Source organism: Emydura macquarii, unplaced genomic scaffold (assembly GCF_026122565.2).
Source record: "Emydura macquarii macquarii isolate MOO-44397 ecotype Brisbane River unplaced genomic scaffold, CSIRO-AGI_Emac_v2 contig_3390, whole genome shotgun sequence".
Taxonomy (NCBI): domain Eukaryota; kingdom Metazoa; phylum Chordata; order Testudines; family Chelidae; genus Emydura; species Emydura macquarii.
In genome coordinates this window covers 857,161-999,859 of record NW_027133527.1, presented here as the reverse complement: position 1 = coordinate 999,859, position 142,699 = coordinate 857,161, and the positions used below count along the sequence as shown (strand labels likewise).

Sequence of the window (142,699 nt, the reverse complement as noted above, 5' to 3'; positions counted from 1 at the left end):
TTGAGATGATAACATGCATTAATTTGATTTTTTGCAAAGGATAAGGGAGGTGGTTTTTTAGGTGGTTTTTTAGGTGGCTTTCTCTTTGTAGGTGCATTGGTGCCTGAATTATCAATGATGGCAGGAAAAGGCAGCATAAAACAGAAGCTTGTTCTGGCCTGATGACGAGAGGTGCTAAAGCCACTGATGAATACATATTTCAGATTATATTTGTTTTGAAGATGCCACATATGTGGTAGGTATTAATGTGTGTGTGCCTGAGAGGTGAGAGTTAAAGTCTGAGGTACGTACGGCCTCCTCGATCTGTCTCTTGTAAGTCTTTAGCTTGTTCTGCAGCTTCTCCACCAGCTCCTGCATGCGCTGGTTGGTTTTGTGGTCCTCATCTGTTTGGAAGACCAGCTCTTTCAGGCGGCGTTCATTTTTGTGCAGAGTTTTCACTGTCTCCACGTGACGTTTCTGTTCAGAGTCTAGCTCCGTTTCCAGTTCCTTAATCTGAAAAGGAGGTAAAAATCCAGCAGGATACGTTAGTACTGACTGTTTAGCATGATGGATATGGAGATCTGGATTTACATTAAGAATCTGGAAAGTGGTTTTGTGGTTTTTATTTACTGACCCAAGAGTATTTCAGTTGCAATAAATATGAAAAGAATCCCAGTGAGTTATCACTGGATTCAATAGGACCTTTCAGTGGCATGGTCGACAGAGAGATGGCTTGGTTAATGATAATGTGCCCTAGTGTCACACCCAAGGACATTTAGGATCCAGCCAGACATTGCATATGACAGAGAGGAGCAGCACTGACCTTCCTTTGCATTGCAATGGGGTATGTGTGTTCTGGGTGGATTTTAATTTATCTAGGATATATTTTGCTATTATTTTCTTTCTTTAATTTAGTTTAATCCGTCTGGGATACACTAGACCTTTAATAAAAACATTCCTTTTCTTTTCAAATATTTCTCCTGAGAACTAAAGGGTTGGACAGTGGGGTTGGAAGAACATTTTTGAGTAGACCTATACAGTTTTTCTCACCCGAGTCTCAAGTTTCATGATAGTACGTTTTCCTCCTTTCAGGGCCAACTGCTCAGCCTCTTCCATCTTGACTTGCAGGTCTTTTATTGTGATTTCATAGTTCTTTTTGATCTTTTCCAGGTGCAGGCAGTGATCCTGCTCCTGACGCAGCTCTTCTGCCATGCGGGAAGCCTAAGAGGAGAGAAGAAACAGCTTGTGAGCACAGACTATTTATACTGAACATTGGAAGCTGGGATATTTAGACCCGATGCTGCCATGTGGGGAATTTTGCAGGATTTGTAGTCTGCTTTATGTATCACAGTGTGCCTTTCTAAGGACCTGATCCAAAGTTAACTGAAGTCAGTGAAAAGGCTTCCATTGATTTCAATGGGCTTTGGATCAGGCCTCAAGCCAGGAGATAATATATCACAGGGGTATAGTACAAGATGTTCCCCATCCCCTTATTAAGACAGTAATTTCTGCCTATAGACAATCCAATGTTTATGTTTTCCATTCTCCCTTGGGAAGACGATCAATTAGAACATACCACGGAGCTAAGGTGAAGATACCGTATCAACAAGCAGTAGCTAAGAGCATAAAGAAGACCAAATGTTCAGCCTCTTTTCAGGAGGAAATGTTGTGCACTAAATCTTCCCTAGAGGGGGACAGAACAGAAGTGGATTTCTCCAAATCTATTTTTGCCACATTGGTGGACAGATGAGCTGATGTGCATGCAGTCCTTTGGGAATGGAAAATGCTATGTAAGTGCTAAGATTTATTAGTCACGATGCACTTCAAAATTGAGCAGTGGAGGAAAGAGCAGCATATACAATCCCAGGCTTCTAGGTACCATTGCAGAGGAGGGGGTACAACTTACATCAGTCATGGCTTTCTTGGCTCTCTCATCGGCCGCTCGGAATTCGCTGATCATCTCCTCATGTTCGCTTGTAATGCGCATAAGGTCAGACTCCAGTTTGCGCTTTATCACCAGCAGGCTTTGGTTCTGGAGGGAGGAGGGAAAGCTCAGTGACCCAACATGCCCCAACTTTGTGGGCTCTAAGTTAACCCTTAAGCAGATGACTCAGCACTTTGCTGGCTTGAAATCAGCGATGCATTTGGCCCTGTGTGTTTATTTTACTTGTATATCAGAAAGATTTTCCTTGGTAACCAATCTTATATCGTGTTATATCCCTTTGTTTACCAAAGTCTTTTATTTTAATCCCGCCTCATTGCATTTGTGTGTATGTGTGTGTGTGTTATTATTTCAAAGTGATATTGCAGCAGCACCCAGAGGTCTTTGTCTATTATCAATCCTTTCTAGCCGTTTATCTTGTACACCTTCCCCCTCTTTGGAAATCGTTAGCACATTTAGTCCATCCTTTATGGAAAAGGCCTAGAGAATGTAATAAATAATGATAAACCATCTACAGAATTTTTAATCCAGCACACAGAATGCTATGACAGGCTATAATTTTCTTTGCAGTCTATAGGATGGTTTAAAATTTCAATCAGAAGGATCTCACTCTTCATTAAATTCTGGGGATGACATCCTGGCAACCGTGAAGCAATGGCAAAATTCTCAATGACTGCAGTGGAGCCAGTATTTCACCCTATAGATTTTTAGAGTGGCGTTTTCCAAAGCACTCAGCATTGTCCGAACTCTGCTCCCACTGAAGTCAATGGATCATAGACCTGGGTCAATGCTGAGCCTTTTTGAATATCCCATCCTTAGTGTAATATCTACAGAACCCTCTTGGTTTAGTTCCTCGTAAATTCTATAGGACTTTTCCCACAAGGAATAATGTCATATTTGATCCTTTATGGATCAGATCCTGCAATCCTTACTCAGGCTGTCACTGAAGCCAGTGAGAGTTTTGCTGCAAGATTTGGCTCTAATAAAATCAATCCGATTTTTATTGATTCTTTCGTAACATTTTCTTTACAACACAGTAACGTTCTCATGAAACACAACACACTTTTAGCTACATGAATGCCAGGAGCAGAGCAAATAGTACAGCGACCCTGTAACAACAGCATGGCATTTGTTTTTACCTGGACATTGATTTCATTGTGCCTCTCAGTGATCTCTAACAGCTCCTGCTCCAGGAGTTTGCGTGAGCGCTCGCTGCCCTCCAGGCCAGTGCGCATTTCTTCCAGCTCTGTCTGTGTCAGGCTGAGGCGACGTTCCTGGAGGTTGTACTGTTCCCGGAGCTCCTCATGCTGGCGAGCATCTTCATCCATCTGAATCTGAAGGTCCTGAAGGCAAAAGAGGGACCAGCATGACTAAGAAGCATGCAGAGGAAGCTGTGAGGTACTAGAAGGACCACCGAGTAGCTCTGTTTTCTTTTTTCTTTTAAAGGGACATTGTCAGGTTAAAAATCATGTGGTTTGATTCTGATCTCACTTATGCCTGCTTTACACCAATGCAACTTCTTTGAATTCAGTGGAGTTACTCCTGATTTGCACTGTTGTCAAAGAGTAAAATAAGGCCCACATACTTTAAAAAAACAAATGTACTTTTCAATGCTGTTACAACACCTTATTAGAGTCAGATCTCCAGCTGTGGTGACACAAGTTTACAACAGCTGCGGATCTGGCCTTTAAATATTTTTTTTTAAAAATTTAATCTAAATTTGGTTTGCCCTCTTTATGCTGTTTGTATTCTTTTTGCAGTTCTCTGAGCTTGGACAAAGAAAATAGGTTGGTAAGTTTCACTTCTCATTTCAGGTGATTTCTAGTCAATTTCACTTTCAGGTTCTCCTGGGCTAGAGTGATAAGCTCTGTTTGGTTTGCAAACACTGCAGGGCAATGTCTGTTTAAAACAAAACTGTTTTCATTGCAATTTTTTACAATTGCATGGAAATATTTCTGTTGGTCTGAGGTTTTGTAAAAGCTTGTGGGCCTGGTTCTTCTCTCACAACAGATGTACCCCATTGCCTTGGATGAAATGATTCTTGATTTACATCTGATTTAGATCCTTGTCTTACAAAAGCTGAATTTGGGGGCAAGTTTGACCTGACAGTCACTCTCTGAACAAGGCTGTATATTCCACTTCTTAGTTATATGTAAAAAGATGTAACCTGATACAGTTTTCCCTTCAGGATCCTACTTCCTCCTCTCCAGTTTACCTTGATCTGCTGCTGTAGTTTTTTCAGTGTCTTGACGAGCTCACTGTTGTTCCTGTTGGCATGATCCAGCTGGATTTCCATTTCATTCAGATCTGTCTCCATCTTCTTCTTGAGCCTGAGCGCTTCAGCACGCCCCTTAGCCTCCATCTCCAGGCTTGCCTGCAGAGACTCAATTGCACGCTGATGATTTTTCCTGCAGATTCCAATGAAGCATAAGTTGCATCATTCTGTTACACTTGAGTCTAGTCCGGTCTTTGGCTTTAGGTGGGTAAAACCAAGTGATTATTCATGAAATAATAAATAGGCATCATTTCAGAAACCAGGATTCTAGATCTCTGCAGCCTCACTGTTCCCAAACACTTTCCTCCTTAGAGTTCATCATACTAGTAAATACAGATTTAAAATGGACCAAAACTTCTCCAATGAGGCAGCTAAGCACTGAAAATAAACCTGAAAGTTTAACGTGATAATTGTGGTTTATCACTTTTCCCTGAGATACAATATTTATAATCTTTTGTGAACATTAAAACTCTAGGGATTACTACTCTGGATCAAAGCCAAGGTCCATTCTAGTCCAATATTCTGTGTTCAGTAGCAGAAGAAGATAAAAGAAGTCTGGTTATGGGTTATAATCTGCCTGGTTATAATCTGCCCCCATATTATCCTAATCTCTAATAGAAATTGGTTTAAACTTTGAAGCAGAACTCTGTTCTGATGGTAACTAAGAAATGTATTATGAACCAGATTTTGTTCTGAGGTATGCAGCGCAACACCTTGGACTTCAGTGACTCCACACAGCTGTAATGGAGATCTGGATTTGACCCAGTATCTCCTACCATCACCTGCTTTTTAATGTTAAAACAAGATCCCCTAGTAATACATCCACTAGCTCAAATCAAATCCAACATACACCCAAGCACATGTGGGCTACTTTCATTGAATGAAAGGATATTCACATTGGGACCTTACACCTCCTCACTGTATATTGAGTCAGTAAGTTCCAGGTATGTATCTTCGAGCACTTAAATATTCCATACCTTGTTGCTTCAAATTCCTCTTCCTTCTCATGGATTCTTCGGTCAATGTCAGCTTTAACCTGAGCTAGTTCAAGCTGAATGCGGATCAGTTTGCTTTCTTCTACCTGCCAGCAAACATACAATGGAGGTGTGAATGAATGGCTTTTCAGAGGTAAAATCTGTATTATTTGTCTGCTAGAATGTGGCCAGCAGATTATGTATTATTTTCATGGGTCCCCCTCATGTGTAGCTGTCAGAACTGGATACAATGATTACCTCCAGGGAAGATTCTGCTTCCTCTAGCGCCATCTGCAGTTCATCCTTCTCAACTTCCAGCTTCTTCTTTATCTTCTGTAGCTCATGTACACTTCTCCCTCCCTCGCCCAACTGGTCAATCAGGTCCTTAATCTCCTCTGAGAAAGGAAAATGGAGATTTCATGTAATGGGTGTAACCCAGGACTGGGAAATGCTAACAAGTGCACCCGTACTGATCCTTTGAAAGAAAACGGCATGAGAGAGTTCCAGTCAAGTTATCAACATAATCTGCAGCATGGGAGATTTCGGTTAGATAGTAGGAAAAACATTCTCACGATAAGGATAATGAAATGGTAGAATGGGTTACCAAAGGAGGTTGCGGAATCTCCATCATTGGAGGTTTTTAAGACAGGGCTAGACAAACACCTGTCAGGAATGGTCAGGTGTGCTTTGTCCTGCCTCAGCGCAAAGGGCTGGACTAGATGACCTCTCAAGGTCCCTTCCAGACCAACATTTCTATGATTCTACTTCCAATCAGTCAGTCTTCGCTTTTACTTCTAAATGTTACTCTGTATTTCTGAATGAGCCCTGTTAGTGGCGTGTGTTCAGGGAGGTGGAAAAGAGAAACCCATTAAGCCATGAGAAATATTCCACAGTCTTTCTCCGCTTCTTCCTCCCTCCTCTCAAATGGCTGCTCTTCCAAAATGAAAACAAGACTCCACACTGTCTGGGCTCTCTGCCAGCCCATCTAGGCTGGAGCAAAGGTTGTAGGGGGGGGAGTATCAGGGCTGTGCCAGTGAGTCTATCATTATTTGTTTTCTGTGGGCCACACTGCCAGAGAATCATAGCTCCTCCCAAATATTCATGGACTTATCCTCACAATACCCCTATCAGGAAGGTCAGTATCATTTCCCCTATTTTACAGCTGAGTAAACTGAGGCACAGAGATTGAGTGACGTGCTCCAGATGGCAGCAAAAGTCTGAGTCAGAGATGGGAATGAAATCCACGTCTCATATCCTAGTTGATTGTTGTAACCACTAGTCCATCATTCCCCCTGTTATCTGGTTCTAGGGATGATAAACCCCCAAGGGATACCCAGCGTCATCATGGCCTCTGCTTTAACGCAGTGGCCACAAACAGGAAACTGACCTACACCACAATCTTCCTGTCTCCTGAGCCCTCCTCATTCCCCCTGGCTCTATATATTTACCTAAGTTACTTTCGCAATTTTTTTGTGCAGGGGGAGGTGTCCGTGAATTGGTGAATTTCACCCCAAGAGCAGAATTTGGCCTAGAAATACATTCATATACAACAAAAGTGCCGCTGGAAATGAGATCCATGAGGATCCCCGGGAAAAATCTACAGCCCATCATTCTGTGTAAATCAGGGGCTTTGGAGGAGGTGTGGAGGTTTGTTTTCACCCTGACTCAGTATTTACCCTGGAGGGTCTTGTTTTCCTTCTTAACAGATTCCAGGTGCTCAAGGGCTTCCTCATAGGCAGTCTTGAGCTTGAAGTTTTCAGTCATGTAGATGCGGCACTCCTTCTGGGAGTTGTCCAGCTCCACCTGTAGCTCTTCGCATTTCTGCTGCCACTCTGCCAGCATCTTATCAAAGGCCCTTTGCTTCTTGTCCAGGGCAGCACAAGCAGCATTGGCCTGGAAGGGGAAAGCCAAGCATTCACTGTAGACAAGTTTTTTTTACACATCACTTCGGTGCATGTCCTGCCAGCTAGTCACAGTTAAATTGGCAGGAGTTCCAGTCCCTGGCAGAGTTCCTCTTAGTCATTCTGAATGGATGATTAAAATATTTTCTTGGCTTTTTTCCCCCCGCTGTTGGGAATTTGACAAGACCACCAAGTTTCTTGCAGGGTGATATCCTCCCTCAATTCTGTGGTTAGAGTGCTGCTAGGAAGCAAATGTTTGTCATTTCAGACATTTTTCGTACAGATGTGCTGTTAGGAATTCTCGTGGTCTGTTGCTGGGGCTCGTTCAAAAGCATTTGGGATTCAGTTGCAAACCAGATGCCGTCCACAGCTATTTTAGATTGTGTTAAACTGAATCACCATAAAAGGGAAAGGATAACCGTGTATTTTTCTCTTTCTTGGAGCCTTATGGCTTTTAATCACAAATATTCTTTGCATTCTTGCTATCCAAAGATGAGCTGCATCAGAGGAAAAGGATAGCAAAACACCCCCTTGCCCCAGTGATGTAACACAGTGAGGTAGGGTTTTCAGCTCTTAGGGCCTGATCCAAAGCCCATTGTAGTCATAGGAAAAATTCCCATTTAGATGGTCTTTGGAGCATCCCATAGATCTGATTTAACTAGCATTTTTATTCACATTTCCCACCGTTGTACTACCATTGGTGCATCTAGACTAGTGGTAGCAAAGGTGGAAACACTAGGGTAGACAGGCAGCACCAGTCACTAGTGTTTTCACTGCCAGGCTGTCTAGACTGCAGGGCTAGATGACATGGTGATTAAAACACCAGTGGCCAGTCCACCCTAGCATTCCCCCCGTTGCTGCGAACAGTGGCAGTGCAACACTGGGAAATGTGACGTAAAATGGCATTGCAGACAGAGGTTTAGGAGAAGGTGACCTGGTACTGCAGCTAGGAGGGGCTGTCTGTCCAGATGGACTGTTGCTTTTGCTGCTGCTGGAAGCTGGTTAATTAGTCTGACTAAAAGGAATATGCTGCATGCCCAGGTGGAATGTCTGACTGTCATCTGGGCTTTCACACAGTGAGATACATCTACTGCCTTGCTACTGCTGGTAATCCAAGATTTTGGAGACTTAGTAGAGGCCATAAAAATCATGTGAATTAGGGGCCTGGTTCAAAGTCCATGGCAGTTGATCAGGTCCTAGGGCTTCCTGGGATGTTTTGTTCAGGCATATGTTGGCTGGAATCCATCTCTGCCTTATCAGGTCCCTTACCTTTTCCAGGTCAAGAGTGAGGTCTTCCACTTCTATCTGAAGCCTCTGCTTGGTTTTTTCCATGCTGGCAGCCCGTGCTTGGGCAACTTCAGCTGTCTCCTCTGCCACCTGCAGCCTAGCCGCCAGCTTTCTCCTGAGGGTGGAATGTTTTAAAGCAGAAGCTGAACAAAGAAGAAGGGACAGAGGGTCCCCATTCATCCCTTCCTCATACATGTTCATTGGTTTCACCCTCAGAGGGACCTACCACGGTCAGTAGGCCTGAAGAAGGCTGACTGAGAATGGTACTGTCCTGTCTTTTGAATAGCATGTGCACTGCTTACTGTGAACTTTACATGGCTTTTTATTGTTTTTGCAGCATTCATTTCAACCCCTCACATTTCACAGTGCCTGCCAACTGGCTTTGCAAATAAACCCATGCACTGCAATGCGGTAACAGGGCTATTAAAGCCACAGCCGGCCCTGGGCTGAGTGTGCGCAGAAGGGTTCCGCAACAGCTGGACTCTTCAGGGGTGTTGCTGCAGACTCAGCGAGAATATGTCCAGAGTTGCTGGAGGAGGGAAGCTGGAGAAGAGATCCTGCAGCACCCCTTAACCATGTGCAACATGCTTGTCTTGGAAGGAGTGGTTGGGGCCACAGTTCAGCCCCCTGCTCTCTGGGGGTTTGCTGGCACTGGGCACTGGCCTGGCACTTGGGGGATCTCAAGAAGTAGGATTGCGCTAAAAGTGCAGAAAGGGGAAGGTAATTGTGCCTTCTCTCCCCTTTTGTGCCTCCCTCAGTGTCAGCCAATGCTCAGTCCATCAACTCGAAAGTAAAACAGCTCTATTCAAGCGGAGTCAAGAGATGTCAAATGGGGCTTTCATGCAAAGAGCTCTACTCATGCCTCCATCACGTGGAATGGATCCTCACGGTAGCTCTTTTCAGATGGACCACAGCCAAGGGGGCTCAGTTTTTAACCTTTTCAGCTCTGATAATCTCTCTTATCAGTTACCAAGGGGCAGATTGCCTTACTCCTGGTTAGTAGCCCCTTTCCTCCTGAGTAGTGCCATTGACTTCAGTAGGACGGACTGAGGAGTAAAGTATTACTCAGGTGCGAGCAAGGGGATCTGAATCTGCCCCTTTATCAAAAATGTGTCAGCTGTGTTTGATACCACGCAGCAATGGGAATTTAGTTCTCACTGTCCCTTATTCATTATTACAGGCAACAATCCCGCTTTCTCCTCCTGACCTGGGCGTTCTCACTTCCTCATTATCTTTTCAAGTTGAGCACCATAAGCTCACAGATCTAAACTCTGACTCCCCGACAGCCAGCCTGAGTACTGGCCCTGGCTACCCCGGTCCCATCTCCAGCGCCTTGAAAGCTGAATGCTCACTTGGTCTCTTCCAGCTCTTCGGTTCTTTGAATGGCGTCCGTCTCGTATTTGGTTCTCCAGGTCGTGACTTCGGTGTTGAGTTTGGAGACCAGGCGCTGCAGCTCGGCTTTGCCCTCTTGCTCTTCCTCCAGCTGCTCTTTCATCAGGTCCAGGTCATGCTTCGTGTTGGCCAGGCTCACTACTGCGGTGCTACGGGCCTAGAGATACCAAAACCACCACGAGTTATTTGTCCTTTGGGAGCATAAAATAAGGCCAACACTATAACAGGGTTAAAAAAAGAACTACATTTCCTGGAGGATAGCTCCATCAATGGCTATTAGCCAGCAACACCATGCTCCGATTGTCTGCAGCCTCTGCCAGAAGCTGGGAGTGGATGATAGGGGATGGGTCACTTGAGGATTACCTGTTCTGTTCGTTCCCTCTGAAGCACCTGGCATTGGGCACAGTCAGAAAACAGGATACTGGGCTAGATGGACCATTGGTCCCAGTATGGCCGTTCTTATGCTAATGAATATGTTAATGAATGCACTGGAGTAACTTCCTGGACTTTCGGTGCTCAGATGGAACAGCTCAGTTCTGAGCCCGGTAGAAAGATTTCAGGCCAGAAACACAAATACATTCGTAGTGACGGGGCCAGTTTCTGCTCTCCGTTTGTGGGCGTTACTGCTTTGCAGTGAATGAGGTGCCCTCGTATAACTGAGAGCAGAATTTGGCCTTTCACCGGTGTCAGTGTTTTGGGAGTGACGTTTCACTTGGGTTACCTTGGAAAGCCCATTCTGTGCTCATTCTAAGCCAAGGGACAGTTTCTGCCAGGACTGAGGAGTACCGATACACCAGCAGAGTGATGCCCCAAGTAAACGGAGCCTGCTTGAGGAATATTCTGAGTCCCTCCAGGGCAGAGGAGGTACTTGAAATATTGCGTAGTTTTCAGTCCAATTTGTTCAATTATAACTCAATTGAAGCCAGCTGCTGTGAGGTCCAGGGGTTGGGTTACAGGACAGGGAGCCAGGAGGACTGTGTTCTATTCTTGATTCTTCCACTGACTGACGTGAGACCCCTGAGGGTTTGTCTGCACTGTGATAAAAGACCTACTGCACGGCTGGCCCATGTCAGCTGAATCAGGCTGATGGGGCTTGGGCTGCAGGGTTCTAAAATTTCAGTGCAGATGTCCAGACTTGGGCTGAAGCCCACATTCGGAGACCATCCCCCCTCACAGGGCTTCAGAACCCAGCCTCCAGTCTGAGCCTGAACATCTACACTGCAGCCCGCGTCTCCGAGCCAGCTGGCCCAGGCTCTGAGACTCGGTGCTGTCGGTTTTTTAATCCCAGTGTAGATGTGCCCTATGTCTCGTTTCATGGGGCTAACGGTGCCCACCACCAAGATCCGTGGATAAAAAGAGCTAGTAATTGTTACCCCAGGGATGAATTGGACCAGTCTGATCTTCCATGGCTAGAGGTGAGTCATTAACGCAATAAAAGGATTGTTACTCTGAGGAGAGCAGTGCATGGGATGGCAGTTAGCGCAGCTATCCAGCCGGCAGCCCCCTCTTGGCTATCATCCATACCTTTGACTCTTCATCCAGCTGCCTCTTCAAGTCATCCACCTGAGAGGTGAGGGTAGTCTTCATGCGGACAACCTGGGTAAGCCTGCTCTGAGATTCCTCATGCTCCCGGCTCAGCTCGCTGTTTTCAGCTACAAATAAAGGGCAGAACAAGCACGAGATGAAAGAATTCTGCCCTGATGAACTGAAAGAGATGATGAGGCTGGACTGTCCCGGCCTGCCAGAAAGGCTGTGCAGAGAGAGAGATGGCTAGAGGAGATAGGGACAGGCTGTCCGAGGAGGAAGGGAAAGAGGAGGAGCATTGGAGCACGATATGGCACAGATGTGCCAAAGCAGAGACGGGAGTTTACCCTGGAGTCTTGTCCTGACGGCATTAATTTCCGCCTGGTTCTTCTCCATCTCGGCCAGTCTGGCATTGGCCTCAGCCAAGTTGTCTTCCAACTTGCGGACATGGGCCTCAGCGTTCAACTGTAAATGAGGAGCGAGGTCGGTCAGACAAAAGCAAAGTCTGACTTGAAGGGCCAGATTCTGCTCGTCTAGCACACCCAGTCTGTCCCATTATAAGGGAACGACCAGCGTGGACAAGGCGAGTGGAATGTGGGCCTGGCACTCTAAGGCGCTAAATGGCCTCTGTTTCAGCCAATGTTGAAGGTGCTCAGCACATGATGCAGCCCCACTGACTTTCCTGCCGGGCTTCAGAGACACTGGTTGTTTGCTCCTTACCTTGGATTTCTGGATGGTCTCTATGCTGGCGCTGAGGTCCTCGACCTCAGCCTTCATGACCTGCTTGTCTTTCTCCAGCTTGGATTTGACCCTCTGGAGGTTCTCCGCATGCTCCGCCATCTCCGCCATGGCGTCCGTGTGCTTCTTGCGCAGAGTGGAGGCCGTGGCTTCGCTTTGCAAGGCCGCCTCTTCCAGCTCACGCCGCAGCTTCAGCAGCTCGGCCTCACGCTTGCGATTCTGGTCAATCTGCGGAGGGACAGAGCACAAACCATCCACCAGGATCGGGAGAGCCGCCAGTTCTCAGCATGTCCCTCAAGGGGCTGTTTTGTTTGAAAGGCTTTTTGATGCCTTTTGTCTTGCTTTAATTGTTTCCCCAGCTCCATCCTGGTGTAGCTCCATTAATGAGTCTACGTCCGGCTACTGGGACAGATCCACCTGAAGGCAACGTGTCCGGGCTGAAGTTCAAACAGAAATGTTCTTTGGACTTCAGTCCAAATGTTTTAATCATGGAATCAATGGAAAATCTGCCCTCCCCCTTATCCATGCTAGTAAATGAGTTCATCATCAGGGAACATAAGGGTTTGATGCTGTTACGCATCACCCGTAGTTTCTGAGTGTTGTCCATATAAAGTCAATAGCAATGGTGAAGTTCATGGCACACGTCATGGAGTTTCTGACATGTCTTCCTTTTGGGGGTCAGGACTCTGCTTGGGGAAGTTTTGGGGGGAATTGGGGGTTGGGAAAGGTTTGGGACTAAAAGGTGGGGTAGTATCTGGTCTGCTGACCAGCTCAAGGCAGGTTCTGAAAAGGCTCCTTGAGACATTCCCCGTTCACTAATGCTTTGCTTTCTTCAAGAAGGGTCAGAGGCCCTTCTCTGGTCAGTTCCGAACCTGAGCAGTAGTGGCACCTCCAGCCTCTTCCAATCGGTCACTGAGATCCTCGAGGTCACGGGAGAGGTCGCTGCGCTGTTTCTCCACCTGGTGGGAGGGAAGGAAAGAAATTCTTACTCACTGACTAGCCTAAATTCTCCAATGGCCTTTTTTGATAAGCATAACTATTTCAGAAACAAGCACAGTGAGAATAAGGCATGGTTTGAGCACAGGAGTGGGATCCAGGAATTCCTGAGCTGTAGTCCCTTCTCTAACAATGGTGCCCGCTGTGTCCATGGGCAAGTCCCTCTGTGCCTCATTTTCCCTATCTGTGTAATGGGACTAATAATACTTACCTACTTCATAGCATGGTTTAGAATTAATTAGTTATCATTTGTAAAGTGCACTGAAATGGAAAAGTTATGTATTAATGCTGTCCATTCATATTAGCCACAGAGTGTGTTTAGGACAATCTTTTACAGTATATCCTTTGGAGAGCGAATTATCTACAGCCTTTTCCGCTATTACTAGATCTGATAATATAGTTATCAGTTAATTCCCTACAATATGCTTAGGGAATTGAACATGTAAGGTTTGTTATATGTGATACATCCATAGTGACATATCTGTAAAGAGCAGGAGCAAAGGTTTTGTTATTAAAGCCAGGGTGGGATCTACCCAGTTCTGCCACCCAGTTCTGCCATAGATTTTTCCCCAAACTGGTCAGCCCCTGCCCTGTAGGACTCCTGTTTGCACTAGGTAGATAGTTCATTCTTCATGGCCCATTCAGTCTACATAGATTTCAAACCAGGGGACCCCTACATGCGGATAGGTCCTTGGGGTGTGGACAGAAAGCAAACTGGAGTTCAAGACTGGTCTGCACACCATTGCTAATTTTATCAGGGACTTGCAACCTGCAGTCTTTCATCAGATCCCTTTTAGAGGCGTGTGCAGAATTCCGAGTTCTCTCTTTGGAAGGATAATTTTACCTTAGCTCTCATAGCCCGTTCAGCTTCCAGTTCTTCCTCCAGCTCCTCAATACGGGCCTGTAAGACACACACAAGCACATCAAGTGATTGAACAAGCAACAGTAAACTGGGCAGTGTTTCTACTGAATGTTACTGGCTGAAGGCCTAAGAAAAAACCTACATGGAAACATATGTAAATTCTAATTTCCGTACTCCGTCAGAACACCTGTCAACTTCTGTTGGAGTTTTCCCTGAGAAAGGACTGTAGGATTTGGCCCTAAATAAACTGTTGTCACCAGAACTTCTTGTTCCTGATGAGTGTCGCCTCTCGTGGGATTAGCTGGTCCTTGGAAAGGTGACCAATTTACATGGGGAAACCGAAAGCAGAGTCACTCAAGTGAGCTCTAACTGGTTCTGAAACTTATTAGTAGTGCTGGTCAAAAAATAGGCATTTTTCCATGAAGAATTCTGATTTTTTCAGTGAAATACTGAAAACTGAAACATTCTGGCCAAAACCAGAAATATTTCAATTCAAAATGGCATCGCTGTGCCTCGTGGGAATTGTAGTTTGGATGCCTTACACACCAGTTCTCTTCTGTGGGCTGGACTCTCTGGCTGGGCTGCAGCTCCCCTGGTTCACAACTTTCTCCCCCCTTCAGGAGGGGAAGGGAAGCTTCACAGGAGTCCCTGTCCTTGGTTTCAATGACAAATTTTTGACCAGCCATACTTGTGGGGTAGATACAAATAGACCAAGGGGTGCCTGCACTGGATCACCTTCCTTCTTGCCACATCATTGTGACAGAACATCCGTGATGAGTTGTAAGTTCAAAGCGGAGGCTGCAGTTTTCCAGCCATAAAAGGAAATAGGGGGTAGTGCAAGTAGCTGGAATAAAAGACAGAGTGGAGCTCAGAGCTGACTGAGTCCCTGACTCATTGTGAGTTGTAGGGCAAGCGACTCCACATCCTGGGGCTTCAGACAGGGCAGCTGGAAAAAGAAAAATCAAAATTTCCCTGAAAAAAACCAAACGTGTGCTGCATCTGAGCCAACCTTCATATAATGTATTAACCTGAAAATGGAAGAGGCTGCTGAACTATTGCGTGCGTTACTGCAAGAGGAAAGTATTGAAGCCTTAAAGAATGATAGGGGCCTGTCTCCGTTTTAACAAGAGAGCTAGATTGCTGTTTTGCATTCATTCATCTTGACCAATGGATTTCTTAGGATAATTTATGTAGGAGAAAAGGAAGTTGACATTTGTACTTGTCGTGTAGAGAATGGGGGATAGATGGTGATCTCGTTTAAACTGGTGTGAAACTGGAATCAATTCATTGACTTCAGCAGAGTCACTCCAGTTTACACTGATGTGCCAGAGAGGAGAATCTGGTCCTAGCCACAAAGGTTTGGTATTATTGAAGCTTTGATTTGAGGAGTTTTTCAGTGGTGTCCTTGTCTGTTGTCATGAAGGACAGGGGTCCCTAACGGCCAGTCCAGCTCCCTAGGTTGCCAGTGGATTGACTTCTCAGGTGATTTTGGATAGTCCCTCTGATACTAGCAAAGGAAAACCAGAGGGCAAGAATAGTCAGAGCATTTCCCACCTGGTGTTCTTTCAGTTTCCTCTGCAGCGTGGAATTCAGAGACTGTTCATCTTCCACCTTAGAATTGACTGAATTGATTTCCATGTCTCGCCTGTGAGAAAAGGCACAAGAGACCCCTTCAGGTGGGAGCGGTTGTCACATGGTGGATGGTCCTTTTTACCGAGATCAGTGACCTGGAAAGAACTCCCCAAGGAACCCTTGACTCTGCATAACCTAGCAGCAGGAGTGATGGCTAAGTAGGCAGTTCCTAGCTAATCGCCTCTTTAGCATGATGAGCCTTAATACTTCAGCTCATTTCGCCTCAGTGATGCCCATTCCCTGCCCCTTTTTTACCATGTACTCCTGAGAGTAAAGTCATGGGCACCCAGGGGAGCTGAGTGTTACAGCAGAACCTTTCAGAGTGATGAACACCAGAGTTACAACAAACTGACCAGTCAACCACACCCCTCATTTGGAACAGGAAGCACGCAGAGATTTAGTACTGTGTTAAATGGAAACGACTAAAAAAATAAAGGAAAAGCAGCATTTTTCTTCTGCATAGTCATTTCAAAGCTGAATTAAGTCAATGTTCAGTTGTAACCTTTTGAAAGGACAACCATAACGTTTTGTTCAGAGTTACGAACAACCTCTATTCCTGAGGTGTTCGTAATGCTGAGATTCTACCGTACATTCACTCAGGATGGAGGAGTGATTTTAGTGCTTATCCACACTCCTGTCCGCACATCGCTTCCCTGACACTGGAGCCCAACAGCCTTGCGCGCTCTGCTGAGCTCTGTGCTAAGACTGGCATTATTAAGCTTTGCACCTACTAATTAATGACTGTATTCATTTGCTTAGCTATTTTACTAACAATAGCAGTGGATTCGATAATGTATAATTGTGAATTTACATCCTTAACGTTAATTTTGAAGGGGAGGTATGCCAGAGAAATGCTGGCATACCCATCACTAGCGTAATCAGTGGTGACACTATAATAATGATCTAATTAGCAATGAAACTTTGCATTTCTAGAACAGCTTTTGTATCAGGATCACAAAGTCTTATAGAAATAAGGATCAGTTAAAACTCACAACACCCCACTGAGGTGGGTATGATTAACTCATTTTATAAGAGGGAAAATAGAGAGACTTCCCAAAGATCAGACAATGAGTTGGACAAAGATTTGAGAATAAGTTCCAGGAGTCCTGACTCCTACTCCTCTGCTCTAACCATTAGACAACACTTCCTTTGGGCATTCAGTTAGGAATGCATTTCTAGGATCCCAGGTTACAAAGAGGAACTCTTACTAGTGAATTTCTAATGAAGGGGCCTTCAGGTATAATTAACGCCCTCAGATCCACGGTGCTGCCCAGTTTTGACTCAAGAGCATCTGCCACACAATGAGATTCTGTATGTACTGACACTTACTTCTTAACAACCTCCTCCAAATCCAGTTTGGCTCGCTCCATCTCGTTGAGGTTTTCAATGGTCATTTTCAGGTCACCCTCAGCCTTCCGTCGGGCCTTCTCCACCTCGGCACGGATCTTCTTTTCCTGTTCCCAGTTGTCCTCCAGCTAGTCAGAGATAAAAGGGGAAAGGAGAACCAATGGCAACAAGAATTTGAAGAAGCTGGCTGGGCAGAAACAAGCCCTCTCTAATGATAACATCTGCACAGTGGATGTTCCTCAGAGGTGCCCAAGGTGTTGTTCTTTAAAAACAAGCCTTCGCGCAGTGATGAATGAAGTGACGATCTCAGACCAACCAGTTCTCACCTCGTGTAGCTGAGTGGTAAGTTTGCTGTTGTTCTTGGTTAAATGGTTCACTTTGTCCTCCTCAGCTTGCAGGTCATCTAGAGTTTTCTAGGAAGAAAGACATAGAGAAGAGGACCATCGGTGCCCGGTGTTGGCAGGAACTGGAAGACTAGCTACCACTGCCCTGACAGTGAGAAAGAAAAACACCATCTCTTGGCCCACCCAAAACCCCAGTTACTCTCAGTGAAGGGTCCTCAGGTTTATTAATGATTCATATAATTGTCTGGTTTCTTGTTAAATGTAATGATGGTATTAATAATCCTGGGGTACAGCTGCAGTCCTCCTTACTCAGGACATATTCAGGCCAAACACCCACTGACTGACATGAATGGGAGCTTTGCGTAGATGTCAGCAAGACCTGCAGGATCTGGTCCAATGACCTTGTATATCATTACAAAAGAACCTCATCGTTTGCTCTTGGCTCGTCCACACACCATCCTTTGCACCCGGAAAATGGCAGTCTCTTCATAGCTGAGCAAAGAGGTCAGTAATAGAAAACTGTAACATCTCACTAGGACTTCATTACTTGTGGAAAACAGACTGCAGAACGTTTGCTAACTCAGTACTATTACTAACGCTATCGTTAGTTACTATGACTTCTTGTGTGCTACGCTCCGGAAACCGATGTGCCTTCACATCAGCCCGCTGAACCGAATGCGGCTGGGGGTGGACTTTGACTGTCTGCGGGCTAGTCATTGTATGTAAGAAAAACACGCTCCCTGGCCAGAATTGCTACAAAACTACATGCACCAACAGCAGGGGATGTGTTTTGCATTTGTCACACAAAATTCAGCAGTTCACAATAGATCTCATGGCCATTAATGCAAAGGAGCAAGATTTTACTGTACTGCAATGTGTAATTTATAGGTGAACACAAATCCCCAGCATGCCTGATATTTGGGATCCTTTCCCATTTGTGCAGCAATTGTAATCTCTCGACAGCCCAGGTAGAAGGACACCATTTTTCCTTCACCAGAGCGCAACCCTACGGATACAACTGGGGTGCAATAAAGAAAATGGAGCAGATCTTTCTACCTGGTGCAGCTCCTCCAACGCCCTCTTCTCTTTCTGGAGTTTGGCGATTGTGTCGTCCCGGACGGAGAGATCCGAAGTCAGGGTTCGCACCCTGTGGTCTAGCGCCTGGAGACAAGTTAGATAACACAGTTCAGGTCACAACCAGCCACGTAAACTTTTAGCAGCATCAGGGGACTGCGCCCCCCAAATCAACTAACTTGTAGTTCTTTAGCTCCAGGAAGGCCAAAACCTGAACCTCTGTCATTGACCTCTCACACAATCCACGTGTCTGAGAGTTGAAGACCAAGGTTCCTGTCCTGCTTTCTATCTAACTAATACTGATTTCAGGGGAAAGAGCTGGCAGCCGCAAGCATTTGCTGACTGTGACCCAGGGACTGTGTCACACTGACAAAAGGCAGTAACATCATGGATATAAACCTGCAAATGTTCCAAATAAGAAATGGTTGACAGGGAGCAGAGGGACTGTCCCTCCAAATTTAGACAAAAAAAGAAACTGGGAGGGATTCACTGGGCCACATTTTATAAGCAAAGATCCAGTAACTGCAGTGTGAGAAGGGCGGTAATTAACACAAGATGTGGAAGGGCTCTGAAGGCCCCTGTAGAGAAAGATTCCTGGGAGTTACAGGGAAATTATTCCTCCTAATATGGAACACTAAGGAGGGTTGTAGATTCAGGACCCTCCCAGCTCAAGACAGAAAGAATAACAGATTTTTAGAGACTATGGAAGAGGGAATATTGAATCCCGGAGAGGAAAACAGCAGAGAGCTTCCGAGCTAGCCTCTGAAATGACATTCAGACTGAGTGAGTTTTGCTGGTTGGTTTCCTGTTCTTGACAGTGGTTATTTCCCTAAAGGGTAAGGAAGAGAGCTTAAAATAACTATGACATTTCGTACCTGCTTCTCTTTCTCGGTCTTAGCCAAGGTGGTTTCTAACCCTTCTAGGTCACGCTTTAGGTCATTGAGCTCCCCTTCCAGCTTGCGCTTGTGGGCACTCAGGGAAGAGGCTGTGCCCTCCTCTTCTTCCAGGCGCTCCTTCATCTCCGAAATCTGGCTCTCCATGTCCATCTTAGATTTCATCAGCTGGGTCAGCCGCTCCTCAGCATCTGTCAAGTTCTCTTGTTCCTAATGGAGGGAGGGAAACGCGACCTTTATCATTTTAGAGGCTACTGTATCTCTGGTCTCTTGTGGCACCAAACATCCATGTACAGTGGATCAGGGGTTGCTCCACCGAATCCCTGCCGGCTATGCTAGGACGTTAGCACTTCTGAAAACAGGCCTTTGGTGTTTCAAGTTGGGCACCCAAAATGGAAGAACCCAGATTAGAGGGTGCTTTTGAAAATCTTTCCCACAAGTCACTTGCTTAATGTCACACAGAATCATTGGCTGAGGCAGGAGGAGAACCCAGGACTCCTGACTCCCATTCCCTTGCTCTAAACATTAGGCCGCTCTGCCTCCTGCTGTTTCCGGAAGAGTTGGGTTTTTCTTTGCTCTGTTACGAGTGCCTGGGAATCTCACATTCCATCTGCCTCTGCTGTTCATTCATTCCGGATCCTTAAAACAAGCCCTTTAATGAATCATTTGGAAAAGCTATAGCCAGTGCCCTTTTCAGGTCCCAAAGAGGAGACATAACCTTTCGCCATCCTTTTTTTGATAACTCACAGCCTGCAGCTGGATGGTGAGGTCATTCTTCTCTTGGCTGAGGGTGGCCGCCTTTTCCTCCAGCTGTTTGATACGATCAACCATTTCCTGAGTCTTCGACATGGCGTTCCTCAGCTCCTCTTCCTTCGCCTTCATCTCCTCCTCCTGTCGGGCCACATTCAACAGAGGCTTCACCTGTAAGCAAGCAGTACAACCAGTGAGGTTCACAAATGGGTCTTCTCTGTCGAAACTTCCCCCCAGAATACTCCTGAGCTGATCGCTTTATTGCCATATTCAAGTATTGCCTGGGCCTGGTGTCTTCTGAAATGATTGATTTGGTGCAGAGTGATTCACAACTATAGTGCGAGTTACATGACTTCCAGGAAAGGAATCATAACAAACTAAACTACCTACCCTAACGATTCGGGGCCCTGGGCCCCAACAGAGAAATTAGAACAGTTTGCCAGATGCTGAGCTCCGTTGATGTCGTCATTAGAGCTACTGCAGATTCACGCCAGTGTAACTGAGATCAAACGCTGACTTAATGTCTTGTGAAGGCTCTTTGGCCCAGATCCTCAAAGATATTTATTTCAATGGGAGAATTAGATGCCTAAATACCTTTGAGGCTCCTAGTCTTTGTTCCTGAGGTGCAGAACTTCTGGTAAATTGAGGATGTGAGGCCCACATTTTTAACATTTTGTCCTGCACACATGCAAAAGCCCCATATGTACATTTGCGCGCACACAAAATGGGTGTTGAATAATTAATATTAAGGTGTGCAATATCAATTTTGCATGAGACGTGCTCCAATGGTATGCAGGTAAATTTATCAGATGCTCTTTAGGTTCCCCCTAAATTTGGCCTTAAATTGATGTCCGGGTCCTTCAGCATCTATTAAGCATGAATATCTTGGCCAATGTTCTTTTCCTTCCCCCGCCACCAAAAACTCTTAATCATCTATCATGGGCCTACAAGAGAGAAGAAGCCACTGCTACAGCATCAGGCTCATCTCTCCTATTTAGGCCACATTTTTCTGAGCTGGTGGAGAAATGGACCAAGAAACTTTGTTCTAAGTTTTTAGGGTTTAATTAATAGCCAGTGTCCATATCCCAGCGTTCAGAACTCCAACCCCTAGTCGCTTAAGGCAGAGTTGAATTTTATTTTTTGGAGGAGGGAGATCTAGGACTTGAATTTCCTAAAGAACCCAACTCCCATTCCCTGGAGGTGGCAGGCTCACATTCAGATTTCAAAGTATCCTCCATTTCCAGACTTCCCTGCCATCGATTTGTAGGGCAAGCATTCATGCCCCTGGCCCAGTTAATAATTAACAAGATATTCAGTGACAAGTAAATACACTCTGGGTGCCAATGACTAACTGGGCAAGGCACTTCTTTTTTTCCACCTCTTATCTTCAAAATTCAAGCACCCCACCCATGGCCAGCGCTTGCAGCTGCTTTTATTTATTCTGCATAAGCTGGGTACAATGTGTACTTGTGGGGAGCAAGGGTCTCACCTTGTTATACAGTTTCCACCAGCCCCAGAAGCGCAGCTGCAGGAATTTGCGAACGTTCCTCTGAATCACCATCAGGCCGAGCCTGCAGTGAAACAGAACAGGTTGTGTGGGTTAGAAACAGTCACCAGTTTCCTGGCAATGTGAATATGTAGTTGAGACATCAGTACAGTGTCCTGGTATGCAGCAAGTTTCTTTATCAGCTCGTTTGAGAGATGTGGTTTTCCAGTTCATTCTTAAATGTTGAACTCACATTTCTCCATTGACTAGAGGGGTTCTCTCTCGTCATTTAATAGAATTGTTTCCTAAACCAGGTATTATTTTCAAAGGCTCATTGTGCACTGTCTATTGCATGGGGCAAGTATCACAGTAGCAGTGGGGTTGAACCCCACCAGGAGACTGAAGCCGGCATACAGAGAATGTGCAATGCTGGTGCATTAGCAGAGTGTGGTAGCAATGGATGGAAGTATTCACCAGATGCAAGAAAGGTCAGCAGTAGCGTGCTGAGGTAGGGAAAGGGTGGCAGGATTGTACTAGAAAGAAGGAGTGCTGCTTCTGAAGTAGAAAATGGGTGTTTAATGCACGGGAGGAAACAAATATGGTGCATCAGCTGGAAAAGACGAGCAATACCTGCCTCCCTTCCACCCACTCCTCCGTCCTGCTGCCATGAAGGCCTCTGTTGGCAACAGAAACAATACAGTTCTACCGCACAGCAAGATGTTAAGGCCCCACTCTGATCTACACCAACCGTGTACCACGAAGCAGTGCTCCAAAGAGTTCACTGCACCACACTGCACAATCAGGTTCCTGAACAGAGGCAGGGCTTGTGGATCCAACACGACATAGACCCACCAGCTAGTACCCCTCGTAGAGTAGATGCATGGGAGAGAGTGGAGCTATTGTAGCCCTGTGGCTGCAGCATGGCTTTCCTACACCTGTGTGGCCTGAAGGGGAGGATTCCCTTGTATATCCACAGTGCACGGTCCCATTACTATGGCCGTGTGCCAGGACCAAGGGATTGAAATCCAAGATTCGCTTCATGGTGCCGAGTAGTGAATGAAGCAGGTTAGTAATTGGTTTCTAATGCTCCCTCGGATGCATGAAGCGGTGTCTCATATTTCAAAGGGCTACCTTCTTTCCAGCATCTTTTTGAACTCAAGCCGCATCAGGAAGCCACGAACACGGCACTGCAACATGGTCATGATCTTTGCCAGCCGATCATCGCGCATGTCTTCCAGTTTGGCCAGGACTCCGGCGCGGAAGAACACCTTGAAGAGCGAGAGACGACTGTTAGAACTTGGCTTCCAGGTCGTGCACCAGAACTTTCAATCTGTGAACTTCTGTCCCCATTTCTAGGCTTAATTCATGTATCTGGACTTATTCAGGGCTATTAATCCCCTTTTTTGCTTGTGTCTGTGGGTTTCTGCCTTTGTTGACCTGTCTGACTCTCACCTACATTTACTATCACTGTAGGTACACAGAATTATATATTAATAATATTTTAAAGTTGGGAACTTTAGGAGCTAGGGACTGGCCATCAAGACTCCTGGGTTCTATTTCTGGCTCTAGGACTGACTTGCTGCATGTCCTTGGTGAAGTCACTTACCCTGTCTCTGCCTGTGTCCCATTAGCAGTAAAATGGGGCTAACAACAGGGACACTGGAAGATTTAATTAACTGACACATAGGAAAGCACTTTGCAATCTAAAGATGAAATATGCTAGAGAAGCAATAAATGGGGTGTGAGTGCAATAAAAATTAGAAAATTCCATTATAAATTCCTACAAAAATCTGAACTTTTTCTCCCCTCTGCATGTGTATCACAATAATCTGTTAAATTACGGGATCACATAAGACATACGTGTAGAAATACTAACTTCTGACATGCTCCACTAAGATTATAGGGGCAAAAAACAAGGACTTGACTTTACTCATTTGTTTTTACTCAGTCTGAAGTCAGGCATAATTCTCAGTCAGTGAAATTTTTGCTTGATTAAGGCCTGGCCTACGTTACAAAGTTAGGTGATGAAAAATCTCATGCCCTGCGCAATGTGACTAAGGCAACAGAAACCCCCGTGGAGACACTGCTAGTCTGCAAAAGAATTCTAGCTACCGCTTCTTGGGGAAGTGGATTTACTGCAGTGACAGAAGAACCCCCCTCTGTCGCTGTAGTGTCTATAACATCGTGCTGCAGCTGTGCCCCTGTAGCACTTGCACTGTCGAGGTTCACTAAGGAGCGAGTAAAGAGCGAAAGGGCCTGAGGGTTTAGCCCCTCTTTAAAAAAGCGTGACTCCTTTGCATTATATTACGCTGTATGTGATAAATAGCATGTCACATTGCTCTGTGTAGTGAGTTCACGTAATGGAAGGCAATGTATGCATGGAGGGCAGAGTTAAGATTGCTCTAGGAACTTTTAACTCTGAGGTCTTGTCTACACACACACAAGTCCCAGTGCTCGAATTAAAATCTGTTTTGTAATCAACATAAACTGGTGCAATTCCCTGTGCAGAAACACTTAAATCGGATTACAGTGGTCTTAGATTCATGTAGCTTAATTCGGTAGGAAAAACCAGTACCTTGGTGTGCCCAATTTTATACTCATTTTCCCCCAGCTCAATAGAGCCAAGCAGCAATTCCGATGCTTTCTTATTGTCCACAAATCCCTGAGGGATTACATTGGGGTTCAAGACTTGATATCTGAAATGAGAAAGATGGGTAATGATGTAGGAGCCACTGTTCGGAACAGTGTAAAAGAGCTAGGCAAGGGTTAATGTCTGCTTCCATCTCGGTCTCTTCTAGCAAAGATCTCCGAAGGGCTGGGGTGCCCGCTGTGAGGAGTTTATAACCCTCTCTGTTTCTCATCTTTACTAAGAGTTCCTGGAGGAGAGGCTGTAGGAGGGTTAGCTGTCGAGCATCCATAGCTACTCTGCCTCCTGACCGTCCAAGGAGGTTACCAAATAGGATGTCGTACATGTCCGTCCTCCCAAACTATAACAAATGGGCAGAATAATATAAACATTCACCTCTGCTTGAATTCAGGGTACTGCAGTCTGTTAGGAAAGCCCTTCCTGCAGATACGGATGCCTTCCAGCACTCCATTACAAGCCAATTGGTGCAAGATCAAGTGAGCATCAGCCACCCCTACAAAAACCAGAAAGAGTACAGCTCAGCGCTCCACCTTACTGAGCCAGAGAGGAGCAAAACAATTGGCGCATCTCACGCAGTTTGCCCTCAGTTACACAAAGATGCAAAGGGAGAGATCGGCAGGGGATCGTGTTCACACATGGTGGGTAGACCTGAAATCGAGGAGACAGGAATGTATTAAGGGCGTCCTTCACTTTGCTGTGTTGGCTACAAAGAAAACTGAAATGTTCTACATTTTCACCTCAGCCTGCTCCATCAGTCCTCTTGCAATTACTGTGCTGCTGAGATTCCACTGACACCTACGGAAATCCAGGAGGTGAAGTATCTAGGACACGTATCAGCCCAACAGTATATTCAGGAATAGACAAGGAGTTAAAGGAAGATATCAGGGGTAAGCATCCTTTAAGAGAAGTCCATGTGCTACTCTGTGCTTTCTGTTACTGTCCTTGCCAGTTGACTAGAGCTCAAAGATTTGTGTGAGAACAAGAGTCTTCTCCTTCAGTCACTGTCTCCCTATTTGATCCTGCAAAGAAGGTATAAGTCAGACACAACACGGTCTGACAGAGATGGCACCAATTTATCCAGTCTGGTGATTCTGTATTTCCCTGTCCATTGGACATCCACAGAGGAATGAAGTGTTCATTAGCTATCCTGTCTTTGGAATCTTGTCCTGTCCTAATGTTGCCTTTAAAGGATATGGAGGTGTTCTATGAAGCGACGGCCCGTGTTCTTCCAGTGCTGGATAGAGATCTGCTGTTCAGCTAGCCAAAGTTAGTGCTGAAGGCATTGTGTGTCTGTGCCCAAGTGTGGTTCAGAGGCTCTCCAGATACTTACCAGACTGCTTGAACTCATTTGGAATGATGCAGCGCACAAAATGAGGGGACGTGCTATGCAGAGTAGCCATCAGCTTATTCAGCTGCTCCTGAAGCCAGAGGAAGACAAACAATGTGAGCAAGCAAAGCGGGAGAGAGAGAACCTCATGCACAATACGTTAATTCACACTCTTTTGTTGCAAAGATAACAATAGGACGCAGGTGCAGGCTGGATGCTGCACAGCTCAGAGGGAAAGTGCTGCATGAATGAACGTTTGAGAAACCTCACCCTGGAGATGATCAAGAGGCTCTGAATCCGGGATTTTCAGTTCTAAAGGGCAGCTGATGTGATCTTGGGCAACTAGTGTTCTTATTCCACTCTTCATAAGCTATCTCACTGTTCTCTTATGCTCCCAACCGCTGCTGGTCATGTCTACCCATAGAATCATTTCTAAAACTTAGATTCATCGATTCCAAGGGCAGAAGGAACCATTGTGATCATCTAGTCTGACCTCCTGTCTAACACAGGCCAGAGTGCTTCCCCAAAATAATTCCTAGAGCATAGCTATAATTCCTAGATCATACCATAGATTGTATGCTCCTTTGGACAGGGACTCTTATTATGTGTGTATAGTGCCTGGCACAATGGAGGCCTGAGGCATTACTGCAATACAAATAATAAAGTACCCTATATTACAATGGATGGATGATGGACAGCAAATGGCCACGTACCCTATAGAAATTGGAGACAGTCATGAATGAAGAGCCTCTCTTCTGCTTCTTGGTACCACCAGCTGACAATAATATTAAAATGCATAACGTATAAGTGATACAGTCAAGTATACATTCAATTAAAGTGATATACTGTCGCGCACAAAACAAATGCATCTCTTCAGGACCCTGTAGTTCACAGTACTGTTCTCGCTGGATAGTACAGCCTTTAAATAAAAAACAAGCATCACTCAAACCTGCATGCTACTTTGGTTTAGGGTTTTTTGTATTCAGTTACTATTGTAAAGGAATCCTGGAATTTGAAGCAAGCTCAGTCCTTGGAAAAGAAGGGAAAGGAAAACGAAGTTTACGATATTGTGTTTGAAAGTACATGCATTTGTACGTACATTGAGCCAAATTCTCCTCTTGGTTACAGTAGTGCAACTGAATTGCTTTGCACTGCTTTGCACTGTAATTGGAGGGACCAGTGTAACTGAGAGGAGAATTTGGCCCAATCTGTTAATAATTGGAGATCTTAAAAGCATTTTCATAAACAGTTTTCCCATTCATCTTTTGAACTGCAGAGCCCAGGCGGAGCTGGCAAAAATCCTACGAGGCAGCAAGTTTTCTGGTTGATAGAAATCTGACATTTGTCTGGTCAACAGAAGGCCATTTACTGCCAGGAGGGAATTCCATAGTTTGTCATTAACTCCGCATTGCATCCTCACTTCGTTCAGACACAAGTGCGTGCCAGCAGCAGTGTTCTAAAGAGGCTTCATTCAAACAAGGGGAGCCATCTCGGCTAACACTAAGGGGGCATAATTTTCAAGGACGGAGTTAGACCCATCTTTCAGCATGGAAGAGGTTGTATCGCAGAGCAGGGTGCAGTCTGCTACCTGCCTGCAGAGGGAGCTACAACCACTGTCCTAATCCTTGCCACAGAGAATTGTGGGGAAACACAAAAGGGCTAGACATGATCACATTTGCTTTCAACCACGTTGCAATGACAGTATTGGCCGTACTATGTAATGTTTACCATACCTGCAGCCTCCTCCTCTTTAAAAAGCATGTTGAGCAGTGTCATGCCGGATTTCTGGAACAAGCCCACCACTGTTTCATTCAGAGGGTCCTTGTTTTTCTCCAGCCACCCAGTGATATTGTACCCCACCTGGAGAGGGGGGAGAAAAGCGAACACTCCAGATTCTGAAAGAGAATGTTGCTGCAACACGGTATAAATGAGAAGACGCTTCTTCTCCATTGACTGCTGGCCCCAAAGACCTCTGAAGAGGGAGGGGGAGAAATCCACTACATCAAGACGGAAAGTGAGGATCAGATTAATTTACTCATCGAAGTCTCGTGGGTTTAGGGGGACTCTTGCCATGGAAAGCAGATAATCCCCTGTGTGGAGGAGCTTTGGCAGGCTTGGCGGTTGGAGGCATGTTGCAGCAGAGATTAGACACTTCCCTAATATGCATTCACACAGATCCACTGACAGATCATCTACTGGTGCAATCTGTAGCTTGGCGTAGGCTAACAACAAATGTCAAATGTCAATTTCAAATGCCCATGTGCGATCAGTGAGTGGAAATAGCTGCTAAATATGAATAAGACACAGTGAAGGCCCTTGCGATTCATACTGTGATCATGTTTTGTCAGGATGTCTGTGCGGTCGAGTGTGTGAATAACTGGCAGAGTTTGGTGCTGTGCATAAAGACTGTTCCTGCTGCTAAAGCGTTGCCACGGCTGCTTTGACACAGTCTCCATGAAAGGCTAGACAAGCATCAGTGAACCCCAGGACTCAGAGTCTTCTGGCAGCTTTTGAGAAATGAGCAAAAATCAGTGTAACCCCTTGGCTTATTTTCACTCCTGGCAACTGTCCCATTAGTCTTTGTGCTCCCAGAAACAAAGTCCTGGGGGAGAAGGAAGCAGTGGCTTGCAGAATTTTTTTAAAGGTTTAATTTTTTATGAGCGCCGAACCCCATATGTTGAGGTGTCATAGAAATTCAGGGCTGGACGGAACCTAGAAACGTTGTCTAGTCCCTCCCCCCTGCACGGAGCCAGGACTAAGTATACATAGACCATCCCTGACAGATATTTGGCTCCTGCAGTTGACTTGCTACTCATTATCCACTAAAGTGTGCTACTGTCGAGTCACTGATCATAGATTTGCCCAGCTGCAGTTTTAGATTGTGATTTATCTCATTTGTTATTGTAAAGCATTTTGAGATGCATTTCAATGACACCCTGTTGGACTAAATTCCCTGCTGGGGTAAGTTGATGCTGCCCTGTTGAAGTCAGCGAAGCTCCACCAGTTTACCCCAGCAGGGAATTTGGCCCATAAAGGTGCATTGTGCTCTTATATGTTAAAGGCCTTGAAAGCATGACATGATTGGTGCATGACCCAGTGCCATGTGGATGCTGAAACATGGGCTTGGAAACACTGAGTGCCCAAGCATGGGTCCAACAGACCTGGGTGTGCAGTGCAGTCCTGACTCCATTTCCACTGAAGTCAGTGGGAGTTCCATCATTAACATCAGTGAGCACAGGATTGGGCCTATGCAGGGACCTGGATCGATATGGATGTTATGCCAACAAAAAGAACGTTGTTCTGGACCTACCGTGCCAGCGTAGTGCACCAGCTCAAAGTGGGCTTCAGGCCCTTTGCCCTTGCCTCCCTTGGGTTTGAGGAAGTTGGATGATTTGCCTAGGTGGTTGTCGTAGAGGGCAGCCTTGAAAGTAGCATCCGTGGCCTTAGGGAACACACACTGCTCTTCCAGGATAGAGAAGATGCCCATGGGCTATAGAAGAAAGAGGATCACAAGATAGAAGCAGCTGAGAGAAACACACTGCTGCCTTCTCAGCGGTGAGCTGGGGCTATGACCTAGCAGGGGTGGATTCACTTTGATTAGAGTTTACTACATTTGCCACTTACTGCTCGATTATTACCTAGTCATTTACTTATGTGCAGCTAGGTAGACTCATGATCATCTAGTCTGACTTCCTGCACACTGCAGGCCACAGAACCTCACTCATCCACTCCTGTAATAAACTTATGACTGAGTTCCTGAAGTCCTCAAATCATGATTTAAAGACTTCAAGTTACAGAGACTCCACCGTTTACTCTAGTTCAAACCAGTAAGTGATCAGTTAGACTCTGAGCATGTTGGTGAAACCCACCAGCCAGACACCAGGAAAGATTTCTCTGTAGTAACTCAGATCCTCAGAGTCCCATCTCTGGTCATTGGAGATATCTGCAACTAGCAATCGCAGATGGATCACATCCCATTGTAGGCAGTCTCATCATACTGTCCCCGCCATAAATTTATCAAGCTCAGTCTTGGAAGGCTGCTCCCCTTGGGAGGCTTTTCCAGAGCTTCACTCTTCTGGTAGTTAGACTCCTTCATTTAATTTCAAGCTAAACTTGTTGATGACTAGTTTATACCCATTTGTTCCTTTGCCAACATTGGCCCTTAACTTGACTAACTCCTCTCCCTCCCTGATGTTTATCCCTCTGATGGATTTGTAGAGAGCAATCATATCTCCCTCAAGCCTTTGTTTGGTTAGGCTAAACAAGCCAAGCTCCGTAAGTCTCTCGTAAGGTAAGTTCTCCATCCCCCTGATCATCCTAGTAGCCCTTCTCTGCACCTGTTCCAGATCATTCTAGATCATTCTCTCCACTCGTCTCTCCTTCAGGACAGGGAAAGTTACCTTTTCCAGGAGATCAATGCAAGCCTGCAGATCCAGACCAAAGTCAATAAACTCCCAGTCAATGCCCTCTCTCTTGTACTCCTCCTGCTCCAGCACAAACATGTGGTGGTTGAAGAACTGCTGCAGCTTCTCGTTGGTGAAGTTGATGCACAGCTGCTCAAAGCTGTTGAACTGCAGAGAATAGGGAGTCAGCAATGCATTCACTAATCTGCCTTTGAACCGTAACCTGGATGCTGCAGATACAACACAGCTGCTGGCAAGACGCAAATTCTCCACTCTAAGGGGCAAGTTCTGATCTCATTTATTCCAGTGCCAATCCAGAGCAACCCCACTGACATCAGCGTTGTTTCAGATTCCCTCTGCGGTGTAAATGAGATCAGAATTTGGCCTTAGGTAAACGCGCCAATTTTCCCCCAGGTATTTGTTTGTTACCTCTGGCGTCCCCGCTGAATGTTTCACAGTTGCAGTTTCTCACAGCTCCCTTTGGCAGATGCTCGTCAGGAAGTGGGTGATGTAACAATGCTAACTGAATGTCCGAATATCATGCACCTTTCTTTCCCTAGTGCAGAGCGGCCTGATCATTGAGTTCCCGCAACTGTGAGAGCCCGCGTGGTCACTTGCTCATTAGTTATGTCCCACATGCTCTGTGGTTGTTATCTGCCAGGGTATCTACCTCTGTTTGCTGCCCTTGATTTAGTGACCGATCCCAGTGGATGGCGATTGACTACACTGGCCTCCACTGATACCAATGCTAACATTTTGAAGGAGGGAAGGATGATGAGGAACTATTTTCACAAACTCAGAGGGGTCTCACTACAGAGAGGGCGTCTCTCGCTTTGTGTACCTCAAAGATTTCAAAGCCAGCAATGTCCAGCACCCCGATGAAGAATTGTCTCTGCATCTTGGTGTCTAAGGTCTTGTTGATTCTGACCACCATCCACTTGAACATCTTGTCGTAGACGGCTTTGCCCAGGGCCCCGATGGAGTTTTGGCACTGTTCCAGGTTCTGCCCTTTCTGCACAAACTCATTGCCCACTTTCACCCGGGGCCTGGTGATACCCTTCTGGAGCTCTCCAGAGTTGAGACCCATGAGGTGGGCGACTTTATCAGCCACTGTTGAAGAACAAGCGGAACCTAGTTAATCTTAAAGGGAGGAAGAATGTCACTTGATCTGCTCGTGTCTTTTAGCGTATTCAGGAAAGGGCTTACGGGGAGAGCTCAGGGACTACTTCGCTGCGAGGGAGCACAGCACCCCATGAGGGGTAGGGCAGGGCCATAGTTTCGTCTCCTCACATACATCGGCCAGCAGAGCCGGCAGCCATATTGGAGTGGAGGGAGTAGTGCACACTCAATAAAGAGATATAGCAGTGGGTGCTCTGCTTCCATGAGCTCCTGGAGGCATCCCATCTGCCCACTCCAGCAGGACTCCATGCTACCCACAATGCAGGGTGACGTCTGTGAGGAACAATCAAGCCCTGTGCTGAGAGCTCAATCACCTGTCTTGGCCTGACACCCCCTTAGAGTTGTAAATGGCAGCTCTGACTTCCAGTAGCACATCTGCTCACTTTAAATATTCAGATACGGTTGGTTGTTTAAGGTCATTTTTATCCTTCGGACACATGCTCTGGGATGGGCAGCTTTTCTGGGGATATCAGTGAATTGGCTCAGTAAAACAATCCATTCTCACGTCAGCTGTAGGGTCCCTTAGTGTGGTGATCCCAACCTACCCTCGGTGGAGTCCACGTCTGCCTGCTCCTCTCTTTGCTTCTGCTTGAACTTCATGTTGCCAAAGTGCATGATGCCTCCTGTCAGCTTGTAAACTCCAAGCTTCTCTTCTGGAGCGAAGCCTAGAACATCAAAGGCCACCTGGCCGAGAAGAAAGAGACCCACAGAAGGGAAATATAAATCTGCATCTTGAGCAGGAAGGCTTCCCCTTACTATAAACACCTAAAGTCATTTCACAGCCCATCAAGATCAGCCCCGTGAGGTCCCTTTGAACAAGCTCTGGATAGCGTTTCTGGGAAGTCATTGGGGACAGATCCTCAGCCCAATTGTCTTTAATCCACCACTTAACACCAGCCAAGGATCTGCCCCCTGGACAATAGTCATTTGAACCATCTCATGACATAAGGTGTTAAGTACAATGCATTCACTGAGATTTTCAAAGGCCCCTTTTTAAAAGTCATGGGAGTAGGGCATCAAGATCCCCTCAGATGGCTTGGGAGCATCTCAGCTGTTTTATTTGCATTTTCAAGGAGTGAATCCTGTAAAATACCTGGCGACACTAAAAAAACAAAAAGGTCATTTTCCAATTCAGACCTATTTTATCATGCTGTAACACATAAATAAAGGGCTGGTTGAACTCCCACCCTGGTCTGAAATCTGAACCTCGTGCAAACAGTGAGCCTGATGGAAGACAAGAAGGAACCACTTCCATCTCTGGCTGTGTAACTCCACTGCCTCTGGTAGAGTTACACTAGAGATTAACGTGGCTCAGTAACACTTTACCTTTTGGAACCCATATCAATATTTCCTGAAACCCAGGTCCCCAATCACTGTCTTCCAAAGGCCATGGTGGAAGCCTGTGACGGGGTGTACCAGCCCCTCCTGCCAAAGCGGGAGCCCTCAGCTTCCGCGCAGGGCCAGACAGGCCCCTCCCCGTCACGTGCGCTGCACACACTCTGGCAGAGGTGGGGAGATAAAAGCCCAGCAGAGGCCACAGAGCAGGGCAGGACAATAGCGGAGAGAGACACCCCCAGAGCCCACCAGAAGGGATGCAGCCCTGCCACGCCCAGAGGGGCTTCAGAACAGCCTCCAGCTCAGTGCGGGTGGGTTGCTGGCCCCCACCACACCAGGGAAACTCTCGCTAGACAGCCAGAGGCAAAGCATGACACTGCGGCGCCTCCCTGGGACGGGAGTTGTACCAACACACCCCCCTTTCAGGGGAGCCATAGGCACGGTCTGTCACAAAGCCCTATCACCTGAAATTAGGCTGGTCAAAACATTGGTGAACAAACTGCAGGAAACAGCCCTGCAATAACATCACGGGGAGGGACTAGATAACCTAATTGGCCTTTTCCCATCTCTGTCTCGTGAGGCTATAACAAACCTGTACTTACAACTCTCTGTTCAAAGGGGTGAAACTCGTGGGAAAATTCAATGTTTCTGAGAACTAGTCTATGCCTGAAGCTATTGCCCTAGCTAGCGTCTCATTTACAACCTTGCTATTCTAGAGGGACATGCTGCACTCTAACAGCAGCAGCTGAAGACAGGTTGAACTCTGTAGCTGAAGCACTGCTTGTAATAAGACCGTCAGGAGCAAGGACTCCTAATAAGCCCTTTCTAAAGCCAGATTGCCCTTCAAGAAAAGTGTGAAAACAGTCATCAAAAAACATACAGAAGCTCAAAACCTGCTAGTCTTGCCCATGCAAGAACTCCCATGAAACCATGCATGTGAGTGAGATAAGCAGGGTTTAATCTATAATGGGCACCAAAGTTTACAGATTCATAAGTGTCATGGCTAGAAAAGACCATTAGAATTAACGTAGTTTGATGTCAGGAATAACACAGGTCATAGAATTTCACCCAGGACCTCCTGCATCAAGCCCAGAGAAACCCAGTCTTTGAGTGATGGCGAATCCATCAGATCCCTAGGTAAGTTGTTGCAATAGCTAATTACTCTTACCGTTAAGAAGTTGCCCCCTTATTTCTAGAGAGACTTGGAATCATGGATGAGCATCATGATTAGCCAGACCTTCCCCCCCACCCAACTTCATTTTTCGAGACTTACATCTGTGACAAGCAGCTCTTCCCCATCATCCATGTTGTCTACTATAGTCACGCCCTGAGATATCCAATGGTAATGCTTGGGATCAGGCACCAGAAGCAAAGTTTCTGCAGAGGGAGGCAGACCAAGAGGTGATGACATGGTCTGATAGCAATGCACTGAACAATACCTGCACTGGTGGAGAAGGAAAATTCTTTGGGTGGGGACAGGAATTAGGAGTTTAATTTCCCTAGGATCCACTTCTAATGCAGCACTTTAGGGCTGAGATTTTCAGACCCCCTAGGAGAGGTGGACACCCAATTCCCATTCATTTTAATGGGAACTGGACACCCAAATCTCTTATGCAACATTGAAAGCCTCGGTGTCTTTCCCATATGTGGGGAAGTAAGCAACTGCCATCCTCTAGCAATCCATCGCTTCAGTTTGCACCTGAAGTTCATTACCTTAGCATCATACGTGACCAGATCAGCTGAGACCTTACAGAGCACACCTTAGACCAGTCAGTAGCAGGGGTTAAAGAGAGGGAAGTACAACTTCCCTTTCACTCACTGGCCTGGTCTCCCCCACAGTTCCTCTTCCTCCTTGGCTGCTTCAGTAAACGGTCTCCTTGAGCCCACCTACTTTAACCACTGATAAACAAAGCTACGGCAAATAGATTTCTCCTCCTGAAAACAGAGGATATGTCAGGGAAGCCTGAGTTGAGACAAGTGAATATACACAGAAGTGCCATACCAATCAGTTCAGGTTTCTTCTTAGAGAGGATCTGGTAGAAGATGTGATAGCCTCTCTCAGCTGCCTGCTGGGAAATGACTCGAGACTTCTCTAGGAGATCTGAAATATAAAGGGGAGCATTGGTAAACCCAGACCCCTGTTAAGATTGCAGCCATGGGAAAAAGGTATAGGGTGAAATCCTGGCTCCGTTGACATCAATGGAGCCGGAATGTCATGTATAGAAAGTATCCTTTGGAAGCAAATTCCCTCTCCATTCACTAGATCCAACAGTACTGTAATAATATGTATAATACTTTGCACCCCTGGAGCATCCTTGAGCCGAGGATCTCAAAGAACTTTATAAGCTTCGCAACATTCCCAGTCAGATACGTTTTATTATAATTATTTTGCAAATGGGTGAAATGCAGGCAAGAGATGCAATCATTTATCCAGGGTCATAACTCAATGGTGAGTCCAGGAAGCCAGGATTTCTGATTCCCAGAGCCCTGCTCTAATCTCTAGGTACACAACTCCCCCAAAGCTCATCCCATTTCAAAGGAGGCTATGAAAAATCAAATTATTGCATATATGATTAAATTATCTATGATATGCTTTTCCTTGCTAAAAAGAGCCATAGAAAAGATTCCCTGTGCCCCGTAGTCTGGTCCTATGCCCATGTGCATTGGCCCAGTGGTGTTGTTTCTCACTGACGTGAAGGAGACTTAAGTTTGATTCCTTGGTCGCTTACTCTCTTGGTCACACCAGCTGATGCTGCAACTTGCAGATGATGCAGAGGCAGGAAGTTCAGCCATTCGCAAAGAAGAGGTTGGGGGAAGGAGCATTTTCCATTGCTCAACAACCAGTTAGGCTGCAGTTCTGATTGGCCCAGAGGAAATCTACAGCTCCTTGTCCAAAAAAGAGGTGAATGCAACATATATCCTGAAGCGTGGGCGGCAAAGCAGGGACCAACTGAAAGTAGCAGATATAGAGAAGCCCCCAGGAAAAAAAACCAATGGTCCATATGTTTCCTCTCTCTCTTTCTTCTGCCCTCTCAAAGTCCCTAGCCAGGAAACATGCTGGAGTCTCTATGCACTGAGAGCTGGGATTTGTGGTTCTAAGTTTGGTTTTAAATGCACGTGTGCAAACAAAGAACAATGCACATTCCTTAGAAAGCTATTTTTAGGATCCTAAGTATACCACAGTCATGCTATTGTACTGATGACAAATACAAATAACAGTAGCAGTTACTTGTTCAGGTCTTTTCACCAGAAATATGACCAGATTCTGGTTTCATTTACACCGGTGCAAATCAATCAAGTTAATGGCATTAACTCCAGGTATAACTGAGAAGATGATCATACAATATAGGCCCTGATCCACAGGTCATTGATGTCAATGCAGGGTTTTCCATTCATTTCCATGGCCTTTGGATCAGACCCAGGGGGAAATAAAGGATGAAGTTAATGTGGCTACTTACAGCTCTCAATGTCAGCCCCAGCCAGTTTACCCGTGGTACCAAAGTGGATTCGGATAAATTTGCCCTTGATAAAAAAATGAAAGGAGTCTGTTTAGTGCGACATCTGTCTAAAAACAGAGTAGAGAGAGATACTGAGGAATCCTATGGGGACGTGCAGCTGGGCCTCCGGGGCAGATCTGCAAGTCAGTGAGAGGCAACTAGTCTTTTCATAGATCAAATCTGTAACAATCCCTTTGTTCTCAGATATTTCAGTAGAGCTTAAAGAAACCTTCCTACTGTTACAGCATGAGCCAATGCTGTATAGTGCACAGACAGAAGAGAAGACTGGGAGTCCGGAACTCTCTCACTCACCTGTTATGAGACCTCTTTGGCCCTGATTCAGGAATGTCCTTTATCATACACTCCATTGACTTCCAGGGGGGATTAAATACATGCTTCAGTGATTTCCTGATCAAAAAATCTCTCTGTGCCTCAATTTCCCGGTCAGTTAGAAGGGGTTAATGATACTTACTTATTTCACAGGGATGTTTTGTGGGTTAATTTGCTAACATTTGCAAAGCATTTTGATTATGATCTATAAGCACTAAGGGTCACTAATACAACAGCTCACTAATATGAATGCATATTTCTTACTGTGTTTTGTTTTCTATTTATGTGCCTGTTTGAGCAAACCTGGGTGCAATGAAACTTGATTTGGAATGTTAGCAAATGCAGAGTAATTAATGCTTGAGTGGTCTTTCAAAAATGTGCTATATACATCCTTCTTATTTTTGTTTTTATTACTCCTAGAGGGACTTTTTTCCCTATGTGAACACTTTGACGTTTCATCATTGAATTGCCCCCACAAATAAAACTGAAGTCAGGAGAGAGTCCGGTACTTACAAAACGTGAGGAATTGTTGTTCCTGGTAGTTTTGGCATTTCCAAAAGCCTCCAGGACGGGATTTGCCTGGATGATTTGATCTTCCAGGGATCCCTGCACAAGGAAAAGCAGATTATTTTGGGGGCAAGGTCTCTTGCCTGTGTTACACAGGAGGTCAGACTAGATGATCACAATGGTCCCTTCTGGCTTTGGAAGCTATGACTCTATAAAACTAAACACAAAAGACTTTAGCGTTTGGTGGCAAACATTTCCTGTAGCCCTTTAAAGACCATTTCCTTCCAGGGAACTCCCAGACGTATCTGAACGACTGTTGTGACAGCATGACCACGGGCCTGAATCTTACCTTCCCGTCAGCAGGCTGCTTGCCAGTGCTACCGATGTTGGCAAAGTACTGAATGACCTTTTTCGTGTTCTCCGTCTTGCCGGCACCGGATTCTCCGCTAAATAAAACAAACGAGAGAAACAAGGGGTCAGGAAAAGCCAACGAGCGAAATGTCAGAAATGATCCGTCTGTGTCAGGAGAGAAATCACGTCGCTTCCACTGAATATGGACACGGGCCTGAGCTGGTTATGCAGGACTGACCTTCCCAAGGATTAGCCGGGAGAGACTGAAGGCAGTTGCCCTGCGGAAAAATACCTATGACACGAGCGGTCACTTACTAAGCACACCGGGGCTGATTCTGCTCTCTCTTGCACTAGAGCAAACTTGGAGTAACTTAATTAAAGTCAATGACGGGGGAGGGGTGTAACACCAATGTAAACGAGAGGAGAATCAGGCCCATAGTTGGTACTTCTAGAAGAGTCATTGGGAGTTTTGCATTTATGCAAAATCGGCATCATTGCCCTGCAGTTTGACAACCCATGGCCCGGCTTGTGTGCTGACGGCAGCCTGCGTCTGTAACGGGCTTCTGGCCTTTATAGCCCAGGGAGGCAGCTTGAAGAGGCAGTTACCCTAGTTCATGTGCCCAGGGAAAGTGGGTATAGGCTGGAAAAATAACTGAAGCAGTCACTGGGGGAGAAATAGTCCTATGGAGATGTCAGCGTCTGGGTGAGGAAAGACACAGGGTCGTCCAAAACAACAGTTCCTTTAAGGGTCTGGGACCAGGAGCCTTGTAGAGTGGCGGGAAGGGGGCAAAGCTCCCCTCTCTCCCAGACAGAGCAGACAGGGGCTTGGGGTTTTGAGCCCCACCTGGGGAGGATCAAGAGACTGATTATTCGACTGGGTGGGTGACTCAAAAGAAGGCTGGTAGCCCAGTCAAAGAGGAGCTGCTGAGACTGAAAGGAAGAACTCAGAAGCACAACAGAGCCCCAAGAAGGACAGCTGTGAAACCCTGAATCTAAAAGGGGAGCCGGTTAATCTGATGAATTAGCTCAGAGAGGCATGTGGGGGGGTGGGTACGTGGGGAATGGGCAGACTGCCAGGGAGCTGGGGAATGTGCATCTTGTCTCCACTAAACCTGCAGAGGATCAGCAGAAAAATTAATATAGCCCCGGGGGGTGCACAGAGGGAATAGTCCCTGCATTACTCCCTCCCTCCCCCCAAGCCCAGGGATGGCATTTGCAGCTGGTCCTCAGGCAGGGCACGCAAGTGTGGGGAAAGGTTCCTGTACCCCTTGCTCCCCACGCACCCAAGGACAAGCTGGGCTTAGTGACAGTCAAGAACAGAGCTGGGGTATCCTGATTGCCAGCCCATGTCCTAACCACTGAACAATTTCCCTCCCACAACCTGATTCCACCTCCTCTCCCAGCAGCCCATTCCCCTCTACCTCCGCGGGGACGGACAGCTGGAGATGCCCAAGGAATACTTACGTAATCAGCATAGACTGGTTTTCACGATCTGTGGGGGAACAACAAACAGGACAAGGCAAGAGTTAACCAGGGGCTCCAGAATCCCATCAGAACAAAGGGCCGGCCCTGCAGGGTGTGCGCAGTCGGCTTGGCATAGTTCCCTCGGACCCTGCCCTCCGACTTGCCCTTCTTCTTTCATCCACACAGGGGAGCCTGAACCGTGAAGCCCATCTTTGCAGCAACTTTCACTGCTGGGAACCTCACCCTGTCCCAGAGGGATTTCCAGGGGCAGCCATGGTTGGGATGAACAAGGATAGAGGCTCAGGGGTAGCCGGGGCACAGCAGGATCTGCGAAGGGAAGGCTAAGCGACAAGACGGAGTTTGTTGGGAGCTCTGCCCGTGAGTGGAGTGAGGAGAGCCGGAGGGGGGTGGAAGAGGAAAGCAGAGATGTCAATGAGAGCGGAATGGGAGCAGAGAGAAGCCGGGGAAGCCAGTTTGCCCTTGGCACTCACCCTGGAGCATGTCATGGTAGGCATTGTCAGAGATGGAGAAGAGATGAGGGGGCATCTCAGTACGCTTCCTGCCCTTGTACATCTGGGCCACCCGGGCGCCATAGATTGGCAGCCACTTGTAGGGGTTGATTGTCACGCAGAACAACCCAGAGTACGTCTGGAGGGAGAGAAAGAGACGATAAAGCAGCCACACACCTCCCCCACCGTGAGGAAAGGAAACAAGGTTCCCTGCCACAGGTAAAAACTGATGCATGGCTTTTCTGATCTAGGTAGAACGCTTTTCAATACAGGTCTTCAGAAGAAACCCATTGCTCCTTGAGAAATGTTCTTGGGCACAATGGGTAGCAGAGAGTTAGTTTATTGTGCTGCCTCTGCTTCAGGTGCTACTTCAGATCTCTCTAAAGCCTGATAACGCTAGACACTTGTCTAGCACCTTTCACTCAAGTATCTCAAACATAAATGAGTGCTCACGGCACCTGTAGGGCATTATCCCTGTTTTACAGATGGGGAAACTGAGGCACAGAGTGGCGAATTGGCTTGACTGATTTCACACAGCGAGACAGAGGCAGAGCAAAGGTGAGAACCCAGCCTGCCTGGCACTCTGTCATTTGCTTTATCCCGGTGAGAGCCAAGCAGTCCTAGAGCAAGGTTTGAATCAGGTGGAAAGAAGAAAGCGCCTCCCGATTTCCACGGAAGTAACTAAGGTTTGAATCTGGGCCTCTGGACTGGCGGCAGCTACTATTTCTGAACCAGTAGTGCCTGGCACTGGCCTGTTAATTGCCACATGCTACTCAGCTGTCCCTTTCTCTTCTTCCACTTACATAGATCCTCATGTGGCTGTAACGCTGGCGTAGGTTGTCCAAGACGCTGGCCTCATTCAGGAAGGTCATGTTGGCCATGTCGCTGACCTGGTAGAACTTCGGTGGGTTCATCTGCTGGATATCATCCTTCTTCATGGTGAGGGTCTGTGGGGCCAAGGAAGTAATATGGAGGGGTGGCTGATCTCCATTCTGTCTGTATCCGAATATCTGAACCAGAGCTAGAGGACTGACAGCTCAGGTAACTGGTAAATGGGGTGTAAAGGAGCCTTACGCCCGATGGTCCTTGGATTCAATCCCGCCTCTTGCAATAGCCACTGACGGTTATTAGCACCCGGCTTGACGCTCACTGGCCTACGTGAGATGGGTTTGATGGTCTCCACGGACACACACCCCCCCACCCACCGCACTCGCTGTCCAAAACACCTTGCTGGCAGGCTCTGCAGAGAGGGCCCAGGCCTGCATGGTCCATGGACACTGCACTTCCATCCCTCATGGGGCATCAGTCCAGGTCAGGCTGAAGTCACATCAGCAGGGCAGGGAGGCGGGTGCTGGGATTGCTGACTGCCGGGCCGGGCCTGCTCTGGGGATAACGGCTTCGGTCGCCCAGGCTGCCAATCCAGCCCTGGGACATTCTAATCAAACCAAACCCCGGGGGCTTTGTGTGAACCATGCTTGGACTGTCAACGAGCGTCCTTCCCATGAAACTATGGGCAGAAAGAGAGAGCGGCAAAGCAAAGCGGCTCCTTCGATCCTGGCCACGCGGTGCGGATCTGCCTGTTTGCCCGCTGGAGGTTAGCGGCTTCAGACTAAAGATGTGTTGCTTCTGCAAAGCTTTACTCATGCAAGTAATCCTTCCTCACACGAGTAGCCCACTTGGTTCCAAGGCTAATCTTATATGGTCAGTTGACTCCTGGGCCTGGTTCCTTCTCCCCCTTGCCAGAAGATACAATGGATTTCCATTGATTTCAGCCTCTATCCTGTAGAGCAGTTCTCCCCAAACTGTGGGGTGTGCCCCCCCCCCAGGCAGAACGCCAGCCTCCACATGGGGTGGGGAGCGAGCCCTGCTCTGCCCCCAGCACAGCCCCCAGCCCTACACCCCTTCCCAGCCAGGCTCTCTCTCTCTTTCGGCCACCTCCAGGCCCCAGCCACATTCCGGGCCCTGGCCACTGCTCCTCACCCTAGCCCCCACTCCTGGCCATGGCCCCACTCCTGGCTCTGGCTCCTGGAGGTTGCGGACCAAAAACATTTAGGGACCACTGCCATAGAGGGAGGAGGGCGCACCCAGGCCCGGAAATCTAGAGGCTTATACTGGCCATGCAAGTGCAGTGTTAGGACAGTGACCCAGCGGGAACTGCTGTCCTCCTCACATCTAACACCGGCCGCCAATGGTACCTGGTTGGTCACAGTCTTCACAACGACTTGGTCACCCTTATCAGACTGGATCTCCCCAGCAATGAAACCCTCCTTCTCATCCTTGACCCAGCACGACTTCTTGATGTCATAGGGCTTGCTCATGGCCTCCAGCTTCTCTTTCTCAGGAGGATTCAGGAACGGCATGGGGTCCACATCGTCCCCACACTCGCCTTTGTACCCACCAGGCATCTTGGCTTCGGCTCAGGCAGAGGGGGAAACCGGAAGGAAAAGAGATGGGGACAAGACTTCCCGCAAGGCTCTGAAAGGGGAGGGAACAGAGAAGCTGGCATGGAACACAGTGAGAAATCCTGGGGCCCTATTCTGTCCCTTGCAGGCTACTATGTCCCCCAGTGAATTCAGTAGGGCCCCATCACAGCACTCAGTGAGAGACGGGGATGCCCCCAAACCGGCAGATTGTTACCAAGAGGGAAGTTAGAAAGTGAGAGGTGAGTTCACCCACACACACCAATCTCTGTAAGCCCCATGCCACCAAGGGTGTGTCTACACACCAGTTAAAACCCTGCAGCTGGCCCATGCCAGCTGACTCATGCTGTTTAATTGTGATACAGACGTTTCAGGAGACCGGGCTCTAGGACTCTGCGAGTTGGGAGGGTCCCAGTGCCCAGCTGGAGCCCAGCAAGCCTGAGTCAGCTGGCCTGGGCCAGCCGCAGGTGTCTAATTGCAGTGTAGACATCCCCTGAGAGCCCCTGGCTTGTGGCAAGGGGAGAAGTCCCCCAGTGCATGCAATGCATAGAGTTACCAAGAGGGCTTGCAAGCCCCAAGTCGGGTGGCATGTTGGGGCACATCTGGGCAGGGGCAGGCAGTGCCACTGGTCTCTTTCTCCATAATGCTGGGCATGACGGAGACTTCGTGTGGGCCCCGGCCTGCCCTGCCAGCCCATCGACAGCTAGAAATCAGACCCTGGAGCTTTCCAGCCCTACCTCAGGGGAGGCACGAGCCCCGCCGCGCAGCCCAGGATGCAGGTGGCTTAAAGGCTGGTCTGTGCCTTCTGGGCTGCTCCTCCAGGAGACATCGCAGACCTACCCCTGATGCTCTCATCATTACAGAGCCAAGAACGCCTCTGTGTTCCACCGCTGCAGCCCCCTTGATCCCATGGGGCGGCAGGTGTGTCACCCAGAGCCGTGCCTCACTGCAGTATTGAGCCGTGGTGTTGCAGCAGAGGTAGCTGCACGGCCAGAAAAGCCAGACGTGGCTGACGGGGAGGAACCCCGAGGGGAAGGGCAGCGGACTCTGTTTGCCAGCTGTTGCTCCATTTAGAAGATGCTGCCTGGGCAGCAGCCTGTTACTCTCTCAGAATAGATCGGCGCCACGCGGAGAGAGATCCTGTTTGTGGTCCCTCTGGGGATCTCAGTTTCCCCACCACCCACTCAAGATCTCGAGGGTCTAAAAAAAACCTACAAGCTCGCCAAGATGGCAGGACTGCTCCTCCAGGCTCTGGGAGCGAATAACGGGAGGCGGTGGGGGTCAAACGAATCTCTGGAATAACACCACTGACTTCAATGGATGAATTTCACCCACAGAGCAGGAAGGAAGAATTCTCCTCTGTCTACTTCAGCTGCTGGTCAACCAGGCAGAGACAAGGGAGTGCAAAAGGTTCAGCAAGGGAGCATCAGCTAATGTTTTCCTTTGCGTGCTATGTAGCGAAAGCCGTAGACCTTGCTGCGTTTCGACTGTTGTTATACCCAGATTTTCAGAAGTTATTTAGAGCCAGATTCTGCTCCTCCTTGTTCACAAAGAGCAGTACCCGACTCCACCGACAATCCCACTGAAATAAACGGACTCACTTGTGAGCGTGAATAAAGGCGGGACGCAGGAGGGGGTGGGGGCAGAACTGGACCCTGGTTCTTTAAAGCATATATCAGTAAATGATTAGATTGAAAGGTACATTACACTAGGCCCCACTAAACATACACGCCTGTAAATACAAACAGCTTACACCTCAATCATACGTCTCTTAAGTGAGGCTTTCAAAGCCCTTTAGAGATTTTCAATTCAGTAAGCCTCACTACCCCTAGGAGATACTAGTTTACAGATGGGGAAACTGAGGCATAGAGCAGTGAGAGCCTAAATCTGCAAAATGTGTCCATCAGTTTGGGGTGGCCTTGGTTTTTGAGAGTCCAGCATGAGGCACCTAAAATCTGATTTTTCTGGCCACCTGCCTTTCTACCTGAAGCTGCTCTGAAATCAGCCCCTGGGTGCCTTATTTTGGGACCCCAACATGGAGACATCCAGAAGCCATGGACATTTTTGAAAAAGCGTGCCAAAGTCTTGCCAAAGTTCACAGGACAAGTGGCATGGCCGGCCCAGAAGCTCTGATAACCCCTCTCCGGTCTAGCCACTGCACAACACGCCCCATTGTGTGATGTAGTAAATTAAGTCAATTATTTAACAAACAAATACAGTGCCAAGGAGCTTACTTTCCCTGTTCTGATGGATTTGATCAAACTTCCTCTAAAGGCCTGGGCCAAAGGAGTCTCTTTGTTAACTTCAATGGGTTTTCAGAGCAGGACCTCACTTGTTAAAATTCTGAGGTTTAGTTTTCCAAGGCTTCAGTTGATTTAGCAAATCTAATATAAAACTATCTGTGAGTTCAAGTCTATCTGGCATAAAACACAATGAAAACAAATCCATGCTGGAAAGACCTATTTCTTTTCATAGCCTGACATTATTTCCACCCCCTCTGCCTCCACTTTCAATTCCTGCCCAGTATGGCTGTATGAATCACAGCAGATCTCCCCAATACACCTCTTCCCGACAGGCACACATAACAAGTACCTACCACAGACAGTGCTGGAAGACGCTGCATGTTCACAAGGGGCTGGCCAGCTTCTCTTATACCCGTCAAAAGGGCCTGAGCCAGCATTTCTTTTTAAAAAATAACAGCGCATTTACGAGACAGGAGCTCAGCTGGCCACAAGACTGGAACCTGATTGGCCAAAGCTCGTGTCCCTCAGGAGGGATCAATTAATGCCCTGTTTCTTGGGGAATTCTCCTTCCCTTTCTTGTCCTTATAGGGCATCTGACAAACTCAACTGCATGAGTCCAGGGACCAGAGTCTGAAATAGAACAGCTGCCTAATGAATTTTTCTTTCAAAGGCACATCTTCAGTCGGGTCTTTCCTGCCAGGTGACGGGCAAGGATTTCACCAGTGAGGATAGCTGATCAGTGAAAACAGGAGTCTGGCTGAACGGTACTTGGGGTGCCAGCTGTGCCACTGCTTCTCAAGTGGCCTTAGCAGTTTTGACAGAATTAAGCTTCCACTTTAAAATAGTTTCTAGTCTTTACGTTTGTGATGAAAATCTTCTGAATCTGAGCTGTCTGCCTGAGTCTGCAGGCAGACAAACAATAACATCTGTTGTGGAGTTGCAACTGCTTATGCCAAGACTGAATTTCACCCAACGGCTCTAGGGGGTGGCAACTGCCCCCAGTCATATTGCAGTGACGTGTTGACTCTGGAATCTAACGATGACCACTTAAATGTTAGCTTTGCTACGTCCTGCACTGTGCGCAGTGTGTTTCAATAGAAGCATCTGATGACTCTGAGATTTTGGGTGGCGCATGAGTGGTGCAGCACTGAATCCCCCATCAAGGGCATTTGTATTTTCTTAGGTTGAATATGCTAAGGAGTGAGTTTGCTGGCTGGAACGTTTGGAAAAACAGCAGATTTGAGGCAAATATTAGGGAACTGGGGAAAGCAAATTCTGAATTTGCAATGGTGAGTATTCACAGTGAAAATCTGATTCACCAGTCAGGGCACAGAAATAGTACCATGTGCTCTGTATGTCCAATCAGAACTAGCTAACCCAGCTTGAATTTTGAATATCAAGTGTTACGGTGAATGGCTGTACGATGAACAAACTACAGAGCGTGACTTATTTGTGTGGCTGGAATTTGTGACTCTGCAGGCATGTGATAATGTTACCAATGAGCCAAAATTCTGACTTAGGGCTGCAGTCCCTACGCAGGCAAAACTCCTTTTGATGTCAGTGGACGTTTTGGTCTCTAATGGCTGCAGGGTCAGGTCCTGAAATATGACTGGGGGGGGTCTCTGGGCACTAGTATAATATGAATAAAGATAATAATTAATAATAAATACCATTTGAGCTAAAGGAGAATGTCCATTGCTTCTTAGTAGTATAGGGCCTATGTCACAGAGTTGAGCAGTTCAGATTTTACCCAGTAGAGGGCAGTGGTGTGCGCGCACGCACGCACACACACACACACAAACAGAGTTCATTACATTTTATAAACTCTATTGTAATGACCCTGGCTGTAGTGGACCAACTTCTCCTCTCACTTACTGTCATTATTTATATATTACAGAAAAAGTATTTGTTTTAATGGTGCTTTACAGAAAATAAAAGACATGGGCCCTGCCCTGATCACTCTAAATAATACCACCCTACCCCATTCAAAAGTATGGACTTTGGAGGCTGGCATTAGGTAGTCCCACCTGAGAAGTACTGATGTCAAATGGGAGAGAGGAAGGATGTCCAATGGTTAGAGCATTAGTCTAGCACATGGGGGACATGGGTTCAAGTGCCAGTGCTGTCACAACCTTTCCCATCTGCCCAAGGGAGATAGCAGCACCTCCCTACCTCACTCGGATGTTGTGAAGCTGGTGTGGTGCCCGGTGTCATGGTGATGGGGGACATAACCAGGTAAGGTACATCTACACTGCAAAAAAATCCTCACGGCAGCAAGTCACAGCCCCTGAGTCAACTGACTTGGGCTTGGCTAAAAACAGTAGTGCAAACATTCCCATCTGGGCTCAGAGATCCGCCTCTCGCCAGGTTTCAGAGCTCGGGCCCCAGCCCGAGTGGGAATATCTGTGCTGCTGTGTTTAGCCCCATAGCACCAGCCTAAGTCAGTTGACCCAGACTCTGAGACTCGCTGATGTGGGTGGTTTTTTGTTTGCAGTGTAGACGTATCCCTAGGTACACGGCCATATAAGATAGAGTTGAAGGTACTTCTTCCCGCAGAATCCAGCCCGTAAAGAGTAAGGTATAGGAGAAGATGGGATAACAGCAAGTCCAAGTGGGCCAAAAGGATTTTTGATTGATTGACGTTCGCACAGCAGGGCTTTGCTCTTCAAGCCGGCCTGTTCTGGCAAGCCCTGGAGTGACTGGGAGCTCCCTCTCAGAGGCTGCCTTCCCAGGGGTGCAGCAAACTGACACAGGGTGGGGTCGGTCTCATCTGGAAAGGCAAACCTTGCAGGAGGGGCACAGGGTTATATTAAGATCTGACCCGAGAGACACTAAGATTTTTTTCGGTATTTATCAATCATTAAAAAACCCAGCGCTGATCCTCTGGCTAAATGCATTAGCCTCATTCTCAGCTGTCATCTGTTGTCCGCCTTGGGGCGGATTGTTGTCTTCCCATGAGGATGGCAGGGCAGTGCCTGTGCTGAGGTGGCAAATATCCCCAGCTCTAATCAAACAAGGACAAAGAGCTCGTTGCTAGGCATCCTGGGTCTGATCCTGTGAGGTGCTGAGCACTTTCAAATCCCACTAGGGGTGCAGTTAGGGGTTTGGGCCCTCTACAGGCCCCAATCCTACCTCTAAACCTGGGCCCCAGCCAGCTCCAGCCTTAACCTCAGCCTGGGGCCCACAGCTGGCCACAATCCTAACCCTAGCCAGGGGCCCTCCGCAGCCCCCCAAACTGAACCATAGCCCCGGGCATTCAGCAGGCTCCAATCCCAATGCAGCCAGGGGCCCCCCAACCTCAACATTAAGCCTGGCCTGAGGCCCACTGCCAACTCCAACCCTAGCCTGTGGCCCTCTACTGGTCCAATCACGGGAGCCTTCTGCTAGCCAGAACTGTGACCCTGACTCAGGTCCCTCTGCCAGTCTCAACCCTAACTCTGGCCCTGGGCTCCAAGCCAGCCCCAAACCAAACCCTAGTCCAAGACCCTCTCCTAGCCCCAACCACTGCCCTAGCCTCGGGCTCTCTGCTGGCCTCAACCTTAACCCATTCACCAGGTCACCTACTGGATTCAATCCTTCCCCTCACCCTGGTCCACCACCCTGTCTCCTGCTGAAGTTTGTGGCCCGTCTGTCATGTTATTTGTTATAATGTATTGCCTAGGCATGTGTCAAGGGCAGTGGAGGTGGTTTTCTCAGGCAATGAATGGGTTCATCCATTAGAATTATATGGGCCTCACTGACATAGGTTGATAAGATCAGCCTTTGGTGTTATCTCCCGTCCTTACTGTGTTTTCCTGTATTCTATTGCTTTGTGGGTGGATTAATTAAGTCAACAGGAGAGCTTAGAGCAGCTACACTAATGTAGCCATAGCCTTAGTCGGAGCTGACTCAGATCCCTTCGTTCACTCCATGCTAGAAGCAAATCAGAGTATCATTATACAAATAAACAAATGAATACAAAAGCCCCATTGAATATAAACCAGCTGTGACTCACAGAAAGGATTGTTCTGGCTGGATTCTCAGCTGAGATGCTCTTCCAGCAAGTGGCAAGGTGCTGGTGCCCACGGGCTGTGCTGGTGTGAAGAGGAAATATTCCATCAGCTCTTCCAAAAGGGGCTCAGCACGCTGTGTGCATCAGAGATCCTCCCCAAATCGGAAGCGATGTCAGAGCAGCGAATTGGCAGTGTGGATACAGTGCAAGAAATTCAATTGCTGCTGCCCCGAAACCTCATTACTAAACCCGTGTGTCCGAGATAGGAAATGCTGAAACAGACATTGGTGTTATCCTCCTTCTTAGCGAAGAATTAGCTTTAACCCATAGCTGCTCGGAACAGGGAGCGGAGACGCATCCAACCTTCCGCTTGTGCCTTTTCAAAAGGCCTTGGAGAGTTTTCAGCAACTCCTGAATATAAATTTTAAACATAAGGAACCCCTTTCACCCATCTCCATTAACTTCCTAGCCTGCAATTTTCAAAAACACCTTAGGGAGTTAGGTGCCCAATTCCCATTGATGGTTCAGGCCCTTTTGAAAATCCTTGTCCTTATTTATTTAATATTTAGATTCTGGTAGCATCCAAAGGCCGGGATCATCAGAGCCCTGCTGGGTTAGATTCTGCATACACAGTCCCTCCCTGCCTCAAAGAGTGGACAATCTAAGGGTACATCGACACTGACGCTGGAGGTGGAATTTCTAAATTGATTAGACATACCCATGCTAGCTCTGATGGAGCTAGCCCACTACAAATTGAGCATAGCCGCAGTAGTGCAAGCAGTGGGAGAGCCAGCCACCCCGAGTATGGGCCCAGCCAAGACACTAGCTATGTACTATGGGCAGCTAGCCTGTCCCACTGCTTGTGCCATCATGGCTACACTTCTATTTTGAGCACACTTGTGTGATCAGGTTTTGCACAGGAATGTCCACTTGAGCTGGAAACTACACTTCCAGCCCCAAGGCCCAGGTATTGCACGGCCTCACGCTCTAGCCACCCTCACTGAAGGAAATGGCTTTGTACAGGTTGTTGGCACACCATTTTGCCCTTGAGCACTCGTGTCTGTCCAATCAAAGCAGTGGCAAACTAGAGCAACAGCATCACCTTACTGGAACAGCTGTACCCGGCTTCTGCTCCCCAGGGAGGTCATGTCAAAACTCTCATTGACTTAAGTGGTTCAAGATTAGGCCCTTACCGCCCAGTATGCTGTTCCTAGCACAGGCCAAATCTTTGTGCCAGGCTTCAACCCTGTCACACACTACTCCAAAGAGAAGGATTCTTCATGGCAAGCTAAAATGCCTCAAATATAACACTATCAGTATTCAGGGAGTGGAAGGGGACCAGGAATTCATGTGCATCTAATTAAATTGCACATTGAATTCCTGACAGCAAAGTGGCATCTGCAGGCATTTTATTAGGTTGCCGGAGTTCTGAAACCCATGATTTCGACTGTTTTCTGATATTTTCATGGGTTTTTCACTCCCATGCGAATTAAAATATTTTCCTTTATTTTAAAGAGTGATTTATTCCTCTGGAATGTTAATGTTTTGGAGGAGGAAGGTTGTGTGGGATGTTCACAAATATTTAAATAGTTTTTCTATTCCTCCCACAGCCCATCTATGGGATTCCCCCTGTAATTCTGAGACAGCCCATCCCTGTGTTGTGCTTTTCCCCTCAACTGCACATAGTTTTGCCTGTTTCAACACATCCAAATATTCATGGCACAGAAAAGATCCCAAGACTAAACTAGAGCTGGATATTATTGGATCCCACTATTTTATTCCTTTAGAAAACAAACTCTGTTAAGATTAAAGAAGTTTAGTGATTACAGCTTCTGCAGTTCAATAAATCCGTGTCCTATGAAGGCTCTAATAATTAGCTGTGTGTGATGTTATCTTTAAATAATAGTATACCAAACTGGTACTCTGATCTCCTCCGAGATGACAGAAAGGATGAAGTTAAGAGGATAAAATTAGTTCCTTAATGTTCAGTCTAGTGTGGAGTTACAGTTCCTGCGGGACTGTGCTGGCTTGCTAAGACGTACACTTATATTGTCTGGCTAACGGACATTAGCAGCTGATTTGGCAAGCACTAAAGGACTCCCACCACTTCCATTCAAGCAGTGCTGGCATTAGAACTTCTGGGGATCAATTAGCCTATCAGTTGCATGCATGCAGCTCCCGCTGGCTCTGGCCTGCGCAACTGATGAGATAACCAGGCCCCTGGTGTTATACTTAACAGAAACCAAGAGATTCCAAAATGGCTTAGACTTTTGGATCCAACCTGAGCTGTCTTTGCCAGCAGAGCAATTCCCTTCTCTGTAATGCTCAGGACGTTCACAGCTCCGCCATTCCTCCCTACCAAAAACTATAGATCCCACTGTATAAATCAATAGCACATTCAAAGTCCTACATTTCTGAGTAAGTACCCCCCCATTCTTGGCAGAAAAATGATACTTAGAGACACTTGGCCTAAAGCCTCATGCCTTGAAAGAAAAAACACACACACACAAAGGGACAGACTCACTTGTCCATTTATTCTCATGTAAATTGTTATTATTATTATTATTATTATTATTACGTACATTGTTATTATATTTTATCAGAGAGTGCTGAGCCAGCTTTCGCTAGGATTTGCAAGGATGAAGAATAAAAATGATATCACATAAAGCAATAGCTGATCATGTAAAGTTGTTGGTACTCACTATGTCTAATGTAACCAGTCAAATGCCACCGGAGATTTTCAGCTTCAGTTTCATTTGCTCTTCTAATTGGTAGTCAGGGCTTTCAGGTTGGAGCATTATTGTCCAAATTGTTTGGGAGAAAGGGATTAACTCCACAGCCGTGAAGATGACAAGTTTTAAACAATTCTGGCAGTGATTTTGATCCCCTCCTGCTGCGCACACCCCTCTGTCCACGAGCCCAGCTCCCCACCCCAAAGAGAACTCAACACGGGGGGACGGGGAGGGAGACGGTCTTGTGACTGAAGCACTGGACTCAGGAAATCGAGGCTCAATACTCAGCTATGCCACACATTCCCTGAGTGACCTTGGGCAAGTCTCTTAATCTCCCTGGTGTCTCTATCCCTCATCGGAAAAATGGGGATAATAGCACTTCTTTTCTCCTGTCTTTCCTCTGTCATGTTTACATAGCCGGTAAGCTGTTTGGAGCCAGGGCTGTCTCTTCCTAGGTGTTTGTATAAGGACCAGCACAGTGAGGCCCTCGGTGTCAGAAATTAGGGCCTGCAGCAGAACCAGTCTCCAGGCAATCCAGGCCAGCTGGCCAGCGGCAGGCTGCCTGATCAGCTAGAGGGGCCAGAAGCCTGGCTCTGAAGCCAGCAGCAGCTTGCTGGCTGCTGAATGCCCGTGCACATCACGGTCACTGCTCTTGTCCCTGCCTGAGACCCCACCTCGCTTGTTATCCTACTTGCTCTGGGGGACTCCAGCTTCACCCTTGGCTCTGGCTTCTGACTCCTGCATCCGGTTCTGACCCTAGCCCCTGGTTTCTGATGCTCAGTTCCTGGCATCCTCTCGGACCACTAGACCTGATGCTCACACTGACCACTAGGCTAGCCTGCCCACGTCCCAGTTGCCTGACACTAGCTGCTACAGGAGTAATAATGGAAAGTGAAATGAATTTGAAGGCTGAGAGTGTGAAGGCCACCATCTATGTGATTCTTAGGCTGAATGGGGAATCAGTAGGGACTAGTAAATTAGCATTGTTAACCAGAACATCTTTACTGATAAAGACCAATTTAAATAAAAAACACATACAATATGCTCAATTTACAGGCCTGATCCTGCCACCCTAGCTCTGACTCACAGCCCAACTGATACCAACAAGGCTACTTGTGTGAACAAGGATGGTGGATACGGCTCATTGTTTCCCCTGCCCTCCCTAGCAACAGAACTGAAATGCGGCTGCAGCTGTACCAACAGCAAAGCACTCTTCTCGGCATCTGATTCATCACTTTGTGACTGGCGTATCTCTTGGCTGGGGTCCCTGAGTGTGTCATCCGTACCAAGGGGAACCATTGCACTCAAGGACTTCCTCTGAATTTGTCCATTTTATCAAGAGCTGGACGCTTTCCCCCAACAAGACAGTCATGCTGTTTGGGAAATTGTGGGGACGTTTTAGGAGGCTGCCCCTAAGCATACGTGCAGCATCTAGCACAATAGAGCCAGCTCCCATCTTGGGTGGGGACTCTAAGTGCTACTGTAATGAATAATAATAATAATGAAGCTGCTGATGTTAATTTAATAGACTGGATTAGAATCCAGTGCAAGATACCCACCTTGAATGAAAAGGATGGCTTGGTTGGTAGGACTCCTCTTCACCAGGTGAGGTTTCATTTTGCAGGAGGATCAGTCTGAATAGCTGCTACGGAGAACAACCTCACACGACTCTACAACCTCACCACACGGATCCTGCATGTTGATGCTTTTCCCAAGTAGCATCTTTCGTTGCATGCAGCAACCTTAGGAAGCCTATTAAAAAGACATGAAAAGACAGAAGGGGGGAAAATAGGACTTTTATCTTCAAGCTTAAAAACGGTGTTTTCAAAGCTGTTGTCAGGGGTGATCTAACCAATCTTCAGTACTGGTATATGAATGCCTGACAAAAAGCTGGCAGAGGGAAAAAAAACCTACCGTACAATTGAGCTATTTCATCTGAGATACAGAAAATGAACAAAATTATATGTATTTTCTGTTCCATCTGATCAGATCCAGCAGCTTGGGATAAAGAAATCCTGGCACCAGGCTAGAGTTATAGCTTTTGCATACCTGTCAAGATACGGGTTTTCAGCATGAGCGTACAAGACTGAGCTAAAGGGACACTGTCATGTGGATTTATGGTTTTATCTTTTTTACTCTCCATTAGTTGCGATAGCCTCTTATTAAGCTTGAAAATAAACCATCTTTCTCTACTGATCTTGCCCTTTCTCATTTGGCAAATATTGATCTTCCCCCACATTCTCCATAGAGGCTGAAATTAACACGGCTCTTTTTGCTCCTGCTTCTGGGCTTTCGGTCAATACAGTTGGCAATGATGGCAGTGATTTAAGCAAAGCTCTGGGGGTGTGGTTTATTTAGTGAGCTTGTGCGTGTTGTCTCGCGCTCTCCCTTCCTTTGTGCTGGCCATCAAAGAGTACTAAACAGGATGGGTCTGATTGTCCCTGGCAGGTGTGCAGGAAAAGGAAAGGCACAAGGAGAAAGAGCAGCGCAGCGCAACAATACACTTCCTCACAGCCTCTTCACTTATTCATATTCTAAAGCATCATATCCTGCAGAGAAAGAGGCAGAGTCCTCAAGACAAAGGAGCCATTTCCCAGTACCCATCTCTGTTACCTGTCATGACAAACTCGCATCAGTTTAACTTAAGGTGTGAGTTTAAACCCATTTAATTAAACTACTGGGAAAGGTTGTATGGGCCCTCCTATTTCACTGTAAACCAGCCCTATTTTGGTTTACCCTGCATCAGTTAGGAATTGACTGCAGCTAAACCACAACAAGCCACTCTTAAACCAAAATAAAAGGGTCCACGTTGCCTTTTGCACCAGTTTAATTGGATTAAAAACCAATTAACTTTACCTTGGTGCTATTTTCCCGTGTAACCAAGGCCAAAGGAAGGATAGAGTGTAACCACTGTCACTGGACACTTAACACTGATGTTATGGAACGTGCCGTGGGATCTTTAATGTCCACAAAGAGCAGGCTTCCATTTTTAAGGGCTCATCTGAAAGATCCCCAACACAGTAAACTGCTTAGAGCTCATTTCATCCCTCTCAGGAGGAATGGCTAAAATGACCCTTCGTGGGATTTGAACCTGTGACTCCAGAGAGTCTTAATACACCCTACATGAGCATATAGTTATTCCCTGGAATTTACAGATGTTTCCTTTAAAAGGCTCTCAGTATATGTAATTAACTGGACATATGGGGCCAAATTCTGCTCCCAGTTACACCAACGCAAACCCCAAGACACTTACTCCCAGGAGGAACAACGAGAATCCTGTAGCACCTTAAAGACTAACAAATTTCTGTGGGCATAAGCTTTTGTGTGTTGCAGCCCACTTCATCAGTTGCATCTGATGAAGTGGGTTGCAGCCCACGAAAGTTTATGCCCGCAGAAATTTGTTAATCTTTAAAGTGCTACAGGATTCTCATTGTTTTTGCTGTATACAGACTAACACAGCTACCCCTCTGGAACTTTTCACCATGGAAGGCGCTCACAGGAGGGTTACCCACTAGCTCCGATGTTGCTACCTCATTCCTAAACTAATTGGGTCTAGTCTTCTGGAAGCAAACCCCAGGTATCCTGTCTGACTTACTAAGCGCTCGGTGGAGCTTGAAAGATTGTCTCTTTCCCCAACAGAAGTTGGTCCAATACAAGATATTACTTCACCCACCTTGTCTCTCATGTCCTGGGACCGACATGGCTACAACCACACTGTGAGCAGTGACTTCTCTCTCGACGGAAAAGATGTCACGTGCTTTAAAAGTAGATTTTAGGTAAATATTTTAAACGCCCAGTTGAGTCCCATAGCCATTTAGCAAACACTGGTCTTGTGTGTTTCCTCATTCAGCTGGAGTTAACATGAATGTTCTTTGTGTGTAACAACCCCCTGCATTACTGAGGGCTGTCACAGCACTGGGGATCGTCTGTCTGCACAGCAAACAGAGGGAGCACAAAGCATGTTTTATGGTGCCTGTGAAAAAGGGCTGTTACTAGCTGGCTGTTTAAAAGGACGTCTCCCTGGCTGAGCGGAGCATTGGACCCAACCCCACTGAGAGCTGTGGTACTTCAGGCCCCTCTAAATGTCTGCTACCGGGCCATGAGCAGGAGGCAAGCAAGATAGGCGCTCCAAACACCATGCCCTCAGTGGGTGGCCATCAACACATATTTTGAGTCACAGAAGATCACTTTACTTGGCCAACTGGAAACTAAAAGGTACAACTACTATACATTGCAATAAAAGTGCAACCAAATAGTTCCTTGGGGTGTCCCACTAAAGGGGATGAAAGTAATGGGGTCTCATCGGAGTTTCCCACATGCCATCCACCTGCTGTACATGTGCAGTTGTCCCTATGCCACCTGCACACAGGCCACTGCTGGCCACAGGTAGATTCCCTGCCTGGCTCCCAATGTTTCAGTCCCTCCTCTCAGGCTGCTTGCCACCTTCCCTGCAGAAGCCAGTTCCCAGGCTGCTGATTACATGCTCACATGCAGCCCCTCTCTCTGTACTGACCGGGGACCCCCACTTCTAACCTCAGGCTGCCGCTTCCTTTCCTTGTATTACGGGAATTGTAGAGCATTCTGCTGTGTAAAGCTGGGTAACACGGTGCCTGCCCTCCGCTGGATCCTTTCCCCTTGTTCAGCCAGGGAAGCGGGAAGGTGCCAGTTCTCTATGTGATAACAAAAACAACCAGAGTCCTGTAGCACCTTAAAGACTAACAAATTACTGCAGGCTTTAAGGTGCTACAGGACTTTTGTTGTTTTTGCTGTATACAGACTAACACGGCTACCCCTCTGGAACTGCGTGATAACAGTTTCATATCAGGCTCATTTTGGGAAGGCCCATATCTTGAATACTGCGTGCAGATCAGGTTGCCCCATCTCAAAAAAGATTCATTGGAATTGGAAAAGGGCAACTAAAATGATTAGGGGTATGCAAAAGCTTCCATATGAGGAGAGGTTAATAAGACTGGGACTTTGCAGCTTGGAAAAGAGATGACTAAGGGGGGATATGATAGAGGGCTATAAAATCATGACTGGCGTGGAGAAAGTAAATAAGGAAATGGGATTCTCATATCATAAAAACTAGGGGTCACCAAATGAAATTAATAGGCAGCAGGTTTAAAATGAATGAAAGGAAGTATTTCTTCACACAACGCACAGGCAACTTGCGGAACGGCTTGCCAGAGGAAGTTGTGAAGGCCAAGACTAGAACAGGGTTCCAAAAAGAGCTAGATAAGTTCATGGAGGATAGGTCCATCAATGTCTATTAGCCAGGATAGGCAGGGATGGCTGTTTGCCAGAGGCTGGGAATAGCCAACAGGACAGATCACTTGATGATAACCTGTTCTGTTCATTCCCTCTGAAGCGCCTGGCATTGGCCACTGTCGGAAGACAGGACACTGGGCTAGATGGACCATTCGTCTGCTCTTCTGACCATTTCCCCAGCTGGTTTTGGCTGAGCCTTAAACACTCTGCTTTCCACAGCTAGTCAAGCAAATGCCAGCTCCCTCTCAGCACAGTTAATGCACAATGCACCCAACCTGCATGGAAAACCCGGGGAGTGGAAAATCCCAGCTGCTGATACCAGGTTATTACTCCAGTGGCTGTAAATCCACCTATGTGAGGTCGACTTATTTTTTGAGTGTAGCCAATGTGCCGCACCAGGGTTAGCACTGGGCTGGCTAGGTCCTAGTTTTGATGTACATCCTGCACTGTGGGGGCTGGGGAGAGACACGGGGATGATGGGGATTAGAGCCGAGCCACCGAGCCCCCACTCCACTCCACTCCGCCCCTGCTGGCAATTAACCCAGCCAAACCGAGAGCCTAGGGCTAGAGGAAGCCCTTCCTAAACCCCACCTGGGGAGACCAGACCTACACCCCACAGCCTTGCAGAAATAGAGGGGGCCCTTACCCTGGCAAAACAATTTTAAGTAATTAGGGGGGCGGGGCTTCTCCAGGAAAGAGCCAATCGGGGAGGAGGCTCAAGAGGACGGTTTAGGTCCGCGGGAGATTAAAGGGCCCCCCGCCCCCGCCGCTGTTCCAGGTGCAGCATCTCTGCACCGAGCCAGGGGCTGAGCAGGTACAGGGCGGCCCAGGGAGCCGCGTCCCTCCCGCTTCCCCTGCCCAGGGCAGCCGAGGGGGGGCTCTGCGGAGCAGCTGCCGCAGGCTGGGCTGAGGGGGGCGCCCCAGCTACGGCAGAGCCGCTGCAGCGGGGCTCCCGCCGCCCGGGGTCCCTGGCTGGAGAAGCCGCTGCTCGAGCGCGTCCCCTGCCGCTGGGGGCAGCCTGCGGCCGGCTCCTCCCGCTGGGGGGCAGGGGAACGCTGCAGCGCCGCCCTCGGGGCCCGGCTGTGGCTCGCCCGTTGGAAATGCTCGCGGGGGCTGGGGGCGGGGACCGTCTCTGCTCTGGCGCGGGGAGGGCAGAATCCACGGGCGGGTGCCCGACCCCCCCCCCTCCCCAGGGCCCTGGGGCCGCAGGTGACTGGGTAGCATCCCGGCCGAGGTTCAGCCTGAGGGCGGCTTTCACGAGCGATTCGAGGGACATTGACTCTCTTCCTCCGGGAAGAAGCAGCCTTTCGGCTCCTCTCCAAACCTGTCAGACTCCGCTCTACCCCCCGTGCAGCTCTGCTGTAATTGACAAAGCTGCAGAAGTCCAATCCATGAGTTTACTGGGTGCCGGGTCTATGCAATTACCGGTGCAGCCAGGGACTAATGGTTTGATGGGTAGGCTGCCCTCCCCACGTGCATGCAAGTTGCAGCTTAAATGTAACCCCGAAGCAGGAGCGGTGAAGCGTGTGGCATTGAGTGGCCTCTTCCCAGCCCTGCTGCATGTTGGTAGAAGGACTACTCCGAGTCTTTCATCCTGGGGGGCAGCAGGGGGGTATGTACTTGTGGATTTGGTGTTTAACAGGATCGGTGTCTGAGCCTCTGACTTTTCATGCAACTCTTGAGGATAAATAGCTTTAAATAGGACCTTCAGAGGGAAGTCCACTCTTTCAAGATCTCATCTTGAAAAGGCTTGTGCAATATATTCCTATGCCTGATAGTGAATGCAGAACGATAAGAACTGGAATGTGTGTGTGTGAGAAACGGCTACATTAGCATGTTTAAGAAAGCCTTACTTCTAACATCTCAGCTGCAGCTGTGATTTCATGCTGTTCCAGTGTAAACTTTCCTTGCTTGTCCTTTACTAAACTTCTCAGGCTGTTTGGTCACCTGCAACATCTGCCAGTGTGTGAAACCAAATAGCTGGCAGTGTGTAGGACATGTGCTTTCCCCAGTAATATGTGTCTGAGTTTGTTTGTAGTTGTGGCTAACCTAGACCACCCTGTGTGCTCTTAAAAACACCCAAACATTTGCAACCACAGCTTTGTGATGGGCAAGACTTCTTAGTGCAAATTCTAAAAGTACCATCTCCCTGATTTGGGAAAAAACAACCAACTTCAATCTGAGTCACTTACTGTTGATAGCTGCATAATGATAGTCAACAAATGTATCTAGGAAAATAGGAATAACTAGGAAAACTCGATTATCTTAACTGTCCAGACAGACTACCTGGTGGCGCAAGGAAGTAGGCTTGCATATATTCAGTTTCTTCATTGCCAACCCTTAAGTCAGTCCTTTCAACATCATAGACTATCTTGCATCCATGCCAAGCTTTGAAAGATGGTAGGAGGTAGAATCTGCAGTAACAACTAATGGCTACAAAATGTCTTAGGACATATGTCTGGGTTCTTGTCACAGATCTGCTCTGTGTTTACAGTGGCAAATGTCACTTCAATGGCCTAGTGTTATATAACACAACCAGTGATTAAGTGACCCAGGATGGGTTAACTGCCAAGATCGCTCATGCTCTGGAGGGTGAAAAGCACTCACTGGTCTTTTCTGTCCCTGTCTGGGAAAAAACCCACAAACCTTAGTGTCTAAAACAGTGATGCAACAAAGTTATGTGTGCTGGGGGTGAAGCTGTTTGGAGCACTAGACTTGGGATACTAGAATGTGTATGTTCACAGCCCATACCTGTAGCAGGTGCAGCCTCTGCCTTTAGACCATGTTAAACCATGTAAATTTAGCTCTTTTACCAGTTGCAGTGAAACTAACTAGTCACTGAAACTAAATCTGTTCTGTCTCCAATCCTATCTGCAGGAGAAGCTGTGAACTTGCGGTGTGCTCAATAAACAGCTGAAAAGATGCCTACCACAAATGAGCAAGATGAGAGGATGAAAAAGTTTAAAAATAAAGGCAAAGATACAGCTGTAAGTATGGAGGTTCCCAATCAATCAGTGTCCTGACAAATTGGTGTGTATGCATGATTCCTCACTAGGTGTCATCCGTTGTGGAACAGAGCTTGAAAAGGTTGACCTTAAGTGGTCTAAATAGTGAGTCTTTCAGAATATGCTAACGCATAATATGTGAGACTTAAACTTGGTCTACACTGTGAATTTGTCAGTATAACTGCATCACTTTGGGGAGGGGGGGGGATGGAAAATCCACACCCTGAGCAATGTAGTTATAACAACCAAACCTGTGGTGGAGACAGCTTCTTGGGGAGGCGGATTGCCTATGCCAACAGGAGAAACTCTCCGGTCAGCATAAGTAGCGTCTCCTTCCCTAAGCACTAGAGTGGCACTGCTGCAGCGGTGTAAGTGTAGACACGCCTAATACAGCAGAAAGAAAACACACCTCGAACTTGAAAGAACAAGATCTAGCTTTAACCCACAGAAGAGATGCTAAAACTTGGCCAAGAAAGTCATTGGGCTTTCTAAACTTGTAAAAGGCAGAGGTTTTGCTTTTCAGGTCTATAAACTGCAACTTAAAAACTCTACCGGTCACACACTTGTGCAGCTACAAACACTTGAGACTAGCACTAAAACTGTCTCTTGCTTGGGTTGGGGTTTTTGTCTGAGTTTTACGCAGTCCTCAAAACCAAATTACAAAATTATCTGCGTGGGGGTTAAGACTTAGAAAAAATGACACATAACATAGAATTTTAGAGATGGATCTGGGTTTTATTCAGCTAGAGCAGTGTTGTCTAGTGCTTATTCTGTGGGCCTCTTGTACAGAAATTGAGACACTCACGTTTTTAAAAAGTAGGAAAAAATGCAAATTGACAGAGGATTTGTTTGAAACAACTTTCTCCAGCTGGCTACATCTCAAGTTGACAAACCTTTAACAATCCTGCCTAGTTTAAAATAAAACTTTCTGGGTGAAGGGAAATATTTTTAAGAGGGTGTTCAAGCACTTTAGGGGCTTGTCTGAACTTGAAAGTTATTTTAACTTAATCTGAGTCTCTTTAGGATAAACTGCCTTGCATCCACATGTTTTTTTTAATTATGACTTCCTATGTTGCATTAATTAATCCATTTTGGATGCAGATAGACTCTAATTTGGAATGAGTTGCCCTGAAATGAGGTGGATCTGATTGCATCCCCATTTTAAACTAACTATTCTGCTTCTGGCAGTCCTCCCACTGCTATCCCACACTGCATTACTGTACCCTTGGGTGAGTCTGCCTGTTTACCTGCATGCCCATTACTGCTCCTGGGTCATCTTGACCAGATGTCATCTCCCTGATTAAATGTTGGTGATCATCCAGATGTGCCCTCCTTTGAGTCCATCTTGTGGAGGGCTCTCACATGCAGTCACCAACAGATTGGATACAGCCATGTCCCCTATGTAGGATGACAGGAGAGGAATTATGGGAATTAATTTGACCAAGTCCCAGAATTCCAGTAGCTTCCAGTAGGTGTTCCTTCAATACACTGAGAAAAATCCCAGAATTCATAAGCCTGTTGGTGGAACACTGTACCATGGGGTGTCTGCTCAGAATGCAGTGCATTTTGAAAAAGTGCAGGGGTGTGTGTGTGGCCTCTGATTCCAGAGGGACGGAAGTTATGGCAGCAAAACAAAGCTGTCTGGACCCCACTGCTTTTGGCATAGCTATACCTGATTGTCTTTGTGTCTTAATCAATCTGAACTAACACAAGTGGAGCCAAGCCCTTGTACACAGCTGCAAGAAAGTTTCTCCCCTAGAGAGGATTACTGTATTGTGATCAGTGTGGGATTTGTAGGTGCACCAGAGAACATAGTCTGACTACACTGTTGTCAGGAATGTCCTAAAGGGGGGATTGACAGTGAGGATTTCCCAAATGCCTTGCTGATGGGAAGCGCCAGTGCAGACAGAGTTGTGATAGCCTGGAAAGAGGGGAAATGTCAGAACGAGTCTTAACTAAATCTTTGTCTGGAGTTTCCTAATGAAACTATCACATAAGACAATAAATTAGCTATGTCTAACATGTCTAAATGAAGCTGCCCTTCCCCTTTAGTATGTGTAAGGATGCAAACCAAAAGCTGTCCTAAATAATGAAGAGGGCAGATTTCTGATACAGAGCAGTCTGGATTGCTTGGTAAACTGGGCACAAGCAAATAATGTCTTTAATACAGCTAAATATATACATCTAGGAACAAAGAATGTAGGCAGTACTTAGAGGATGGAGGAGTTGATCCTGGGAAGCAGTGACTCTGGAAAAGATGTGGGGGTTGTGGTAGAAAGTCAGCGGAACGTGAGCTCCCATTTAGATGCTGTCACCAAAATAGCTAGTGTGATTCTTGGGTATGAAATCTTACTCCTGCTTGCAATTCTGCTGTTTATTTCACCCTCATTTAAACCTGGTGCAACCAATGGAATACTAAGTCTGGTGCCCACAATTCAAGAAGGATGTTGATAAATTGGAGAGGGTTTAGAAAAGAGCCATGAGAACAACTAAACAATTAGAAAACATGCCTTATAATTGACTCAAGGAGCTCAATCTGGTTAGTTTAACCCAAGAGGTATGGGATGACTTGATTAGTCCTGAAGTCCCTACATGGAGAACCAATATTAAAAATGGGCTCTTCATACTAGCAGAGAAAGGTATAACATGATCCAATGGCTGGAAGCTGAAGCTAGACAAATTCAGATTGGAAATAAGATGTAAATTTTGAACTCTGAGGGTAATTTAACCACTGGAACACTTGACCTGACTCGACTGGTACTGGGGAAAAACAGGTTGAGAGCTGCTGCTCTAAGCTAATGGGGGAGAGCTCTCCCATTGATTTAGCTACTGAGGCTCACAGAGGCTGGAGTAATTATGTCAGCAGGTGAAGCTCTTCCACTGAGACAGCACTGTCTACACTGGTGCTTAGGTGGGTATAACTTATGTTGCTTGGGGGTGGCAGCTTATTTACAGCCCTAAATGACATACGTTATACTGGCATAAGCTGTAGTGTGCATTTAGATCCTGTCTTGCATGGCAAATGCATTAGTGCTATCCTAGAGAAATGATCTACTCTCCTAGTCACTGGAGGGTACTCTTGGTTGCTGGTTAAAATTCCAAATTGTTGCCGTTTTAAAGGTACCTTAATGTCCAAGGGCAGATCATTAAAAATGGGAACTTTGTTGGTCTTTCAGCATAACTCAACTTGCTGCAATTCCCTACACCCAATAACTATTGTTGGTGCTAATCTGTCCTATGTAAGGCAGTCCTGGACTTTCACAATAAGCCTGCCAGGAAATCAGAGCAGAACATTTGACTATTTTATGTTTAGCCTTCAAACCACTTCCTAGGGAAGTAACATGCACAGTGCTCTGAAACATGGATTTTCAGAGCTCTCACACGCAAACCAGCTTATAATACATGGCACTCTTCCTTTATAGGAGATGAGACGCCAGAGGATGGAGGTTAATGTAGAACTTCGGAAGGCCAAGAAAGATGAACAGATCCTAAAACGAAGGAACATTTCTTTCTCTTCCATGGAAGAGAATCTCTCTCCAGAACAAGAGAAAAAGAATGCAGTGAGTACAGTGCTCTGCTGTGCAAAAACAATGCTAGTTCTAGACTCTATGGCCAGGCTAACTTGCATAGTGACATAGTTGCTAGCCACTTCGTAGTGTTCACTGCAACATGTGGGCAGCTCAAAGTCTAGTTGAAGTGACTCAGCTCTACAGGAAGACTATCCAAAATAAACGAGATGGGGGTGGGTCTGAACATCTTCCAGCATTGCATGCTAAACATCCTGTTGGAAGATGGAACTGGTTAGAATTCCAGCCTGTGGTGAACTGGCAAGAACCTGAGCTGACTACTTGAGAAGTGAATGCAACATAACTGATAGTCTTGCCACACTGGAACCTTCTCAACGACTTTCAGAACTTAAAGCCTTATTCCCCTGCCTGGCACAAGGGATTAGTTGCTCCTGAGGTTTTCATGGCCTTTCTTCCTCTGCCTCATCCTGAAACAGCATTGCATAAAGGATGGCTATTGCTTAGACACGCAATGGTGACTGATTAGACCTAGGCTTCTAGTTGACTACAAAGATTAAATCCATACGAGTCTTGGCTTGCCTTGTCTGACCCTGACTCGCATTTCTCCATGACAGAGTGCTCAGCTCTCCTTGGAGGAAATTGTTCAAGCTGTGAATGGGAGCAATCCTGAGCTTCATCTGAAGGCTACTCAGACAGCCAGGTATGTTGTAACCGTTCTTTCTGCTATGGCATGAAGAACACACCCAAATATTATTGGTGAAGTGCCCCGGGTTTTTAATTGCAGTGTAGATGCACCCTAAGACCCTTCCTAAAGGTCCTGTGGTGGTGTGATGGGCAGCTCAGGAACCTCGCTCCTCTGGAGACTGGCTGAAATGCACTTGCTTCACAGTGATAAACTTGGCCTCCACTAGTCCCAGCTTGTGCATGTAACCAAAACAACTCAAACTAGATGTGACTGGCCCAGTCAAGGAAGAGGAAGGCCAGGCTTAGTATGGTGTGCGGGTCACAGCTGATCTGCAGTTGGCAGAGCAGGGTGAAACATGCTCTTGAGTGCTCCAGGCAAAATATCAGCAAGCTGTAGGTAGTCAAACGGGCAAACTGTACCAGAAAACCAGTCTTCTAAAGACACCTTCGCCTCCCCTACAAAAAGCAGTAATCTTTAAACAGGAAAGCAGGAGTATTACAGCTACTTGTTAACAGGTTTTCTCTAGCCACCACTATTCTTAGCCATAGGCAAACTATGGTACTGTTGCCACCGTGACCTCCTGAAGACCCACACGTTCCACCGTGCTTCTGTAGAAGACTAACTCTTGGATACACACGAACACAACTACTATTGGCTTTGCCTAAACTAGCTGCTGAATTCACTTTTCTTACAGTGAGAGCTACAGATCTTCTCTATTCCCTCTAAAACACTGCAGGGTCCATCTCGCTCTCTGAATCTGACCTATAGGATTGTGGTTCATCAACATATTTCCCACTGACTGAGTGGAAGGGGAGAACTTTATTGAGATGCCATTTCCTGTCTCTCTTCCCCACAGGAGAATGCTGTCCAGGCAGAGGAACCCACCCCTAAATCAGATTATTGAAGCCGGGATCATTCCTAAACTGGTGGAATTCTTGAGCTGTAATGATAACGTTACCTTGCAGTTCGAGGCAGCGTGGGCACTGACTAACATTGCTTCTGGAACATCTGACCAGACAAGGGCGGTCGTGGAGGCAGGTGCTGTCCCAGCCTTCATAGCCCTCCTGTCTTCCCCACACATGCATATCAGTGAACAGTCTGTGTGGGCACTGGGTAACATAGCAGGTAAGATGAGCTTTCACAAAATGGTGACCTGTGCAAGAGCTTGCATTCCCAGTGCCTTCAAATTTTGCCTTGTGATCAGTGTTGTCTTGGCAATAATCTCATTCTCTCTAGATATCCGGTTCCGATTAACACTAGACTTCTCAAGATAAAGTCTGGGGTACAACAGGGACCAGGGTAGAACCAATTAATCCATCTAGTCAACCTTGTTGGGACATAGGCAAAAGCCTTCAGTATACTGATGTTTGCCAACAACCCTTACAGAGCCCCTAAGTTTGTCTTGTAATGAAGCAGGAATGCTCATTTTGGAGCAGGAGCGAGGAATGAAGAGTATCTGCCTCTTCTACCCCTCCTTTCTTTCCCAAGTGGATATGGCTTTGACTTTCTTAATTCAGTCTTTTGTGAGGGGAAACTGTCTGGCCACTGACTGAAAACAAACAATACTTTAGAGCGCTAGTTTGCCTACCGAAAATAAACCACCTTATCACCTGCTGGAGGTGTAGACGCCACTTGCAATGTTTGTTTTTCTTCTAATGCATCAGGAAGGCGTCTGGCTGCTAGGTAAACAAGTATCAACACAATTCTTATCTTCTCCACACAGGTGATGGCCCAATGTACAGAGACTCCCTTATCCACTACAATGTGATTCCTCCCCTGTTGGCTCTGGTGTCGCCTTCCACTCCTGTAAATATTCTAACTCCTTGAATTGGCTGTTAATCACTTGGCTAATAGCTGACCTCTGACTACTAATCGCTTGTAACAAAGCAAAATGTTAACCCATTTGTGCAGGGTAGGCTCTGTTCTGGGGTAAAACCTTTGGGGAGGTGGGGCTGAAAGAATAGGGTCTCTTGTCCCAATAGAGTTAATTAGCGGCTTGTGATTGGCTAACGGAAAGCTCCTGTGAAGTTCTGACAGCTGTTCCCTGTCAGAGGTTGATTTTGGCTGTTCAGTGGTAGTAAATGTGTATGGAGTTGGACCCCCTGCACCTAGATCTAAGGAACCTTTGCACTCTTGGTCTCATCTTTTAAAGACAGGGCCAACTAAAAGGCATCTCTAGTTAAAACTTTCCTGCTTGTCCAATGCTCTGTCAGAACTAGATGGAAAGTGGTGAGATGCTGGATAGTGTCGATGGCCCAGTGATCCCCAACGGCTATAAGCAGGGGGAGCGGAGAACAAGAGGCAGCAAGGTTAACCTGTACTCAGTAGAACTGCTTGAGGGGGGGTGGGCAGGAGGGAAGCAACACAGGGTCTGTCCAGCCCACTGACTAGTACTTGATTCAGTGTCTAGTAATTGATTTTGAAGCATCTAACACTGACCGTTTGTCCCTCCCCAAAGAGCTTAAAATCTTGGCTCTAACAAACAAGACCAAGAATAAAGGGAGAGGAGGTTGGCAATACAAATATTATCCATTGCTTTATCTGCAAACCCATGTGAGCGATCCATTAGACTCTCCAGTCCACAACCTTGACGCACAACAGTCTAATGCTCTCCTCCTTGGACAAACTACTTAGCCTCAAGAGCACCAGACTAGGGATCCTGAGATGATTGTGTTCCCTGGGGCTTCTCTTCTCCCAGGAGGGGCTTGGGGCTCTGTCTAAGATGCTTCCTGGAAAATAGTGACCTGCATGGAGGCCTAGTGTGGGGTGTCAAGAGGGGCACTGATGTCCCATGTTGTCTTTCTATGGGTAAAACAGAGATCCTGCTGTGCATTTCTTCTAGTAGAGTTGGGGCAACTTAGGGCCATGCTAAGCAAATGTCCTGCTCTTAAATACTCCTAGTTCTGGCAGTGTTTTTCTGTCTCTTGCTGCTGCATTCTTAGATGCTGTCACATACCCTTGCTTCTTCCTAGGGAACGCAATGGATAGATGCGTTGTGTATATAAAATATAACATGGTAGATGCAACTCTTTGTGAACCCGGATGTTGCTGTCTTTCAGAAAGTCAGTGCCTCCCTCCTGCTGTGATGAATATTGTCTACACAGCACTAGCTATTCATAGCCTCAATGCACGATACATTAGATCAGCCAGTATTGCCCATACTGAAAAATCAACCACTCCAGATCAGAACTCAGTAGGGAATTGGAGGTTGGACTGGGTGACCCCCTAGGTTCCCTTCCAACCCTAATGTTCTAGGATTGCTCCGTAAACTTGGGCCCAAAAGTCCACAAATGTTTGCTTCAGAAACTGGCATTTAACTTGTAACATGCTAAACAGTTCTAGTTAAAAATCTCACTGTTTTAGTATGAGTTTCTCAAACAAATATTTGGTGGCATGACAGACTTCTCTCTAGGAGGCAATTTAACGGGGGGAGAATGGGGCTGCCTCTCCACTCCTCTCATCTCCTATGGAGGCACCCTATTAATTAGCTCCCCTCTCTTTTCTTTTCCTTCCCCTCCCCCTGCCTCAAACTTTACAGAAACCTGCACAGGCTTTGCAGGAGACCCTTACACTGACAACCTTTGCTGTTCCCCTTTAACTCATGGGGAAATGCTATTAAACACTGGGGCAAAGGCACCACTTCTAGAGTGCTTCCTTTCCTTGGCCTTCACTTTGCAGACATTCAGTCTCATGTGAGAACATCTTTCCTCATTTTTCAGGTTGGGTTCCTGAGAAACATCACATGGACGCTCTCCAACCTCTGCAGGAACAAGAACCCGTACCCTCCCCTGGAGGCAGTGAAGCAAATCCTGCCAGTGCTGATTCGCTTGCTGCAACATGAAGATAAGGACATCCTCTCTGACACCTGCTGGGCTGTCTCCTACCTGACTGATGGGTCCAATGATCGCATCCATGTCGTGGTGGAGACTGGGATTCTCCCGAGGCTGGTGGAACTCATGGCCAGTCCAGAATTAAGTGTTCTGGTAGGTAGTGCACATGATCTATGGTGAGGAGTACTTGTTCTTTCATGCATCTCGCGCCTCCACAAAGGCACCATTCTGCACTACAAAGGAAAACCTAAAAAGCAAGACTCTTCCCTTCTGGAATTAGAAACATGCAGGGGAAAACAAATGGATCATTGTCCACCATAACGTGGCTAAGACTTGCTTCCTAGATTGCAGAGGTAGCTCTGCAGCTACCAGTCAACACCCTGGTTTTGCTTAGTAGTATTGCATGATAGTTGAGTCAGTTTAACAAGTCAACTTAAAAGTAGGACAAGTCCCACTTTCAGAGGAGGACACCAGAGTTGTGCCCTAGTTGGGTTATGACTGTATGAGCCAATAAACATGACTGAACTCTTCTATTGATTGGGAAGGAAAAGACCAATGTGGAGGAGGGGAGATTCTTCTTAGACTAGTTCTGCTTCTTTGGGTGACCAAGTATGAGGGGCACCTACCAAAGATGGTCTCATCTAGCTCATTCAGGGAGTTAATCTTTTTTCCTCTATCTAGACCCCCGCTCTGCGTGCTATTGGGAATGTAGTCACTGGAACTGATGAGCAGACACAGATGGCCATTGATGCAGGTGTCTTGGCCGTCCTGCCACAGCTCTTGCAACACCCAAAGCCAACTATACAGAAGGAGGCAGCATGGACTCTCAGTAACATTGCAGCAGGACCTTGTCATCAGATCCAGCAACTCATTACCTGTGGGCTGCTACCTCCCTTGGTGGAGCTGCTGGATAAGGTAAGGGAGAACAGGTGTGGGTCATGTGTGGTGCTGGGTTTACTGCTATGACAAAAGCAGTGCTGAGTTAATGAAACAGCCAGGCTCCCCATTCGTAAAGCTCTTCTGGGCTGAGACTTCATTTGAACTAGGAGGAGCAGCACATGCTACTCATCCTCCCTGAGGTCCTCTGACATGTTTCATGTGCCTTAAAGTTGCAAGAGGGCTGCATGCTTTTCTTGCATGCTCTTAAGAGGTATGCATGTACTCTTTCCTTATGACCAACCTCTTCCAAGCAGACATCCAAAGCTTAGCTTAATTCAAGAACTAAGCAGACTCCTGGGACTACAGAGTGCTTATGCAAACTGCCTATCAAGGAAACTGTCTAGTCCTTTTCTCTTGTTTTATAGATTGATCTCCACATTCTAACATACATCACCCATATCTTTTGCAGGGAGAATTTAAAGCTCAGAAAGAGGCCGTGTGGGCAGTAGCCAACTTCACAACAGGAGGTACTGTTCAGCAAGTGGTGGAACTTGTCCAGTATGGGGTCCTTAAACCTCTGCTCAATCTGCTCTCTTCCAGAGACAGCAAAACCATCCTGGTCATCCTTGATACAATTTCAAATCTCTTCCTGGTAAGACGGTCACTTCCGCTGGTGGGCTTGCTTTTCGTTGTCAGTGGCGTTTTTCTCTTAGAGGCCCTCAAACTTGTATGCACTAGGGTCACGCCTTGCCTGTGCATGTGGATTACCAGCATTGGCCCTGCTCTGGGGATAGGCTGTTGGCAGTACAAGAATGCAAGCGTTGCCCCAAAATGACTGACGATAAATACTAAACTTGAGCTGATTTAGCACTGCCTTTACCTGTATCTAAGAGGAGGCTGTAAGCAGGAGTCTGAGCTTCTGTTCCTTCCTTCATAAGAGGGTGAAACAAGCTAGTATGGCACTACAACAGCTTCCTGTGTCAATGTTGGCTTGCCACTGGAAACAGATCAAGTCATATGGACGTGCTGTGTAGCAGCACAGAAGTAAAGGGTTCTTGCAAACTGTCTTCATCTTTAAAAGCACTGAGGCCAATCACTTAGATCAGCAACTGGCCCCACATGATTGTAACTAAATCCCGTGGAGCCAAGTACTTACTGTGTGGCTTAATTTAGTAAATACCTGAGCTCAATGCTTCATTCTTAGCAGTGCAGAATCAATGGAAGAGCTTGTAGCTCCCAAATGGAATAGCTGGATGCAGGCTTTGACTTTCTACAACACTCTGATGTGCAGGAGTGGGTACTCAATGGCTAGTCAGAACAAGATGCCCTCTGATGGAGTTAAATTATACTGCCACCAGATCTTTCAGTAAGATGAGAAGGCATCTCATGGCAACTGATGCTATCTAATCTCCTTCTCCCAATATCCACAGGCAGCTGAGAAGCTGGAAGAGACCGAAAAGCTGTGCTTTCTAGTGGAAGAGCTTGGTGGCCTGGAGAAAATTGAAGCACTGCAAACCCATGATAATACCATGGTTTATCGAGCTGCCTTAGGTCTCATAGAACGATACTTTGCTGGTGAGGTCTGTGGGCTATCTCATTACTACTTTCAAGTGGTAGCACGGGGAGAACAGGATCACATGTGATCTCTGTATAGCGTCTTGTGTCAAGTCCCTCCATCCGAGCTGCACTGAAACCATCTTTGGTTTCTGCAGTCTGAGATTAGCCTCAGACTCTGCCACTGTTCAGTTCAGGTATATCGGCTACTGAATTAGGACTCAAGAAGCTCTGGGACTTGTTGAGTTGATGCCCAACAGAGTCAACCAGATCATATCTTGCTGCTGGAGTCCCTGTGGGCTATCACCAAGTGACATCAATTGAAATAATTGAAGGATTTATATAAACTGCAAACACAAACAGGCTTTCCTCCTTAAAGCTTAGCTAATTTATTGGTATGAATGGAAGACCAGGCTAAACATCCTTGTCAAGCTGCTATACCTGTAGGTAGAGGGTCAAATCCTGTAAATTCACAAATCTCCCGCGATCAAAGGTTAAAACCCTGGCCTTACGCAGGAACGCTGAAGTTATGGTAACTGTTGCAGTTGGGCGGGGGACATGATGTAGGGCACTTAGCCCTGGCCAGCAGATTATATGACTAAAATGCAATTACAGTATTTGTGCATGTACAAGCAAAGAGTACAGCTGTGTTTCTAAGTATCTGAAATGTGTTTATAATCTCATTTAGTCTAAGTGTGCACATTTTCTGAGGTGAATTGGGGCACCTTTATATGACTGGCTTTTTGAGCAGGAACTCTCATGCCAGCCTGCACCATGCCAAGCACAATGGGGCCCAGATCCTGATGAAAACTTTATCCTGATAGAGCAGTTTAACACATCTCAAACCTTAAGGTCTAGAATCTATTGTTAAAAAGAGACATTCTGAAGGATTTTAATGTCATGGTGGTTGTGGAGTAAAGCCTCATATTCTGGGTAACCGACAGCAACCGTGAAGGATTGGGGGTCATAGGAAGAAGGCAGATTGTGTAGAGGGGCAGTCACTTGACCTGTAATGTGACTATCCCACAGAAGCATAGCAGTAGAGTTACAATGTGTAGCTGAAGTGGCAGAGTTCACTCAAGTTCTGATCAGTTACAGCCTGAGTTTCTTCATAAGGAAGATGACCATCAATACAGGAGACGTAGAATACCAAGCTGCTTTGTGTAGCACTCGATGGCTTAGAACAGCACCTGAACTAGTCCTTGGTCTTCATGGCACTGGTGGTGAGGTGACTGACATTTCACTGCTATAATACATACCCATTTAGTCAAGTCAAATAGCCAGTCTCCATGGCATGAAACATCAGGGGCAATTAACTCAGGGTATAGCTACAGTGTAGCTGGAAGTAAGCTAAAAATAGTGGGTACTGCAGCTTGGGCAACAGCTTGACCTCTCGAGGCCCCCCCCGACCCCCTCCCCACACACCCCAGATCAAAGCTTGGATGGCTAACCTGTCTCCGTCAGAGCCGCAACCTCTATGCTGCTATTTTTAGTGTACTAGTGTGTCTGAACACTCAAACTGGGAGGCTTGCCCCCAGCTGCAGCAAAGACCTACTCTAAGCACCCCCCCCACACCCATTTTAGAAGAGCAACAAAAGAGGGCATAAACTTGGGCCTCAGCAATCCCCAGGAACGGCTAACCTTCCTGCTGCCAATATTCAGCTGATGAGTATCCATCTTTCTCTAGGAGAATCCAAACCTGCAGCCAGAATCTGACCAAGAAAGACAAGCCTTCAAGTTCTGAGCAGAGAAACAGGATTTTTACAACCTGTAAGGGTGAAGCAGCACACAACACTGAGGTGGGGGTGGAGGTGTGGCCTATTGTCTGGCTGCCCAGCCCTTCAAGAGGAGCAAAGATGTTGAGGGTCTTTTTATATCTCTGGAATCTGACAATAAACCACACTTTCTGGATTTGTACTACTTGCTTCCACAGCCTCTTTCCACATTACTGTTGTGACTGTCTTCCCTAGGCTCTGTCCTGATCTTTCAAACCCCACAGGAGTCCAACAGAACTATGCTTTTAGGGCAGGGGACATGGATGGAAAATTCAACCCACCTTGTGATGAAGGCTTTTATTTTGCTGTGTGAACTATACGTGGAAGGCTTTGTAAGCTAAACCTCTCAACAGCAGGATGTTATAACACAGCAAACTTTTAGCTGGCCACCTGTGATTGAAATTTTCAGGTAAGCCTGGATGTGGCTAAAATAATCTTAGCTCTAAGCTATGTAAAGAGCTTCCATTTCTGTTGTCCTGCTGGGGGGGTGGGAGCAAACCCTGACCAGACCCCAATAGAAGGAACTAAGGGCATTATCTCCCAGCTGTCCTGAGAATCTACTAAAGAGGACTCCGTAATTTCCAAAACTGGCCTCAGTTGCTGATTGCCCCACATGAGGTCTGACCATGTAGAAGCTGCTGAGTTAGACCTCAGCCCATGCACTGGTGTTCAAACTAGCTGCTCGAGGTAAGCTGTGGCATAAATTGGTACAGCACATTGATGCTAGTAGCTTGCTCCAGTGCTGGGCAAAAAGCAGGGGGAAGGGGCTCATGCTTGTTTCCCTTTGTTTTGCCAATGGCAGCTGTATTTTGGGGCTATGTTAATGGAAGTTGCATTTCCCTGGGAGCAGCAGGAGGAATTCTTGTATCCAGCTCTTCCATATCATGTTTGAACTTATTGCAGCCTGAGCTGGAGGCTAGAGGGAGCAGAGATAATACACTTCCTTGTACATAGCTTTAAAACTGGTTTCAGGAGTCAATCTAACTTCTATCTGAACCATAAACATTATTAACTTGATTAAAGAGCAGGTATAGCCAGGCTGCTTTTCATAGGTCTTGCTGCATAGCAATTATGCATTTCATTATGTGCAGCCTGCAGGTATTGCCTAGTTCATTGAGACTTATCTGTCCTTTAGACAAGCAGGAGTTTTGCAACTTCCTTCTGGCGATTCTGAGGAGCAGTTACACGCAGGAATAGGCCACTTGCCTGTATAAAGTGATGTGCATAGCAGGAAGCCTTATTCTCTATTTTTAAACTGTTAGTGGGTCAGAGCAGGAGCTGCGTGAGCAGGAGTCCCATCGCTGCCAGGGCTGGAACAGTTCAGATATCTGCTCTAATTATCACCTTGAATGACGCATCACCTTGTTATAGCATCCAACTTCGGAAGCCCTTGTTCTCATAGTAATGTCACAGTGGGTGGGTCTGATCAATCTCTGTAAACCAGGGGTACCTAAAGAGTGGTCCATGAGTCATCGGCTGGCTGATAACAGGCTAGCTTTTAATGCTAAGGCAAATAAAGCTACCTCCAATGCTCTAATACTAATCTAGCCAATGACTGTAGCTGCTGGAACAGGGTGTAGATTACTTTCCTCTAGCAAAGAGTTGGATAAAGCAATTCCCAGGACTAAGATCTGGCCTACCTCCAGGAAGTCAGTTTCAAACAGTTCCTCTCCCCTCATGAACTGTACATTTCAGCATTCCCACCCCTCCATGGTTTCCCGCTGCACAAGGAGTTGCAGTTTGGGGTACAGGGACTAGAGTCCCTCAATTGTTTGAAGGCAAGAGATCTCTCTGTTCTTCACAGCAGGTAAACAAAGGAGGGAATGCTTCTTTAGCTAGAAGACTGCACTGTTTATAGGACACTAACTTTCTTTATTCTTAACCTCTTTGTGAGAACAGCCCCCTTCAGTAGTTAAAAGCAGAGACCATAAATGGCCCTAGCTATGGACCCTGGTCTTTAATGAGGGGGTGCCTGATGCTTTGACACTTCAGCTCCCTGTTGTTTATTTCCCATGAAGCAGATTCTGCTCAAGGACATGAGGTGGTGATAGAAAAGGGAGGGAGTGCACAGAGCATCTGAACGGTGCTGTTTGCAGATACTTCCTGTGTCTGTAATTACTTAACTGTACAAAGGCTGCCTGTGGCATCCAAATGAAAAATACATGACAGAGCCTTCCTCCTACGCTTTCTCTCCTAATTAAAAGCTCTTGCCTAAAGACCCTATCACATAATAGACCTAGGAACCTGTTTGAAAGAACCTGCCTATTCATTCCTATATGTGGGATTCAGTCTCCTAATACCTTTACCCTCCCTTCAGTAGAAAGTTATCTTGGTCTGGAGGCACAGGAGCCAGGCTTGAACAACATTCACCTTTAGCTAGTGGGTTTGACTGTGGCCCAAGGCAGTTATAAATGAAACCCTTCCATCTTATCCATCCCTACAATGATGACGGAAAGGGCGGTGCAGTGCAGGATATCCTGCTGCAACCTCATGGTTGGAGCTACTGCTTCCATCTTAGAAGTGGGACCAATTGCTCACAGCCCGTTTAACTATTGCAGGAGACACCAAAACCAGACGCTTCCCTAGCAGAACTGGAACATGCTGGGGGGGCGGGTGAACATAGGATAGGTATTATCCTGATCTTTTAACAGCAGTAGACGATCTGTGGAAATGATGGCCACTCGATTGGTGTAGAATGGCTATATAAGGAGAAATACATCTTCAAGGAGATGTTACCTGATTTCTCTCCTCCTCCAAAAAATCCACCATAATTTAAGATTTCATGTTCCATTCAGGTTTCCATTTGACAAAAAAAAAAAAAACTCCAGACTTGTTTAGGGGGTTTGCACCACATGTTGCAGAGTATTAGGAAAATCTAGTACTGAGATTAGAGCGCCTCCTCCATTAAAGTACATTCAGGCTGGAAGCAGAAGGGAACCTACTTCCTCCTCTTATTTACCCACTTCCAACTGCAGTGTTAATATGACAGAGTGTGCGCACACATTCTATCTGCCCTGGTGAGACGCATGTTTTAATCACATGAGAGGCTTCGGTATTGTTCTAATCTGTAAATTAGCAGCCCTGGCATTTTTAATATTAAAGAAAGGAATCCTTTATTTTTATTATTATTTCTTAGACCTGATACTGTACATTCAAAACTGGGACAAAGTGTTGCCTGAACATGTCATTTAAACTATTAAAACTTTTGTGCCAATGGGTTAATGTAAAAAGGGCTCCTCCATTCAGCTGCTTGCTCCTTCTGGTATAGGTTGCTGCTGAGACTGATATTGCAGCTGGAAAACATTGTATTTCACCAGGTAAAAAGAATCTGTGGCAAATGCCTCTTTGGTGTAAATTGATACGTAGCATAGAGGTGGGCCGGGCTAGGCTGCTCTGTGACTTTGTCGCTGGGAGATTAGATTACTTCAAAGCACTCTATGGGGCTGGGGCTGTGCTGAGTTTTTCCATAATCTCTCACTGTTCATCTCAGGGCAGACTGTCCTCTGGCATTTGAACCACCATGTTGTTTAGCCTGGTGGCAATGCAAGATGACATGCGACTGGTCTAAGATAGCAATACCTTCAATAGAGCGCCAATGAGGGAAGATCTTTAAGAGATGTTCGGAGTAGGCCGGGTTCATGAGACCTTCAGTACTCAGAACCTCAACTGCCCAGTGACCATGCAGGGCCTCATTCAGACAGCACATTTCACTGATGCTCTGTAGTTTACACTGGCTTCCTTCAGTTTCAGGGAGGAGCTATAAATGCTTGGGACCTGGCTAAGTGAGAGACTGCCTCTTTCCCCACCCAATATCACAACAGTTGTGAACAATGGAGAAGCTTGAGTGACAGCCCCCTGGTTTAAAGGGGCTGGTACTAAAGCGTTGTCAGGGAGAGGTACTTCCCACCACAGCCTGTTCCTCTGGGGCTGATAGAGCCTTGTCTTTGTTGGTGCAAAACATTTATATTGCGGTGGCAGTCTGTCCGCACCATCGAGTGCATATGGCAGAAGTCATCCTTATCCTGCGCTTGCTTTTCCAGGTCTTTTATGTTCAGATGTAATAATGCTGCTTCAGCCATTGCTGTGCTACAGAGCCTGCCTCTAGGTCAGCATCTGTCTCTTGGCATGGGGTCATCCAAGAAATGTTTGTTGAGGTAGCCTACTCTTGGACGTTCTTATAAGGTGTCCCAGATATGTTCCATCTCTTCTCTTCTCCTCTTTGTACTGCTGTGGTGGTTGTGCCCGTTCTAGGATCTCTTGTTACTGCAGTAACACCTAAGTACCACAAAAGGGGTTTGGGGGCATGCATTGTGCTAAACACTGTGCACATGCAAAGCCAGGATCCCTGCCATAAATAGCGCACATGAATGCAGGCTGCAACGCTCCTATAACTTCCTGGGCTTTTGTTGTGGGGGTGTTGAATGAGCGGGGATGGGGTGTTATATTTTGGGAGTTGACTTAGCTCAGCCAATCAGAGTGATCATATTCTTGTACAAGTGGTTGGAGCATGGGGACAGATGCATGAATAAATATGCACACACCCATGCTCTTTCCGTTGACTCCCTAATGGGTGAGTTTGCTACTTGCAGGAATCTGCTTGCTTGCTTCATTGATGCTGCTATCCTGTAATCATCAGCCTGAGAGGCCGCCTGCCTCAGACTCTGACTGAGAATGGGAGGAGGCAGTTTTCACTTTTGTTTTATTTTGGTGGGGGGTTGAACTGCCTGACTTCTCTCATCACTGAGGGAAGCACCAGTCTGTCTCCAGAGTGTAACCCTACCCTGCCCAAACTATGCATTAAGAGGAGCTGGTAGGATTGATTGGTTGCCTGTCATTGCTAGCGTTAAAAACTCAACCGAAAGAGAGTTGTAGGGCAAAGGATTAATTAGAAGGAAGTAGAAAGCTTTTTAGGAAAGGGATGCATTGGCCTGAATGTAAATGCTGGCAAGTTGCTGGTACTTTCTGAGACTCTAACATTGCCCTCTTCAATACAAAATGTCTCTAAGACCAGATAGCCCCAGTATGTCTAAAATCTCCCCGTGCCAACCTCCTTTACTCCTCCTCGGCGGGATCTATATCTGCCTGTAGTCAGGTTTGGGGAGATTTCTCTGTGGGTGCTGCCACAGTCACCATTGCTGCTACAAAGAATCCAGAGATGCAACATCTCCACGCAGGCTGTGAAGGAGACTGATTGTGCACGCTCTCCAAAACGGGCTGCAGTCTGCGTATGCTTTCCTGATTAAAAAGCAAACTTCCTCAAATGACATAAAGAGACTGGCAGAGGAAGGGTTGGTCAAGCACTAGGACCTCTATGCCTTTTCAGTTTCCACTGCAGGCAGGTGTGGTGATGTATTCTCTCAGCACTGATATAAAGGATTATTTAAAGGGCAAGGCCCTCTCCTGTGCCTCTACCCTAATCCATACTAATAGCCAGTCACTTGAACTACAAGCACAGAAGGGAGATCAGACACATGAGACATACACACTGATGAAGGTCCAGACTTCAAGCACTACTGTTTAATTCGAATACACAATGTACATGATTGCCCAATGTTGAAAGACTTGGAAGAAGTGTTTTAAGGAAAGATTTGAATGAAGAAAACCATCACATGGTCTCCACTTTATCCATCACATCTGAACTTAGTATCTAACTGTACCATCCAAGGTGACCAAAAATTCATGGAGTTTTCCTCTCTTTGCAGTCCACATTCTGTATTCTTCCTGGAATTTATGAGAGAGACAAGATAGGTGAGGTAATGTCTTTTACTGGCCCAAGTTCTGTTGGTGAAAGAGACAAGCTTTCAGGCTCCATGTGGACCAACACAGCTACACTGACATGGAATTTATAAAGCAGTTTTCTCCTTTATTGCAACAGAATCTCATCTCTAGAGAGGCACAGTTGATCTGTTGTATTTAGTTAAGCCATCACAGACCTTTCTTGGAAAACAGATTGCAACTTCTACAACTATTGTTCCTAAAAATGACAATCTGGAGAGGAAAACAAACAAGGAAAGAAAGTCTGCTGCTAGGAGACAAGGCATTAGACATCAGCATTCTGAAAATCAAACAGCAGGGACGCAGGGGTTAGTCTTAATATCCTTGTTTCCTTTCTCAATCCTAATTCCAGAAAATACTTGAAGTCGTGGGACTTCTGGATTGAAAATATATTTCAGACTGTCCAGTCCCTAGTAGAGCAAGGAGTTAACAAACACCTATACAGCACTTGGAAAACACTGAGCCAGATTTTCAGCTGAGGAGCTGGCCCTACCTGCTATATATTTACTATTAAAAATCACTGGAAAGGGGTGGACAAAGTTAAGAAGAGCTGTGGTTTATAATTATAGATCATCTTTGCCTTTACACAATAGCAGCTGCTTCAAAATCCTGAATAATTTTTTTTTACGGCAGGGGGTTTGAAATAACTGCACTCAGCTACTGCCCTGCCTCTTCATGCTCCAGAAATCTTTATCTCATTCATCTGCCCTGGCTTCTATTTTTTTGTCCCAAAGAAGGAAAGATTAGAAATTGTTCTGTCTTGGACCGTGCAAGGAGCCAGCCATGTCACTTTCATCCAGGCCCAGCAGATGATGATCTCAACTTAAATAAGCTCAGAAGCAAAGCAAAGCCCAAGCACATATCATCCTGATTCCAGCTTCCAGTTCAATAAATCAGCAGGAGTGGGGAACTAGGTCATCTCCTTGCCAGCAGGAAAAAAAAAAAAAAAAGCTAACATTTGCCACGCACTAGTGTTTACGCCTTCTGTCTGGCTATGCGTAGCCTCATCTAGCCTCCTCCAGTAGCATGTTCAGCCTAGCATGTGCTTGCCTGAGACAGAGAGCATCACCTGTAAATAAATAACCAGGACATGCCAGTCTTAGACCTACCACAGAGTATAAAAATGAGCCTGGCAGATAGATTTATTAATGAATAGAAATTGAATATGAGAGAGACAAGCGGAGTTTGGAGGAGATTAAATCCACCTCTTGGGTGGGGAGGGATTATATTGTATTTATTATTCAAATGTTCATTATTGTTTGTTTTGTTATGTTGATAGTATTCTGTAGCACCCTGAGCTAGGATGGGCTTGCTCTTTATAAATATAATTATGTTATCCTATCTTTGTAAGTAAAAGTTTTATAATATCTGTGCAATTCTATGTTATTAACTATTTTATTTTTGTTGATATTCTGTATCGGCATACCTGGGCCATTTCAAAGCTTGGGTTGAGTGGGAGAGTGATGGGGGTAGTTATAGCACGAGGCTGGGTATCAGGACTCCTAGGTTCTGTTCCTTGCTCCAATTCACTATGTGACCTTGGATAAATCATTATATCCCTTGGTGTCCCCATCTCTTTATAGTACAGGATAGTTGTGAGGATTAATTAATGTTTGTAAAGCACTTTTACAGCATTCTGTCTAAGGATCTCAAAGAATAAAGAAAAGATGGGAACATCAGGGCATCACCACAACATGGCATGAAAGCACCATTGTGATTTAGCATAACATTAAACCCAGGAAACATCAGCATGCAATGTGAAGATGTGGCCGAGGAATGTAGACATGATGCACCGAGACATCATGGTGTGGGAACTTCAGCAGACGGTGTCATATTGTGGCATGGAAATGTGGTACAATGTACCAAAATGCTTGTTGTCTAGATATTGCCATGCCATATCTAGCTCTTAAATAGTTATATGATCCCATCACCATAATATCTGAATGCCTCTGAAATATTACAAATAGAAATATCAATAACCGTTCTCTCTCTCTCTCTCTCCCTCTCTTCCTAAGCCATTAGGAGAAGTAGCTTGATTAGTTTTGCTTTATACATTTTTTTATCTTTGTTTACGTGTATATGAGTGAAGAAATGATTGAGGGAAAGCTAAACTGAAGTAATGAGCTTTGCATTTAGTTCTGATGGTCATTCTTAGCTTTCTGGCTGTGAGTTCCAGGTTCCTCTTATCTTGTAAGACAAGTACAAGGACACACTTAATAACATAGAAAGGTGGCGAATTCATAAATGAGAAAAGGAAATACTTTTTCATGCAGTGTTTAATTAAACGGTGGAACTCATTGCCACTGGATGATGTTGAGGCCAAGAATTTAGCAAGGTTCAAAGACGGACTGGACATTTATGTGGATCACAAGAATATCCCAAGTTAGAATAGTTAATGTGAAAAAAGATATTTTCAGGATGTATACCTCTTTCTAACAATTAGGGATTAGGATTAAACTTCCTTGAGGGGCAGATTATCCCACATCTGTTTACTATGGCGTTTCTTGCACATTCCTAAAGCATCTGGTGCTGGCCATGGTGGGAGACAGACTACTGCTCTAGATGAACTAGGGGTCTGATCCAATATGTATGAGAATTCCCATATTGTTCCAGAGAAATGTAAGTGCTCTAAGGAGGTAATGGTTGCAAAGGAATCGGGCCTCTTCCTGCTAGTTTGAGCCAATCCCAAAGAGGTTTCCAGTACCATGATAGAGACCTTGCACTGAATCCTGTCTCCAATAGGGAGCCAATGCAGAGAGCGTGAAGAGGGCACAACAGCCGGTGATGCTGAACCAGACAGGCTGCTGTGCTTGGTACCAGCTGGAGTTTTTTTAGGCTGTGCAGCTTCATTGGGACACTGGATGAGTTGCAATAACTGAGATCGGGGGCGCATGGATCACTGGGGCTGGATGCCTGGAATCCGGTGTGGCTCTGTGCCACCGGACCCTGCAGGGATGATGGGGGGGTGACCCATGTCCCTTCCCTTGGGGTGCGGGGGTAGAGCCTTGGAGGGGGGAATGGGGTGCATGGAGGCCAGCATGGCTCAGCTTCAGAGGACGGGACGCAGGACTCAGTTTCCCTGTGGCCACCCTGAAGTCCTGCACAGACTCGGGCTCCTCCTGGGAAGAACCCAATGGGCTAGCTCCCCCACCCCGTTCGCTCTGGCTGCAATATTCGTGCCCTCCGCTGAGGGGCGCTGCCCATTCCGGCCAGAGCCTATTGCCACCGGGCGCGACCTCCCTGAGATGGCGGCATCTTCAGGCCGCCGCCGCCGCCGCGCGTGCGTCACGCCGTTTTCTCGCGCAGGACGGAAGGAGGCGCGAGCTTGGCGTTCGGGCGCGCGGCGGAGGCGCGCGAGTGCGCAGTCCTCGTCCGGGTCGGGCTGGGCTGGGCTGGGCGTCCGTCGAGCTGCGCGCGGCGGCGGCTGGCTGAGGCGCTGTGGCGGGGCCGCTGTGTGGGGCGGGGGCGGCGGCCGGACAGGGGCAGCCCGGGCCGGGGGGAGGGTCGGGAGAGGCAGGGCCCGGATGGGGATGACGGTGGCCGGCGGCTGATTCCCCTCCTCTCCGCGGGGAGCGATGTCGAATCCAGGGACCCGGAGAAACGGCTCCAGCATCAAAATCCGGCTCACAGGTAGCGGAGCGGGGCGGGGGTTTCACCCTCCCGCTCGTCCCCACCCCGTGGGGCCCTGCGCGGCAGCGGGTGGGTATGGGGGGGCTGCGGGTTTTCCCTCATCCTCATTGGAGTAGAGGGGCCTCCCCTCCCCCCCCCCGTTCCTGTAGGGGGACAGAGCCCGGGGGCGGGGGGATCAGAGCCTGTCGTCTGTCCGGCGTTGCTCCTCTGGCTTGAGGCGGGGTCCTGACCCCCGGCCCAGTCGGGGCCGGCCGGGGGGCGGGTTGGGGTTCGTTTCCCTCCGCCGGGAAGGAAGCCGGCGGGGTTGGGTGCCCGGCTGGGTTTCCCGGCACAGCGGATCACGGGAGGACCCAGGGCGGCTCTTTCCCCAAGTTGCAGCGGGGGCCGGGTTCCAGGGGGATCAGGGCCCCGGGAGGGGGGGTTTCTTTTCTTCCTCCCTCCCTCGGAGGATTGGGGCTGGACGCTGGTGTCCCGTGTGGTGTGGGTTGCGGCTTGTTGAAATCCAGAAGAAATCTGGGGGCCGAGTTAGAAAGTGCTGGGTAAAGTTGAGAATTTGTCTTCCCTTTTCTGTTCCTCTTTATTCCTGTCCAGACTCTGTTTCCTAGCACTCATCCTTCCATCCTCACCACTTCCTCCTGCAAATCTCTTTGCCTCACTCTCTACCATTTGTGTTTCTCAAGCTTCTTTCTCCTCTTCCTGTTCCTTTCCCCAGTTGGGGTTGTCATGTGGGAAGTCTCTGAAGTCCAGACACCACAGACTTCAATCAACTTCATATGTCTCCCATTGTGTTTCGCATTTGCCCATTAGAGGTCCTTTAACTGATGAATGTATGAGTCCTGGTGTATGCATGCCTCGTGGGGATGGATAGTTCCTGCCGGGAAGTGTGTCTCTTTGGCAGTCTCCAGCCATCCTGTCCAGTCCTGGCCTCTTTCCTCCCCCACTCCCTGCACAAAAAAGTCTAGGTTTTGCTAGATGTACTTAGATAATCAAATTTTCTGCATGTCAATTCTGCTAGAGGAGAAGCAGCTTCTCCCTTAATCGTTAATTTTTTCTTGGATTAAGTTAATAATTAATTTGCTTTTTTCTGCAATGAAGAGGTTCACTTGCTTTCAGGTGCTTTCACCTAATTTGCTTTCCTTAAGTAAATTGCACACTGCTTTGAAGTTCATGTTTGGTCATAAGGTGTAGTGGGCAAGTCAGTTTGTTGTACCCTTAAAGAGCTGAATTAAGTATTATTTTATAAAAGGTGCAGCCTACATTGGGATCCCTCTTTAAGGGAAAGGACATGTGATTTCTGTTTCTAAAGATGACAGCATCATGAATTATTGATGAATAAGGTCCACTCCAGGTTTTGACAGGCAACAGGTGTATCCACTCTTTGACTGAAACAACCATAATGCAATTCCACTGCATGAATTTTACATATTTATATAAATACTGTTGTTTTTGTTGGTACGTAAAATATCATGGATTAATGAGAATATGTCACTAGTTAAGCTTTAATGATGAGGCTAATTTGGTTTCTAGTTATGGTGCAGTCAGTCATAAACACCTTTGTTAAAACCCATTTCCTTTTATAAAGTGCAGAGCTAGCTGATTTAAAATACTATTTCTAGGAAACAAGTTAGGGTGATTAAATAGACATTTCAGTAGGGGGGGAAAAGTAATTGGTTAGAAAGTACCAGCTCATTAGTCTTTTTGGATCTAAACTATTGCTGGTGTAGAAGACACAGTTTATGCTTTATGAGAAAAGGGTTTTAAGAAAGCTAGAATGAATGTTTTCCTGAAACTAAAAAGCGTTTTAAAATAGGTTTAGAGCATACAGATATTTGATAGCTCTATACATGCTTGCAAATTCATTCAGTTGATTCTAAAACAGAAGTGCAGAATATTTTTTTATTGATTTGAGAAGGAGCTCAGTAATTGTATAAGGGACACTGGCAATCCCCTTCTGAACACTGTACACAATCCAAGTAAAAATTAATCTGAACCAAATTTATTGGTTTTGCATTTTTTAAATGAATGCTTCATCAGGCGGCTTGTATCTTTATTTTAACTTCTAGTTTGCACGAATCGACCTTCGTAATTCAAAGCATTTGGGGGAATGCTGCATGTTTAGTTAATGGAATAACTTCTGTGGCTTGTTTGAGCATAACATTCTTTAAACTATATTGAGGAAATCTCCCACCTGGTCAATCATGCTTTCAGTTTTATTAATAAACAACCCAGACAGTGAGTTAAAATTTGCAAGATTTACTCTAAAAATAAATAAATGTTACTTGGAGATTTGTCCCTTCAGAAGTATTAGCAAACATATATTTTACTTCTTGCTTCATTTGAAATTTGTTTGTTGACTGATCAGCTTTGAATAACTATTGCTAATATGCCTTTTGTTACTACATTCTGTTTTGTTGTTGAGAGATTTGAGCTGAATTAAAACAAAACAGGACACCTTCTGTTTGATATACTACCTACATCATATTTGTCTTGTGACTTGCAGTTTGTTTTCCTGTTATTATGAACCATCTCTGTTATTTTACATCAGCTGAAAATTACTGTGTAAATACCACTTACATAGAAGATGCCTTCAAAGACCACTTCATAAATGAGATGTGAACACTGGTACAATCTTTTCCTGTGTTTAAAGAAATGAACTTCATTCTTGTACATCAGTGGTCCCCAAACTTTTCCTCTTGGGGGCCCCCCCAACAGTAAAAGAATGCGTCTGCGTCCCTCTTCTCCCCCACCAGCCTGGGGCTGAGCCGCAACCAGGAGCAGAGCCGGGAGGGGGCTGCAGCGGAGCTGGGGGCAGACTGGGGCTGGGTTGTGTATCCTCCCTGCCTGCTTGTGGGGGCTGGCCTGTGCCCTGCTGCGCCGCCCCCCCTCCCCCAGTTATTAGGGCATACCCCACAGTTTGGGGATCACTCTTGTACACACTAAAAATATTTGCATTAACAGAAACTTTTTTTTTATTTTTACTTATCTGAAGTTCTAGACACTGCCAGTGATTAAAAACACAACTGGCTGTGGACAGGATGAGACGCTGTGGGCACTGCCACAATACTATCAATAATAAAATAGGAATATTGCAAATCCCCCTCACCCACCATCTAAAACAAAACAACAACAAAAGCTAGTCCTCAGAATAGAATGATCCCACCTTCACAGATCCCAAGCACTCTGATCACCCCCCATACCCCAGCCTTCCCCAAAGCCTGAAGAAATAAGATCCCATTGTTGTTGTGTCTTATGGAAGTGCTAGTGTAGGTAAGGCATGCACAAGTTTTTTATCATCATGTTGTCTACTGTTGCTCAGAGCAACTCTGGACAACATAGTGTAAAAACGTGTTCTGTCTATATTAGTGCTACCATCAGTGGTAGTGTAAGAGTGAGAGCGCTCTCTCTCACTCTCTCTCACTCACTCACAAAAAGCTAGTGTAGAAAAGTCCTAATTGTGCTATGCGCCTGCAAGCTCAGCTGCTTAAGGGAGGATTGCATTCCAAAGGCCAATGGGCCTTCACAGAGGATGTCCCTCCAGCAGCCCTTCTCTTTTTTTAAGCAGGGTTCCAGCTCAAACATCTTCATTGTGATTTTTCATATCAGTGTCACTTGGGCAGTGGGGTCTGTCAGGTAGATAGATCACAAACCTTTTTTTCAGGTCTTGAGATTTCTAGTAGCATTCAGAAGCCATGATGAAGATTGGGATCACATTGTGCTGAGCAGAGTGCAAAGATGGAGACTTAGCACCCATCCCCAAATAACTTAAAACCTAAAAAGATGAGCAGAATATGAAGGGTAGGAAGATGGAAACAGTAAATATAACATCTTATATGTATAAATTTGCTGTTTTTTATATTTTGCAATTGCATCAATAAATAGTAACTTCCCAAACTGCTTCTTGGTCTAGGCTTTAGAAGTTGTTGACTGTAGGTGCTGTGGTGGCAGTATTAGGAGTTGGGAAATAATTTAAAGGAAGAAAGGGTAGTAATAGCCCTATGGATCATTTCCGAGAAAAGAGGTTTATGCATAAAAGTCTGAGTGAAAGAAAACTCAAATGCCTTTAGGGGATAAATGGACAAGTTGGAGGCCAAGACCATTCTAATTGACAGAAAAGAAAGGGAGATGGAGAGAAGCAGTGTGATAAAATGTGAGTGGGTAAGTTGGGAGGGACGGAATTGTGAAGGACCTTAAAAGTAAGACAAATATTGTTAACTTGATATCATGGAAGTACAGATTGGAGGATGCAGTAAAGGTGTTGATGAGAGTATAGATGGAAGCCCTAGCTGCCTTGACATGAAAAAAGGGTTGGATTTAGAAATGTTATGGAGGAACAAGCATCAAGATTTGGAGGCAGCCTGAATTTAGGAGGCAAGTGGGAGGACTAGAAGGTGACTTCTGGGTTATAGATCTGATTTTTACAGGAGAGATGGATGGCAGTGGTGATAGTAGCAGGGGAAGGGGGAGAATCCAGTAAACCTGGATGGAATTTAGTTAGAGTAGTTCAAGTGCATTTAGTTTATAAAACTAAATGATCGGTATATTTCAAAAGCATGGCTTCCAAACACTTTGTAAGTGAACCCACCTGTAACTTAAACCTTTGGGGAATCAGTTGACTTCAAGTTCAAAGTGAAATATTAAGTTATATTTTAGATAGAATGCACTTACAGTTGGTAAAATGGCAAATTTGAAAAGCACTTGTCACAAATGTATTAGCTTGTCTTTGTCGCTTTGGTTTCATTATTAATGTAGTATTGCTTGCAGCAAAGTTAACTGACTGATCAATAGCAACATTGAGATTGGTGACCCAGACAATTTGTCTCATTTTCAGAAATGTCGAATAGCACTGCACATCTGTCTCTGTCTTGTCAGAAGTATTAAGTTGTTGTACATAGCTCTAACTTATTACATTTTTATACAGAATGTAGTACACTTGTTGTAGAAAAGCAATATCCTGATACTGGTATAACTATTATGATCCAGGGGTGAAAATTGAAATGACTGGTTAATAAGCCCCTGTGTTACCATATGCATAGGGAAATGATTTGGTTGTATGCTGTGGGATAGCGGGGGGGAGTGGCAGGGAATAGCAGTTGAGTCACCATAAACTCTGGATAATAGCGTGAAATTTTATCAAACTGTGACCAAGACGTTCTTCCTTTATTTTTATCTCAATTTCTCTCCTGTAATGAATGTCTCAACCCCTTTACTGCAGACACTTTTCTGGGAGTCAAGTTGCTTTGTGGTCGGAGCACTGGACTGAGTTCAGTCCTGACTTTACTACAAACTTTCTCTGTGACCTTGAACAAGTTACTTAATCTTTCTGTACCTCAGTTCTCCATTTGTGCAATGGGTGTATAATACTGCCTTATCACACAAGGGGCTGTGAGGGTAAATTCATCTCTGTGAGAGGCACTCATAGTATGGTGATATGGGAGGGCATGGCAGAGGCATATAACTAGAGAAAAACCCTCCTGTATTTTTTCTTTATATTTGATCAGTCGGAATCCAGACTGCAGCCTTTGCAATAGGCCAGCTGGTATCTTCATTGAGCTACTAGAGTGGGAATCCAGAGAACAGCCTTTTCCTATGGGCAGGCTGGTGGGTAACAAGTCTTTTATTTTTCCTTTTTTTTTTTTTTCTTTCCTTACACGCAAGTCAAGACCATTCCAAAACCATTGTGCTGGTGGAAGGAAATTAAATCACCAAAAAAAGTTTTCTTCAACATCCACCTCGGTTGGGGGAAGTAGGAATAAAGTAGCCATTGTTCCTAATTCAAAACTTTCTTTTCTCAAACTCAGAATCCTCTTATCAAGAGTGTAATTTGGAATACTATTGTGCAATTATTTAATTATTGCTTTTTCTTCATTTTTTTTATTATCTACAGTCTAAGAACTATTCTTTTCTCACCCATTCCTTTTAATGCTCTTTCATCTTATCTTTGTGTTTTTAAAACTGTTCTGAATGCCTTCTTTCTGTCTCTGGAAGTTAAATTGGTTTGCGTAGTGAATCATTGAACCAACATTGAAAATGGCATAAGTGAACCAGATAGAACATCTTCATTATTTCAGATACAGAAAACGTGAGATTTGTTAATTTGCAGTCATGCTTTCTGAAACGGCATTGAAGATGTTGTATTCGCTCATACACCGCTTTCATTACTGAGTTGCGTGGGACATGCTTTTGAAAATTATTTAGCAATTATTTCAATTTTGTAATGTAGAGGAGGCTAAGTTTTACTCTGCAACTCCATTTATACAAGGAAACTGACAGCAGCTGGTAAACAGTTTCTGCTACTGTAGGTGAAACAGAAGTTTTCAGCATGGAGTAATGTCAGTTATATATTACAGCAGTGTTTCCCAAACTGTGCCCCGCAGGGTCTTTCGAAGTGGCCTGCCTCTCCCCTCCCACTGGCTGCAGAAGGGAGCTGCTGCCTAAGGACCCAGGTGGAGCACATTGCTGCGGGGCTACAAGACCAATGCAGGCTTCTTGCTGCACCCAAAGGGATGGGAGATCAGCGCACCCCTCCCCTGGCACTAGCAGGGAGCATGGCAAAGCACTCTGCCTGGGTCCCTAGGCACTGGGGTCCCTGCTGGAGCCAGAGGGAGGGGACTACTGATCTCCCATCCCCCTGGCTGCAGAAGGTAGCCACTGCCTAGGTACCCAGGTGGAGTACACCGGGCTACAGGATGCTTGCAGTTTCCCTGCTGCAGCCAGGGGAACAGGAGATCAGCAAGGAGGCAGCCTCCTCGCTGAATTCCTTCCATCTGGATGCCATGGGGGGAGCAGCCAGGACTCACCATGCTTCAGGAGAGGGGTAGGACTCTTTTTAAAAAAAAAAATTAAAAAAAAAAAAAGTGCTTCCTGTTTGGCCAGCACTTAGCAGGCCACCCCTGTGACTTAGCTGCCATGCCATGTGCTTCAGCGTGTAGTGACAGTCACTCATCTATGCTAGTGCTTTGTCTGTGAGTGTGTGACATACTGTGAGTAATTTGTAGGTGTAAAATAGTGAATGTAAAAATGAGCATAGTAGCATCAAAATGTTTACTTTAACAACTACAAATCACTACATATTTAATGGTATATACATTAATACATTTTTAATAAGTTGATAGACTGGTGGCCCCTCAGGGTTGTAAAAATGATATTTGTGGCCCTTGAGCCAAAAAGGTTGGGAACCACTGTATTACAGCATAGTAAAAGTGGAACTAGGTGCTTCACAGAATACAAAGAAAGATACTCTCTGCTCCAAAGAACTTACAATATTAATTTTAGACTGGATTTAGGCCTTGATCCAGTACAGCATTTAAGCTTGTACTTACCCATAAGCCAGTGGTTCTCAACCGATTTACCATTATGGGCCACATATGTAGCTCTCTTTGTTTTATGTGAGCCACATCCACACAATGTATATACTACCTGTATGGCCCTGAGGATGTCACATGCTGTGTGCTGATTTGGCCGTGGGTTGAGAACCACTGTCTTCAGTGGGACCACTCATAGGCCTAAAGTTAAACACATAAATCCTTTGTTGGATGGGGCCACAGTAATTGGAGATGACTAACAAAGGTGGGAATAGGTCAAGGAAGACTGAAAGCTACACCAGTTCAATGATGTTGTTGCACAGTTTAGGCATTTGTACATCATGTGGTTGATTTAATATTCTTGGGTATAAAAATAAGTAAGATGAAGATATAAAGTGGTGAGTTCTCTTCTCTACACTTAATAATCGAATCTTTGCTGAATATGGTTTTTCACAGTGATTCCATCAGAAGCACTACTTGAAATATTTTGAAGTGCTCCTGTAGACAGGACAGAATTCTGGAACGCAGCTGAAAACTTTTGTCTGCACTAGCACTTTAACCCTATGCAGTTCTGATTCAGAGGAAACTGAGGCCTATTCTCAGCAGCAGTTCAGCTTCCCAGTATGGACAAAGTTACTGCTATTATGCTCTTGAAAATGCTGTCTTTCTACGCTGGTAGTTAAACTTTATAGAACATTGGTCCAGGATACCTCTTAGTGACAGCCATTGTAAACTGCTTACATTTCCTGTTGTAGATAGGGTTTAGAGTTTGGTGTGACTGGCTGTGGTCTGCACTGAGGTCTTTCTGAAAATCTTCTATAGTTGCTCTACACTTCCCACTGTGCTAGCAATGATGAGTGTTAGTGTTAACTGATCCACCAGCATTTTTGCTGCCATGTCGTCTAACCCTATTTAGAGCAGATTTTAGAAGACATATTGTTAAAGATAGTCAGTCCACATTAGCATTCCCACTATTGCTTGTATTGATAGGGTTGATGGAAGATTCCCATCAGTGCCTCCTTGTAGATGAGGTCTGTGTGCATGGGAGGAGAAGAAACTTGAATGTAAACAATTAATTGTTTCCCTTTCTTTTTTAAAAAAAGGGAAATCTGCAGTTCCATACTCCAGTTAGCTAGATTGTCTGCTTGTAAATTGTGATTCAAGACAGCTTGATAAGAGAATTGCAATAGTAGTTCAATAATATCTGAATGGAAAATAAGAGAATATGTTCTTCTTACATCCCAGTAACTGCCTTGTTAGACCTTAAAAGGCAACATTTTGACACCCCCCCGCCCTTATGCTACCCCCCATGATGTGTTTTTGTGTGAATTAAATTATTCTGTTTCTGAAGAGACACGCATCCTGGGAATATTTTTGGGGTGTCTACATTGTAAGATGTTCGTGACACTAACTTTTAGATGGCAAAGGAGGATTGTATTCTGTGAAGAAAATTAAAAAAAAAAAAAGAATCTCACAAAGGAGTATAAATAGCTTGATGCCTTCCTCTCCAGCAAATGATTTTTGTCAAGTTAAAGGCCAAAATTCAGACTGGCTTGTTGTCAAGGTCACTGTAAGCACAGTAGACAAAAATCCCTAAGGCCACCCAACTCAGAGCATAGATGGGTAGAGCTGGGAGAGCAAGATAGAAAAAATAAACAACTTTTTTTGTTTTGTTTTAAAGATATCAAAACTATTGTGTGTAGTAATGCAGTTTAACAAACTTAAGTATTTAATTGGAATGCTCATCCATCTGTTTGTGGGTAAAACAATCCACTGTTGTTTCAGAATAATGTTAAAATAATGCCCAATCAATGAGTTTGTGGTGATGCATGCTACTCCATCAATTCCAGCTGTGTTCACCTCCATTGCAGCTGAAAGGAATTCTAATTGGTTGAGGAATGTCTGTAGCATCATGTATCAGTGAACACAAACTGTTTAGGCTGGCTGTGGCATGATGAAGCAATTTGAATGTTTTAAGATTGTGAATCTGACTCTTGCTGTTATGGTTTCTTGAAATGGTGAAGAATCCTCTACAGCTAGGTGCTTATAGTAACTTTCTATTTTATTCTTTAGTTTCCAGTACCCAATTAGTGTGCTATAAACAATGCAAGTTTAATTGAATACTGTCAATTTGAAACCATCAATTTAAAAAATGATTTCAGATATACTATGTGTCATTGAGTTTCCTTGCCAGTGTTTATAGTCTTAGTCATATTTACCGAATTCTTAGATTTTATTCTTCTCCCCAATGTCTGCAAAAGATCTACAAATCAAGGGGAGACTGTGCAAAAGAATGAAATATACACAAAATAAGATGAAAAGAGAAAGATAACATTCTCTACCTTTTCATTTAGAGTATTCTTTGATCTTACTGGTAATACTCTGTTAAGTTAAAAAATCACTTGTCTGATTTTTTTTTTTTTTTAAAGTAGTAGTAGTCTTTCTTTGTACCTTTTGCCATGTGGCGTCTTTCAATAAAATGGGGTTTATTACTGTATTTTTTGAGGGAAGTAAGGAATGCCCTTTATGCTTTTTGTGTCTTTGTACTTCAGTCTTCTACATCTGATTATACATCTACTCAAATGATTAGATTAAAATAAAATGCAGCACTGATCGGAAGCCTCTGTAGTTGATCATATTACTATCTAGAAATTTGCATCTTTTGTTTCCTTTACAAAATGGCAAGAGAAATCTGCTTATGTTGATGGAAGAGGGAAGGAATATATTTTGTTTGAATAGTAAACTTTTTGGTCTCCAGAGTGCATTACAATAAATCTCTACACTGTATCAATCTCTTTAAGATCTAGATAAAATAAAGATGTGGAAATGTATTTTAGACAGCTGGCATTTGATTCACTTTGTACTCAAGAAGACAGTTATATACAGCTGGATTGATGTTTTTTCAGATGCTGAATAGTGTCTGGCTTGCATCCACTATATGTATCACACTCAAGTCTGATGGGCTGAAAACTCTATGCCCCTCTGATTGATACTACTATGTTTTCTTTTAACCCATGGCAAATACTACCCAAAAAGCTTTTTGAAAAGAGATCATGTTGTGAAACTAATACTTCTAATTGTTATACTGAAAGTGCAAAGGCTAAAAAGTCCATGCATGTGAAGAGCTAAATGTGCTGTATGTGGCTTGTGCTACATTTCCTTAAGTCAACAGCAGTTTTCTATGCATAATCACGAATGCTCAGAAGTAGTTAATCCAGCTATGTAATTTATATGCTTTACAGTGATCAGTAAACTTTGGGTTGAAATCTCTTATGCTTGCTTCTCAGGCCAAAGATAGTGATTATGGGAAAGCTTGGTAAATTTATATTTGGATGTTTTTGATTAATCAGTGTATATAACAATTTTTTAAATAGGCCTGATGCTGCACTCTGAAATTTATGTAACTTCATTCTCCAACGATGATTAGTGTTAATAACTTTTTTTAATAAGTCTTATAAGAAAAATATTCTTTAGAAGTGTTTAGAAACATCAGTATATGACTTTACACTCAAGTTTACAATGCAGAGCTCCAGTTTTACACAGCAATTCAAATGTGTGTCAGATTTAGGGATAATGAATACCTGTTAAAAGAAATTATTTTAACGATAATGTAGAAACCCTCTTTGACAAGCATCTCTACGCTATAGCAGTGCAGCTGCAGTATCACTGTGTAGACATTTCCTATGTCGTGGGAGGGGTTTTTCTGTTGATGTAGCTAATCCACATCCCTAAGAGGTGGTAGCTAGGTTGGCGGAAGCATTCTTCCATCAGCCTAGTCCATGTGTACACCGGAGGTTAGGTCAACTGAAATGCGTTGCACAGGCCATGAAATTTTTCATTGCCCTGAGCAATGTAGCTAGGTTGATCTAACTTTTTTTGAGTGTAGACCAGGCCTAAGGATCTGAACTGTTCTCTCTTAATCAGGGTATGTGAGCGCAGGCTCGTGTTGTGATGTGTTAACCTTGTATTGAATGATTCTGTCTTTTTGGGTTCTTGAAGTGGTATTTACTTTGGCATTGTCAGACAATAGCTGAAATACCAGCAGCATCCCTCTTTTCTTTCAAATGGCCACAAATAAGGTCAACCTAGCTGTTTAAGGTGAATGTTTTTAACAGACAAGACTCTTACCACTAATTTTCAAATTATGCACACTCACACTGTTTGTCTGTAAATGTCTTATTGAAATAACAGACTCCTCAAGTCGTTTAGCATCCGGGAAAGAAGAAATTGGGTGCAACAATTGTAACATATGCCACAATTTTCTGTTTTGAGAAATTGTCTGAAAATTCTGAGATCCTGATTTTTAATGGAAGAGCCACCTCTACAATGTGAAGCAATACACTGTTGCTTTGTTAACCTACACTTAAAATTCTCTACCACCAAACTTATCTCTTTTATATTTCAAAAAGTTTAACAAAGGATTGTTATCCCCAATTTATAGATGAGTACTGAGGTGCATGTATGTGAAATGGTGATCGGAGTAATTTGTGTGAGATTGCCCAGTTCATCAATGGCAAAGCTAGGAATGGAACCCATTCCATTCTTTTAACATCTAGTCCATTCCCTATTCACTGGACCGTGATGCCTTCAGGCAGTAAAGGTGTACATTTTATCTTCTTCCATCACTTTATTCATTTCAGATATTAATTTTAATACTGGCATGAAGCATTTACTTGCTAATGTATGGGGGAATTTTTGTCTTTAACTCAAAAGTTAAATGCAAACCAAAACCTTTATTAATGTAACATTAAACTTGCACATTTAATAGCACATCAAGAAAATGAAAATGATAATTTTCATTGCAAGATTAATGTACATGTACACACTGTGCAGTGAAGTATACATTTAACAGTAATATAAAGTGTTATAGTAGTATGAGCAAATTAATGTTACACTGAGAAGTATAACTTTTTCATTTCTTGACTTCAAGAATAAATTTAAAAATTGAACATTGTATTAACATACTAAATAAGAAGTGTTAAGGATTGTTTAGGTGTGTGTTTTATGGCACTATATGTACCAGTTCAGATGTATATATCAGTTGGCTGCAGTTTATTTAATGTAAATGTGCACAGAATCTTACAGATTACATACATGCGCACATATATGGGGCAACATAATCAGAGTTGTGGTAATTCTGTCTACTGTTTCCACCTGCTGGTAGTAAACTTCTTGGCTGGTCTATTGCAGGACTTTTGTAAACAAAATCAATATGTAAAAGGTCACTGTTTTTTGCAGATTTTAGTTTAAAAATTAAATGCCCTCTCAGTTGAGGCTTCTCTTCAATAGCAAAGGTCCACCAGTAGTTAGAGCAAGTTTTGCTTTCCTGTATCTGGATTGTTTGAAACTCGGGGTATTGTTGCAATCAACAAAAGTGATTCTTATTTTTCTTTTGACTTGTCTAACCATAGTGTTTTGATATGCTTTAGTGGAAATTAAAAACTATAAAATCACCCATCAAACTGAATTTGTAAAACTTGCTTGGGAAAAGAAGTGTTCTAAGAAGTCTGCAATTCAAGGCATTTCCTGTTCTGCATGCTTATCAAGCCTGTGAGCTCTACTTCCAAGCTGAACTAGAGCAGATTTGAGAACTGTCCCAAGCTGATTGGGGATGGGGGAAAAGGGAGGGAATAAAACACAATTGCACAGAAAATAGTACCACTTTTTATTACTATTTTTAGCTGCTAAACATACCAATGTTGTATGCAGAAAAGCTTCAGGCTTTGGGTAGACCAAAGGAAAGAATTACTGTTAATTTGGGAAGGACTGAAATGATTATATAAATGTTACTGGAATACTTGTTTATGGGATTGATAAAATGTATAGTGCCTTTGGACAGATCAACGTCACTTTACTAATCTGAATAGCAAGTAAAACCAAAATGACATACTTGTTTTCTTGACTTTTTCTGTACTCATGCAGCTGTGTCAATCAGCAAGTGGCAGTTAATTGTTAAATAAGGCCATGTGTACACTAGCACTTATCGGTAACATTTAGTGCTTGTGTGCACAGCGCTGTGTTTGTGGGAGAGCTTCTCCTGCTGACATAGCTACTGCTGCCCATTGAGCTGATTTTTATTATGTCGACGGGATAGCTCTCTCCCATCAGCATAACGCAGCTACACAAGCCATCTTACAGCGGCACAGCTGTATTGGTACAGCTGTGCCACTGTAAGCTTGTAAATATAGACATAGCTTTAGATTGTTGTGCTTTCAGATGCTTCAGTAGAGCTCCTTTTATGGTTGAAGCAATGGAAAGAATCATGTTGGAGGTCCTTCACCTGGTCATGAATCTGACTTTTCTTTTTAGGAGTATGGAGTCTAGATGTAAGAGACTGGAAAAAGTGGTCCAGAGAATCAGCAGATACATTATTGAAATACTTTGGCCCAGCCTGACTAGGCCAGAGAACCAGGAGTTGATACCTGTCAGTTTCATAGGTGTTCACTATAGCAGCAGTGAAAAGGCAGTTCTGGTCAGATTGCAGTCTTCCTCAGTTTGGCAGTGCTGTAGGGAAGAGCAGATGTGCTTTAGAGCTGTCTGTCTGCAGACTTCAGAAGGTAGCCTAAATGTGAACCAGTACTGTGCTAATGTCACAACCATAAGGGATAGAAACTTAATATTTTTAAATGTAAGCGTTGATTTTGTAGAAATTGATAGCACTCACTTGGAAAAAATTTCTGCTTGCTTCAGGTGAACTGTTTTGACATGACATTTAGACACTCCCCTTTGTGTCTTGGGAGAATACTATTTAATAATTTATATTTTCTCACTATTTCCTTCAAATGGTGATCCCTTTACATGGGGAAGAGCTCTAGAAAGATCTCACTAGTTCACATTCAAAACAATGCATCAAATTTCTACCATTCTACAGTAGTTTAGAATGTGTTTTTTTAAAACAATATTATTTCATTCTGAAGTGTTCTAAGTGTGTTCCTAATAAGGAGTGGAACAATGTTTCCTACTTTTTGAATGTAGTATACAGAAGTTGTATTTTTATGAAAGTTGTCTACTGAATTTTCCCTGATTTGGCTATTTTCATCCTTTCAGTTTTAGTGTTACCCATGTTCTAACTAGGTATGTCCTTTGTTTTAGATGTTTGGGTTAGAAATCAAACATTTGGGGTATGAGTACTATTAGTATGACATGAACTGAAGTACTAGGCTAGGATTGAGTATCTTGGACTGTTCTGTGAAAAGGAGCAGTTAAAAATTCTTGTGTTGCTAGTTTATTTTTTTTTAAATGATAGAATATGTATACTAAAGCTGTCCTAGCAAGTACATTCAGTGTGTTCAGAGTATAATAAGGATACCCATCGTTCTGAGAGCCTCCATACTCTGCATTGCAGAAGTCTGGTAGCACTCACTGTCTCCAGGGATGTAGCATGAACTATGTGAATGTTTTTGAAATCCTGTTCTGTTTAATTTGCACTGTTCATTGGGACTGCCTCCATTTTAATGGAGTATTGTGGAGGTACATTAAATATCTAGTTAGAGGAATGTTAAAATCTAACCCTACCAAACACTTCCTCATGCTAAACTTAATCCGATCTAGAATATTAGCATTGTATATGTTAACCATCCATGTGAAATATAATATACTTACTTGGTCAGCCAGTTTAAAAAAAAACCCTTGGGATTCCACTGAGCAGGTTGTCTCAGTGAACTTCTGAAAATATTAATTGTAAGGTTTTAGTCCATATCATAGCAGGGTTTGACTCTGCTAATTTTATTTCCCATGGAAAACACAGCAAAATTACTATTATGTTATCTCTGAAAATATTGCATCTTCTCTTTGGACCCAAAAGTCCCATGTGTTTACAGGGTGAGGGCAGCTTTGGTATATTTTCATCTGAGCTACATTGCAATTATTTAACACCTTCCATCTGAGGATCTCAAAGGCGTACTGGGGTTTACAATTTATTCATTCTTTGGACACTGACTTTGGATGTAAGAACAATTTACTTATAGTAGTTGTGGTTGCTTCAGCAACCATAACTCTGAATTTTCTCAATTGAGATCTTAAAAAGACATAAAATCATAAAACTACATTAAAGCAGTAGTTGTCTCTTCAGGTTCTCATTCGTTGTATATGTTTGAGGCCCATTAAAAAGTGGTATCCTGTTAGTGCAGAAGTGTGATCTCAACTGCCAAGCTGTATCCAGAAAGTTATAATATTTTAATAATTATTCATATGGAAAAGTAAGCTAATTAGCTTTGCAGTGCAAATAATTATGGCATAGCTTGAAAAGTTTAGCTAGATCGCTTTGTGTATAACACTTTACAAATCTATTCTTTAATCCTGAACTAGATTGTCATTTTGTTGTCTTTGGTTTGTAGTCAGTCCTTAGGTAAAAAGTTTCTAGCATCTTTTGATAGAAAGTTTAGGCAGTGACACTTATCCTTTTCCATTCTGCTTCTAAAAGGATTCTTCTAGTCTTTCCATATTCCATTCCAGTATGTAGCCTAATAGCTTTAATTGGCGTTTCACAGTTGGCTCAGTGAAGATAAGGGCAACCTACTTCTTATGATCCAAGGATTTACAGTGTTTTTCTAATGCCAGGGAATTGTCATATCCTGCAGAGCATGAGCTGAAAACAAACTTAAATATTTAACATAGCTAGGTATCATTCTTTTTTCATGATGTAAGTTATGCTTGAGTTCATTCACTAAACTCATATGCAGGATGTGAGCAGAATAGGAATAAATATTTTATGCATAGAAGAAGCATAGTTTGCTTGTGTCTGTTCTGTAATATTCATAGACAATGGGGTAATTTTGATAAATGTTCTAAAATGAGAGATAAGCAGGGATCTTTGTAACTGCAAACATGGAAAACATGATCTGCTTCTTCCTCTGAACACACTCCTCTTATTCCCATTGTATCTCCGTTGGTAGATTTGCTGTAACCAGTTTGTTTGTTTTGTTGTTCAGGCCTGGTGACTGCCAGTAGTGCTAGGCTGTATAAACAGGGACTATTGATCAAATTTTAAGTCATTAACTAGGCTGTTTAAATAGATGCTGTCCTATATCATTAGCAGTACAAGTGTGTAACTCTGGCTGATATGTCTTTATTCTGAATAAAAGTCGTCTTTTCATAAAGTCTTAATTTGATGCTATTCAGATGTCTTTTTCTTGTGTTTTGTATGTTTTTTTAAGTAGTAAAATTAATGAAATATATCAAATAAAGTGAGGCTAATAGTTTTGTGCATGTAAGTGAGGAATGGTATTGATATGATGTGAGACTGCAAAATCTTGATGCTAATTGTAAAATCATGCTCAGAGGAAATGGTCAACAGGGTGTTCTGTCAGGTGACTGACTGGTTAACCTCATGTTGCTAGACAATTACTTGGGTGAACAAATGGAAATATTTGGGGAAGAATGACTTAACATTACTTTTTGGCTCCAACTGCTTAGAGTACTCTGGCCAGAATTTTTCAGCTTGCTTCCTCTGCCCACAGTACCTTGTTTACTCACAACTTACCTTTCATCTCTCCTTAACTGAAATGAATGAACACCTAGTAATTCTGAATTGTTATACTCAGATGGAGAAAGGAGATACGACTTAATAGTGTTAAGTTTTTTCAGTGGCTCTATATCTTTGTGGTACACCTGCCTGTCTTCTATATCACTTGTGTTTCCTAAGTACTACTTAGCACAGCTGAATGTAAAGTCAGCTATACCAAGTATTTTTTGGTACATATGCTGGATTCCTTGAATATCGGTTACAAAAGAGTGCTAGATATGCTTTAGTATAGTGTGAACAGCATTGGAATAGAGTAGTGGTAATCTCATTAATATGTGTACAGTATGTGCCTGCAGACAGTCTAATGTTCCTGAGTCACATTGTTGCTGGTCTCTGGAGAGTCTGCAAATTCAGCAGTAGGATGCATGCTTATTGACCCACATTTCCTCAGGCACAGAAATAGTCACGTGTGTCTTCCATACCAGGAAATGCATCTCACTTACTGTTTGAAAACCAGACAAGCATTGATGTAACTTGGTTCATCAAGCATTTATATGACCCAAACCAAAGTGCTTTCAGGGATTTACCACTTGGACGACTAGTATGTGATTAGGTAGACTGTAGAGAGTATATGTGTATGCTTCCTCATACGCCTGAATACCAGAATTTTTGTCTAGCAAGAAAACACAAATATCTCATGGCCATACTAGTGCCTTATTCTTACAATAGTCAACTAAAAGATTGCTTACTCCTAAACCAGAAGAGTTTCAATTGTTTACCAGACATAGAAGCTTTAATGTAAACCAGTAAAAAGGGCATTATATAGGAGTATTTCCTACAACTGGTTGGCTGCTGTTATCTAATAGAGAATAGTGATTTTTATGTTAGGGTTAATAAACTCTGCAAAAGGATCAGGAATTGGGGGATGAATTAGAAATTTGATTTAAAAGAAATACTATAGACAACTTGTTCCATACTTGCTATGCATTTTCAGCTCTAAGCAAGAAGGCATTAGTAGAGATCTGTAGAAAACTACAGATGTCCAAATAGTAATGGGAAGAACAGTTTTAAGTACTTTATGCCAGATTTAAGTAATTTGGACAGATCAGTGGAGGGGATTTATAATAGTTTGAGTATGTATACATCTCAGAATTTCTGACCGTTGAAACCTTCTAATGAGTCAATTATGAGCAATATTCTAATCAAGAGTTGACTTCTTATATTCAAAATCAAAGCTGGTGCCAAGAATCTCATGTTGAAATGAATTTCTGTTCCTTACCTTCCCAGACTTGAGAAATAACTTGTGCCCTTATGCCAAAACTTCCAAACCTGAGAGTTCTTAAAATCAAACACCTAAATCCATATTTAGGCAGTTAGGCAATTGGCCTGATTGATTTAAAAACGAACAGCAACAAAAAGTACTTGTTTCCTGTAGCTTCTGTTGAAATAGGTGGGTGTTATAGGTGCCCAGTGTATTTCTGAAAATGTGAGCAATTACTTAAAAATAGATTTTGGTGTGTGACTTTAGACACTTACATTTGAAAATATAGGCCGTTAGTCTTCTGATTTGGCTGTCTTTTTATAATCTTCTGGGAACTGCTTACGAAAATTGTGCCTTGTTAGCCACGTTATTTCTTTGAGATGTAGCTAGAAAGGAATATTAATAAAAACAAAAATGGATTAATAGGTATTTGACCATTCATCTTATATTTTAGGTCTTCTGTCTGGTGCCAGTGTATAGAATTGATGGAGTTGAACTGTTTGGATCCCTCTCTGTCTAGCTGCAGTGGCAGTGTGACTATAGAAGGATATCACACTTCCTGCATACACTACTAAATGTGGTTTGGCTGTGTCTGCTGCACAAATGGCTAAACTATGTGCAGCCACAGTTGGAAGGGGCCTGGAGGGAACAGTGATTGATATTGGATTTCAAACACAGCTTTATTCTTGATGTAGACAGGGTCAATTGTGGGTAATGAATGAAAATGGCTTTCTCCTTTTTTAGTTCTTATTTTCCTACAGGAAGCCATTCAAACGGTGTTTAGAATGACTAAGGTGTTTGAGCTGCAATAACTTCACTTGGCAGGCTCACTTTGCTTGGTTGAGTGTTTTTAGAATTGGCCACATAGATAGGAGGGCAGTATAACTGTGCTAAGAAGCTGTCCATTCAGTATCAGCAGGGGTTGAAACTGTTCCTCAGGACTCCATGTATAGTAACTAGCTGTGCATCAAAAGAGAGGTAATCAGTCTAAAACTTTTAGAATTATAGATAACTCTTTTAAACTAATCTAGCTAATAGGCAAATCTTACAAGTGAAGATCTTACATGTGAAGGCATTAATACCTTGACATTGAGGTCCTAGCTAAAATCTAAGACTTTATTACTAATCTGGGGGAATTCTTTCTAATGATATGACACAACTGTCCACTCAAAATAAATATAAAAGGAATTCAAGGCTGGCCACTCATAGTTGTGAAGTGAAGTTATACTCATGGGAAATAACTAAAACTGCATCCAGTATGTATATTTTCTCCATAGTGAAAACCAACAGTACCCCTGTTTAGCTGTTCCAGTATCCAAGCAGTATCAATGCCTTAATGATCAGTTATCTGACACCATACCTGGAAATAATATTGGAAGGGAGAGGGAAGGGAAATACTTTGAAAAACTAGACAGCACTATGACATTACTCTCAGCCTTCCATGGTGGTATGCAGCTTTAGGTTCCTTTTGGATTCTTCATTGATACTGGATTACTAGATAACATCAGCTGCCAGAAATAACTTCTTCCATCTACTTCTGGCCAAGAGGCCATGCCCCATCCTTCGGATGCCAACCTAATCATGGTCATCCACACATTTGTTATCCTTGGCTTGACTATGGTAATACATTATACTAAGGAATGAAAATAACATTCATGAAAAAACTCCAGCTGGTTCAACTAATGGCTGTCCACCTCCTAAGTAGCCTAGATCAATACGAACACGTCACCCTAGTCTTTTGGATACTGTTCGCTCCCCATTGAATACTGGCTTTAATGTCCTGATCTTGATATTTACAGCCTTCAATGGGTTGGTACTTGGTTACCTCAAAAATTGTATCCCTTGTTTTCGTGCTTACCAAGACAGCTGTACTCCTCAGGAACAATGGAACTGTTGATTATAAGGGTGAAATTTGTGGAAGCAGGGAACAGTGTTTCCTTGGCAATGGGGCCCATCGCTTTGGAATTCACCTTGTCACGAGGATTGACACAAGTAGTCATAGAACATTTAGTTGGAAATGTAAAAGCCATCTTTTCACCAGAGCTTGCTTACTAAAATATAAATGTGAAAACCAGCTATATACTCTAGGAAATGGGGGAGAATTCCATACCACCGATTGATTAAGGTACTCAAAATCAAGATGGAGGCTGCAGTATTAATACCTAGACATAATAGTAAGTAAATGCAAAATAAATCCGATAAGTTTAAAAAAAAACCAAAAACATGGAATGTGGACTTCTTGAAAAGTACTTCAGTATGTATTTACTTAGAGCAGTGGTTCTCAATCTATTTACCATGGTGGGCTGCATCCAGTACTACCCATATGGCCCTGAGGATGTCACATGGGCCGCAACTGTGTGCTGATTGGGCCACAGGCTGAGAAACATGAGGCTGCTCCAGTAGTAATATCAGATTAATTGAAGAGGCTTTATTTTATAATTTTACTGCAAAGAATAACCCTTAGTTCCAATAACTAATTGGTGTAAGATTAAGTGCTGAAGATATAAAATACTTGCTTACTGTTTCGTGTTTAGACATTCAAAATCTCATTTTAAAATTTCTGTGTCTGATATTTTATGGAGTGAAATTTCCTTCTTTCCTAAATTGATGTCTTGTACTGGAAAACCTTCATTTAAATGGATTTAAGGTGATATAAGAGAATTCAGGGAAAAGTGGGGGGGTGCTAGGATACTGCAGTTATGGTGGTTGGATAGTGTTAGTTGCCATAAAAGTAATTGCTTGTAATTAAAAGTTGGAATATCCCTGTTGGTGCCAGGTCACTTATTAAAATAGCATATCTCATGTGGACTTTTACTTGCCGTTGGATCAATTTACTCTTCTCAGTGTTTAAACAAACTTTAAGATTACTTTACAGTTGTATCTTTTAGCAGAATTAAGGTTACTATTTGCTTCCCCCAGTTAAATGTTCTTATAAAAGCTTTTTTCTTTCTGGTGGCTCTTGATTCTATCATCAGATGTGAGATATAGTATCAGCAGAAGCCAATTGCTAGCCTTCTTTTCACAGTGCATTACATTGCATCTTTTGTTAGGTCTGCTCAGCGGAGTGCCAAGCTTTGACTGAAGTCATGCCTGTATTTTTACTTTAAGACAACCTTCCATGCAAGTTGTTTAACTAAAATCTTTCATTGTGATACATTTAAACTCTCATGGGATGAACTAACAGTTTGCATAGTTTACAGCTTACACATGGTTTAACTGCATACATTTTTGAAATAACATTGTTTGTTTTTAAGCTCTTGCAAATATTCCTGTTGAGCATTTGATGAAAACCAGACACTAATCTGTATCAAAAAAATTCATTGTCCATAAAAATTCCATATAGGCTTATTTGCGTTTAAATACTTTGACTCTTGTATCTTATGTGGAATCAGTGCCCTGATTTTTTTATTGTCTTATTGCATGTATTTGAAAAATAAAATTTAATTTCACATAATTAATTTTTAATATCTATGGAATTCTAAAGCATTGTATCCTTGTCTCTTTTGGTATGATCTTTAAGTAAATTAAATAGCATCTAAAATTGGAAGTTGTCTTTGGAGATTAATATAGTGTATGTGAAGGGCTATCCCAAGCATTATTTGGCTGAGATCCAAATGCTCCTTTGCATGAAGATTTCAGGATTGAAACCGCAAAAAAATGCTTGCCATTTGGATGGTTGTTTTAGAGCTTTGAACATTTGGGAATAATATGATGTCACCGTTGAGAGGGTTGCCTTGTTATATTTAAATGGACTTTCTCAACAGCTTCAACGCGGAGGCTTCTGCTTTCCCATGCAGGACATCTGAAGCCTATGACCAGTCAGGGTTTTGCTATATTTCTATTGATGAGATAAATTATTTGGAGTTTAACTGTGTTTGTGTAAACAGGATCAATGATAATACTTGGCTAATAAGTATAATAGCTAACCATGTTTTGTCCTTGCCAGAATTATATAAACTGACACATGATTCTTTTCCTGTCATCATTTCCAATGTGTTTTGATTTGTGGACAAGACCCCCTAATTTTGTCCAGTTAATCAGTTTGACTGATCCTCTTAGCTCTAAATGTAGTAAGGCATCCTAAAGTGTATAGCGTCGTGTTTTGCTGGAGTCACTCAGCATGCATTTTGTGGGTACTTTATCTCCTACTGAGGCAGTATAGGATAGCCACACTAGTTTTCCCAGTATACGAAGGGAAAAACAAAGATGTTCCTTTGTAAGGACTCTGACTTGGTTGACACATGGATATTTGTCCAAAAAAAAAAAAAAAAAAGGCAGCTGTGTGAACATGACTTGACCCTTGTCATTTGTGTGTCACGAAACGGTCACAAAAACATAATTATACTAGTAGAGTGGCTAGCTGAGCCCTTTGCTTTCAAAAGAGAGAACAGAGAGAGTATCTGATAAAAGAGCAAGATCCAAAATGGTTCATTTTATAACTAATATGTAGTTTTTCAGAAGGCCCTTATGTATTTGAATTAGCACCCAAATGATCCTCTACACACAAGTTTTATAAAAATATATATTTTAAAGAAAATCAGTTTTGAAAAATTTGAAGAGCTTTCAAACTTGTGAAAGAGGTTGAATAATATCTTAATTTCAGTGTACCAGTACATAGCTATCTAAATTATGAGTATTCTGTAAACACTTTCCTGCTAAATATGTATAAAGCAATTCTGAAGTAATTTTGGAGGAATGCTTTTGAATGTTCCCTAGGGTTTCTTTTCCTATTTCTTGTGTCCTTCAGAAGTTACTCATTTATATCCTGTATGAATTTCACTGTACTGTTTTGCTTGTGATCTGCATTCATAAGGGGGTGAGTAATTTAAGGCTAGAGCTTGTATTTGTGGAATGTTTGATTTCCAGGGAAATTATGGGAGAAAAGTCCAGGCTCCTATCTATATATTTAATAATTAATTATATTTTGCCTAAATATTCTTGTGAGTTTGATGTTTTATTAAATGAATGCTGCAGTGCTCTCTGCAATTGACAACCGTTTTATTTAGGTGGTTCTGTACTCAGCCAAAAAACTTAAAATAATTTGAATGAATACTGATAGCATTAACAGCTTGGTAATTAAAGCACCTTGATATAAGTTACCTGACTGACTACTTCCTTAATTTTTTAAAAGAAACCAAATAGTCCTACCTATCTCATAATAAAAGGTAATACAAAGTGATAAATGGCCCTTGCATCGTTGTTAACACTGTTCCTTCCCACTCCACACAATAGGATCTCAATGTTATGTAAAAATGTAGTTTGTCTTAACGTAAATTTTGAAAGAGCTACATTCAAAGATTAAACCTAAGGACAATTTTAATAGCTAAAATTAGTACCTCTATAATCTCAAGTTTTGTATTGAATTAACCATTCACTGTCACGTGTCTGGTATTTATAAAAGTCAAATGCATACTGCTGAAGTTATGGTGCTGGTGTCAGATGCTTATAATATTGCAAAAAGTATCTTTTTTGCTGCTCAGCAAAGGCTGGGACTATGGTATAATGTTAAGAGTATGGGGCTAGAGTCAGGACTCTTCAGTTTGATTACCAGTTCTGCCTCAGACTTGCTTTGTGTGCCCTTGGACAAGGCACATAGCTTATGCAGGTGTTTGTTTTGTATTGATATTTGTGCAGCACTAAAGTGCTCTATATGCACCAAGTGTTAAAGGTGCCCCCTCAAAAATTATTTTTTAAATATTTTTACAAATTTGATAAAACTGAGTTTGGAATCTGTCGTCAGTCCATGTGGATGGAAGAACATATTTTCATGCTTTTAGAATTGTATTTTTTAGTGTTGGATAACTGAAATAGCTAATTTAAGAACTTTATCATGGATTTATTCCTCAAATATTTTTTTATGTAATTTGAAGAAAATTATGTGCTGCACATGTGCAATAAATATATAACCTTCCAACAATTTTTTAATTTTATGGCAATGATGGAAAGCTCTGCACATCAGTGTTTTTATCTGATATGTGCAAACCATTCAGATAAACATTGCTCGTCAATATAAAATTTCTCTTTTAAAATAAATTATTGAATGCAAATCAATATAATGTTATGGTTTAAGAAATAAAACTCCCAAGAAATCAAAAATTGTGGCTACCATAGCAGCTGCAATTTGGGTGCATTGCTTCTACATTGGGGCATAAAATTAACAGCATAAACAGAAATAAAATGCTGCATATATGGAAAAGAATATTGTTACAGCTCTTCTTGCAATTGTAGTTTTAAATTTCCTGATTTTTGTTTAAATTCTCAACTATAAAGTTCAATGTCTACTTCTCAAAATACATATATTTGTATCCAGTTTGACAGAATATAAAGGGGGAATGAGAATATAATGTATTCTCAAATAGTTGAAAGGTAATTTGTGGGCATTTCATAAAGAATTCACTTGATCAGATTTGTTGGAAACATTTGTTAGAAAAGAGGGAAGAAAAATTTGACTTTTTCACTTTTGTTGTGGTTCTGGTAGATGCATTACTTAAGAAATGATTGAGAACAGTATACTCTGCAATGGAAGTATGTGGCTATATTCCCCTGAAATGTCAAGGGAAGCAGTGTAGTCCAGTGAATATAGCATTGAATTGGGAGCTTTGGCAACTGTTTCCTGCTCTGTCCTTTACCCATCTGTAAAACAGGGATATTGATAAGATTGAAAAGGGCTTTGAGATCTGATTTAAAATTGCTATTAAAGATCTAAATTATCTTCATTTGTTTTGTGGGTCTGGGAAACTGTTAAGGAGGGAACATATAGGTAAGAGGGTGACTGAGTAAGGGGAGTAGGTAATGGGTTGGAATTGAACATAGTTAGGGGCTAAACAAGTGGGGCTGGTGAATGGGCACCAAAGGCAGCTCCTACTTTCAAAGACCGAGCTGCTCCAGGAGGAGTGGTGCCTGCACTAACCAGGCACTTCTGGCTTCTTGAATTTCTGTTACAGAATAAGTAATTGTACAGTGGGAGTAGGGAGGTTCTTGGCACAGATGTGGAGGGGAGGACACAGGGTTAAAGTGGATTTGTTGTGTTGGGGGCACAGGAGGATCCTGGGTTAAGTAGTACATTTAGCTAGGATTTTAGGGGCATTTAAAGAAATATTTAGGCTAGTAGATAAGGTTTTGATCAGGCACTAATTATGGGTGGGTAGAAAGGCGAACAGATGAGGGAAGTTAATATTAAAAATGTTTCCATACCTACTAACATCTCTTGACCAAATTACATTTGCATAGGTTTGAATAAATGAAAATTGACTTAATTCATCTACCAATTAATCTTCCTCTCTCTCCCACATAATTAATTCTATAACTTTCACATGCCCCCCCCCCGCCCCCCCCCCCCCCCAATTTATTCTCTAGTCCCCGAATTCTGAAATTCACCATGTGTGCACAAAGGCCCAATTCTGTTTGCCTGCACACATTCCTAATTCCTTCTATAAATCGCTGCACAATTCTGTTTAGGACTCCAGTTAATCCCTATCCTCACGAATCAGACCTGCCCCACCAATTAGCCCTATATTCTTCCCCTTTTTGGTGTTTTATGATATTAAAGGTTAAAATATTTCCAAAAGTTTGGAAAGCTAGCCAAACCTTCCATGTATACAGGATGTACAGATGCAGATTTTAACCACATATTGCTGGTCACTGCCATAGTGTTTTGGTTTTTTTAATATCAGGAATTGTAAAGACAATATGGTTCAATATGTGGTAATGTCAGGTTGAAATTAGTTCAAATGGAGAGAACTCTACTATTCGCAATTTCTTTTTACGCTTATGTAGGACTGACCAGTTCTTATTCTTTTCTAACTAGTTTTTTTAATGCACTTTTAATCGCTAGTTATGGCTTAATAAAAATGGCCCTTTCTGGGTGTGTGGTTTTTTGAATATCTCTTCAGAGGTGCCTACTGTTTGTAGATGGATATGTAGAGTGACTTTCAACCCAGGAAAAAAACATGCTTTGAATCCTACTGCAGCTTACATAAAAGGGCTGCATAAAAAGACCTAACTATCTTAAATCTAGCAACTGTTCCTTTTGAAGCTAATTAAGAGCAAACTACATAGGAATGTAAAGGATGACGTGTTGTGATTCAGTCCTGTAGCCTAGTTGAGTTCTAGTTTTAGTTTAGGTGGGGTGAAATGTCAGAATATGGTTTGTACTATATTTCCACTGAAGCCTGTTCCTTGCTGCAAACTATGCTCTCATTGTATTACCATTCTCCATCATGAATGCAGGTCAGTTATATGATGTTTGCAAAATATTCTGATTAGTTATTGCATGGACATCTGTACAGGTTTTCAGTTTGCCTCTGTTCTCTGGGTTTTAAATATCAGAGACCCAAATATTTAATTACTGAAAAGATAAATACACACAACCCTCTGAAGTCTTTCAGAACCTGAAGTGCAAAACTGACTCTGAATTTTTAAAAAAATATTTTAAAATTCTCTTAAGTTATGATCAAAAGAACAAAACAAAAATGAAGCAGAGAATAGAAAGGATGCCGTAGGTTTCGTGGTGACAATTTAACTTCAATTTGCAAATAAAATTTTGTATTTTAGTATTGATGTGATTAGTCCTAGAAACTCTATTTTTGCACACACGGTGCCTTCAGCAATATTCATTTTCCATTAAACTATTTCTCCCTCCATACTCCATCGAACATAAATGATTGCCAACCTGGAGGAAAAAAACCCTTAGAATCTTCATGTGTTGCCTAGTTGTGGAAATCAAAACAGACATTTGTCTGCAGTGAAGCCTTTTGTAAGGGCATGCACACAGAATGAGAACATCAAGCAGAATCATTCTCACAAGCAGTATAGGGAGGATTGCTGGTGGTATTCAGACTATTTTCCACATAAAATACAGTGAACCATTTGGATGAGAAGGGATTTCATTTAACAGATTCAGCTAAGGTTTTTAATCTTGTGCCACAGTACTGTGGGATTTAATGTAGCATGTGGTGGACTGCTGCTAATTTTTAACACTTAAAATACTTTGCCATTGTAATCTGCCCTCTCAGAAAACTTGTTCTTTTTTCCTGCATTTTAGCTTTGAATAATAGAACACATTGCTGCTTATATTTATTTTTAAACTGACTTTTTTTAAGGGCAGAAAAACACCAATTTGGGAAATAGCCCTTAAGCCAGAACGTATAAATAGTATAGCATTCGTTTGTGTTATTGTATAGTAGTGCCAGAAAAATTCTTCATAAATAAGTTGCCACTGATTCTTGTGTTTGCAGGTTGCATACTATGTGAATTCTGGAGGCACTAGTGGAGGTATTATTTCTGTGTCTTGAGCCAGGTCTACATTAGGAGTGTTTTGCTGGTATAGCTATACTGGCAAAGTGCTCATAGTGTGGATGCGGCATATACTTGCAAAAGCACTGTTTTGCCAGTATAACTGTATCTACACTAGGGGCTTTTGCTGACACAATTAGACAGGTCAGAGTTCATATGTCGTTGTACCCCTAACCACATAGCTATGCCAACAAAAGCTTGTAGTGTAGACCTGACCTCAGATACACTGAGGCTTATCTATACATACTGATGATGCAGCTGTACTGCTGTAGCGCTTAGTGAAGACGCTATCTACGCTGATGGGAGAGCTCTGCTGATGGGAAAAGCCCCCCGGCCAAAATAGAGCTGTCTTCACTGGGATTTCAGTTGGTATAACTGCGTCCCTCAGGAGTTGTGGAGAGTGATGTAGTTAAACCAACGTAAGTCTGTAGTGCAGACCAAATCCAAATGTAAACTGCGTTGTAGCCCGATGTCCTTGTGTGATATACTGTAATATTCATTACAATGCATGCATCAGTTATTTTGCTTATAGGATTTTCTGTCTCCAATTTTTACTCCTCTCTTCCCATAAAGAAGCTTTCACGGTAGTCATTTGTAAATAAGAATTTAAAAACTTTCGCTAAGATCTTTAATGCTATTAATAGAAAAGACCTGTTGAAGCTCCTACTCTGTGCTAACTAACTTTCCCTCTGATTATGGAGGAAAAGTCTAGACTGGTGTTAGATGTGTAAGATTTTACCTGAAAATATTTTTCTGCACCCTTGGGTCCACTAATCTGGATTAATGCCTCTGACTGAGAATACAGAGGGTTACACACATCTTGGAATGCAGTAATCAAAAGTGCATTTATACGAACAAAAGTAATCAACTATAATACCTGATGAAAGTACAAAGATGACCAAAACGGCTCTGCAGACATCTTCCACTAAAACCTCCCCCTTTTCTGTACAAGAAGAAGTGACTATTCTCAGAGTATTTGTCTTCACTGCAAAGTTAACTCAAGTAATAATGCAAGTATTATTCCTAGTTAGAATCCCATCCCCACACAAAAACCCCTGAGTTGAGTACAGTGGTCCTTTTAACACAAGTTGCCTGGCGTGAGAAGGAGCATAGGCTAAAACTCAAATGAATATAACTTGTCAACTGCTAACATGATCTTTCTGTAGCCTGGATGCAGGTTAGCACCTCTGGTATGCTTGTAGTCCTCCAGTGCCTTCCCACAATTTCTTCCATGTGCCCAGAAAGGACAGATAAGTTCTTCTACAATTCATTGAGAGAGAGTTCAGAATACCTCTGCATATTGCAGCAATAAGAACTGTGGCGTGTGCCCCCAGATGTCTTAGAGCCACATAAGAGTGAGTATAACTAGGCCGTCTGATTTTTCATTTAAATTGACAAATATCAATAAAACATCCCTTGTACACTAACGTATTGCACACTAATTGGCTCGGGTAGACCCTTCTGGTACGTACTCAAGGTTCCATCGTGTGCTTTAATATAGTGCTGTTTCAAACTGTACTACGGTAAAAGAGCATGAGAGACTGTTAGTGAGATTACTCATTATGAAATATACAAAAAGAGAGGCCTAAAAACCCTATTTTGGGGGCATCTATGTAAAACTCAAATTGTAAGAAATAAATCTTGAAGAACAGAAGCCCTAAGTATAACACCGGTGTGGATACAAAAGCTGGACTTGAGCTCAGTCAATTCAAGAGGAGTAACCTGAATAGATAACTTGAATTAGCTCTGCAGTAAACACATACCCAGAATGAGCAGTGACGCGAAGGAAAAGACACTTTCCATACCTTCTGCCAAATATGCTTCCACGGTAGTGCTTTGCACATCTGGTTCGTGTGGCCTTGAAGCCACTCCTAGAATTGGCAGATACTTGCACAAAACCTTGTATCTGAAGATCCCCAAACCCTCTATAAAATATTACAATCTAGATGTAAAGGCTAACTTTGGGGTGGAATGTAGCAACCATTAAAAATGCTCTTCAGTGCTACAGAACAGTTCAGGACAGAAAGTGAAGAAAACTCTATCCTGTTGAAACAATGTGGGGGCGTATTTTTGGAAGGCATAATGTAAATGACCAGCGTGCCAGGGTTAACACCCCCAGTACTTTTGCAGCAAATGCAAAGAGATTTTTTTCATCTTGATAAGTGGTATGTAATGCTCTGGCAGCACAGTGCCAATGAGTAGTCTACCCTAGTGCATCCTGCCAGAAGAGTTTCACTGGTGGTACTGTACTTTAAGAAAAAGTCTGGCATAAGCACAGCCTGGAAGGGGGGAAAGCCCATCTACTCAATCACAAGCACCACTTCCTGCTGTGGTTCCCCACCAAGTGCCTTTGTCACCTGTGTATTTACTTGGATATAGAAATCTGAGGGTTTTTTTAAGTGAACCTATTGATAGGGCAGTTTAAAAGCATTTTTGCTTCAGTGAGTTTAGTGTGTAAATAGTGGCATGAAGCCAAAGGCACAGCTCAGAGAAGCTGGCTGTTGAGACTGCTTCATAAAGGTATTTTTGGAGCATTGACTGTTTTGTGGCAGGATTTTTGTGTTACTAAAACAAATAATTTTTTTAACCTAAAGCCAGTGGCAAAGAAAAAATATTAAATAGAGAATCTAATTTTTCAGTAGTTGGGAGCTGCAGTGCTTTTATTCAGGAGCTCTCCAGAAAGTAGTGCAAGAAAATAGCACAAAACTTGGGTCAGTATGAAAATATTAAGGTCTTTCACTTGTGTCTTAGGACATTTTCCCTCACACCTCAAATAAGCTTTCAGATTGGTGGTGAGAAGTGGTGTGAGAAGCTGAACAAATCTGTACTTTAAGAGGATTTTTTAAATTAGGAATTTCAACTAACAGTCTCGCACTTTGGACTCTAATTTTTCCTAAATTCACTTTTTTCCTGTTTATTGTCTTCTTTTTCCTCTTAATCATCCCCAGCAGTGAAAGAAAATTAAATTTTGGTCTGCTGTGCTCTCACATAATGATATGTTGTTGTAATCCTATTTTATTTCAAATTGTATCATCTGTGTTCTAGTAAGTACAACGCTTCACAGACCTGCAGATTTTTCATTTTTTGGTCAGTGGGGAAAAAAAGGTTAGGGATAAAGATACCTGTGATCTGATATCCAGTTTAAAAAGACATTGTTGTGTTGATAATTGTATTAAAAATTATTTACCTGTTGCTGCAAAGAATGTAAAAAATAATTTATTTTTGCAGTTCATTCATGTTGAATAGCAAGCTAGTCTGGACAGCTTCACTTGGTTTATACATTCATGAACTTATGCAGTTCTGTTTTCGATCATGTTTGCTCCTTGACAGCCTCTTCCTCCACTTTCTGGTTGAAGTCAGATGCTAGTAGCATTGCTTCCAGCACAGAGCTGTTTCCAGGAAGCTGAAAGGGTCCCAGCAGAGGTGTGCCAAGATTGTTTTTCCCACACTCTTGTTCCCAGTACCTTCTAAGTCTAGCTTAGCCAAGGTGAAGGTGCCTGTGTCTATGATCCCACACTTCTAGGGCCGATTTTTGTGTAGGATGGGAATCTGTTAGCTGCAGGGTGGGAAAGAGATGAGAATGGATGTTAATAGTCAGAATGATGCTATACGCATTATGCAAGCATCCTGCTACATGTGTCCAGAAATCTCATTCTGATAGATAGGGGATCTTCTGAACAAGTGGTTAGTGACGCATAAATTGAACACTGGTTTATAGCTAACTTTCTTTCTCTCACACACCCACCTTAAGTAACACTTAGAATGCTTGAAGATATTAAAGTTAATATTTGACAGTGGTTATGCTTCCTAGCCTGGTATAAGAGTTCATTGAATACTGGACAATTCCTTTGAACTGAGACTAAATGCTGATCTTATTGAACAGTAGAATTAGGATTGGAGGACCTCAAATAAGTGGATATAGTCAGACTCAAGTCTTTCCTTCCCGTACTTCACTTCTGCTTAAGCCGCTTCCCTTTTCTGTAGAATTCGGGAGAGACAAATGATGTCTGATTTGTGGCTCTTCAGAAAGGTGATGGAGAATTTGATGTCTTTTTTGGCTGTGTTCCCTTTGATGGGGTCTTGTCATATCAGGGCAAAAAGATTTTGTATTTGAGACCTCTTTAGTGCTATTGCAAGGTGTGCTTTTTTTCTTTCCTTTTTTATCTTGTTTTATGACATGTGAAAATACTTTGGCAGATGAATTAAATTCTGGTAGATTGAGGTAGATTAAACTGGTTCAGTAGGAGGGTAGGTGAAAAGTTTCAAAAAAAGTTACTGGTACAGTAACAACTGCTTGAAAAACTGACCAACAATCTGAATGGATGGACCTGAGGCAAGAGAAGCCATTTTTGTGGGTATAAATGTAAAATACAGACAGCTCTTTCTGCATTGGAAAGTTCCACAAAACTGGCACACTTTGAAAGGCACTGAATTCTGTCTTTGTCATATTAAACGATGAGTGCCAGAAATTCAGAAAGACCAAATTTCCTTCTTTTTCGTGTGCGTGTGCGTGCGCGCAGCATTGAGATATGAGGGTAAAGGCAATAGGGGATTAGTTTAATTGCCTCTTCAGGTGAGTGCATGCAGAGACTATGCTGATTCTAAATTTTGAGGAAAAGAAGGAGGCAGTGTTCATATTTAGTTTGTTCAAATTTTTGGTGTCTAATCATTATGGGTGTTGAAGATTTTTTTTTTGTTTAAAAAAAAAAAAAAAGGTTTTTAGATATATTAATCTGATATTTTTGTGTTGCAGTATTATGTGCCAAGAATCTTGCAAAAAAAGATTTCTTCCGTAAGTAACTGACAGATTTCTAATACTTTATGGTATTGTTTTCACACTTGTATTTTTAAACTATAAATTATTATCATCCTAACTGCAATACATGTCTGTTTCCCTGTAAGAGAGTTAGGGATAACTTGCATTACTATTTAGGTTCATATTATTCTGATAGAGACAGGCAGCCTAGACACAAGACTGGGGGGGCCCAAGAATTCCTAAATTCTAGTCCTGACTCTATTACTGATGTGACCTTGGACAAGTCACTTACCTCTGTGTCTATGTAAAAGAGGTATAATGCCTATCTCAAAAAAGGTGGTCACAATGTTTGTAAAGCACTCTGAGGATATATAATACTATACAAGTGCTGTAACCTAAACATCATACTAAGGAGTGCATTAGAAATGCATACATACTAATGAAGGTATTTGTTTAAATGATATACTGTTTTAACTTAAGCAATATTTAATGTTTTTTCCCTAAAGGATTTCAAAATTTGCTAAAGGGTAGAATTGTGTTAAACAAAACTGCATCATTAAAAAAATCATCCTAGGAATGGCAATTGATTGTTTGTATTTAAGTTACAAAAAGAATTTAGAATAACTGTAAATTTTCCTTTCAAGAATGTTAGAAGCTCATGGCAGAATTGGGATAAAAAGGAAATCTGAATCAAAAAAAAAGTACAAAAGTCAAATTATGGTCACCACTTTATTGGCCCTATATAAGACTACAAAAAAGGTAGATTGCTGAAATTGAAATTTGTTGTGATGTATGTGTATTTTCTTGATATTTTTCTTTCAGTTGGTGATACATTAAAAATGGCTTTCTCTCTCTCTATATATATATTTAATTGTTAAATTGGCACTGTGATTCTAATAATACTTTTTCCCCCTCCATAGGACTTCCTGACCCATTTGCAAAAATAGTAGTAGACGGGTCAGGTCAGTGCCATTCAACTGACACTGTGAAGAACACATTAGACCCCAAGTGGAACCAGCATTATGATCTGTGAGTTACTTATTCTGTAAAACCTCATTGCAGGAGTCTATCTGGAAAATAAAGCACAAGTGTAACCAAGCCACCTTTTTTCCATCAATTAGCAAGAAGAGCCACTCTTGCTGAGGAAGCTTGACTTGTAATCATTTGCAGTTCTTAAAATATTTTTGAAGGGTTTTATTTTTCTTTTTTAAAAAAATGTAGGCATGATTTTAAAGCATCTAGGTGTTTCAAACACAGCATGAATGTTTTGACTCTAAACTTGGATAGATTCCTGTATTAAAGTTATTTCCAAACATTCTCCTTGTTGCAGTGATTAAAATGTTTTCAAAATAATAAATCTAAATCTAAAATAAGTTTTGGACATTAATGAATTTGTCTGTAATTAACTAGGGCTGTAGTATTAAGATGCTGTGTAAAGTTACAACACTCTAATTAATGCCATAGCAAGATTAAGTGTTTCTGTATTTGATAAAGTGGCATTACCAAAATACATCAGAAATCAATCTGGATATGGAGCAAAGTGCAAATATTGTAGAATATTAAGAGCACGAGTTTGAATTAATTTCTTCTTCTAAATATATGTTCTTCTAGATATGTTGGGAAAACAGATTCTATAACCATCAGTGTATGGAATCACAAGAAAATACACAAGAAACAGGGAGCTGGCTTCCTGGGGTGTGTCCGTCTCCTTTCTAATGCCATCAGCAGACTAAAAGATACTGGATGTTAGTATTTTTTTTTTTTTTTTTTTTGCATGCATTTTTAAAACTATTTTTTGCAAAAGTCCTTCTGTTTGAGTTGTGAATATTATCTTTATCTCCAGTTCAATATTTGCTTGGGTTACGTTTTTTTAATTGTTCTTTTGCAGACCAGCGTTTGGATCTATGCAAATTAAACCCCACAGATACTGATGCAGTACGAGGCCAAATAGTGGGTAAGAACATTCCTGTCTATATAAAAAGAAGCAATTATAGTTTAAACTTTCAACTCCTTGGATTAAAACAAGATAGAGAGATGCTAAAAGGGAAAAACTTTCCTAAAAAAATCTTTCAAACTTCATTTCCTGAAGTCACTTATTGCTTCTATTCCCCCTTTCTGTGTTCCTTATACTAATACAAATTAGATGTCCTGTTTACTGTAAATGAACAGCGACTAAGCTAGATCATTTGAAAATTGTTTCATCATAATCTAAATTGCTTTCTTCCAACTGGTAATTGTAAGGGTAATTTTTGGATAAGTAGGGGTGAAGGATTTGGTGGTAGTTCAGCTAATTAGGGTAAACTTTCTCCATGGAAAACCAGTTGTACGTGTAGGGCCACAGTGATATATAAAAGGAATTCAGTGGTATTATTAACTATCAAGGAAGATAAATTGTGATATAAATATTTTGCAGAACACTATTTTTAAGACACTTTCCTGAGAACACCACCTGACAGAGAACTGTTTTAACATTACGAGTAGCATGCCTGCTTATCCATCTAATAGTGTGAGCTGGTGATCTGTGACTTGGGGTACTTAAAAATGAAGAAAAAGTTTGTTTAATCAATTGTTGATATTTTTCTTGCGCTGTTTGGAACATTTAGCCCAAATTTTATGCTATTGTTTTGTTTTTAAAGCATTTTGAACTATGCCGTTAAGTTAAAAAAAAAAAAAAAAATACAATCAAAGCTCCATTGTCGTTTCCTAACTCCTCTTCACTGAAGGAGGAAATCTGTAATTGACAAAAACTTTAATTCTCCATTGTGGTGACATCTAGTGGTGAATAGTGTTCTAGTTCCAGTCATCCTTGACTTTGTACTTACAGAAGAGATTTAGAACCTTTGTGCATGCTGATAAATAAAAATCACCCACATTTATAACAAAGTAGATGCTAGCTTGGGTTATTGATAGAGAAGACACCACCTAGCTTTTGGAACCATGATGCTAGTAGTTTGCATTTGGGAAATCAAGTTACTATCCCTTTTTTAATCAAAAACACTTATTAGAAATATTGAGTAGTGCAGATGTGAACTATTGATAAAATTGATGCACTCTCAGAATGGCAGGATTTGTCTTCAGTATTCCTTTTTATATTTTTATGCTTTTTCTATTTCAGTCAGTTTACAGACACGGGACAGAATAGGCTCAGGAGGTTCTGTAGTAGATTGTAGAGGGCTGTTGGAAAATGAAGGGTAAGTATCACATCTGATAATTCTGCTGAGTATTTAGTTTCACTTAATTCCATACATTTAAGTGAAAAATGGTATTTTTGTTAATACTGTGTGTTATACTTACGAAAAATAAAATCTGGAATTTTTGTGAATAGTAATGCAACCAAAGTAATTAAGAAATGGTCCTGAGATATAGATATATCTATTTCCAGACCATTTCTTAATTAATTTGGGTGCATGACTCTTCACAAGATATAATTATATGTAATATATTTATACACGTGTGCATGTACACACACATACATTGAATTAAATTTATATTTATAAATGTATGCATGTATGTATATGTCAAATTTAATTTAATATGTATGTGTATACACTCACACATTGAATGCAAATATATATATAAATAAATTTCATTTCCAGTTTACCCAGCAATTCAGTTGTACTGAGATATACAGTCTTATGCGGTGTTTGCTCTAGAGAGTATCAGAAAAGTGGGGTATAGTGTGTGGCACAGAAGTTGCAGTTCATTCAAATCAAATAATGGAGAGGAAGAAAATTAGCCATTTTTGTAGGCCAACCTGTATTGTGTTAATTTTGTGAGCGTCCCTGCTTTCAGAACGGTTTTTGAAGATTCTGGACCTGGAAGGCCACTAAGCTGTTTTATGGAGGAACCAGCACCATATACAGATAGTACTGGTGCTGCTGGTGGAGGGAATTGTAGGTTTGTGGAATCTCCTAGTCAAGATCAGAGGCTTCTGGCACAGCGACTTCGAAATCCTGAAGTCAGAAGTCATGTACAAACACCTCAGAATAGACCACATGGTCATCAGTCACCTGACTTACCTGAAGGCTATGGTAAGAGTTTCCAGAACTGTACATTTGCTGAATTAATTCAGAAAGCTTTATATATAAATTTCCTTAAGTTTAATATAAAATACCTGCTTTACTTGTTAGTACATGTAATGTTTGTGTGTCTGTAATGCTCTGTATTTAGGGATATGAGATAAGCAGTACAGATGTAAACTGAAGAATGGCTGCTTAGATACAGCTACTGCAAGAGACACTTAGAGCTGATAGTAAACTAAACATGAGTTTGTGGTGTGATGCTGTTGCAGAAAAGCTAATGCTAAATTGGAATCTTTATGCATGGAGAATGCATGTAAAACGTTTTTAAACTAAAGGAGTAATGCTGTTTTGCTTTCCCCACAGCATATTGTGTGTAGGGTTGAAGCCCATAGTTAGAACTAGGAAAACTACAGGAAAATATAAAGGCAGCAATGAAACAAGAATCAGAGGATAGGATGAGTGGGAGAATTAAATCTTACCTAGGAAAAAGAGAACACCAGATTTTGGAGCAAGGCAATTATCTAGTTAATTTAAAAAAAAAATACTCACCACAATATAGAAGAAGAGAATTAGTTCAAGGCATGGTGATCTGAAGTTAAGAAAGGGAAAGCTAGGCTTAGATATTAGAAATAGTTAAAGCAGTTGGATAGTGAAACATATTATTGAGGCAAGTCCAAAGTGCAAGAGATCAGACTGGATGGCTCAATTAATCTCTTCTCTCCCTGATTCTGTTGTAAAAGAATATGCTTGTAGCTTTAAGAAACTGCTTATAGATTATTTTAAAAATTTATAATTTAGAATAATTAAGGAATATTTTCCCTCCTTTATGTAGAACAAAGGACAACGGTACAGGGACAGGTTTATTTTTTGCACACACAGACTGGAGTTAGTACGTGGCATGACCCCAGGATACCAAGGTACGTATTCATAGCTACACAAACTCAGTTATTTTCATCTTATGGCAGCTGATGATAAGAAGTGGTTCCTACTCTGGAAGAGAGCAGAATAAGGAATCGCATATTTCTTTAGTGACTTTCATTCAATCTCCTCAGGACATTTACTTGCTTATTAATTAATAATTAACTACCTGCAACTTTTAAATCATGTAAAAGCATCATGTAACCCTTGCTGAGATCACATTGATAAAGCACTGATGTGACTGATCCTTTTAACAAAGTTGCAAATTGCTTTACTGAATCTGACCTAACATTTTTCTGAGGCTGAGACCAGTTTAATGCTCAGCTGAGAAAAACTAAACTCTACTGGCTTTAAGCTACTGACGTCTGACTTCTGAATGGTTCGTTGATGTCTTCAATCATAGTGTTGCTCACTTTTTATGCAGCTGAAGCAGAAATATTTTGCCAATTCTGCACTCTAGGTGCTTGAAAAATTACTTTTAAACTATTAAAAATTCTCCTCATGTCAGACCAACAAATTGCAGCTGGGAAAATATGAATCATCCACAAAATTAATTTGGTAAAGTTTCTTTAAAGAATTAGCCTGTGATAATCCAGTCTTTTGTGACTGTAAATATATATTGCTGGCTAGTTTCCCTGAGATCTGCTTCTCCATGATGTTCCTATGGGCTGTCCAAAGCCTGAAAAGTGAAACTATGAAAGACTGTAGCTTCCTACTCACTGTGCTGACAACATAACTGATGGAGTGATGCAGAATACTGGATAGATGAATCAAGGCACCAAACTGCAGAGGCAGGCTTTCAAGAACAACAGTTTAAGTACACACGGCACAGTGTCTTACAAGCGTCGATAATGTTGCCGTATTTTTAGCAAAGGTGGTTCTTTTTCTGTACCTGTTTTGAGACAAGACTCCATAATGAGTGCAAAAACTTGTCCTTGCCATTCAGCATATATGTGCACTAAAAATTGAATGCAATCAGATCACTAAAATACAGTTTCAGATGCACAGCTGAACACACAGCCATAATTGTAATCTTTTAGAGAGCCTAACTAAGGCCTGTCTAGTCCCTGCTTTTTCCTGCCCTAAGGAAGCTTACAATGTACAAAATGTGCTTCCTCATAGCCTCAAAATCCATTGATATATGTTCATAATATATGGCTAGATTTAGGAATATTCCCATTTGAAATATCTGTGAGGCAGCCTCTTGAACCTCAGGTAAAATTTGCATCACAGCAGCTGTCTTTCACTTCCTTATTAATCAGAAAAACTTGGCTGCCTAAATAATAGTCTTCAGTGCCTCCACCCTTTTTTTGCCCCTACTAGTATCTCCCCATACTTAGGCTGCTTGTGTTCTCTACCTTTGCAATTCTACATGTGTAAATGCATGCTGTCAATGGAATTGAAATGTTACCTGAAAGTAAGTGAGCTGTCTTCAGTAGTGCTGGTAAAGAATTATGTTTAATATTACCTAGAGTGAAAAGTACAATGTTGTCAGCAATACCTCCCTGAATGAATGAGTTGTACTGAAATTATTAATCATATGGTTAGAATCAGAAACTTGCTAATTAGAGGTGAGAGATCTCCATGCCTGCTTGTACTTATTTTTATCACTAACAGTATCAAAAAAATAGTGGGAATAATCAGCCACCTCTGCTTTTAACAGTCTGGGTTCTTAGACACTGTAATTGATAGTCTTCAATTTCTGAATGGTGGTGTTTTTTTGGGAAGTGTAGCCCCTGTTAGTGTTTAAAGGAGTTTCCTTTAGTGTCTTTATATTGGGAATCATCTTCCATGAGCAATCCCTGAGTCAAGTTTACACCATTCAAAAAAATATTCCCCATTTAATTGCATAACCAAGTATCCATATTTAGTTCTCAGTTTGTCTTCCATTCTGACCCTCTGGCACCTAATCATTTTTATTGCTGTACTCTGAATTCCTTCCAATTCCTCAGTCTGTGTTAAAAAGACATTCAGAAATTAATTCAGTTTTCCACGTGCAGTTGCACATAGGGTCTATTATCTCACTGTTCTGTGATGTGCCTCTGTGTGTAGCTCAAAACTACACTGACCTTTTTTTTTGCTGCCATATTGTATTGCAAACTCATGTCTAATTTGCTTTCTGCTATCACTCCAAGGAATGCATAGTATTCCTGGTTTTCAGATATATCCCTCCTATTTGAATTCTGAGTTTCTTGCATATCAAATAAAACAAATTAAGTGGACTCACTCTGGTTCCTAAAAGGCATGTGTCCACATCACAAACCCCGGCTTACTGGGCAATCTTTCCTTGCCTTGATGAGCACTACATTCACTCATCTTATTTTCAGAGTAATTTGTTTTTCTTTTAATTACCAATACTTTCTAACTTTTTTCCTTCTCTTCTCGTTAGAGACCTTAACAGTGTGAATTGCGATGAACTAGGACCTCTGCCGCCGGGTTGGGAAGTTAGAAGTACAGTGTCTGGAAGAATATATTTTGTAGATCACAATAACAGAACCACACAGTTCACAGACCCAAGATTACATCACATCATGAAGTAAGAACTTCACATAGAGAATTCATATTTTAATTTTAGACTTCTGTGTTGAAGCATCTTTTAAAAATAGCTTAGCTTTTCTTTGTCCGGAATCAGTCAATTTAGGTGTAGTGCTGTAACTCTTCGAGACCAGCAGATTTTTTTAAACTTAACTATAGATTCTGTATTTACTACCTCATTTTGTGCTGTTTGTTTTATTTGTATGGAGCCCAAGTAAAATGCAGTGAGAATGTAGTGTGAAGCTGTTTCATTTATGAAGTTCTTATGCAACTCTGTAATGGACTGTCATGGCCCTTAAAGTGGTGTCAGTGTTGGAGAAGTCAATGACATTTTTCATCATTGTTCAGTCAGCACTCAATGTAAGCACTAGGCAACAATGGATAATATTGCCTTTCAGAACTTCATAATTAATATTATTACCATGATCCATTGAATGGGACTATTTGAATTATTTCAGTTTTTGTACGTATCCTGATTTGTTACAGCTTGAAATGAAAGATAGCAGGGCTGCAGTAATTACCCTGCTAAAGCCACATTCTGTTTCCGTTAAGTATTAATTAAAAGGGTGTCTAACTAGTTCTTCCATCACATTATGCCACATTTTCTACTCCTATGCTTTTAGAGTAAATATTTTATGTAATTCCTTTCAAAGCCATCAATGCCAACTAAAAGAACCCAGCCAGCCTTTGCCAGTCCCGAATGAGGGGTCATTAGAAGATGGTGAGGAGTTGCCTGCACAAAGATATGAAAGAGACTTAGTACAGAAATTAAAAGTCCTTAGACATGAACTCTCTCTTCAGCAACCCCAAGCTGGTCACTGCCGCATTGAAGTATCCAGAGAAGAAATATTTGAGGTATGTAGATTTGTGCACTGCCAGTTAGATGTGAGACACAAATGCTGCTGTTAGTTTTTATGTGAAATTGCTCTTTGCTTACAGTGAATCTGATTCATCCTGGAGTAGGCACTGAAGCAGACATGTTAGCGCTAAGGAGATAAAACTACAGTAAAATGTAAGCTTGGGCTACAAATTTGCAGGATTATTTTTTTTACTGTAAATTTATAACTAGAGAAGGGCAGGTAAAATACCACCTCAGAGTACATTGAATTATTTGTCTGGGTTTGTTTTCGTTTAACTTTCTGTCTGGGTAGCAGACCTTTCCTACCAGTAAGTTTCAGTTTGTGGTTAGAGCCATAGCTTGTTTTGGGTACCTCCTCCTCCTCCTCCTCCCCCCTCCCCCTTTAGGAGTGTAGGGAAGTAGGTCAGAAACTGTCACCCAACTCAACACTAAAAGGATTTTTTTAAATGTAGTGTAGCATAGTATGAAAATATAACATTGAGGAATATGCTGAAAATATGTGGTGGTATGAAAATGTCTTCAGAATGTGCAATACAAAAGAAAGTCTGTCAGTGTTTCCACACTTGTGCAGCTTGTCTTGTCTCACTGAAACCTTTTTTCTTTCTGCAACCTTTGCAGCAGACTTGATCCTCTTTAAATTCTTGAATGCTGTAATTTTAGATAATTTGACAGTCCATCTCTGTCGTTGATTGACATTATTGCTTGTGCTTTTCAGCCATGTAAAGATTTACTTGGAAGTCTGTTATTATTCTAGGAATGGATAACATAAGAGCATTTATACATGGAAAACAAATCTGAATTTATGGAATCAAAGACTATGTATCTTCTTCTATTTAACATTAACATCAGTGGGATGTTATTGGAGTTCACATTGACACCAGCCATGAAAAACACTAATGGGGAAATCTTGACTCAAATGGCAACCTATATGATGCTGGTGTTCTGTAGTAGACTTGTAACCATGGAAAGGAAAGAACTCTTATTTGTAATATATATATATATATGTATAGGAGTCCTACCGTCAGATAATGAAGATGAGACCAAAAGACCTGAAAAAGAGGCTGATGGTGAAATTTCGAGGAGAAGAGGGTTTGGATTATGGTGGAGTGGCAAGGTGAGATCTGGATTTCTTAATCCTTTTTGTCTGGAATGTTTTAGTTTAACTGTGAAACAGCCTTTAAAATGCTTAGTGACCTACACCTGTTGCCACCACTGACACACTGTGAGAATTCATCTTTACCCTGACCTTGCCTCTGCTAAAACCTTTATTCAGGTCTTAATCACTTCCTATCTAGATGGATGCTGGTCTATATCTTTTATGATTTGCCCAAATCTCTGCATACAACTTCATAGGATCCAGAATTATGTAGGTGGGACTACTCTTTTGTTCCAGATAGTGGGACAGTATAACCCCCATTACTTTCATAAAGTTTCTGTTCATCTCCAAATTCAATCAAAAAACTGACTTCCCACAAAATTCTGCTTGTAAAATTGTCTTGTTTGCTTAATTATTTCTGGTTTTGCCCCTCCTCTTTCATGTCCCATCAATGCCTAACAATTGGAGGCTGCATTTTTACTTGTACTGTGCTGTCTGTGACTCTTTCTTCCAGCATCTTAGTACCTCTGAGTCATTTCCTCTTTAATTGTTACCTTAAAACCTTGGTTTTTCTTAGTGTGTCACTTTGTTATACTGTTCATTTTTGTATAATATCCTTTATGCAAAATATTTACTGTATGATGTTTGCTTTGCTGCTGCCTTCCCTCTTGTCTTTTATTACTGGAAGTGTGGGAAAATATAAGTTGAATTGCAGGTCACTTTGAAGGGAATACTGTCAACATAAAACTGCCACTTAAGTCTGAAATTTTTTTTTATTAGTAATACCTAAAAATTCTATAACTGAAATAAATCTCATTTCAGCTGTCATACTTTATAGTGACACTTTTCTTCAGGATTGTCAGCTTTGTGTGGTTGTCACACAGCAAAAGGAATTAAAATAACTTATTTTTAACTAGGAAAATGTGATTGTAAATCTACAACCCATTGGTGGGGCAGATGTAGTACTTGAAACTACTGAATCCTTTTTTAAAAAACAGTAATTCAGGTTGATGTCCGTTCAATTACATCATTGGCCTGAAACCTAACTTTTCCTCAAAACTCAGTTTTGTGTGTGTTCTCCAATGTATGCATATTTAAACCCATAATTTTCAAACTTGAGTGCTGAATTAAGGCACCAGTGGGTAAAATGTTCAAAAGCACTCACGTGGCTTAGGAGCCTAAGGTCCCTGGAAGGTCAGTGGGGCGTAGGCTCCTATGTCAGCTAATCACGTATTTGAAAAAATACCCAAATCCACATTAACTGCTCAAAAACTTTAATTCGTAGTTAAGGTTACCCAATGGTGCTTCATGTCATTCCAGAATGTGGAGAGTGGCTAAACTTAAACCTCAAAAAAAACAAGTAGTGAAAATTTAAGGTGTGTGTCACCCGTGCGACACAGCCTTAACTTTGCCTCCAGGAGCTGGCAAATTGCCACTGGGAATGGTTTAATAAGGATGGTGCTATTATTAGACATGAAGAACCATTAAAAATATGCTATTGGTTGTGTTGTGTTGTGTTGTGTTCCAAATCTGAATTACAGCATTTATATGCATGCACTTCAACTTCATTCACTGTTAGGTGTAGCTGTATTGAATGGAGGAGAGAGATTAGTTGGCGCAGGTTAACAGAACTGTGGCTGGGATATAAGTGCATGTATATCTAGAGAAATCAAGTACACTTCATTTCAGTGCTCACTTTTCTAATTTGTCAGTAGTATTGTACAGGGATCATCATACCCTGGGGATTGTCAGCAGTTTATCATACATGACTGATCTCCTGGGTTTGCTGAGGGAGAAGTGAAGGCAATGTCTCAGAAGTAATCCGCAGAGCAAGGGTGAAGGGGTAGTAACATTTAGCAAGCCTGGGTGGTTTGTGTGGAATAAGTTAGGCTCAGTGTCAGAGTGTAGGCCAGGTGTAGGTAGCTGCTGTACACTAAGCCCAACTTAAACCCAAGTTTTGCCTTAGCAAAAAAAAAAGATGTTAGACCTTGGCCTACAGTGCTCCATGTGTGCTGCTCCCAGAGTGTTCTGCCGCATCTGTCCAGGTAGAGTACTAGTATGTGTCGGGATGTAATGTAGGGAGGAAGGGGGAAACAGATGGCTCTAGTCCCCTTTGAAGTATGTTACTGGTGGGGAATGTGCCCAGTTTCCTCCCTTATGGTTCTGTTCTTTTAGCACTTCAGAGCTCACTGAGAGCAAAGGTCTCCTACTCAGCTAGGAATGGTAGAAAAATTACATTTTTGAAACACACCCAGTTCTTCATCAAAGCTCTAGTCCTTGAATTTGGATTTCAAAAACATAGTATATGGATGATCCCTTACACTAATAAGGGTCATTTTTCAAGGACTGTTTTGGCCCTTCAGTAGTTGTGCCAGAGCACAGCCCTGTGGGATGAAGAGTGGCAAATGGACAGACCCCCCAAGCCTCCTGCACTCTTCCATATTCCCTAGCTCTGCACCAACAGTTACACAAATCTGGAAATGTTACAAGTAATTCATGTTATCAGGGCTCCAGATAATTCATTGATCAAATAACCCAGCAACTTGTTTTCCATTGATCACGCTCCATCCCATGGTTCAGGTAAAGAGCGTGAGTTGTGATTACATTACCCTAACTGGTTACAAGAATCTGTTTTCACTCAATTAATGCTAATTTCCTTGACGGTACATCTAAAATAAAATCAGTCTGCATGTGAATGAGCCAGACTTTTCCTGGCTTTCTAGAGAAAGCTTTCTAGTCCTCCACCCCAGGCAATATAGCTTACCAGATTTCTGATAGAAAATTGAAAATAAATCAGTCAAGACTGTTTGACAGAGTCATAATAAACGTTTAAAATTTCAGTGAAATTCTCACTGTTCTAAAACCTTGCTTTTTTTTTGGCAGAGAGTGGTTGTATTTACTGTGCCATGAAATGTTGAACCCCTATTATGGACTCTTCCAGTACTCTACTGACAATATTTACATGCTGCAAATCAATCCAGACTCTGCTATCAATCCTGTAAGTATTAACATTAAGGAAATAATCATATATGTTATACCATAACGGAAACTTAACCACAATTCTACTTCTGTTAATAATTGTCCTACCTTAAGAGAGTAAACAATAAAACTTTGTAAAGGGAAATTAACTAATGTGATAGAGTTTTAGAATGATAGTGTACCGTGAAGGAATGTGTACTTTGTGGTATGTCAGCCCTGCTGTGTGCTGTCATGTGAGATTCTCTGGTATTATTAAACACTTGGTCCTTTGAGACTATATGCATGGGTGAAGCTTAAATACTAGGGATGGGAAATATTTAGAAGTGTAAGCAATATCACTTCCTGAACAATGCCCAGCCAGTCAATGGAGTGGCCCCACATACTTTGCCCTCTATCAGAAAAGTAAATATGAGACTCCTTTTAATAAAAAAATTAAAGGAACTTAATATAATGTCAGTCACCATGGGTTTATGGAACATGATCCTGTCAAACTAACTTTAATTGTTAGGAGATTACAAGATTGGTTGATAAAGATCATGATGTTGATGTAATAAAACTTAGATTGCAAGGTATTTGACTTGTTGCCACATGATGTTTTGATTAAGAAACTAGAAAAGTACAAAATTGAACATGACACACCCTAAATGGATTAAAAACTGGCTCATGGACAGGTCTCAACATGTATTATAAACTGTGGACTGTCTTTGAGAGGATGTGTTTCTAGTGGAAACACAGTGATTGCTTCTTGGCCTACATTATTTAATATTTTTATCAGTGACCAGGAAGAAAATATAAAATCATCACTGATAGTTTGCAGATGACATACAGATTGGGGGAGTGTAAATAACAGAGGACAGATCACTGATACAGAACAATCTAGTTTGCTTTGTAAGCTGGGCACAAACAAACAATATGTTCTTTAATATAGCTAAATGTAAAGTTATACATTTAGGAACAAAGAATGTAGGGCATTCTTACAGAATGGGGGTCTATCTTAGGAAACAGTGATTGTGAAAAAGACTCAGGGGTCATAATCAGTTGAACATGAGTTCCTAGTGTGACACTGGCCAGAAGGGCTAATGTGATCCTTGCATGCGTAAACGGGAACCTCAAGTAAGAGTAAGGAGGTTATATTACCTCTTTATTTGGCATCTGGTATAGCCACATCTGGTACAACTGGAACACTGTGTCCAGTTATGGTGTAAACAATTCAAAAGGATATTGATAAACAGGAGAGAGTTCAGAGAAAAGCCAAGGAGTCTGATTAAAGAATTGGGAACCATGCCTCATAGTGGAAAAACTCCAAGATCAATGTATTTAACAAAGAGAAGATTAAGGGGTGACTTAATCACAGTTTAAAAGTACCTACATGGGGAACAAAAATTTGATAATTGGTCTTCAGTCTAGCAGACAATGGTATAACAAGATCCAATGTCTGAAGGTTGAAGCTAGACAAACTCAGACTGGAAATAAGATGCGTATTTTTAACAGTGGCAATTAATCTTTGGAAGAATTTAAGGGTTGTGGTGGATTCTCCATCACTTACAATTTTTAACTCAAGACTCGATGTTTTTCTAAAAGATAGTCTTTAGTTCAAAGAGGAATTAATTCAGGGAGGACCTCTGGGCAGTTATACAAGAGGTCAGACTAGATGGTCCCTTCTGGCTTTATAATCTGTGAATCTAGAGTAAGTTTTTATGTAAATTGTGATTTTAGCCACTGATGCAGACCCCTAATGTAGGCATGATTTACTCCTCATGCAGTTAAATTAGTGACTAAAATCCCAATGTTGACATGTTATCGGTGACACTGTTCAGGAGAACGTGTTGGAAGAAATTTGGCCTCAGGTTGAAAAAAAGAATTAGCCTACTTCCTAAAAATTGAGGCAAACCTGCAAGTATAAACAGCATATGGATGGTCTAAATCTGGATGAAATGAGCTATTTGCCAACTTCCTACAGAAAAAATTACCAAGAAGATTTAGGGGTGAAACTGATAATGTTCTACTTGACAAGCATTTGATTTGTTTGGATTTCCCTTCTTATATTTCTAAAGGTTTTCTTTGAGTTCATATTCTTGCTTTTCCATTTTGGACCCTTCACATGGTATGTGGGCATCTTTCCAAATTAAGTTGATCCAGTTAAATCAGTGGCTATCTTCTGTGACGTTTTATCATTAAATGGCTCTGTCATGCTTGACCATTTGACAGTAGGTGAAATAATGACTTTGGGTATGTCAACACTGCAGTTCAAGCCCAGAGTTAGTGGGACTCAAGTCAACTGACTCTGGGTTCTAGAACCCCAGGCTTGAGCATCTACACTGAGTGTTAACCCTACATTAAGAATTTTTTAACCCAGAGCTCTGATGTCCGCACTGCACCACATAGACCTCAGTCAAACCAACCATTTCCCAGACTTCCTAGTGACCTTCTGAAATGTGGCTGCGCTAGCCCTTTGACCATGGTGCACCGTGGGAAAACTCGACTGTCCACCCTGCATGTTACAGGAAGTTTAAGCAGCCGGCTAAAACATCCTGCCAAGCAGTCATTTCAGTCTGTGTGCTACCAGAGCCAGCAATATGGAGGCAGCTCTTCTCTTGCTTGTGCTCTCACTCCTGTGTCAGGAAATGGGCAGAGCTTCTGTGAGATGCTGATGGACATTTTAGCAGCATTTTCTGGCCCACCAGAGGCACCTGACAGAGCTTATGATGGAGGAGGAGGCGGAAGACGAGGAGAACACAGACATGGTAGACTTGAACAGGCTGCTGCTGCTTATGACATTCAGTACAGCTGCTGATGCCTGCTATGAAAAAAAGCTACATTTCTGGAGCTTTGTGAGCACTTTGCCCCAACCCCTCCAGCATAAGGCCACGCGTGAGGCTGGTCCAGAAGCAGGTTGCTGTAACAGTCTGGAAGCTAGCTACCCCAGACTGCTACAGATCCATTGTCAACTAGTTGGGTGTTGGAAAGTCAACTATGGGCAAAGTGGTGGCAGAGGTTTCTAAGGCAATCAGGTGTGTGGTTTACTCCAAGGTGCCGGGCATAAAAGATATTCCTGAAGTAATTGCTGCCTTTGAAAGAATGGGGTTTCCAAACTGCGCCAGGGCCATTGATGGAACTCATGTGCTCATGGTTTGCCCTCCTCAAGGAGCATGTGAGTACATAAACCGCAAAGGGTACTGCTCCATGGTTATGCAGGCCCTTGTAGACCACAGAGGTTGACTTATGAATGTCAACATGGGCTGCACTGGAAAAATTCATGATACCAGGGTTTTTTGCTTAACCAGGAGTCTACGTTCATTGAGAGGCTGGGACACTATTCCCACCAAATGACATTGTCATAAATGGTTATTGTCCGCACAATTATTCTGGGGGACGCAGTGTGTACCGCCTTTTGCCTTGGCTTATGAAATGGTATTCTGATTTCAGAGGTCCTAGCAAAAGACAGTTGAATTACACACCCTGCAGGTGTAGAATGGTGGGTCAGTGTGCTTTCGGCAAATTGAAATCCCATTGGTGATGTCTACAGACCCATTTGGATTCCAGTGTCCTCAATGCTGTCTGCATAATGTGGCTTGCTGTGTTCTTTACAATCTTTATGAAGCCAGATCTAAGCCATTTCCCCCAAATGGACCTATGCTAGCAAGGGGCTGCTGAATTGGTACATTGATCCAGAAGGTGCATCTACCTCAGCTGCAGCTGGATGCCTCTGGGCAACAGAAGTCAGGGATGCTTTGTGCTCCCACATTATGGACTTGCATGGCCCAATGGAAGAGGGAGACGGTACCTTTATGAATGTGCTTGGTGCGGGGAGGAGCGGGTGCTGATTGATTCTTGAGGGGTTTAGTGCTTGCAGGGGAGAGGTCGATTGCCATGCAGTGTATTTATGAATGACATGCCTGCTTATCAAATGGGGGGGGGGGGGTTGATTCACTGTATGGATTGATGTTAACTATATTGAGGATTAGTATTTGTCTCCTAATTGTCCCTGATCACGTGTTTACCTTTATTTTAAGTACACATTGTATGATGTGATGCAATGATAGCAATAAGCTTTTTTGATAAAATAAAAATCTTTATTTATAAACATTCATTAGAAAAGTACAACATCAGCCCATTGCCAAGCAGGCCAGCTGCATTACCCCACCAAAACAGCAGTAACAGAACCTTAAAAAAACAAACAAAAAAAAAGCACAAGAATAAGTGCAAATAATGAAATCATATACAAAATAAAAACCTTCTACTGTTGCATGTCCCCTGGCCCCCCATTCTGCTTTCCATTGCTTCCCTGTTTGCCATCCGCTTGATGCTGGGGGAGGCATCCATGGGGGTTGGGGTCTGCATAGGGTAAAGTTGCCCTTCCAGCTGCTCATGGGGCTTGATTGCATGGGCCACCTGGCCATGAAGATTTTCAAGCTGTTTATGGACTGCATCGCAGGGTACCACAGAGAGGATCCATGCTCAGCTCAGTACCCAGCACCCAATCAAACTCCTCAAGTTGCCCAAGGTGCAGTTCTGGTCCTGGTTTTCCTGTACTCATTCTTGAACCACTTAATCTGCTCTTTCCTGCACTGGTCACCAATATGGTAAATTTGCAACTCTGTCAGCTTCTTTGCTGTTTGCTGGTATGCATGATCTTTCCTGTACTCTTACAACTGCTTTGCTGGCCTCACACCAGAAATTTACCAAAAGCTGGCTGTGCTCCCACGACCATGAGCAACACACTTTGGAAAAGACTTCTTCTGTTCAGTCTCTGTTGCAAACACAGAAGGCTCTCTGATGGTGTGCAGCTCACCAGTCAGAAAACAGACATTTTAAAACTGACTCACCGAGCTGCTGTACTACAACAAGGGGAGGTGCTTCCATTTCCCTGCAGTCAGCTGGCGATTCTTGGGGTAGAGAGGACAAAGGAAGTTGGCCCATAGGATTGTGGGATACTTTTGGTGGACTTTTAGGACTTCAGTCGGGAAGCTGTATCTACACTTCATAGCAGGTAGGGTTTGACCCTTCTGCCACCACAAGGTTCTAGGACTCCGGGTCTGAGACCAAGTCTGAGAGATTTGTGTGTAGATGGAAATGAAGTTTGAGCTCAAACCTGAGTCTGAGTACGGGCTTACATAGCAATATAGACATACCCTTGGTACCCATCAGTTGCAAATCCTTGGATATTCAGTCATAGCTACTGGCATAAATATAGCCACAAGGTGTCAGCATTGGGCTGCTTTTCCAGTAAATGATTATTTTTCTTGTGTCCCCTGCAGGATCACTTGTCTTATTTCCATTTTGTTGGTCGGATAATGGGTTTAGCTGTGTTCCACGGACACTACATCAATGGGGGTTTCACGGTTCCCTTCTACAAACAGCTGCTGGGGAAACCCATTCAGCTATCTGATCTGGAATCGGTTGACCCAGAACTGCACAAAAGTTTAGTTTGGATTTTGTAAGTACTATTCATTTACCAATTACTTAACTTTAGAAGACAGAACACTAGAGCTCAGTGGCAGTAAGATATCCCCTTAAAAGAGAGCCTTCAAAGTGAATCAGATTCCGGAAAAACACACAATTTCCAAGCCACTGCTTCCCCATCCAAGAATTGAAGGTACTTGTGAGAGAAAGCCCAAAGCTCTTATAAAAACATAGCTCAGTTTTTGCTGCATCCTTCGGTGAAATTATAACCTTGTACTTAGATACCTAATGTTTGGTTGTGGAAATTATTTATATCAAAATCTAACTAATTCCGTGTGTGATTGGAAAACAAGTGAGGGGGCATGCCCTTATTAGTTACCAATGCATAGCATAGTCCAAATTCTGATGTCACACTGTTTTAAATCCATTGAAATGTATGGCGTTAATCTGGATTTATACATTACTCAGAACAAACTTGGCCCTGTCTGTTTTAGACATACATAAGAAATTATCTTGTATGTTCACCTCCTCTTAGATTTAATCAAATATATTTGAAATTCCTTCAGAGTTTCATTGCTCATAAGACAGAGCATTTTTATCAATGCAGCTTTACCTTTTATGTTGTAATTCATTATTGTAACTTTCTGAACTCCTGGTGAATTGACATGATCTTCCTCATACTTCATGTTGGAATCTGGCAACGAATCAGTTCATTATTTTTTAGATGTAACGGAATTAACTGTCTAGTTATTAGCAGGATGTGCCAGTGTGGTAGAGAAAAGGGAAACTAACACATAGTTTAGACTTCGGAAACACACAAGGCTATCCATCAGAGAGGCAATTTAGGAAACAGTAAATGTAGGGCTTTTGAAAGATGGCAGATGGACCCTCCGCCTCATAGAGTAACCATATTAACTTCCTTAAGTGTTCAGTTAATAATTGGTCTATGTGCATAAACAGATGAAAAAATGTCAGTTTTATCCTTTGCCTTTTACTTGCCAGAGAGAACGACATCACCCCAGTGTTGGACCATACTTTCTGTGTGGAGCACAATGCATTTGGGCGGATTCTGCAGCATGAGCTCAAACCAAATGGCAGAAATGTTCCTGTTACAGAAGAGAACAAAAAAGAATATGTCAGGTACCACAGGAAAAACCATCTGCCCCAAACATAATGGAAAGGCTCGGAGAAGATGAATTCTTAGGATCTGAAAAGTGAAGTAATGAAGAGCGGACATTTAGAGGGAGATTGGAAAATCGCTTTTAGTGAACAAGTGTATCTTTTATTTAGGACTTGGAGGAAAAGAGATTCTCATAGGAAAAGCACGTTGGAAAAACCTTTGCTTTCCTGAAAGTTCCCATTTCCAGCCCATCACAACCACTTACCAAGTGTCCATCATAGTGACTCTTCCTTTGTCTAAGGAGGAATGAAGACCTTTCTCTGAGCAAGTAAACAGTGTTCCTTTAATCAGTCTAAGCAAATTACTAGAAAGTAATTCCTTGGCACTTTCAAACCCTGCAAAGCCATTGGAGTGAAGGACCAAGTTCTGTTCTGAGCTGTGGTTCTCTGCATGGCAGCATTTTCTGCTGGCAGTAAATCAGTAGTCTGTTCTGAAGGATAAATAGATCTAAGTGTCTTAGATTTTGGGGACATTTTTGCTGCAGGATTTATTAGGCATATGGATTTTAAGGCCAGGAGGGGACCAGTATGACTATCTAGTCAGTGGTTCCAAACCTTTTCCATACCAGACCCACCTTCTGTTTAGTAATATGGGAAAGGCAGGGTGGACATGATCACCTGACTGAGAACCCATTATCTAGTCTGATCTGCAGCATAGCACAGCACATAGAATTTCATCCTGTAATTCCTGGATCGTGTTCAATAACTTGTTTGAGCTAGCTCGTATCTTTTAAGAAAAAATCCAGATATTCAAGATCACGCCTATATCAAGTGTAGAGAGCAGGTTCATATTGCTTCCTTGGTTGTTCATTATCATACATATTAATTCATTGCTGCTTTCAGTTAACTTCTGTCCTATTACCGATAACACTGAAAAACATGACTAAAATCATTTTGGGATTAGACTTCTGTACTGGCTTTTAGCAGACATGTCTAAAAGTGGTGATAGATATTTGAAGGGAGGTTGATGGATGAGGGCAGAACTGTAAGGATTTTCTTTCAGAAAATCTGAAACACTTACGTATAGAATAATACCTTTTTTGAGGCATTTCAACATTAATTTACTGCTTTCCCTCAGGCTGGGAATACAAATGCTCTGAATTGGTGGAAATGGAATGAATGATACAAAAAAGATCCAGAGACCTATTCACAGTAGCTAGTTAGTGCAGACTTTTCGGGCCTGATTTTATATGAAGTCTTCATCTTTATATACTTTCCTGGCATACTAATGTAATTTGTATACATGCCATAAGAGCTAGGAGGAATAAACAGCTTTGTAAAAGTTAATACTTTTTTTCTTTGTGTTTGATATGAAACTAGTAATTACTGAAGGAAAATGGACAAAAATGTTTATTTTCCATAAACACAAAGTGTCTATCCAAACCATATTAGATCTTTGACACCGTATGCCAAACCTTCCCACTCTGCTAATGTAAAAAGGCCCAATTCCATTCAGCGTATTGCGCCTAACTTTCCGTTTTGGGCTTTTCTTTCCAGGTTGTACGTAAACTGGCGATTTATGAGAGGAATTGAGGCACAGTTTCTAGCGCTACAGAAAGGCTTTAATGAACTTATTCCTCAACACTTACTAAAGCCTTTTGACCAGAAGGAGCTTGAGGTACACGTGCTTTATACATTTAGAATGACTTTATTTTGTGGTCAGGATGACCCTTGAGCAAATGTTTTGAGTATTAATGTAAAAATTGTTTTGCCCTTTTTCCATTATAATTTAAGTATAGAATATCCAGAAAAAAATGGGCCTGTTACTTTAATTAAACCTGAACTTCAAAATGCAACCACTTAAAATAGTATTTTTCTTTATATCACATTCATTTTTTCTGTTTTCTGTTCTTTCAGTGCAAATGGTTTGCTCCCTTAACAGTAAAACAGATGTTCTCAACTTGTAGTTTGCAGACCATTGGTGGTCCTGGAAACACTTGCTAGCAATTTGTTTCAGTCTTCTAACTTGCCTTGAAAGGCAAATAAAAAATGCATTAAAATTTTATTGTGATACTTTCCTGTAAGCAAATGCTGTCATAGCCACAATGTTACATGCGTGTGAATGAGAGAGAAGGTGGTTGACATATCACGGCACAAGAGAGATCTGGGAGACAGTACTCTTTTAAAATGTGGTCCGCCACATGAAACAGTTGAAAAACTTTTGGAATATAGTATATCATTCGTTTTCAGCAATTGGATCTTGTATCCCCTTGTGTCCTTATCACCATTCTAACTGGTTGGGACCATGGCTTATCATGCCTTTTCCCCCACTACTCAGCTTTCCAGTTTCTTATGGAGGAGAGCTGAAGAATGTGTCCAATTTCCTGTAGTGCTATGTCTAAAACAGGCTCTAAAAGGTGACTTGGATGCAAAGCACAAACAGCTTTGTTGTCTGTATTAGAGATGATAAACAGAATATTGTATAGATATATGCCATGGCACATTTGGCAGTGATCTGATAAGATCTTACAAATTAAGCCGGGTTTGGCTTTAGTTGTTAGTGGGATGGAGTACCTCCAGATAAAACTCAGTGCTGCGGAAAGTGGTATGGATGATTCAGTAGGTGGCACTCTTTCGTCTAAGTCTGAAGTCCTGGCATGGCGTAAGGATTCCCACTATGCTTTTCAGGTTACATGTTTAATTATCAGTAGTCTTTTTTTTAAGGAGAGGGTTGGCTCTGGTTTCTTGTTCAAAACCCAATTTAGGTAATTGCATTTGCCTACCTAAAATCCAGTTGTAGATTCAATTGGAGAGAGTATTCACCCCTTGTCCTGAACTGTTTATTACTGTTTATTGCTACATATTGTGTACCAGAAAAGAGTGTGTTTCACTGTGAGTAAAGTGATTTGTGTATGTGCAGTATATTACAATTTGTAAAGCATTTTGGAGTATTAGATATGAATGTAAGATGTCATTTCAATGCTTGTTGCTTTAAAGTGTTTTTTGTTAAATTATTTAACAGCTAATAATAGGAGGCCTGGATAAAATAGATTTGAATGACTGGAAGTCAAACACACGTCTAAAGCACTGCATGGCAGATAGCAATATTGTAAAGTGGTTCTGGCAAGCCGTGGAAACATTTGATGAGGAAAGAAGGGCGAGGCTGTTACAGTTTGTGACTGGGTCCACACGTGTCCCTCTTCAGGGTTTCAAGGCTTTGCAAGGTGACTGATGTAGAGTCTGAGTTAATGCATAATGGGAGAAGACAGTAAAAGTTGTTCCATATTCACTGTGCAATAATACATGTCAATATGTGGCACTAGAATTTAGTAATCGAATTACTGAGGCCCTGTTCTTGAATTGAAGTTCTCATTTGTCAACACTTCTGCCAGTGACGAACACATTAGCAGTTTCCAGTAGCGATTGTGTTGACAAATCTGTATTCCTGTTATCAGGTAACAGTTCAGTTGGTGTCACTAGTAGTATATGCCAGTCTCCTGAGAAGACTACTGTCTATATGGGTGTAGTTAAAATCATTATATATTCTACAACTGTATATTTAAGTGCATGGCATTTACAAATCTAATTGGGTCCCAGAATAAACATACATACATGACGTGAGCAATGTAATTTTAGTAAACTGAACAACTTAGACTGTTTCTTAAATGAAGATTTTATACTCAATAGTTTTGCTATACATGTTGTTAGACTTTGAATGTATTTCCAGAAATTGCCTCTGTCTGATGACAAAATTTCAGCGTCTTAAGCACATTATGAATAGACCCATAACAGATACATGTCGGCTTAAAATAAATGGAGCTTTGTGTGTGTCTGTATCCCAAGTGTTGCTTGCCCTAACACCTCTCCACTTGTGGGAACAGGGAAGCTCTTATTTAAGTAAAAACCCATATGTTTTCTGAGAACCAAGTTAGATGGTATCTTTGTTGTTAACAACTCCAGCTAACTTGCCAAACCCCTTGGGCCAACTCTGCACCTACTGATGTGCAGAGTTAACCTCTAGTTCATTCCTGCTTGGAATTGGAATTAATTTTTTTCCCTCCACTGTATTTGAAATTCGTCATGTATTATGACTGTGTTGTTGAAGTGCATTAACTAGAATGTCTGTCTGTAAGGTTCTACAGGCGCTGCAGGACCCAGGCTGTTTACCATCCACTTGATAGATGCAAATACAGACAACCTTCCAAAAGCCCACACTTGGTAAGGTGAAGATATTGTGGTTATTAAAATCTGCTGCTGCTTGTGTTGCTGCACAGCATATTCATTTATCTCCATTTGTCCAGTGAAAATCTTCACAGATAAAAGGATACACATTACAGGAAATCATTGTCTTTGAAGATTATTCAATAATTCCATGTATTCCTCATGCAGCAGTACAGTAATGTTCTTCTTGCATGTTCATTTAGCTATAAAATTAGAGAAAAAAAGTACTACTAATATGGTATATACAGAATTGAGCTTCAAGAGAATCTGGGATTAGCTTTTGCATAGATCAACCACCTCTCTCATGTACAGGAAGCCATTTTAATAGGTACCCTAAATATTATGGCATTCAGAACCAAAATGTAGGAAAACTTTTATTTTGAAGCAACACTTTTAGTAAATTAACCACTTAATTGCTGCCCTAATATGCCTCATACTTGGGGCAGTGTTCACCCCCCAGTGTTCCTCTGTATTTAGGCACAATACTGTCTGACATTCCATTGGACCATCAGCACCTCAGAAAGCAGTAGTATTGTCTGATACAGGAAACGCTTTGGATTCAGTAACTTCTTTCCAGTTATTTATTAATAGGCGAAGAAAAGGTGTTATGGTGACGAACACAATATTTCCAAATGCTCAGGACTCTAGCCAGAGGCACTGTAGCCTGGTGCCTTCTACATGTTGCAAGTGTTTTCAGTTCAAATATTACATAGGAATGTTTGTATTTTTACTGAAAGCTTTTAACTTTATTCCACCATTGGAATGATAAATTATTATTAAGCAACAAATTTTCAAACGTTTCACATGTGACTGCTAAATTTTTATTTTAAAAAAATGTAGCCAGATTAGAGGCAATATTTAAAAATAAATAAATAAATAAACTAGCAAAAAGGGGATAACACTGAACAGTGAAGTTAAACAAGCTCAATTGCTAACAAAATTCCTTTTCGTACAGTTCATGAACCTGCACATGGGAACTCTGAACTGGGGGAAAAGGGCCAAGTTAGCCTTAATTGTCTTGTCTGATTTGACCATTGAAACAGCTAGTCGTTTTCATCTCTACCACGGTTCATTTTATAATTACGACTTGATACATGGGTCAGCTAGGTTCTTGCAAGTGAAATGTTTTGAGTCATATACAGCAATGTTCACACTGTTACTTTCACCTTGTTTAGCTTTAACCGGATTGACATTCCGCCTTATGAGTCATATGAGAAGCTTTACGAGAAGCTACTGACAGCTGTGGAAGAGACATGTGGATTTGCTGTGGAGTGAAGAGGCAACCAAAGGAAACAGACACTAGCTCATGGACCACCCGATCAAAAGCTAGAAGCTTGCTGTGAACTTCCTGCTAAGCTGTCTGAAGCATTGAAACACTAGACAACTTAGAGAAATGGGGTTGTTTCCCCTCCTTTGTTGGTGGGCGGAGGGGGCTTTTGGTGGTGGTTCCCAGCCATGTTCTCCCCTTTGTTACAATAACCCCCACCCTCTTCTTCCATCCCCCATAAAATGAAATGCAGCCAAGTTCAATGTTTGGCTTTGATTACACCAGATATTCTGCTAGACTTGTAACACATATTGTGATAGGGTCAATGACCTGTGGTCTTTTTATAGGAGTATCAATCTATAGTTGAGTATCTGAGCTTGGTTTGGTGAGGACTTGCAATTGGTAGGAGTACCTGGCTAAGCTTGAGCCTCTTGTAGAGTCCAGCAGCTGTTGAATATCAGACTGGCACTGGAATTCAGGATTGCATGGTTTAAACACACAACAAAATTTCTAGCAGAAAATAAAACTCCATATGCACATGTAACCGAAGTTCTGCCTTAGCAGGAAGCTCTCAATGAAAGTAGTGGCTCACATCTAGAAAAATGAAGGAATCCAGGGCCTCTAAAGTGGTGTATATTTCTTTTTGGATGTCCTGGTTGAAATTTAATTGTTTTGCACATGGGAACAATATTTCTCCTGCAGATTCACTTACTATAGTTTGTCCAGATTTAAGTACCTTGCAAAGAAGTCTGGTAAGGAGAAAGCAAACATACAGAATTTTCAGATCAGATCAGTCCAAAAGCTGTGATGTCTCTGCCATTGTTTTATCTCAGAGACACTTGAGTTGAAATTCTAAAAGATCTTTATGAGGAAATTGCTAAAAGCTAAGCTAATGGAACAAAGTTTCATTCTTAAGTCATTGGCCTTGTGAAGGGTGTTTTTGAGGCGGGGGAGGCAAAAGGATAACTATATAGTGAATAAAGTCTAAACTTTACGCAAAACTATTGGAAGGATTTATGGTTTTAGTTCTATAACGATGGAAATTACTTGAGTGCCACATGCGGCATTTTTTTCAACTCTCTGAAACTAATATTAAAGGGTGGTACTCTAACTCATTTGCTGAAATGGGTTCCCAATACAAGGGGAAACAAAAGCAAATCAAGTACCTGAGTCCAATAACATTTCTTCCAATTAGCATACAAGATAAGACAGTATTTTAACAAAATAACATGACTTCATAAAGACCCAGTTAGCCATCAAACATGTCTAAACTTAAGTAAAGCGGACTTGCTTTGTATAGGATTTTCTTTGGCAAGCCTGATTTTTAGAGAGATTCATTATTGAAACGTTTACCAGAGGTTGTGTTTATGGAGTAGTGCATTGAAATTCAGCTGTGGATCAGAGATTGTTCTTAGAAAATGTCTACTGGAATATTTCTATTTTGTCTTTTTTAAATTGAATCTGATGATAGCTTTAAACTGTGATAGGAAAAAAGTTACATCCTTGTCAAAATCCTGGAATCTTCTCCCTTTGTTTTATTTTCCCATTGTCCATAATCCTTGTGATTTGATGTTGGGAGTGTCAGAAGTGCATTTGAAATATGAAAAGGTATCATTTTATGAGATTTGCACAGTTTGGCTAGAGAAGCTCACAGTGCAGGATGTTGTAAGAAAGACCTGTTCAGACAGTTGTATGTAGGGCCTTTAGAATTGAGTGGCACTCAAGGACCAGTTTCTACATTATTACTGGGCATGGAAGGGAAATCGTGTGACACCTTGCAGTGGAAGGAAAAATGCAACTGTCTGCAGTTGAACATCTGTGCACTCTTGCATTGGGCAACAGAATTCCACTAGCCCTGACTTGTCCAAAATGGCTACGAAATCACACTGCCAATGGAATGTATTTAACCCTTTCAGTGCATTGGTAGGTGCAATATACCTTAGGCAGATAGGAAAAATCGAAAACAGATTGTTGCCCCAAAATACTGTATGCAGTCTCATGTTGTTGTTTTTTTCACTGAAAGGGCTAACAAAAAAAATAAAAAACTTTACCAGCTCCACACACAGCACAGCTGGCTCTCTAAAACCAAACAAGGTGAGGATGAGGGATCTCAGTCCGGAGAACTGCATGTCAACAAGAAAGTTCATACGTGACCGTACATCTCTTCTAGATCAAATCACTTTGTTGGTTGCACAAAATAGCAAGGATTGCTGTTTTGTAAAGTCTATGTTTTTGTATATTTAAAAGCCTTGTAAAGGTCCCTTCTCCATGCTGGCAGCAGTGGGGAGAGGAAGCTGTCCTCTAAACTACTTTAGACAGCTTTATCACCTCTCCTGTTGTCTTTGCAATTTTGTGCCACTACAGTAATGCTGGACCATTAATTTTGTTTCATTCTGTACATGAATGTGTGAGGCAAACCTTAAAATTGTCTGGATGGAGAAAATAAACAAGCTAGGCAAATGTTTTTAAAACAATACTTGGTTCTGCCTCCGACTGGCTGTTCCACATCTGGTTTCATGGCCAAGAAATTGTGAGAGACGAGCAGAAAGTTAGAGGGGATGGAGCTGGGGAGAACTTAGATATTGATTGGCTGAGGTTTTTACTGAGGCTGTTCTTGTAGCCTCTGGCGCCCAGAATTGTAAAGCATGTTCTTTCCCTTGTGATCTGCCAGCGTGAAGAAGATGGAACATGTTCTCTGCAACAGCTTCCAGTGTTTCAACTGGTTGTTGTTTACAAACTTGCCCAAAGAATAACAGAAAAGTTTACCATTCACATTTCACCATCACCTGTCTGCCTTGGACACAAATACATTTTGGAGCAGACCTGAGGAAAGTGCAAGGTACTACATCTTCTGAATTCTTTCTTGTACCTATTCCAAAAACAAATTTAGAAACTGCTCCAGTGGTACAAACCTTCAGTACTTGCCCTGATACTGCTTATCAGCCGATCCTAGACACTCAGGGATGTAGGAAACCACCACTCTGCTTGTGTTTTGAATCGGGAAGAAATGAGACTGCTTTATGGATGTTAGAGTTAACTTGGCATTGTATTTGACAGAGCCCTGTTTTAAAAGGCTTCTTGTTGGTTCAGATGGTGAAATCAAAGCTTGCTCAGCAGCACGTTCTTAGTTCAAGTCAAGTAAGGTGGTTATGAAATCCAGCAGATTTCATAAAATTAAAGACCTTGCCCCCACTCCCTCTGTACCCAGTGCCCGGTATCAGTGCTGTGTAACACAGCAAGCTCCCAGAAACACAGTATGTGATTCTGTTTTTAATTTGTTAATTTTTGTTCCTTGACCACTTTATAATGTATTTTTTAATTTATTATTATTTTGTAATGTCTTGTTTAAGTATTGCTGCTATCCTTGTTATTCTTCCCACTGTTTTTATTGCAGATTTATTTTGTGAAAGTTGTACACTAAAGTTTCATTTTATGTCTAAATCAAAGTATTTAAAGAAATACTAGTTCTATTTAATGTGGTTATGGAGCCAGCTGGAATAAACAGTGATTGTATAGTAGGCTGGACCCAGGAGGTCATGTTCATTTTTGTTACATATGCAATAAACTCACAACTTTAAACTCTTGGTATTAACCATTTTGTTTATCAGACTCTGGATAAGGCGGTGATGGTGACTAATGGAGTGATGTCCATCAGTCCATATTGGGGGAATGGTAGAAGAACAGTAGGAAAGGCAACAAAGAAATGGATTGAAATGCACTAAATTGAGTATTCAGAGAAGCTTATGGTATAAAGAAAAAAAGTAGAATCTAAGACATGCTTGACACTACTGAAGTTGATTTAACTGCAAACACATGGTTTGTTCAGATGAAAATCATCTTCCCCAAGTAGCTTCCTTAACTCTTAAGCAGTACAGTTTGTTGGGACATTTTACCAGCCCTAACTTGCTTCCCTTCTTCCTCTGGCTTGTCATGAATATTTTTTTCTCCTTCTGCAGCTTCCTTCCCTTCTTCAAAATATCTACCCTCAGGAAAAACAGATATTCCATTTTAAGGGTATTTGAATAAAAGTAACTGACAAGTGTGGTCTCATTTTACTAATTACTTAATGTTTTGCTTGGGCAATGAAAAATGTATTTTACAGAAGTGATGTAGACCACTGCTTGGCTGTATTACCAAGGTGGAAATTGGCGTTCTGGGCTTGATACAGAGGCGTGTGTTATGGCATAGCCTTTCCTGTCTAAAGCTGGTTTTGCTATGCTTTGTTTGATCTTCATGCATATTGTTATAAAACTGGGATCAGTCATCTGTTTTCGCTGTCTGTTGATGAATCAATTTCATGGTATAATAAGTGAATCTACATGTAATGAGTGACCGAATGTGGCCTTAATCCAAATTTTTCCTTTTTCAACCAGCTAGTAGGGATTTTTAACCACTTTTGCTGATGGTTTGGAACAGAAACAGCCATCAGTTCTTCACTGCTCTGCCAAGCATTTATGCTACCTTATGTTTTCTTTATTAAATATTTTGAAAAAAATATTCCTGGTCTCCATGGACTTGTTTTGGTATGCAACCCCATACAGTATTTTCTAATTCTTTTTTTCTCCTGACACACTAAATAATAGGTGGCTATCTACATCAGTTAATTGATACTATTTTAAATTGGGGTTCTTGGATTTTTTTGCTTTAAAACGACTGAGGTGACAGAACTATATCTTACTATATGAACTTTTTGTAGGGACAGAAATGTAAAGTTTCTGCTAATGGAAAACATAAATAAATAAATTGCCCTCTTAGAAATGTGGAAGGTCCGCATGGAATAAATATCTTGGATTACCTTTTCTATTCTCTGTGCCTTCTTTCAACAGGTCTGATGGAAACCTCCTCCTGTGGAAAAAAAGGATCTGCCCATTGGTAACATCACTTGTTTATTATTTCTGTATTTATGATGCCTGTGGTGTGCTAGGCACTGTACAAACAGATGGGAAAACAGCCTCTGTCCCAAAAAGCTTAATTTCAAAAGGCAAGACGAAAGGGTTATAATATACAAACAGTGGGATAGATGGTGATTGGTAAACTTATTTATTTGTACATATGTATCTTCTAATTTGATCTCCAGCTGCCCCTTTCCCTATCCATTTAGTTCAGTCCACACCCCCTGCCCGTCTCATTTCCCTTTTACCCAGCCCTCTCTCACAGTTCCCTATCTGTAAAATGAACATAATCATACTGCCCTTGCAAAAGCGCTTTGAGATCCACCAAATGGAAAGTCCCAGATGAGTATTATATGGCTGAATTACAGAAAAACTCAGCCAATCAAAGCAGCTAAATAGAAAACACCCTTTAAAGTCCACCTCATCTTTAATTCATATGTTTTACCTTTTGTTAACTCTCACTTTCTCATTTCTTAGTTTTAATCGTAGCGGAGTTATCCCTGATTTGTGACTCCTTCCACTCTCCGTGCCCTCAGACACCCCACTGTCACACATCTCATCCCTAGGCTACAAGCCGTTCAGAAGAACGCTGGCGACATCAGAGCACCCTAAGACATGTGTTGCTGCTTCTCTGCCAACTCCAGCTGCAAGACGGGCTTCTTCCGAGAGGGGGGCTGGAGATTGTCATATGCTGCTGATGGAGTTGGTGGGAGGCCACATCCCTAAACAGCTCCATCCCCTGATCCCAGCGATTAAATTGGGAGTTTGGGTTGAAGTGTTGAGCAGAGAGGTACCGTGGTGGTGGTGGTTTCTTTGCTAGTAGAATTGGCTTAGGGGTGTTCACCCAACAACAGAGCCATATGTTGGATGGCTTTCCCAGTTATTCATGGTTGTGGGTTGCCAGTTATGTTATGACTGAGAAGGGAGGGGTTAATTCTGGCAACTAGTGATGGTGGTCAGTGTCTCCAGACTCATTGGCTGACAGCTATTTGCTAGGTGGCTTGTCCAAAAACTGCTTGTTTATCGTGGATGTTCTCTCAGCCCTGCTTTGACC

The 142,699-nt window shown here is 42.9% G+C and overlaps 3 protein-coding genes across 5 annotated transcripts in view; 2 read left to right on the top strand and 1 right to left on the bottom strand.

The window, feature by feature from the left end:
* LOC137144025 (myosin-16) overlaps positions 1-41,350 on the bottom strand; it is a 42,671-nt gene extending 1,321 nt beyond the window's left edge. The window contains exons 1-41 of the mRNA XM_067534118.1: positions 41,141-41,350; positions 39,749-39,892; positions 38,928-39,084; positions 38,437-38,464; positions 36,971-37,067; positions 36,628-36,720; positions 35,746-35,809; positions 34,290-34,388; positions 33,561-33,664; positions 31,498-31,636; positions 30,615-30,883; positions 29,771-29,941; positions 28,681-28,860; positions 27,104-27,230; positions 26,084-26,145; positions 25,374-25,461; positions 24,419-24,536; positions 23,972-24,092; positions 22,528-22,664; positions 21,400-21,481; positions 19,908-20,081; positions 19,143-19,370; positions 18,250-18,354; positions 17,176-17,262; positions 16,832-16,977; positions 15,425-15,515; positions 13,853-13,909; positions 12,885-12,971; positions 11,995-12,240; positions 11,622-11,739; positions 11,275-11,402; positions 9,711-9,907; positions 8,341-8,473; positions 6,847-7,063; positions 5,429-5,565; positions 5,174-5,277; positions 4,137-4,329; positions 3,061-3,264; positions 1,886-2,011; positions 1,030-1,200; positions 292-492 (exon numbers count right to left, since the gene is read on the bottom strand). Of these exons, the coding sequence (XP_067390219.1) occupies positions 292-492; positions 1,030-1,200; positions 1,886-2,011; positions 3,061-3,264; positions 4,137-4,329; positions 5,174-5,277; positions 5,429-5,565; positions 6,847-7,063; positions 8,341-8,473; positions 9,711-9,907; positions 11,275-11,402; positions 11,622-11,739; positions 11,995-12,240; positions 12,885-12,971; positions 13,853-13,909; positions 15,425-15,515; positions 16,832-16,977; positions 17,176-17,262; positions 18,250-18,354; positions 19,143-19,370; positions 19,908-20,081; positions 21,400-21,481; positions 22,528-22,664; positions 23,972-24,092; positions 24,419-24,536; positions 25,374-25,461; positions 26,084-26,145; positions 27,104-27,230; positions 28,681-28,860; positions 29,771-29,941; positions 30,615-30,883; positions 31,498-31,636; positions 33,561-33,664; positions 34,290-34,388; positions 35,746-35,809; positions 36,628-36,720; positions 36,971-37,067; positions 38,437-38,464; positions 38,928-39,084; positions 39,749-39,892; positions 41,141-41,350 (5,640 nt within the window). The remainder of the gene's footprint in view (positions 1-291; positions 493-1,029; positions 1,201-1,885; positions 2,012-3,060; positions 3,265-4,136; positions 4,330-5,173; positions 5,278-5,428; positions 5,566-6,846; positions 7,064-8,340; positions 8,474-9,710; positions 9,908-11,274; positions 11,403-11,621; positions 11,740-11,994; positions 12,241-12,884; positions 12,972-13,852; positions 13,910-15,424; positions 15,516-16,831; positions 16,978-17,175; positions 17,263-18,249; positions 18,355-19,142; positions 19,371-19,907; positions 20,082-21,399; positions 21,482-22,527; positions 22,665-23,971; positions 24,093-24,418; positions 24,537-25,373; positions 25,462-26,083; positions 26,146-27,103; positions 27,231-28,680; positions 28,861-29,770; positions 29,942-30,614; positions 30,884-31,497; positions 31,637-33,560; positions 33,665-34,289; positions 34,389-35,745; positions 35,810-36,627; positions 36,721-36,970; positions 37,068-38,436; positions 38,465-38,927; positions 39,085-39,748; positions 39,893-41,140) is intronic.
* A 15,020-nt stretch (positions 41,351-56,370) lies between these two features.
* Positions 56,371-70,996, top strand: KPNA7 (karyopherin subunit alpha 7). 2 transcript variants are annotated; one of them, XM_067534110.1, is made up of 11 exons: positions 56,371-56,413; positions 58,477-58,586; positions 62,027-62,164; positions 62,746-62,831; positions 63,673-63,941; positions 64,540-64,622; positions 66,536-66,799; positions 67,328-67,561; positions 67,995-68,177; positions 68,956-69,100; positions 70,767-70,996. In XM_067534110.1, the coding sequence occupies exons 2-11, from the start codon at positions 58,521-58,523 to the stop codon at positions 70,793-70,795; spliced, it is 1,497 nt and encodes a 498-aa protein (XP_067390211.1). In that variant the 5' UTR covers positions 56,371-56,413; positions 58,477-58,520; the 3' UTR covers positions 70,796-70,996. The 2 variants fall into 2 exon arrangements, with proteins under 2 accessions (XP_067390211.1, XP_067390210.1); XM_067534109.1 differs by having other exon boundaries at positions 56,380-56,413; positions 68,956-69,105.
* A 9,128-nt stretch (positions 70,997-80,124) lies between these two features.
* Positions 80,125-140,332, top strand: SMURF1 (SMAD specific E3 ubiquitin protein ligase 1). 2 transcript variants are annotated; one of them, XM_067534376.1, is made up of 18 exons: positions 80,125-80,259; positions 112,332-112,370; positions 113,255-113,363; positions 113,946-114,079; positions 114,223-114,288; positions 115,450-115,525; positions 116,127-116,365; positions 117,189-117,273; positions 119,664-119,810; positions 120,463-120,664; positions 121,679-121,782; positions 124,648-124,762; positions 130,002-130,180; positions 131,149-131,286; positions 132,823-132,943; positions 134,288-134,489; positions 135,408-135,483; positions 136,662-140,332. In XM_067534376.1, the coding sequence occupies exons 1-18, from the start codon at positions 80,205-80,207 to the stop codon at positions 136,759-136,761; spliced, it is 2,187 nt and encodes a 728-aa protein (XP_067390477.1). In that variant the 5' UTR covers positions 80,125-80,204; the 3' UTR covers positions 136,762-140,332. The 2 variants fall into 2 exon arrangements, with proteins under 2 accessions (XP_067390477.1, XP_067390476.1); XM_067534375.1 differs by having other exon boundaries at positions 135,399-135,483.
* The last annotated feature ends 2,367 nt before the right edge of the window (positions 140,333-142,699 follow it).

What these genes read in the sequence shown, in the direction of transcription:
- SMURF1 (XM_067534375.1), top strand. Translation starts at nt 80,205, where the DNA reads ATGTCGAATCCAGGGACCCGGAGAAACGGCTCCAGCATCAAAATCCGG. An exon ending in AGTACGAGGCCAAATAGTGG is followed by an intron (nt 114,289 to 115,449) that starts GTAAGAACATTC and finishes TTTCTATTTCAG; the next exon opens with TCAGTTTACAGACACGGGAC. An exon ending in GGGTTTCAAGGCTTTGCAAG is followed by an intron (nt 134,490 to 135,398) that starts GTGACTGATGTA and finishes TCTGTCTGTAAG; the next exon opens with GTTCTACAGGCGCTGCAGGA.
- KPNA7 (XM_067534109.1), top strand. Translation starts at nt 58,521, where the DNA reads ATGCCTACCACAAATGAGCAAGATGAGAGGATGAAAAAGTTTAAAAAT. An exon ending in ATAAAGGCAAAGATACAGCT is followed by an intron (nt 58,587 to 62,026) that starts GTAAGTATGGAG and finishes CTTCCTTTATAG; the next exon opens with GAGATGAGACGCCAGAGGAT. An exon ending in GTCCAGAATTAAGTGTTCTG is followed by an intron (nt 66,800 to 67,327) that starts GTAGGTAGTGCA and finishes TCCTCTATCTAG; the next exon opens with ACCCCCGCTCTGCGTGCTAT.